This window comes from Oncorhynchus mykiss, chromosome 6, assembly GCF_013265735.2.
Source record: "Oncorhynchus mykiss isolate Arlee chromosome 6, USDA_OmykA_1.1, whole genome shotgun sequence".
NCBI classification, from domain to species: domain Eukaryota; kingdom Metazoa; phylum Chordata; class Actinopteri; order Salmoniformes; family Salmonidae; genus Oncorhynchus; species Oncorhynchus mykiss.
In genome coordinates this window covers 12,872,039-13,009,164 of record NC_048570.1, presented here as the reverse complement: position 1 = coordinate 13,009,164, position 137,126 = coordinate 12,872,039, and the positions used below count along the sequence as shown (strand labels likewise).

The following is a 137,126-nucleotide window of genomic DNA, read 5'->3' as shown; positions in this document are numbered from 1 at the left end:
GAGTGCAAAGCTGTCATCAAGGCAAAGGTTGGAAACTTTGAAGAATCTCAAATATAAAATATATTTGGATTTGTTTAATATTTTTTTGCTTACTACATGATTCCAAATGTGTTATTTCATAGTTTTGATCTCTTCACTATTAGTCTACAATGTAGAAAATAGTAAAAAATAAAGAAAATCCTTTGAATGAGTAGGTGTGTCCAAACTTTTGACTGGTACTGTATGTCCATGTGCTTCCAGCAAGTGTGAGAAAGCAGTGGATTGTACATACTGTAGTCGTAACATGTTCAAGGTGAGTCCTGAGGTATTTGTAGCATTGCTATGATATCAATTGCTAGTGTTTTGAGGTGTCAACAATGTTGTCAATCTAATATAGCCAAATGAGAATAGAAGAGAATAATCGTAGTTTTTGCATTGATAACAGTATATTTTCAGAGCTAGTATAATGACAGCTTTTGTATGGAAGATATGATGTGAAATGACATTTTAAATTGGTGAAATGTGGAAAAGTAACTAAAGATTTTTGTGTCTGAATTATGGATATTGTACTTGCTCACTAATATAGGAAGTGTTGACAGCTACTGTGCAACGTTCTGATATTTTGATGCATAGAGCCTTACTGACATGGGCATTTTGGGTCCGATACTGATTTAGATCTTTTAAGGGACACATCTAACCGATACTGATAATCTGCCGATATACTGTTTTACAGTGTGGAAATTAAAAAGTCCCAAGAAATATGTTTCAAATGTTGATTTCTTAAATTGTGACAGGAATTACATCATGAGCCAGCATCATACCACCCTGCATCCCACTGCTGGCTTGCCTCTGAAACGAAGGGTGTTTTCACACTAGGTCCCTTTAAGTGAATTTTTGAAGAACTAAGTGCAGTTCGCTTAATTATTTTGTTCAGTGTGAACACTCCAAAGGAACTCAGACCCCTCAAAAGCATAACAGTGGGAAGTAGGTGTGCTGCAACTCCCCCTAAAAAAAATAAGAAATCCTAAATATATATACGTTTCTCTCACAAAAGTGGTGCACTAGGCCTTTATTACTCCTCTGTTAGTGGACTGATATAGCTGTCTGTGGCGCAAGCCCAAAAAAAATCTGCAACCAAATCCACATCGAAATGTGAGTTATAGATCTGTCATTCTCATTGAAAGCAAGTCTAAGAGGCGGTAGATCTGTTGTGTGTGCGTTATTTCTATGCTTCCCGTTCTTAGGTTTTGGTTTTGTACACCAGCTGAAAATACAATATTTTTGGTTATGAGAAAGTATATTTCACAGCGGTTTTATGTGGTGCAATGACACTAGCTTGTTTAGTCACATAAACTGAAATGAAGAGAACTATTACAATTTTAGCAACCAGGAAATGGGGAGCAATTTCTGCGTAGTGCATCTTTAAATTTAGGGTTAGGTTCAATGGCCTATATAAACCCTGGATTTGTCCATTTGAGAGGCTTTGAAGCCGCTGGTCGGCCACATTGGCACTACCCAGTAGGAGCAGTCCTCCATAGGAATGAATGGAATTCTATAGTATTTGTTAAATGTTTCAAGGACAAAATTACATGTACTTAAGTATTTTTTTGTTGTAGTGGGGACAGTAACACTAGTACTCTCAAAATATATACTCTAAGGAAAATGCTTTTATATATATATATATGTTTAGCTCACAATATAATAATTGTCAAAAATTAGTGTAGACTTTAATAAATGCATTTCTATAGCTTCCAAAATCTTTTGTAAATTTGAGGAGTACCAAAATGACTGCGCAGTGGCTTCAATACAGCGCCCCCTGTCAGTCATCCAGGATTTATGCACATTATTGGTAAGGATATGGTTTTCCCAAGGATCCCGGATAACATTAACCACAAAATGAATGCTAGCTCTTAAAGGGGCAGTAGCCTACATTGAGTGTACTTTTTTCAAATACAGCATTATTGAATCTGCTGCAGTATTATTCTGCTATTCTGTTACCGATCTATAATATTTACATCTTAATATGATCTTTTGATTACAAATGTCTCATCTTTAGGCCTCCTGAGGTCTAAGGCACTGCATCGCTGTGCTGAGGTTACTACAGACTCGGGATCAAATCTAAGCTCTGTCACACCCGGCCGTGACCGGGAGACCCATGAGGCGGCGCACAATTGGCCCAGCATCTTCCGGGTTGGGGGAGGGTTGGCCGGCCGGGATGTCCTTCTCTCATCGTGCTCTAGCGACTCCTTTGGCGGGCCAGGCACCTGCAAGCTGACTTCGGTTGGACGGTGTTTCCGCCGACACATTGGTGTGGCTGGCTTCTGGGCTAAGCAAGCAGTGTGTCAAGCAGTGTGGCTTGGCAGGGTCGTGTTTCGGAGGACACATGGCTCTCGACCGTTGTCTCTCCCGAGTTTGTAGTAGAGTTGCAGCTACCAATTGGATGCCACAAAAAAGTGTTAAAAGTAAAAAATCATTTTTTTTAAAGGTGCTACACCTAGGATTTCTCCCCCATGTGGAAGCTAGGTGAATTGCAAGATCACTAGACTGCTTCAAAATAAATCTCCCCCGCAAACCATTTCCATCATGGCCACCTTCCAATTGGCTTATCCACCCCTCTCCTCCCCCTGTAGCTGTCCCCCAGTCAACTTACCTGGTAAAATAAGGGTTGAATGAGAATGTCCGCAATAAACATGAAATACATTTTTTCATCATATGTATCGAATGTCGATGGAATTATCAGCCGATATCAATATACCGGTAAAAATCAATATATCAATAACGGCCGACAATATCGGTGAATATATATATATATATATATATATTAGTCATGTTCTAGAGTAAATTCATTTGGGTGGTCAAACTTATTACAGTGCCAGTCAAAAGTTTGGACACACCTACTCATTTAAGGGTTTTTCGACTTCGGTTTTTTGACTATTTTATACATTGTAGAATAATAGTGACGACATCAATACTATGAACTAACACATCAGGAATGATGTAGTAACCAAGTGTTAAAACAAATCAAAATATATTTGAGATTCTGTAATGTAGCCACCCTTTGCCTTGATGACAGCTTTGCACACTCTTGGAATTCTCTCAACAATTTATTTCCTTCTTAATGCATTTGAGCCAATCAGTTGTGTTGTGACAAGGTAGGAGTGGTATACAGAAGATAGCCCTATTTGATGAAAGACCAAGTACATATTATGGCAAGAACAGCTCAAATAGCAAAGAGAAATGACAGTTCATCATTACTTTAAGACATGAAGGTCAGTCAATCTGGAAAATTTCAAGAACTTTGCTGGTGACACTGTCTGTGATTTATTTAGAGTTCAAGGCACACTTAATCAGCATGGCTACCACCAGATTCTGCAGCGATACCATCTGGTTTGAGCTTAGTGGGACCGTCATTTGTTTTTCAACAGGACAATGACCCAACACACCTCCAGGCTATTTAACCAAGAAGGAGAGTGATGGAGTGCTGCATCAGATGGCCTGGCCTCCACAATCACCTGACAACAACCCAAATGAGATGGTTTGGGTTGAGTTGGACCTCAGAGTGAAGGAAAAGCAGCCAACAAGTGCTCAGAACTCCTTCAAGACTGTTGGAAAATAATTCCAGATGAAGCTGGTTGAGATAATGCCAAGAGTGTGCAAAGCTGTCATCAAGGCAAAGGGTGGCTACTTTGAAGAATCTCAAATTTAAAATAAACTTTATTGGTTACTACATGATTCCATATGCATTATTTCCTAGTTTTGATGTCTTCTCTATTATTCTGCAATGTAGAAAATAGTAAAAATGAAGAAAAACCCTTGAATGAGTAGGTGTGTCCAAGCTTTTGACTGGTACAGTAAATATAGGTTATGGCAGGCTCTCACCACATGTGGGTGTGATGACATGCTGTAACGCCCTCAAGTATGCGAACGTCTAGTTCCAAATTCTCAAACTTTTCTATGCCGCCCAGGGAAAAACACGGCTATTGTGAGTATGATTCTGTTGGAACTTGCAATCCAACTCCTCTGACTATCATTGTTATGATGCCAATAATCATGATTACCTATATATTCATAATTTGGTGGGTGCTTACATTTGTCCTGTTTCACAGCATGTAATCCCAACTCCCTGAGACATCCTCGGAGAGTGGGGTCACGGCCTGCCATTATCAACAGTGACCCTGGTGTCTTGCTTGAGCACATTGACAGATTTTTCACCTCGTCGGCTCTGGGATTTGAACGATCAACCCGACCACTGCTCTAACCACTCGGCTACCTAACCTGGTATTGATAGCAGCCATGAATTATTTCACAATTTCATGACATAAATCTTATCTATTTTCTATCTATTATCAATCTAAACTATTTTTCCTGACAGTTTTTCCTGAGGCGGCAGCATAGGTGCTAATGGTATAGAAACCCTTGAGTACAAGCATCAATCATACCTAGGAACGCTACATGATTGAACATGCATGAAAACACCCAAACCCACATACAGATTCCTTAGGAACACAACATGAATACAAACATGCACGCACAGTCAAGTAATAACACCTGGGTTTTACGGGGATAACACTGCAGCTGAGCAGCCACTCCTTCATGCCTCTGCTACTTCACAGCTTTCTTCTCTTGCCTGAAGCACATGCAAATGTGGAACCAGACTAGGTGTGTGAGAGGTTTTGCTGAGAAAGTGATTTCCGGCTATCCTCTGGTAAACTTTGTGTTTGAGCCTCCTAACCGTAATAATAAAGTTTAAACATTTTGTTATCCTATTTATCGAATATCAGAGGAATTATCGGCAGATATCAATATATCGCTGTAAGGCCAATATCGGCCGATAATATCAGTGTAACGATATATCAGTTGGGCTCTATTAATGTACTTTATTTTTCAGAATTTTAATTACGGACTGCTACAGTATTGTAACTGTTCTTATGACATTCCCTTACACATACTGTATAAAAAAAAGTGGATTACATATGTAAATATTATAAGACACTTTTTTTAGGTGATAACCTGAGGAGTTAATATATGTTTAACAACAATACTGTCTGTGGAGTTGGTGTTTTGTGGATGATTGACACAAAAGTGGTAATTACATAGCCTGGGTGCCAGTCTGTAATACACTAGCTTTTGTGTCAGTCTGTTTTTGCTCTCTTGCAAACTCCTTATGGAATCATCATGACAAATAATGACAAGGAAGTAGAGAAAAGCTCAAACAGATCTGGGACCAGGCTATTAATAACAGTTCCTACTAGAGGTGGCACCACAGGTCCCCAGAGTGGTGTGAGAGAAAAATATTCTGGGGCCCATAGTTTTACCTAATCTGGTAACCTAACCAGGCGAAACTCCGGACCTTATATGGTATGATGTGATTAATATTTTTTAAAAGGTTGAATATGGGCTTAGATAGGACCAGAGTTTTTCTAATCAGGCTACATGTTTTTTTTTAACTGCCCTTGGGGAAGATGAAAACCCTGTTAAACCGCAGCCATCTTGTACTTGTTCATATGAATTATGTTTTAAAGAAAGGACTAGGGAGATTCTTATACACAGAGAAAGCATGATTGGACACTGAAACTCACAGGGCTTGCTTTGTGCAGGTTTGCATCGTGTAGTCCTGCCCTATGCTACTGTAGACCTAATAAAACGTGAAATCAGTCTATGTCAGCTACTGTGTTAACTTTTTCCTTCCAGTTGTTAATTTTGGATATAAAAAGTCCAGGTGGCCCAGTCAGCCCAAGTTTGAATATAAACAACATTTGATCCCATTCACATTTTCTCACAAACAAATGGGCTATAATACACAACATTACTGCTTTGTCCACGGCGCATTGTAGGCTAGATCAGGGTTTCCCAAACCTGGTCCTGGGCCCCCCGGTGCACATTTAGTTTTTTGCCCTAGCACTACACAGCAGATTCAGCTAACCAACTCATTATCAAGCTTTGGTTTTTGAATCAGCTGTGTTGTGCTAAGGGGAAAAATGGGACCTAGTTTGGGAAATCCGGTAGCAGCTAGAAGTGCTACACCAGGGCTGCCCAACCCTCTTCCTGGAGATCTACTGTCCTGTAGGTTTTCAGTCCAACCCTCTTCCTGGAGATCTACTGTCCTGTAGGTTTTCAGTCCAACCCTCTTCCTGGAGATCTACTGTCCTGTAGGTTTTCAGTCCAACCCTCTTCCTGGAGATCTACTGTCCTGTAGGTTTTCAGTCCAACCCTCTTCCTGGAGATCTACTGTCCTGTAGGTTTTCAGTCCAACCCTCTTCCTGGAGATCTACTGTTCTGTAGGTTTTCAGTCCAACCCTAATTTAGCATATATGATTCAGCTAGTCAAGGTCCTTGTTGAGCAGCTAATAAGAATAATCAGGTGTGTTAAATTAGGGTTGGACTGAAAACCTGCAGGAAGGTAGATCTCCAGGAAGAGGGTTGGGCAGACCTGTGCTAGACTATGCAGCTGCTGTTGTTAGTTTTGCCTACAGTTGATTAGTCTGAAAAAAATGTCTCGTTTCCATGAAATACAGCATGTCAGATCGCTAATGTTAAGGCATATAGGCTGTTACATTTGTAAGTTTATGTGAGTTTTTGCTTGTGTCTGTGGGGAGTGATGTGTTAACACGCTTGCTAAATAAATATCTGAGAAAGTGTTGAGCGCGCCTCCAGCTTTGTGCCCTGCCCACACGATCTGCGATTTCTGTGAATCTGATTGGTCAAGACACACAAAAATCCTGCAGCAGCACTCAGATGTAAAGGACAGAGAATGTGCGCAAGTTGACAAATCATGAGGCAAGTCTGTCTAAAAAAACAGCACTTTGACCCTCTTAATGTCACGTTCGTCGTAACGATGAGACCAAGGCGCAGTGTGATTTGAATACATTTTTATTTATGAATAACACGAAGAAACACTTAACAAAATAACAAAACGAACATGAAGCTGATAATAACGAGTGATGACATGCAACTACACATAGACAATAACCCACAAAACCAAAATGGAAAAATGGCAACCTAAATAGGATCCCCAATCAGAGACAACGATAAACAGCTGTGGAACAGGGCGTACTGGACCCTGGAGGCGCACTGGAGGCCTGGTGCGTGGTGCCGGCACTAGTGGTACCGGGCTGGGGACACGCACCTCAGGGAGAGTGCGGGGAGGAGGAACAGGGCGTACTGGACTGCCGAGGCGCACTATAGGCGTGATGCCGGCACTGGTGGTACCGGGCCAGGGACACGCACCTCAGGGCGAGTTCGGGGAGGAGGAACAGGGCGTACTGGGCTCTGAAGGCACACAGGAAGCCTGGTGCGTGGTGTTGGCACTGGTGGTACCGGGCTGGAGACACGCACCTCAGGGTGAGTGCGGGGAGGAGGCACAGGAAACACTGGACCGTGGGATACGCATTGGAGATCCAGAACATAGAGCTGGCTCAATACGTCCTGGCTGGATGCCCATTCTAGCCCGGCAAATGCGAGGAGCTGGAATAGAGCGCACCGGGCTAGAATAGCGCACTGGAGACACCGCGCATCTCTGCATAACACGGTGCCTGACCAGTTACACGCTCCCCACGGTAAGCACGAGGAGTTGGCTCAGGTCTCCTACCTGACTCAGCCAATCTCCTCGTGTGTCTCCCCCCCAAAAAAATCTTGGGGCTGCCTCTCGGACTTCCGTGCTAGCCGTGTACTTTCATATGTTCCTCTATTCTCCTGTATTTCTCCTCGTAGTATCGCCGTTCCGCTTTCGCTGCCTCTAACTCCTCCTTAGGACGGCGATACTCCCCCGGCTGTGTCCAGGGTCCTGCTCCATCTAATATCTCCTCCCAGGTCCATCTCCCCATTAAAACCTCTCTGGGATATGTGGGATGGTAGCGTCCCACTTGGCCAAAAGCCAGAGAAAATGCAGAGCGCCAAATTCAAATAAATTCCTATAAAAATCAAACTTTCATGAAATCACACATGTAAGATACCAAATTAAAGCTACACATGTTGTGAATCCAGCCAACATGTCAGATTTCAAAAAGGCTTTTCAGCGAAAGCAAACAATGCTATTATCTGAGGATAGCACCATAGTAAACAAGAGAGAAAACATATTTCAACCCTGCAGGCGCGACACAAAAAGCAGAAATAAAAATATAATTCATGCCTTACCTTTGACGAGCTTCTTCTGTTGGCACTCCAATATGTCCCATAAACATCACAACTGGTCCTTTTGTTCGATTAATTCTGTCCATATATATCCAAAATGTAAATTTATTTGGCGCGTTTGATCCAGAAAAACACCGGTTCCAACTTGCACAACTTGACTACAAAATTTCCCAAAAGTTACCTGTAAACTTTGCCAAAACATTTCAAACTACTTTTGTAATACAACTTTAGGTATTTTTTAAAGTAATAAAGAAAACAAAGATAACTAAGGTCAGGGCGTGACACTTAACATCTTGTGTCGATATAATTTATTAAACTGAATCAAAAGGATTGACATTTGCTGTGGCAAACAGTAGCGGTGCGTGGGTAAAATCAAGCAAAGCTAGGGAAAAAAAGGCATTTTACAACCTATGTGTTGTGATAATTGCATTTTTTGCTCTATAACCTGTTAGTTCATATTTCTTGACCCCATGATATTTAGGCCAAGGCCACGACAATAAGAAGACAGTGGCAGAATAATTTCAACCACACATTTGTTTCATCACAAAACCGGAGAGCAACATCTGTCCAGTGAAGTCCACAAAACATATTGAATGTAACAAACAGCTACATAAACTACAGCATGATCAAGAAAGGTAAGGTTTCCAACATTTTCAGACTACGAAACAACTATTGACTTAGAACCATGGAGAGTTACCGCAAGTCGCAAAGAAAACAGGAGCTGCCTCCACTATTCCAGCACCATTTCGACATAATCTAATCACCTATGCTTAGTGTAATACAGTGACAAATAAAAGATACCAAAAACGTTTTAGTCCAATCAACGTAAACTATATATTATGTGCCTATCCATGGTACTGATTTCTGTGTGTGTTCATGCAAGTAGAAAAACATGTTGACTCACCCTACTTGTAGAGAAATGCCGATGCCATCCTCTCATGTTGCCTAAACGGTCTATGACTCTGTAATACACACTTTTAGTTTTTGTTGTCCTAGGCTACCTGGCTAAAATGTTTTCTTGCTAGCCTAACTTCCTTTCATGGGCAACAATGCGCCAGGCCAGCTGGTTAACATTAGCCTAACGTTAGCTGCATATTGAACTTCCATCTTCTCAGGCCAGGGGAACAATGTATGAATTTATGGTTGGATCAGAATCTGCATTATAATCATTGACCTTTACGGAGAATTAAATAAAACCACAAGTCCAACTCCCTATCTCCATCCATGGATAATTTAGGAAAGGGACGATCTTAGCTAGCTAGCTAGCCACCGGAGGATGACATGCAACAATTCAAGTTGACTTTTTGCTTCTCAACCTGGTCTTAGAGCTTCTAATGTGATGTGATTGGTGTGAAGCCAAATCCAAATTGGCTTCCCTTGACCCTTTATTTTGTTGCAGAATAATAAAAATAAAAATATATTTATTTTGTACAGTGCTTTCATTATACAGATAATTTCAAAGATGCTTGGGATAGGCAATATTGATTTGTAACTCAGTTTTGGTGGCAACAACCCCAAAGCTATACTTGCGACTTGCAAGTACTTATACTTACATCAGTATCTTCCTGCAAGACTATGAAATATCATCATCAATGGTAAGAATCAGATAGTGTAGTCTCACCAGCATTTGGTTCATTGCTGAATTTGGTGTGTTTCTCAACATTCCTTGCTTAGAATGCATTTAGATGCATCTAGAACTCTTTTTTACTGTGAGTAGTACTGGAAGTCCCGGTCCTTGAACATGGCCAGCTTTCACCACAACAACTGGCACCTGCCTGAGCAGGAGAAACAATGACTGTTCCACAAGCACATAGGCTCAAGGTGGAGTGTGAGGCGCAAGGTGGAGTTTTACGAGCAGTGTGTAAGCTCAGGAAACCAGTTGCTTTTTCTGATAAAGAGAGAACCTGGAAACCATTCCGGGGGTGTTGGAGTTGGCTGCAGCTTCCTGTGAAACTGAATTATTTTGTAGAAGTAGTAGTAAAATAGAATATGATACAATTCATATGTATAGTAAGTTTGATAAGGGGAGGTTATTATTTTAATTAAGATTTCTAAAAGTATAATGTGTTGTTTTTTGTGTGTGTTTGTGTACTTCCAGACATTGAAGCCACAGAGGTAAGGAAGATACCTCGTCAGTTGTTCAACTGAAATGTGTCTTCCACATTTAACCCAACCCCTCTGAATCAGAGAGGTACAGGGGGCTGCCTTAATCGACATCCATGTCATCGGCACCTGGGGAATAGTGGGTTAACTGCCTTGCTCAGGGGAAGAACGACAGATTTTCACATTGTCAGCTCTGTGATTTGATCCAGCAACTTTTCAGTAACTGGCCCAATGCTCCTACCCACCAGGCTACCTAGTCAGATTGATTATGTTTTATTTATGGAGCCTGGTATTTCCCAGGTTATTGTTCATTTTATTTCAATAAAAGTGTGTGTGTACGTACAGACATAGAAGCCGCAGAGGTATGGAACCTGGAACCTGCTATTACCCTGTGGCACGGAAATGTCCCAGCTCCCAGCAGGAGGGTTCTGTTTACTGCTCCATGTCGTTTGTTGTTTTAGGAGAGACTGGTGTCGAGGTTTTAGGCTTTAATATAGAATAATTAGTGTTAAGAAGAGGTACAGAGGAATGAGGGACTGGCTTAAAGCCATTAGCATTTGCCATAGAATTACAACATTATGTTAATCACATTACTTTTATATCAGAATGCATTTCCTATATTGGTATTCACACTGTCAGTCTTTCTTAGAGGCAACAGAATAGGTTTCTTAGAACTCTCATGTGTCTGTGTGAAGGGAGAGAAGCCTCTGAGATTTAACGTCGACATTAGATTTACAATGGCTTGGTGATAAGACAGCATTCCATTCCATGATTAGTGTCTGTGTGCCTGTCTGTCAGTACCAGGGAGACCCAATCTCCAGTTTTTTTAAGGAAAGGACCTAGTGTCTATGTTGCATTAGTATTTCTGTATGAGCAAGCAGTAAATGAACTAGAGACAGATATTTGGCGCCATGTAAATCCTGATGTCTGTTGCAAGAGAGCAAAATGTACCTTTGTATAAATTCTCTCATCTGTGATTTGTCATGAACATCCAGGAGGATGGACTTTGATATAAAATGCTTTGGCTTAGTCCTGCTGGTTGGGCTCTCAACGAATCAACTACGGGAGGGTCGTTGACAAGCTCCATTACCTCAGTAATTAAATAATGAAGTTTGATTGTTTTTAAGAAATCTAAAAGGCTCCTTTTGATTAGAATAATTCCACGACACATTGTTTATTGGAAATTGTGATTTGCGAAAGGATTACAGAAAGGGGAGTTCTCTGACCCCCAACATGTCATTATGTACTGTAAATGTTACAGCTGAGCTCGGAATGTGTACATCCTTTCACACGGAACTAGGTATCATCTCCATCAACATCACCTCTCAAGTTTTCCTCCCCTGACCGTTGACCTGGTGGTGGAGAAAGTACAGTAATGCTTTGGGAATGCCCGCGTTCCCTTTTCTGTCCTGCTGTTTAAATATACCTTAATGAGAGGGCCAGGTGGATTCAAACTGCAGTAAAGAGCAGGCTGACGTTAACCACCAACCCCCCTGACCACATGAACATGCCAACTTCTATACTCTACTGTGTGGAGACATGTGTATTTGTTATTTAAATACTTATTTTATGTCTATTTGAGTATTTTCAAATAATGTGGCCATAATCAACTACTTCTATTGAAAGTATTTGAAAATATTTTCTAATACTTATTTCAAATATTATTTTCAGATACCTGGGTTAAATGCATGGGAGTATATTTGTGTCAGTGTATTTAAGTATTTTCAAATACATGCAAATACTTTCCAAGTGTATTTCCAAATACATTCCATATTTTAACTACTTGTCCCCCCCAAAAAAAATGTTTTGGGATATTTACTTCAAAATGTATGTGACAGTAATTGAGATATTTTAAATAGTATTTGAACCCAGTTCTAGGTTCAAATACAAGGCCCATAGGGCTCTGGTCAAAAGTATGGAAGTCCATGTCCTCTATATGACTTCAGTGGAAAATACACTGTATAGTATTTGTTGCCCCAGAGCAGATACGGTACATTTCTTGGTTTGAATGGAAAATAATAGGTGCCTTGAAGCTGTTTCTCCTTTGATGTTTTGATGTATGTCTAGTGCTGTCAGTGGTTGTCACGGGAACACTGTAGAACTGTATCTCCCTTGGTAACATTATATTTGAAATGCAATAAATCTAAGAAATAACCAGCGGGGGGCTATGAACAACTTCTAATGTGCTGCTTCATCTCTTTACAAATGTCAAATCATTCTGTGAGAATGTGTTGATAAAAGTGACTTTGAATGTAAATATAAAAATATAATTTGTTCCTTCATTCTTTATTCAACAGCATTAAACATTGACTTCAGTAATACTAGACTAGTCTCCCTAGGCAGACGGGTTGCCTCCCACAATGTAAACAAGATTATCTTTATTTTTCTTATCCGATTGGCTGTTGCCCATTTCACAACAAGATCCTACAAAAATGCTATGGTGGAGGTCGCTCTCATACAGGAACAATAATGGAAAACCTTATATTTGATACAGTGGAGAGGCTTTCATGAGGGACTGTAGTACAGACAGGCAGTTCACCCAGGGAAGCATAGTTCTTCACGTGTTCAAAATGGGAAAATAGACTGCACTTGGACACACATAACAACACACCCTAAATATCAGTGAATAGGTGCAGGCAGTGCTTGACTTCTTTTCTTGTAAATCAGTAGACGCTCTTATCCAGTTCGACTTACAATAGTGGTGCATACTTGTACATACTTGTTCCCTGCAGGAATCAAACCCATAGCCCTGGTGTTGCAAGTGCCATGCTCTACCAACTGAGCTGGGACTTAGACAAACATTAGTGCCCGGTACTCATTTTGTGTGTACTGTTTATATTTAGGTGCAGGAGCTGCAAGTATAAATTATTTCTTATTCCTTATATTAAGCAACCCAGATGGTAACAAGTTTTTTTTAGATAGCCAGGGCCACACTCCAACACTTGGACATTGTTTACAAATGAATAATTTGTGTTTAGTGAGTGTGCCAGATATCAGAGGCAGTAGGGGTGACCCGGGATGTTCTCTTGATAAGTATGTTAGTTGGAAATGTAACGAGTACTTTTGTGTGTTGGGGAAAATGTTTGGAGTAAAAAGTACATTATTTTCTTTAGGAATGTAGTGAAGTAAAAGTAAAAGTAGTAAAAAATATAAATAGTATAGAAAGGACTTAAGTAGTACTTTAAAGTATTTTTACTTAAGAACTTCACACCACTGGCAATAGGTCCCTACAGCATGTCAGATTGCTAAAGTTTAGGTTTAATAGGCTGCTACATTTATGCAAAAGTTTTTGCTTGTGTCTGTCAGGAGTGGTGTTATCACGCTTGCTAAGTCAATACCAGAGGAAAGATGGAGAGCGTGTCTTGAGCTTTGTGTGTTGTGCACGACCTGCAGTTTCCGTTAATCTGATTGGTCAAGACACACAAAGAGCCTGCAGCAGCACTCCGATGTGAAGGACAGAGCGTGAGATGACAAATCATGAGGCAAATCTGTAAAAAAAACTAAAAAACATCACTTTGCCCATGTTATTAACGCTTTGCATCATTATATTTTACTAAACTAAATCAAAAGTGGTGTGGCCATCTTGCCACACGCTTTCCAGCAGCCCTGCTGCTAATACTTGCATGACAGACCCAGGGCCCATACCCTTTTGTGTACAGCTAGGCTGGCTAGATGACCTGTCAAATGGCCAAAGATGGCTGCTTTTGTATTATCTAATTCTCTGTTCTTTCCACTGGTTCTTGGACAGAGTTTTGATGTATATTATAGACAGAGTGCTGGTACAAAAGGCTTTTGGGTCGGCACACATGGCCGGCACATGGCATCATCCATCCCCCCTGGGGTCTGATGGTCAGAGGCACTAGATCCAAAACCAACTAAGCTTCAGAGGCTGCTTGGAGCAGAGACACTGTGCAGCCAGTGGGAGACAACCCACTTAAACAACATAAACACGTTGGTTTTTACAGCCAAAACAGGAAGCAATATACTGACTGTAGGGCAGGGGTACAACTGATTTGAAATGCTCTCTGTAGAATGCAAACTGTCACAACACACCTAGTGGTCTGAGCTACCAATTGTTAGTAGTATTAGTTTCGACAGAAAACATTTACAAGTTATTAAAGGACACATCCCCGTTATTGAATCGGATATTGGATTCATTTCTTGTCTAAAGGGCACATTCTTGTCTGCCAGTAACCATGTTTTCATACACAGTTTAAAGTCATAAAGTCATACCTATAAAAAAGCATTTGCCCGTGCTATATCGGTCCTCTAATACAGGACTAGTAAAGGCCCAGTGCACTACTTTTGTGAAGAAATGAAATGTATATTTTATTTGTAATAATATATTTGTTTATTGAAACTTTTCAGGGGATGCTGCAGCACCCTCAACAAACATACGTCCTGCAGCTATGACCAGAGTAAGGCACATTTGCTATTAACACAACAGTTAAAGTTGAAAATGCAATGTAAACACACTGAACATTGGATTTTCATTCAGTACATGAAAAATTAAACAAAAAATGACATTTTTGTGCTTTATGTCATCACGCACTGATTTTGATCGGCAAAAAGTCACACTGGTGTGAGAATGAGCATATGTTATTTATGCAGATTTTTGAATATTCACATGAAAATCTGTCGCCAATTGGATGGAAACTTAGCTAGTGATGCAAATCTTCCAAATGTAGCATCACAGAAAATAATTAGTGTATACAATAAGTTTGATAGAATTGTTCTAATGTATTGAGTTTAGGGCTACAGTTGCCAGGACAATGGCTTAGACATGAAAGATTACAGTAAACCATTGAGATATTTATAAGAGAGGTTTTAGAAGAATTCAATCTCAGGTGGGACAGCTTATGTCTTCTTGAATTTCTTATGCAATGATATCATGTGATGAAAGCCAGACTCAAGAACATTTAAAAAAGATAAATTCTTGCCTTGTGTACTCAGAAAAAGTGCAACAAACTCAGCAAAAAAAGAAACGTCCCTTTTTCAGGACCCATTCTTTCAAAGATATTTCATAAAAATCTAAATAACTTCACAGATCTTCATTGTAAGGGGTTTAAACACTGTTTCCCATGATTGTTCAATGAACCATAAACAATTAATGAACATGCACCTGTGGAAAGGTCGTTAAGACTAACCGCTTACAGTAGGCAATTAAGGTCACAGTTATGAAAACTTAGGACACTAAAGAGGCCTGTTGACTGAGAAAAAAAAAGATGCTCATCTGCGTGAACGTGCCTTAGACATGCTGCAAGGAGGCATGAGGACTGCAGATGTGGCCAGGGCAATAAATTGCAATGTCCGTACTGTGAGACTTCTAAGACAACACTACAGGGAGACAGGACGGACAGCTGATTGTCTTCGCAGTGGCAGACCAGGTGTAACAACACCTGCATAGGATCAGTACATCCTAACATCACACCTGATGGACAGGTACAGGATGGCAACAACAACAGTCCGAGTTACACCAGGAACGCACAATCCCTCCATCAGTGCTCAGAATCTCCGCAATAGGCTGAGAGAGGCTGGACTGAAGGCTTGTAGGCCTGTTGTAAGGCAGGTCCTCACCAGACATCACCAGCAACAACGTCGCCTATGGGCACAAACCCACCGTCGCTGGACCAGACAGGACTGGCAAAGTGCTCTTCACTGACGAGTCTAGGTTTTTTTTCTCACCAGGGGCTGATGGTCAGATTCGCGTTTATCGTTGAAGAAATGAGCATTACACCGAGGCCTGTACTCTGGAGCGGGATCGATTTGGAGGTGGAGGGTCCGTCATGGTCTGAGGAGGAGTGTCACAGCATGATCGGACTGAGCTTGTTGTCATTGCAGGCTATCTCAACGCTGTGCGTTACAGGGAAAACATCCTCCTCCCTCATGTGGTACCCTTCCTGAAGACTCCTCCTGACATGACCCTCCAGCATGACAATGCCACCAGCCATACTGCTCGTTCTGTGCGTGATTTCCTGCAAGACAGGAATGTCAGTGTTCTGCCATGGCCAGAGAAGAGCCCTTATCTCAATCCCATTGAGCACGTCAGGGACCTGTTGGATCGGAGGGTGAGGGCTAGGGCCATTCCCCCCAGAAATGTCTGGGAACTTACAGGTGCCTTGGTGGAAGAGTTGGGTAACATCTCACAGCAAGAACTGGCAAATCTGGTGCAAGCCATGAGGAGGAGATGCACTGCAGTACTTAATGCAGCTGGTGGCCACACCAGATACTGACTGTTACAACGTTTTTACACGTTAAGTTTGCTGAAAAATAAACGCAGTTGACAGCGAAAGGACGTTTCTTTTACAATGCTTTGGCTTATGTAATCAGTATAAACCAGATCTGTTTAAGACATACGATGGTGGTGCCTGCATGAATGGAGAGCAGGGTATATCCAGTCCCTTTACTGTTGGGGATGTTGGGGATAAGAAGCCATGTTGCTTTGGTTTATGTACTCATTAAAAGTGTTATACAATTCTGACATCAGGCCAGGTGCAAATACTTTGATCCTTTGCTGGCACAATCTGGTTTAAGGGAAATACTAGGCTGTTCTGTCCCAGTATGTACTGTAGGCCTACTTTCTGTTCAATTAAACCACTGACTTTAACAACAAACCTGAAACAAGAAGGCACAAGTTGGTCTCCTCCCTATAATTCACGTTTTCTAGATTGCCAAAATAGGTTTTATGTGACTGACGTGTTGCCATTACAACCCAGTGAATCCTGCTGAATCGAAAGAAATCACAGCAGGTGGAAAACATCTTTGATTTAGAGAAGAATTTAAAGCAGCAATCAGCAATTGAAGCAGTAACAAAGTGTACTCCCTGCCCCTGTTTTGGTAAAAGCTGAGAGATAGGGCTGGAGAAATGTAACCACTCTCAAATTAATAGACAGAGCTATGGATGCAAGGACTGACCATCCACCATATAAAAAGTCTAGACTTAACCATGTTTTGAGGCTATATGGTGTTTGTTTGCTTTGTTTACAAACATTGGAGTATGTTAGGTTCTGATGGGATACGACAGTTGAACTAAGGTCATGAGGCATTTTTGAGTTGTATTCTTAAAGAATCAATGGTTACATTCAATTGATTCTTAAATCCCCATCAGATGGTTGTAGCAACTGCAGATTGCCCCTTTAACGCCAGAAATCTGCCCCAGCAACCTCTGGGTTTTATGACCTAATAAGACTGATATGACTATAAAGTCTAAGGTATGCAGCCGAGTGAATGCTGGTAATGATAGAAAACATATGCCCAGAACAGGCAGTCAGGTAGCAGTCAGTTAGTGGATAAGCCAGGTTTGTTGGGCGTTGCCAGCTCCTTGTAGCTACTCCCAAGGGACACAACAAGAATGGATAAGAGCACATTTAAAAAAGGGCTCCTGGCAGTAAATACAGATGTAAAATCTTAATTTCATTCGTCTTTTGTTGCTGAGAATACAGGAAAAGCAAACATGTAGTGTATTTGAGATTTTAAAAGGCTTCTAAAGTTTCCACTTTAAAATGTCGGACCATTAATTTTAATCCACATAATAATTCACATTTCCTGTTGCTGCAAGATTATTTTCCTGCTGTAGCAAACTGGCTCAAATTAAGATCCGAGAGATCGAGAGAGAGAGAGATCGAGAGAGAGAGAGAGAGAATAAGAGAGAAGGGGAGAGAGAGAGAGAGAGAGGGGGACAGAGACAGGGAGAGGGAGAGAGAGAGAGAACAAGAGAGAAAGGGAGAGAGAGAGAGAGAGACAGAGAGAGAGGGATAGAGACAGGGAGAGGGAGAGAGAGAGAGAGAGAGAGAGAGAGAGAGAAAGGGAGAGGGACAGAGACAGGGAGTGGGAGAGAGAGAGAGAGAGAGAGAGAGAGAGAGAGAGAGAGAGAGAGAGAGAACAAGAGAGAAAGGGAGAGAGAGAGAGACAGAGAGAGAGGGACAGAGACAGGGAGAGGGAGAGAGAGAGACTGACGGATGTTATGGACTGAAAGGTGAGAGAGGCCACATTTACCAAAAGGAGAATAAATATGAATGAGAATATGAGTGTAGCTAGAGGAACTCGGAGAACACTGTATGTCTGTCTGAGACTTCCTGAAGTGAACTACTCTACCACCCCCACAGGACTAAGAATGACCATCAAGTCATGTAGGGATTTAATATTGAAACTGTTAGTGATCTTGTTTGAGAACAGCTACGGAAACAACTCATTTCTTACATGACTCAGTCATGTAGTGTAGTGTGTGTCTGTGTGCGTGTGTGTGTGTGTGTGTTCTGCTAAAACAGCATTACCAGATAAGTAAACAATTAGAAGGTGAGAAATCAAGTTTGAACAGGAGGACTTTGATTTTGTATTCTAAGAATCAGGGAGACTTTTCCATAAGGTACTAGTAGGTGATTTATTTTGTTACATACACTACGATGTACAGCAGGCCAGATAATTTGTTATTACATATGGTTGCACGATCAAAAAGCCTGTGTGTGTGTGTGTGTGTGTGTGTGTGTGTGTGTGTGTGTGTGTGTGTGTGTGTGTGTGTGTGTGTGTGTGTGTGTGTGTGTGTGTGTGTGTGTGTGTGTGTGTGTGTGTGTGTGTGTGTGTGTGTGTGTGTGTGTGTGTGTGTGTGTGTGTGTGTGTGATTGTAGTAGGAGGAGAAGAGAACAGGACAAGACATGAAACATTATTCCTCTTATGTGAATTTGATATTTTAAGAGCAACACTTAGTCATGTTATTGTATTTTAAGTAGAAGGGAGACTTTTCCAACCACACCTACACACAAGCTCACTCACACGCACAGACTGACCTGTTCATACCTGCTTCTGCTCAGACATGTGGCATCTTATGATTCATACCACTATTCTGACCTGTTGGCAGGCCAAAACCTCAACCTCTAATGCAGGGGGATTATCCTTAAGTTTTCCCAGTACTTTTCCTTATCCAATAAATTACCCTATTAATACAACATAACAGTGTATACTACCCTACGCGATATCAGCACTTCTTCAGATGTAGGATCTTAGTTTGATCACTCTTTTGTTGCTAAGAAATTGTTGCTGATGTATGGAACAATATTTGGTTTAGATACAATTATCATGAAACCTCTAACACAATAAATTCAGTAGGTTTTTTGACCTAACAGGCTTACCACTTTTTCCATGTGGTTTCTTCATACACACTTAATGAAATGATGACCTCTTCCTAAATATTTGGTCAAGTTACTAATTTTGTGTATGGTGTCCTAGAAACAAGAGTGGCTCAACTTACCCCTTTGGCTCAGCTTACCCCACTCTCCCCTACCTTATGGAAGACTCTCCCTGATTATTACAATACACATCCAAGAATGAAATCAATGTCATGTTCAGACTTGATTTCTGCCCTCTTTATTCCTCTGGTAATGCTGTTTGCTTGTGTGCGTGTTTGCTCGGGTCACACACACACTACTGTTAGTCTGTCATCTTTGTGACTTGCATTTGAACTGAGTCGTGTAACAAATTAGTTGTTTGCGTAGCTGTTCTCTAACAAGTTCACTAACAGTTTCAATATTAAATCATGACTTGATGATTGCATGGCTGTGTGCTCAATTTTATACACCTGTCAGCAACAGTTTGTCTTTTATTGAATAGATTTAACAAAGACTCATATTTAAAGCATTACAATTCAATTCCCCATTTCAGCAATACCTACACTACCGGTCAGCCTACACTATACCTACACTATTCTAGCTTCACCTGGGATGCTTTCCGGGAGCATGCATGCTAACACAGCGCCAGGTGTATGGTGTTTCCTCCCACACATTGGTGCGCTGGCTTCCGGGTTAAGCGGGTGTTGTGTCAAGAAGCAGTGCGGCTTGGCTGGATGGTGTTTCGGAGGACACACAGCTTTCAACTTTCCCTAGTCCGTACGGAGATGCAGGGATGGGACAAGACTAATTGGATACCACGGAATTGGGGAGATAAAGCTGTATAAAAATAAAATAATAATGATACCGTTAGCTAGCTTGGTTAACATTGACAATATGGTCAGACTAGGTACATTATCCATATTGATGAGGTTGTATTTGTCCCCAAATATATTTTGTTATCGTATTTTGGTTGAAAAGGTAAAGGCCAGTTGTGAAACTGTTGGGTACCAACATTTTCTCTAAGTTTCCAACTTTTAATTCCAACTTGGAGGGTCATTCAAGTGGAATGTCCCACATATAACTGCGATAGCACTTGTATCACAGGGTGGTAAAGCTAGCTAGCATTTTTCTCTTATAGAGAGCAATAGTAATACATTATTTTTGTAGGCACTAACTCCGCCAATGCATATTTGCCAAAGCCTATGAGGAAATGAGTGGGACTGTGGTAAACACAGGCTTAGGAGATCTTATACGTTTTGTTCTGTGAGATCATCTTCATCAGCTGTTGTCAATTTTTGTGAATTTTAAAGCATTTATGTAATCAATAGAAACACATAAAGCACATAAAGGCTTCATAATTCATGAAGGTCATGTTAACTGACTGATATTATCTCATAGAACAAAATGTATAAGCTCTCCTAGCCTGTGTTAACCTGACACGGAACCCAAACCGGCTGCGTGCATGCGCCATCGTGCATACATTTATTTTGTCCCCCTACACCAAACTCGGTCACAACACGCAGGTTAAAATATCAAAACAAACTCTGAACCAATGACACTAATTTGGGGACAGGTCGAAAAGCATTAAACATTTATGGCAATTTAGCTAGTTAGCTTGCACTTGCTAGCTAATTTGTCCTATTTAGCTAGCTTACTGTTGCTAGCTAATTTGTCCAGGGATATAAACATTAGGTTGTTTTTTTACCTGAAATGCACAAGGTCCTCCACTTTGACAATTAATCCACACATAAAAACGGTCAACTGAATTGTTTCTAGTCATCTCCCCTCCTTCCAGGCTTTTTCATCATTTAACTTATATGGTGATTGGCATGAACTTTCATAGTATTACCACGACAACCGGCAACAGTTCGTCTTTCAACCAGCCACGTGGGTATAACCAATAAGGAGATGGCACGTGGGTACCTGCTTCTATAGACCAATGAGGAAATGGGAAAGGCAGGACTTGCAGCGCGATCTGCATCAGAAATAGGAATTGTCATGTATTGTCATGTTGTGTCTTGTTCCTGTTCTTTGTCTTCACCCTGTCTCCCTCTGCTGGTCGTATTAGGTTACCTTTCCTTACCCTCCTTCCCCCAGCTGTTCCTTGTCTCCTCTAACTACCTCGTTCACCCCTTTTCCCACCTGTTCCCTTTTTCCCTCTGATTAGGTCTCTATATCTCTCTCTGTTCCTGCTTCTGTCTTTGTCGGATTCTCGTTTGTGTTTCTCATGCCTGAACCAGACTATCGTCGTGTTTGCTGCAACCTTGTCCTGTCCTGTCGGAATCTGCCTGTCCATCTGAGCCTACATGTGTTTCGTCATTAAAGAAACTCTGTTTTGTTAATTCGCTTTTGGGTCCTCATTCACGCACCTGACAGAAGAATCCGACCAAGAATGGACCCAGCGACTTCGGATCCTCTCCACTCAGCCGTCGAGATCCAGGGAGCGATGCTAGGCAGACACGAGCAGGAATTGTCTGCTGCTCGACATGCCGTTGAGACCCTGGCCGCCCAAGTCTCCAACCTCACAGAACAGGTTCACCATCTCCGCCTCGATCCACCGGCCACTTCCAGGGCTTTCGAATCTCCGGAGCCCAGAATCAATAACCCGCCGTGTTACTCTGGGGAGCCCACTGAATGCCGCTCGTTCCTCACCCAGTGTGATATTGTGTTTTCTCTCCAGCCCAACACTTACTCCAGGAGCACTGCTCGTATCGCCTACGTCATATCTCTCCTTACTGGACGGGCTCGTGAGTGGGGCACGGCAATCTGGGAGGCAAGGGCTGAGTGTACTAACCAGTATCAGGACTTTAAGGAGGAGATGATACGGGTTTTTGATCGATCTGTTTTTGGGGAGGAAGCTTCCAGGGTCCTGTCTTCCCTATGTCAAGGTAATCGATCCATAACAGACTACTCTATTGAGTTTCGCACTCTTGCTGCCTCCAGTGACTGGAACGAGCCGGCTTTGCTCGCTCGTTTTCTGGAGGGTCTCCGCGCGGAGGTAAAGGATGAGATTCTCTCCCGGGAGGTTCCTTCCAGCGTGGATTCCTTGATTGAACTCGCTATTCGCATAGAGCGACGGGTTGATCTTCGTCACCGAGCTCGTGGAAAGGAGCTCGCGTTCTCCGTTGCCCCCCTCTCCGCATCACTACCATCTTCCTCTGCCGGCTCGGGTGCTGAGCCTATGCAGCTGGGAGGTATCCGCATCTCGACTAAAGAGAGGGAACGGAGAATCACCAACCGCCTCTGTCTCTATTGCGGTTCCGCTGGTCATTTTGTCACTTCATGTCCAGTAAAAGCCAGAGCTCATCAGTAAGCGGAGGGCTACTGGTGAGCGCTACTACTCCTGTCTCTCCTTCAAGATCCTGCACTACCTTGTCGGTCCATCTACGCTGGACCGGTTCGTCAGCTTCCTGCAGTGCCTTGATAGACTCTGGGGCGGAGGGCTGTTTTATGGACGAGACCTGGGCTCGGGAACATGACATTCCTCTCAGACAGTTAAGGGAGCCCACGGCCTTGTTCGGTAGTCCTCTCCCCAGGATTCAGCGTGAGACGCTACCTTTAACCCTCACTGTCTCTGGTAATCATAGCGAAACCATTTCTTTTTTGATTTTTCGTTCACCTTTTACACCTGTTGTTTTGGGCCATCCCTGGCTAGTTTGTCATAATCCTTCTATTAATTGGTCTAGTAATTCTATCCTCTCCTGGAACGTCTCTTGTCATGTGAAATGTTTAATGTCTGCTATCCCTCCTGTTTCCTCTGTCTCTTCTTCACAGGAGGAGCCTGGTGATTTGACAGGGGTGCCGGAGGAATATCACGATCTGCGCACGGTGTTCAGTCGGTCCAGGGCCACCTCTCTTCCTCCACACCGGTTGTATGATTGTAGTATTGATCTCCTTCCGGGAACCACTCCCCCCCGGGGTAGACTATACTCTCTGTCGGCTCCCGAACGTAAGGCTCTCAAAGATTATTTGTCTGTAGCTCTTGACGCCGGTACCATAGTCCCCTCCTCCTCTCCCGCCGGAGCGGGGGTTTTTTTTGTCAAGAAGAAGGACGGGTCTCTGCGTCCCTGCATAGATTATCGAGGGCTGAATGACATAACAGTGAAGAATCGTTATCCGCTTCCTCTTATGTCTTCAGCCTTCGAGATCCTGCAGGGAGCCAGGTTTTTCACTAAGTTGGACCTTCGTAACGCTTACCATCTCGTGCGCATCAGGGAGGGGGACGAGTGGAAGACGGCATTTAACACTCCGTTAGGGCACTTTGAATACCGGGTTCTTCCTTTCGGCCTCGCTAACGCTCCAGCTGTCTTTCAGGCATTAGTCAATGACGTCCTGAGAGACATGCTGAACATCTTTGTTTTCGTTTACCTTGACGATATCCTGATTTTTTCACCGTCACTCCAGATTCATGTTCAGCACGTTCGACGTGTCCTCCAGCGCCTTTTAGAGAATTGTCTTTTTGTGAAGGCTGAGAAGTGCACTTTTCATGCCTCCTCCGTCACATTTCTCGGTTCTGTTATTTCCGCTGAAGGCATTAAGATGGATCCCGCTAAGGTCCAAGCTGTCATTGATTGGCCCGTCCCTAAGTCACGCGTCGAGCTGCAGCGCTTTCTCGGCTTCGCGAACTTCTATCGTCGTTTCATCCGTAATTTCGGTCAGGTGGCAGCTCCTCTCACAGCCCTTACTTCTGTCAAGACGTGCTTTAAGTGGTCCGTTTCCGCCCAGGGAGCTTTCGATCTCCTCAAGAATCGTTTTACTTCCGCACCTATCCTTGTTACACCTGACGTCTCTAGACAGTTCGTTGTCGAGGTTGATGCGTCAGAGGTGGGCGTGGGAGCCATTCTTTCTCAGCGCTCCCTCTCTGACGACAAGGTCCACCCTTGCGCGTATTTTTCTCATCGCCTGTCGCCGTCGGAACGTAACTATGATGTGGGAAACCGCGAACTGCTCGCCATTCGCTTAGCCCTAGGCGAATGGCGACAGTGGTTGGAGGGGGCGACCGTTCCTTTTGTCGTTTGGACTGACCATAGGAACCTTGAGTACATCCGTTCTGCCAAACGACTTAATGCGCGTCAGGCTCGTTGGGCGCTGTTTTTCGCTCGTTTCGAGTTCGTGATTTCTTATCGTCCGGGCTCTAAGAACACCAAGCCTGATGCTTTATCTCGTCTCTTCAGTTCTTCAGTAGCCTCCACTGACCCCGAGGGGATTCTCCCTGAGGGGCGTGTTGTCGGGTTGACTGTCTGGGGAATTGAGAGGCAGGTAAAGCAAGCACTCACTCACACTCCGTCGCCGCGCACTTGTCCTAGGAACCTTCTTTTCGTTCCCGTTCCTACTCGTCTGGCCGTTCTTCAGTGGGCTCACTCTGCCAAGTTAGCCGGCCACCCTGGCGTTCGGGGTACGCTTGCTTCCATTCGCCAGCGTTTTTGGTGGCCCACCCGGGAGCATGACACGCGTCGTTTCGTGGCTGCTTGTTCGGTCTGCGCGCAGACTAAGTCCGGTAACTCCCCTCCTGCCGGCCGTCTCAGGCCGCTTCCCATTCCCTCTCGACCGTGGTCTCACATCGCCTTAGATTTTATCACCGGACTGCCTTCGTCAGCGGGGAAGACTGTTATTCTTACGGTTGTCGATAGGTTCTCTAAGGCGGCTCATTTTATTCCCCTTGCTAAGCTTCCTTCTGCTAAAGAGACGGCACAAATCATCATCGAGAATGTTTTCAGAATTCATGGCCTTCCGTCAGACGTCGTTTCGGACAGGGGTCCGCAATTCACGTCTCAATTTTGGAGGGAGTTTTGCCGTTTGATTGGGGCTTCCGTCAGTCTCTCTTCCGGCTTTCACCCGCCGTCTAACGGTCAAGCAGAACGGGCCAATCAGACTATTTGTCGCATCTTACGCAGTCTTTCTTTTCGTAACCCTGCGTCTTGGTCAGAACAGCTCCCCTGGGCAGAATACGCCCACAACTCGCTTCCTTCGTCTGCGACCGGGCTATCTCCTTTTCAGAGTAGCCTCGGGTACCAGCCTCCGCTGTTCTCGTCTCAGTTCGCCGAGTCCAGCGTCCCCTCCGCTCAGGCTTTTGTCCAACGTTGCGAGCGCACCTGGAAGAGGGTCAGGTCTGCACTTTGCCGTTATAGGGGGCAGACTGTGAGAGCCGCTAATAAGCGTAGAACTAAGAGTCCTAGATATTGTCGCGGTCAGAGAGTTTGGCTCTCCACTCAGAACCTTCCCCTTAAGACAGCTTCTCGCAAGCTGACCCCGCGGTTCATTGGTCCGTTCCGTATTTCTCAGATCATTAATCCTGTCGCAGTGCGACTTCTTCTTCCGCGATATCTTCGTCGCGTCCACCCGGTCTTCCATGTCTCCTGTGTTAAGCCCGTTCTTCGCGCTCCCGCTCGTCTTCCCCCCCCCCCCCCCCCCCCCCATCCTTGTCGAGGGCGCACCTATCTACAGGGTCCGTAAGATTTTGGACATGCGTCCTCGGGGCCGTGGTCATCAGTACCTAGTGGATTGGGAGGGGTACGGTCCTGAGGAAAGGAGTTGGGTTCCCTCTCGGGACGTGCTGGACCGTTCGCTGATCGATGATTTCCTCCGTTGCCGCCAGGTTTCCTCCTCGAGTGCGCCAGGAGGCGCTCGGTGAGTGGGGGGGTACTGTCATGTATTGTCATGTTGTGTCTTGTTCCTGTTCTTTCTCTTCACCCTGTCTCCCTCTGCTGGTCGTATTAGGTTACCTTTCCTTACCCTCCTTCCCCCAGCTGTTCCTTGTCTCCTCTAACTACCTCGTTCACCCCTTTTCCCACCTGTTCCCTTTTTCCCTCTGATTAGGTCTCTATATCTCTCTCTGTTCCTGCTTCTGTCTTTGTCGGATTCTCGTTTGTGTTTCTCATGCCTGAACCAGACTATCGTCGTGTTTGCTGCAACCTTGTCCTGTCCTGTCGGAATCTGCCTGTCCATCTGAGCCTACATGTGTTTCGTCATTAAAGAAACTCTGTTTTGTTAATTCGCTTTTGGGTCCTCATTCACGCACCTGACAGGAATGACTTCTATTTTAGCCCTTGGCAACGCAGACACTCATTGGTGCGCGAGCAGTGGGGGTGCAATAATTGAATAACATGGATTTCTACATTTATTTTGCAATGCTCGTGCATGCGACGTGTCCGGTCTGATCAGCATGTTAGACCTTCATAAACCCTACTAGTTTAGTTTATCCCAAAACCACATTAATTTCCAGCATAGCAATGGCTGAACGAACCAGAGGTAATTTATTTACGGCTTTTAGGACTACAAGCTGGCTAGCTCTATTCACTAATGAGGTCAGTGTGACATCACTACCGGGGTAATAGCCCATCGTTTTTCTTGCTCCTTATTAGCTGTATTGGTTATTTTAAATGTGCAAACATACTATGTCAGTCGTTAAATAGCGAAGTTAACAAAATGTTTAATTTGTTGTTTTTTTTACAGTTTTCGTCATAGCGGTGAGACATCTCACCTTAAAAATTCTCAGCAACAGAGTGATCAAATTACGATCCTTCAAATTACGATTCTACATCTGACAGATTATACAAATGCCTTAAAAGACACACATGTTTACTAGGCTGTTCTGTCTCAGCATGTACAGTGAACCTACTTCCTGTTCAATTAAACTTCTAATTTTAACAACAAACCTTAAACAAGGCACAAGTTGGTATCCTCCCTCTAATTTATATTTTCTAGATGACCAAAACAGGTTTCATGTGATGGACGAGTTTGCATTATAACCAAGTGAATCCTTCTGAATCCAAAGGAACAACAGTAGGCGGAAAACAACTTTGAATGATCATGTAGACTTGATTATGTTTTTTGGATCATTATCTTGCTGCATAACCCAGCTGTGCTTCAGACGGATGGCCTGACATTCTCCTATAGAATTATCTGATACAGAGCAGAATTTATGGTTCCTTCTATTACAGAACAGAACTCATGGTTCCTTCTATTAAGGCAAGTCGTGCAAGTCCTGAGGCAGCAAAGCATCCCCAAACCATCACACTATCACCACCATGCTTGACCATTGGTATAAGGTTATTACTGTGGAATAGAGTGTTTGGTTTTCGCCAGGCATAATGGGACACATGTCATCCAAAAAGTTAGACTTTTGACTCCTCTGTCCACATAACATTCTTCAAAGATTCTTGATGATTATCCAGGTGCTTCCAGGTGCTTTTTGGAAAACGTGAGTGAACTTTTTGTTTTAGTGATTAAACCAATGTTCTCATTATATTTCACAATAAATGTACATTTTGAAAGAATGGTTGTGTGCTTAGGGATGTTTACAATCCAAATGAATGCACAATGACAGGTTTCGAATTAAAGACTGGCTCTGTTACAAGTTTGACCAGTTTGGAGTTTTGTACTAAGAGTTGTGAAAATTTACCACATACTTGGGAAAATATTACCAAAGCGATAAAAGACCTGTAATTGAAGTTTAAATGAATGCATGTTGATAGGATAGTGTTTTACTCTTTAGATACGGAAACACGACAGGATCTTAGGTGAGTTTAAACAAAAAACAATTTTATCTTGATCTGACAGAAAGCAGACAGTCATATGAGAATAGCATACATGGGAACGAGTGTGTGTGTGTGTGTGTATGCGTGTGTGTGTGTGTGTGTGTGTGTGTGCGTGTGCGTGTGCCTGTGCGTGTGTGGAATGAAAACAAGATACAGGACAAGACAAGACATGAAACGTTATTCCTCTAATGTGAATTTGATATTTTAAGAGCAACACTTAGTCATGTTATTATATTTTAAGTAGAAGGGAGACTTTTCCAACCACACCTACACACTTGCTCACTCACACGCACAGACTGACCTTTTCATACCTGCTTCTGCTCAGACATGTGGCATCTTATGATTCATACCACTATTCTGACCTGTTGGCAGGCCAAAACCTCAACCTCTAATGCAGGGGGATTATCCTTAAGTTTTCCCAGTACTTTTCCTTATCCAACAAATTCCTCTATCAACACAATAGAAAAGTGGATACTAACTACGCAATATCAGTTCTTCCACAGATGTAGGATCTTAATAATAATTTCCACTTTAAAATGTCAGACTTCATTTGCTGAATCAAACCCCTACAAAAATCTCAGAACACGCCCCCGTTCACATCGACAGGGCTGTAGTGGAGCAGGTCGAGCGTTTCACATTCCTTGGTGTCCACATCACCAACAAACTATCATGGTCCAAACACACCAAGGCAGTCGTGAAGAGGGCACGACAACAACATATTTTCCCCCTCAGGAGAGTGAAAAAATTTGGCAATCAGAGCGGGTGCAGCATTAAGAGCACCATCGAGAGCTTCCTGACTGGTTGCATCACCACCTAGTATGGCAACTGCTCGGCATCCGACCATAAGGCACTACAGAGGGTAGTGCGTACGACTCAAATACAATCCTGGGCCAAGCTTCCTGCCATTTTTATTTATTTTTTTATTTTATTTTACCTTTATTTAACTAGGCAAGTCAGTTAAGAACAAATTCTTATTTTCAATGGCGGCCTAGGAACAGTGGGTTAACTGCCTGTTCAGGGGCAGAACGACAGTTGTACCTTGTCAGCTCGGGGGTTTGAACTTGCAACCTTCCGGTTACTAGTCCAACGCTCTAACCACTAGGCTACCTGCCGCCCCATTTCAGGACCTGTAAACTAGGCGGTGTCAGAGGAAGTCCCAGAAAATTGTCAAAGACTCCAGTCACATAGCTCTCTCTGCTACCGCACGGCAAGTGGTACCGGAGTACCAAGTATAGGTCCAAAAGGCTCCTTAACAGTTTCTACCCCCAAGCCATAAGACTTCTGAACAATTCATCAAATTGCCACCCGGACTATTTATATAGACTGCTGCTAGTCACTTAACCCCTATGTAGAAATTACGTCGACTAACCAGTACCAACGCACATTGACTCGGTACCAGTACTCTGTGTATACAGCCTCGTTATTGTTATTTTATTGCGTTACTTTTTATTTTATTTTTACTTTGTTTATACAGTAAATATTTTCTCAACTCTATTTTTTGAACCGCATTGTTGCTTAAGAGCTTGTAAGTAAGCATTTCACAGTAATGACACTGAAACATGATCAGATGTCAGGTGTAGTTCAGACAAAAAACAACCATCTTTAGTATGGTCGGGGCGTGAGTTGGGTGGGTAGTCTATGTTAGTTTTTCTATGATTTGCAATTTCTATGTTTGGCCTGGTATGGTTCTCAATCAGAGGCAGCTGTCTATCGTTGTCCCTGATTGAGAACCATATTTAGGAAGCCTGTTTTCTATTGTGTTTCGTGGGTGATTATTTTCTGTTTTCTGTTGTGTGTCTGCACCAGCCAGAACTGTTTTCGGTCGTTCTCTTTGTTATTTTAGTTATTTCCGTGTTCATTCTAATAAATATGGACACATACCACGCTGCACCTTGGTCCTCACCTTCTTCCACCAACAACGGCCGTTACAGAATCACCCACCACCAAAGGACCAAGCAGCGTGGTAACAGGCAGCAGCAGCAGGAGCAGCGCTATAAGGAGGAATGAACATGGGAGGACATTCTGGACCGTCCAGGCCCGTATTAATTATATTATATTAAACATTGAGTGGCTGCTGCCATACATGTTAAAAATATATCACTAGCCACTTTAAACAATGCCACTTAATATAATGTTTACATACCCTACATTACTCATCTCATATGTATATGTATATACTGTACTCTATATCATCTACTGCATCTTGCCTATGCTGTTCTGTACCATCACTCATTCATATATCTTTATGTACATATTTTTCATCCCTTTACACTTGTGTGTATTAGGTAGCTGTTGTGAAAATGCTAGGTTAGATTACTCGTTGGCTATCACTGCATTGTCTCCTGCCTTTACCGGCCAATGGGGGAAATGGAGCCAGAACAGGCTTTATATCAGCCTTTTATAGTTTGGACGTGTTATAACACGTTTACGAAATGCTTATAAAGGTGTAATTCATGCGTTATGGCTATGTAGTCAAAATAACTCATCCTACCAAATGTCTCAATTATTTACTGTAACATTTCATATCAAAGCTACTGTCCTGGCAACTGTGCACTCAGTCTCACACACCCATCACACACTCCTTTCCCACATCGGACTGTCACACATGACTGTCTGTTGCCTTTCCGATCAAGATAAGATTGTTGTTTTTTGTCTGAACTACACCTGACATCTGATCATGTTTCAGTGTCATTACTGTGAAATGCTTACTTACAAGCCCTTAAGCAACAAGGCGGTTCAAAAAATAGAGTTGAGAAAATATTTACTGTATAAACGAAAGTAAAAATAAAATAAAAAGTAACGCAATAAAATAACAATAACCAGGCTATATACAGTGGGGAGAACAAGTATTCGATACACTGCCGATTTTGCAGGTTTTCCTACTTACAAAGCATGTAGAGGTCTGTAATTTTTATCATAGGTACACTTCAACTGTGAGAGACGGAATCTAAAACAAAAATCCATAAAATCACATTGTATGATTTTTAAGTAATTCATTTGCATTTTATTGCATGACATAAGTATTTGATCACCTACCAACCAGTAAGAATTCCGGCTCTCACAGACCTGTTAGTTTTTCTTTAAGAAGTCATCCTGTTCGCCACTCATTACCTGTATTAACTGCACCTGTTTGAACTCGTTACCTGTATAAAAGACACCTGTCCACACACTCAATCAAATAGACTCCAACCTCTCCACAATGGCCAAGACCAGAGAGCTGTGTAAGGACATCAGGGATACAATTGTAGACCTGCACAAGGCTGGAATGGGCTACGGGACAATAGGTAAGCAGCTTGGTGAGAGGGCAACAACTGTTGGCGCAATTATTAGAAAATGGAAGAAATTCAAGATGACGGTCAATCACCCTCGGTCTGGGGCTCCATGCAAGATCTCACCTCGTGGGGCATCAATGATCATGAGGAAGGTGAGGGATCAGCCCAGAACTACACAGCAGGACCTGGTCAATGACCTGAAGAGAGCTGGGACACAGTCTCAAAGAAAACCATTAATAACACACTACCCCGTCATGGATTAAAATCCTGCAGCGCACGCAAGGTCCCCCTGCTCAAGCCAACGCATGTCCGTATTGAGGGGAGGATGGATGGGGCTATGTATCGCGAGATCTTGGCCAACAACCTCCTTCCCTCAGTAAGAGCATTGAAGATGGGTCGTGGCTGGGTCTTCCAGCATGACAAAGCCCCGAAACACACAGCCAGGGCAACTAAGGAGTGGCTCCATAAGAAGCATCTCAAGTTCCTGGAGTGGCCTAGCCAGTCTCCAGACCTGAACCGAATAGAAAATCTTTAGAGGGAGCTGAAAGTCTGTATTGCCCAGCGACAGCCCCGAAACCTGAAGGATCTGGAGAAGCTCTGTATGGAGGAGTGGGCCAAAATCCCTGCTGCAGTGTGTGCAAACCTGGTCAAGAACAACAGGAAATGTATGATCTCTGTAATTGCAAACAAAGGTTTCTGTACCAAATATTAAGTTCTGCTTTTCTGATGTATCAAATACTTGTCATGCAATAAAATGCAAGTTAATTGCTTAAAAATCATACAATGTGATTTTCTGGAGTTTTGTTTTAGATTCTGTCTCTCACAGTTGAAGTGTACCTATGATAAAAAAAATTACAGACCTCTACATGCTTTGTAAGTAGGAAAACCTGCAAAATCGGCAGTGTGTCAAATACTTGTTCTCCCCACTGTACATAGAGTACTGGTACCGAGTCAATGTGCTTTGGTACTGGTTAGTCAACGTAATTTCTACATAGGGGTAAAATGACTAGCAGCAGTCTATTTAAATAGTGAGGGTGGCAATTTGATGAATTGTTCAGCAGTCTTATGGTTTGGGGGTAGAAACTGTTAAGGAGCCTTTTGGACATATACTTGGTACTCCGGTACCGCTTGCCGTGCGGTAGCAGAGAGAGCTATGTGACTGGAGTCTTTTAATTTTTTTTTAGACTTCCCCTGACACCGCCTAGTATACAGGTCCTGAAATGGCAGGCAGCTTGGCCCCAGGACTATACTGGGTCTTATACACTACCCTCTGTAGTGACTTAGCAGTGCCGAGCAGTTGCCATACCAGGTGGTGATGCAACCGGTCAGGATGCTCTCGATGGTGCACCCGCTCTGATTGCCAAATTCTTTCAGACTCCTGAGGGGGAAAAGATGTTGTCGTGCCCTCTTCACGACTGTCTTGGTGTGTTTGGACCATGATAGTTTGTTGGTGATGTGGACACCAAGGAATGTGAAACGCTCGACCTGCTCCACTACAGCCCTGTCGATGTGAACGGGGGCGTGTTCTGAGATTTTTGTAGGGGTTTGATTCAGCAAATGAAGTCTGACATTTTAAAGTGGAAATTATTATTAAGATCCTACATCTGTGGAAGAACTGATATTGCGTAGTTAGTATCCACTTTTCTATGCGGCTTGTGTACTCAGTAAAAGTGTTATACAATTCTGACATCTTGCTAGGTGGAAATACATTGATCTGACTTCCTCCTTTGCTGGCACAATCTGGCTTAAGGGAAATACTAGGCTGTTCTGTCCCAGCATGTACAGTGAACCTACTTCCTGTTCAATTAAACTTCTAATTTTAACAACAAACCTTAAACAAGGCACAAGTTGGTATCCTCCCTCTAATTTATATTTTCTAGATGACCGGTTGAAACAGGTTTCATGTGATGGACGAGTTTGCATTATAACCAAGTGAATCCTTCTGAATCCAAAGGAACAACAGTAGGCGGAAAACAACTTTGAATGATCATGTAGACTTGATTATGTTTTTTGGATCATTATCTTGCTGCATAACCCAGCTGTGCTTTAGCTTCAGCTCACAGACGGATGGCCTGACATTCTCCTATAGAATTATCTGATACGGAGCAGAATTTATGGTTCCTTCTATTACAGAACAGAACTCATGGTTCCTTCTATTAAGGCAAGTCGTGCAGGTCCTGAGGCAGCAAAGCATCCCCAAACCATCACACTATCACCACCATGCTTGACCATTGGTATAAGGTTATTACTGTGGAATAGAGTGTTTGGTTTTCGCCAGGCATAATGGGACACATGTCATCCAAAAAGTTCGACTTTTGACTCCTCTGTCCACATAACATTCTTCAAAGATTCTTGATGATTATCCAGGTGCTTCCAGGTGCTTTTTGGAAAACGTGAGTGAACTTTTTGTTTTAGTGATTAAACCAATGTTCTCATTATATTTCACAATAAATGTACATTTTGAAAGAATGGTTGTGTGCTTAGGGATGTTTACAATCCAAATGAATGCACAATGACAGGTTTCGAATTAAAGACTGGCTCTGTTACAAGTTTGACCAGTTTGGAGTTTTGTACTAAGACTTGTGAAAATGTACTACATACAGTACTTGGGAAAATATTACCAAAGCGATAAAAAACCTGTAATTGAAGTTTAAATGAATGCATGTTGATAGGATAGTGTTTTACTCTTTAGACATGGAAAAACTACAGGATCTTAGGTGAGTTTAAACAAAAAACTATTTTATCTTGATCTGACAGAAAGCAGACAGTCATATGAGAATAGCATACATGGGAACGAGTGTGTGTGTGCGTGTGCTTGTGCGTGAGCGTGTGTGTGTGTGTGTGTGTGTGTGTGTGTGTGTGTGTGTGTGTGTGTGTGTGTGTGTGTGTGTGTGTGTGTGTGTGTGTGTGTGTGTGTGTGTGTGTGTGTGTGTGTGCGTGCGTGAGCGTGTGTGTGTGTGCGTGAGCGTATGTGTGTGTGTGTGTGTGTCTGTGTGTGTGCTTGTGCGTGTGGAATGAAAGCAAGATACAGGACAAGACACGAAACTTCATCCCTCACATAATGTGAATTTGATTTTCCTAGAGCAACAATTAGTAATGTTATTGTTATTGTATTTTACATAGAAGAAAGACTTTTCCAACCACACCTACACACTTGCTCACTCACACTGACCTTTTCATACCTGCTTCTGCTCAGACATGTGGCATCTTATGATTCATACCACTATTCTGACCTGTTGGCAGGCCAAAACCTCAACCTCTAATGCAGGGGGATTATCCTTAAGTTTTCCCAGTACTTTTCCTTATCCAACAAATTCCTCTATCAATACAATAGAAAAGTGGATACTAACTACGCAATACCAGTTCTTCCACAGATGTAGGATCTTAATAATAATTTCCACTTTAAAATGTCAGACTTCATTTGCTGAATCAAACCCCTACAAAAATCTCAGAACACGCCCCCGTTCACATCGACAGGGCTGTAGTGGAGCAGGTCGAGCATTTCACATTCCTTGGTGTCCACATCACCAACAAACTATCATGGTCCAAACACACCAAGACAGTTGTGAAGAGGGCATGACAACCTCTTTTCCCCCTTAGGAGACTGAAAAGATTTGGCAATCAGAGCGAGTGCACCATTGAGAGCACCATCGAGAGCATCCTGACCGGTTGCATCACCGCCTGGTATGGCAACTGCTCGGCATCCGACCGTAAGGCACTACAGAGGGTAGTGCGTACGGCCCAGTACAGTCCTGAGGCCAAGCTTCCTGCCATTTCAGGACCTCTATACTAGGCGGTGTCAGAGGAAGTCCCAGAAAGTTGTCAAAGACTCCAGTCACATAGCTCTCTCTGCTACCGCACGGCAAGCGGTACCGGAGTACCAAATATATGTCCAAAAGGGTCCTTAACAGTTTCTACCCCCAAGCCATAAGACTGCTGAACAATTCATCAAATTGCCACCCGGACTATTTATATAGACTGCTGCTAGTCACTTAACCCCTATGTAGAAATTACGTTGACTAACCAGTACCAACGCACATTGACTCGGTACCAGTACTCCATGTACAGTATATAGCCTGGTTATTGTTATTTTATTGCTTTACTTTTTATTTTATTTTTACTTTCGTTTATACAGTAAATATTTTCTCAACTCTATTTTTTGAACCGCCTTGTTGCTTAAGAGCTTGTAAGTAAGCATTTCACAGTAATGACACTGAAACATGATCAGATGTCAGGTGTAGTTCAGACAAAAAACAACAATCTTGATCGGAAAGGCAACAGACAGTCGTCATGTGTGACAGTCCGATGTGGGAAAGGAGTGTGTGATGGGTGTGTGAGACTGAGTGCACAGTTGCCAGGACAGTAGCTTTGATATGAAATGTTACAGTAAATAATTGAGACATTAGGTAGGATGAGTTATTTTGACTACATAGCCATAACGCATGAATTACACCTTTATAAGCATTTCGTAAACGTGTTATAACACGTCCAAACTATAAAAGGCTGATATAAAGCCTGTTCTGGCTCCATTTCCCCCATTGGCCGGTAAAGGCAGGAGACATACCTTTTTCTTCTTCTTCTTCTTCTCGCTGAGGTCAATGGAACATGAAGATCACCACAGGGTTGAATCCCAAGGGTAAATTTGAAGGATCAAATCGTGTAGTTGAGGACTCTTTTTAAACTCATTAACAGCCCTCTTCCACATCACAATTAGGGTTAAGTTGGTCATACCGGTCGATAATGATTCGACCTAGTAACCTTTTGGTTACTGGCCCAACACTCTAACCGCTAGGCTAGCCACCTTTGCTATAACTGCCTTCATAAAGCTCTTCAAATCACATTTTATTCATCACATGGGGCGGCAGGTAGCCTATTGGTTAGAGCGTTGGGCCAGTAACCGAAAGGTTGCTAGATCGAATCCCTGAGCTGACAAGGTTAAAAAATCTTTCATTCTGCCCCTGAACAAGGCACTTAACCTAGTCTGTCATTGTAAATACCAAATTGTTCTTATCTGACTTGCCTAGTTAAATTAAAGGTACCGCTTGCCATGCGGTAGCAGAGAGAACCATCTATGACTAAGGTGGCTGTAGTCTTTGACAATTTTTGGGCCTTCCACTGACACCGCCTGATATAGACGTCCTGGATGGCAGGAAGCTTGGCCCCAGTGATGTACTGGGCCGTACACACTACCCTCTGTAGTGCCTTGCAGTCGGAGGCCGAGCAGTTGCCATGCAGTGATGCTAGCACTCAGGATGCTCTCAATGGTGCAGCTGTAGAACCTTTTGAGGATCTGAGAACCGATGCCAAATCTTTTCAGTCTCATGAGGGGGAACAGGCTATGTCGATGCATTCTTCATGACTGTCTTACTGTGTTTGGACCATGATAGTTTGTTGGTGATGTGAACTTGAAGCTCTCAACCTGTTCCACTACGGCCCAGTCGATGACAATGGGGGCGTGCTCAGTCCTCCTTTTCCTGTGGTCCACAATCATCTCTTTCGTCGTGATCACGTTGAGGGAGATGTTGTTGCACCGCCCTGCCAGGTCGCTGACCTCCTCCCTATTGGCTGTCTCATCGTTGCCGGTGATCAGGCCTACCACTTTTGTGTCATCTGCAAACTTGATGATGGTGTTGGAGTCGTGTCTGGCAACGCAGTCATGAGTGAACAGGGAGTACAGGAGGGGACTGAGCACGCACCCCTGAGGGGCCCATGTGTTGAGGATCAGCGTGGTGGATGTGTTATTCCCTACCCTTACCACCTGGGGGCGGCCCATCAGGATGTCCAGGACTCAGGGAGGTGTTTAGGCCCAGGGTCCTTAGCTTAGTGATGAGCTTTGAGGGCACTATGGTGTTAAACGCTGAGCTGTAGTCAATGAATAGCATTTTCACGTAGGTGTTCCTTTTGTCCAGGTGGGAAAGGGCAGTGTGGAATGCAATAGAGATTGCATCATCTGTGGATCTGCTTGCTCTTGAGGTAGGTTTCAGTGAATAGCTTATTGATCGTGCAGCCCTACGTACAGCCGCACGTACAGCACGCCATGTCATCGCACGTCATCAGAGTGTGCAGCTGAACATTGTATGCTGAAAAACACTTGGTTTGTTATTTTTGATTGAAACAAAACTGATATTCATTAAATGTGAATGCAGAACTTATTGTTCTGTGGATTACGCAATGTAGTTAGCTTTTAACAGCAAGGACTTGTCCCGGAATCCTGCTTAACAAAAAGGTTTAAGCCTGCTTGACAGAGATGCTAAGCTGCTAGCCATCCAGCTAACGAAGTTGGTACCAGATGAGTTTTGCAATGGAGCCCTCTTTGTCTGGAGAAATAAATGAACGGTTCCAGCGCTGTTGGACCGCTATCTATTACGCTCTGTTTCGGGACAACTTGGAGTTCCAATGTGGCTATTGTTTACTTGCCGGGGATAATAGGCTTGAAGTGGCTTCATTGGTCATGCAGGAGTAGAATGCTTACATTTTCTACGCCAGTGGCTGGACTGCGTTCGCGCTTGTTGAATGCATCTCCACCTTGTTGTTTGTCGTTATCCGACTGCCAGGAGCTCCCCCATCTGATAGCCGAGTCGAAGGAGCACAGCAAGAGGAGAAAGACAGTCAACAATGATCGCATGTTCCGAGCCGTGGAAGCCGAAGGCAACAACTTCCTGCAAAGCAGTCTATACTCCCAACGAGAGGCCTGGAGAGGATACAAACAATGAATAGTTTGGCCGTCCTGGAGCCTGATCTTCCTGCACCTTCCTCGCTGGGGGTGCCTATGTCTGCGGCCACAGTGCCTACAACTACGAATTCGAAGTCGACGCCAACAACCTTCCGTCTCTGTTCTGGATCGAGCGGGGCTTCTCCATCTGTCGGAGGCCTGCCACAGGTGCCGGGAGCAAAGGCTCAAGTTATCCTGCCTCTCACCCGTCCATAAAGGGTTCTCCTAATCCTGAGAAGCGTGGGAGTGGGCGAATTTCCTCGTCCTTCTCGCCAGTGTTGATTCTGGGCTGCTCATGGTAAGCTGCTCCTGAGTGTACTACACCTGAAGATGGAAATTAGTTCTATCGTGGTCCATGCAGGTTTTAATGTGGCAGTTTTGAAAAGTTGAAACTGGATTTTAAAGAGTTGATTGACTCTCTGCTAAACACTAACAAAATGCCCATCATATCTGGCCCTCTGCCGTCTCTGAATCACGACATTGAACACTTTAGCAGGATTATTTCTCTTCACCACTGGTTACGTGATTATTGCAGCTCAATGGGTGTAACTTTTGTTGACAATTTCGATACCTTTTGGAAACAAAATACGTTTTATAAGGAGGATGGGATCCACCCAAATCATTTAAGATCCTGGATCCTTTCACAGCATTATAAGGCTTCGTTGAGACAATGACTTATCAATGACTCAAGCCCAGTTCAGCTAATCCCTACCATTGTGACACAGACTTGTCATGATGCTTCAGCAATTGTACATTACACCAGGGGCGTCAGTAGACACAATATAAGTAACCTAATTTTAAGTCCCTTTAACTGCCCTGAATGCCTCTACTGATCCTACAGCTATTGTATGCAGTAATCATGTGCCTATGAACCAGATTTATACTGTTAGCACTAAGCCGGTGTGCCCTAGGAGGAAGTCCACTGTGAGCAGCTCACCCTGCACTAACATAAAGAACATGAGCACATCTACTGCTGCTAAGCTTCCCAGTAAAGTAATGAAAGCAAGTAAGCATCCCAGAAGAAAAGTGCTCAAAATAGCCCACGTTAATATATGTAGCTTAAGAAACAAGGTTCATGAAATCAATAATTTGCTAGTAACAGATGACATTCATATTCTGACTATCTCTGAAACTCACTTAGATAATACCTTTGATGATACAGTGGTAGCAATACATAACATTTCTAGAAAATATAGAAATGCCAATGGTGGAGGTGTTGATGTTTAAATTCAGAAGCACATTCCTGTAAAGATTAGAGAGGATCTCATGTCAAATACTGATGAAGTAATATGGCTACAGATTAATCTGCCTCACCTAAAGCCCATTCTGGTGGGAAGCTGCTATAGATCACAAAGTGCTAACAGTCAGTATCTGGATAACATGTGTGAAATACTTGATAATGTATGTGATATCAACAGAGAGGTATATTTTATGGCTGATTTAAATATTGACTGGCTTTCATCAAGCTGCCCACTCAAGAAAAAGCTTCAAACTGTAATCAGTGCATGCAACCTGGTTGAGGTTATCAGTCAAACTACCAGGGTAGTTATAACCAGCACAGGAATGAAATCATCAACTCTGCCAGGACCTAGGATCAAGAGAGACACTCAAGTGTTTTAGTACTATATCTCTTGACACAATGATGAAACTAATCATGGCCTCTAAACCTTCAAGTTGCAAACTGGACCCTATTCCAACTAAACTACTGAAAGAGCTGCTTCCTGTGCTTGGCCCTCCTATGTTGAACATAATAAACGGCTCTCTATCCAAACTCACTAAAAGAAGCAGTAATAAGGCCTCTCTTGAAAAAGCCAAACCTTGACCCAGAAAATATAAAAAACTATCGGCCTATATCGAATCTTCCATTCCTCTCAAAATTTTTAGAAAAAGCGGTTGCGCAGCATCTCACTGCCTTCCTGAAGACAAACAATGTATATGAAATGCTTTAGTCTGGTTTTAGACCCCATCATAGCACTGAGACTGCACTTGTGAATGTGTTAAATTACCTTTTAACGGCGTCAGACCGAGGCTCTGCATCTGTCCTCGTGCTCCTAGACCTTAGTGCTGCTTTTGATACCATCGATCACCACATTCTTTTGGAGAGATTGGAAACCCAAATTGGTCTACACGGACAAGTTCTGGCCTGGTTTAAATCTTATCTGTCGGAAAGATATCAGTTTGTCTCTGTGAATGGTTTGTCCTCTGACAAATCAACTGTACATTTCGGTGTTCCTCGAGGTTCCGTTTTAGGACCACTATTGTTTTCACTATATATTTTACCTCTTGGGGATGTCATTCGAAAACATAATGTTAACTTTCACTGCTATGCGGATGACACACAACTGTACATTTCAATGAAACATGGTGAAGTCCCAAAATTGCCCTCGCTAGAAGCCTGTGTTTCAGACATAAGGAAGTGGATGGCTGCAAACTTTCTACTTTTAAACTTGGACAAAACAGAGATGCTTGTTCTAGGTCCCAAGAAACAAAGAGATCTTCTGTTGAATCTGACAATTAATCTTGATGGTTGTACAGTCGTCTCTGTGAAGGACCTCAGAGTTCATCTGGACCCTGATCTCTCTTTTGACGAACATATCAAGACTGTTTCAAGGACAGCTTTTTTACATCTACGTAACATTGCAAAAATCTGAAACGTCTGTCCAAAAATGAAGCAGAAAAATTAATCCATGCTTTTGTTACTTCTAGGCTAGACTCCTGCAATGCTCTACTTTCCAGCTACCCGGACAAAGCACCAAATAAACTATTGCTAAATTAGTGCTAAATACGGCTGCTAGAATCCTGACTAGAACCAAAAAAATGTATCATATTACTCCAGTGCTAGCCTCCCTACACTGGCTTCCTGTTAAGGCAAGGGCTAATTTCAAGGTGTTACTGCTAACCTACAAAGCATTACATGGGCTTGCGCCAACCTATCTTTCTGATTTGGTCCTGCCGTACATATCTACATGTACGCTACGTTCACAAGACGCGGGCCTCCTAATTGTCCCTAGAATTTCTAAGCAAACAGCTGGTGGCAGAAATTTCTCCTATAGAGCTCCATTTTTATCGAATGGTTTGCCTACCCATGTGAGAGACGCAGACTCGGTCTCAACCTTTAAGTCTTTACTGAAGACTCATCTCTTCAATGGGTCCTATGATTGAGTGTAGTCTGGCCCAGGAGTGTGAAGGTGAACGGAAAGGCTCTGGAGCAACAAACCACCCTTGCTGTCTCTACCTGTCCGGTTCTCCTCTCTCCACTGGGATTCTCTGCCTCTAACCCTATTCCAGGGGCTGAGTCACTGGCTTACTGGTGCTCTTTCATGCCGTCCCTAGGAGGGGTGCGTCACTTGAGTGGGTTGAGTCACTGACGTGATCTTCCTGTCTGGGTTGGCGCCCCCCCTTGGGTTGTGCCGTGGCGGAGATCTTTGTGGGCTATACTCGGCCTTGTCTCAGGATGGTAAGTTGGTGGTTGAGGCTTACCCTCTAGTGGTGTGGGGGCTGTGCTTTGGCAAAGTGGGTGGGGTTATATCCTTCCTGTTTGGCCCTGTCTCGGGGTATCATCGGATGGGGCCACAGTGTCTCCTGAGCCCTCCTGTCTCAGCCTCCAGTATTTATGCTGCAGTAGTTTATGTGTCGGGGGGCTATGGTCAGTTTGTTATATCTGGAGTACTTCTCCTGTCTTATCCGGTGTCCTGTGTGAATTTAAGTATGCTCTCTCTAATTCTCTCTTTCTCTCTTTCTCTCTTTCTCTAGGAGGACCTGAGCCCTAGGACCATGCCTCAGGACTACCTGGCATGATGACTCCTTGCTGTCCCCAGTCCACCTGGCCGTGCTGCTGCTCCATTTTCAACTGTTCTGCCTGCGGCTATGGAATCCTGACCTGTTCACCGGACGTGCTACCTGTCCCAGACCTGCTGTTTTCAACTCTCTAGAGACAGCAGGAGTGGTAGAGATACTCTTAATGAACGGCTATGAAAAGCCAACTGACATTTACTCCTGAGGTGCTGACTTGCTGCACCCTCGACAACTACTGTGATTATTATTATTTGACCATGCTGGTCATTTATGAACATTTGAACATCTTGGCCATGTTCTGTTATAATCTCCACCCACCACAGCCAGAAGAAGACTGGCCACCCCTCATAGCCTGGTTCCTCTCTAGGTTTCTTCCTAGGTTTTGGCCTTTCTAGGGAGATTTTCCTAGCCACCGTGCTTCTACACCTGCTTTGCTTGCTGTTTGGAGTTTTAGGCTGGGTTTCTGTACAGCACTTTGAGATATCAGCTGATGTACGAAGGGATATATAAATACATTTGATTTGATTTGATTTGATGTATTGATCACATCTTCACTAATGCTACAGAAATGTGCTTGAAAATAGTATCCAGATCCATCAGATGTGGTGATCACATTGCAATAGCCATATCTAGGAAAACCAAAGTTCCAAAGGCTGGGCCTAATATAGTGTGTAAGAGGTCATACAATAAGTTTTGTAGTGATTCCTATGTTGTTGATGTAAAGAATATCTCTTGGTTGTGGTGTGTAATGAGGAGCAAACAGACACGGCACTTGACACATTTATAAAATTGCTTATTCCATTTGCTAATAAGCATGCACCCATTAAGAAAATGACTGTAATAACTGTTAAATCTCCGTGGATTGATGAGAAAACTTTTGGAACAAATTGTGTTCAACCAGATACAATGCTATTTTACAGTAAACAAATTGACAACAAACTTTCAGCATGCTTATAGAAAAGGACATTCAATAAGCACAGCACTTACACAAATGATTGATAATAAAATATTGAGGGAGCTGTTTTGTTAGATTTCAGTGCGGCCTTTGACATTATCGATCATAGTCTGCTGCTGGCAAAACTTGTTATGTTATGTTATGGCTTTACACGGCCTGCTACAGTATATTGTGGATAAAGAGTTACCTGTCTAACAGAATACTGAGGGTGTTCTTTAATGGAAGCCTCTCCAACATAATCCAGGTAGAATTAGGAATTCCTCAAGGCAGCTGTCTAGGCCCATGACTTTTTTCAATCTTTATTATTATTATTTTTATACATTTTTTACCCCTTTTTCTCCCCAATTTCGTGATATCCAATTGGTAGTTACAGTCTTGTCTCATCGCTGCAACTCCCGTAAGGACTCGGGAGAGGCGAAAGTCGAGAGCCGTGCGTCCTCCAAAACACAACCCAACCAGAGGAATGAGGAAACACCGTACACCTGGCGACGGGGTCAGCGTGCATTGCACCTCACTAAACCATTCACTAAACCCTAAACCTCAACTAAATATTGTAATAAGTAATGTGGAAATTGAGCAAGTTGAGGTGACTAAACTGCTTGGAGTTACCCTGGATCGTAATCTGTCATGGTCAAAACATTTTGATACAACAGTAGCGAAGATGGGGAGAAGTATGTCCATGATAAGGTGCTGCTCTACCTTCTTGACAGCACTGTTTTGTCACACCTGGACTACTGTTCAGTCGTGTGGTCAGGTGCCACAAAAAAGGATTTAGGAAATTGCAATTGGTTCAGCACAGAATGTAGCAAAATGTGGGAAAAGTTAAGGGGTCTGAATATTTTCCGAAGGCACTGTATAACTACGATAGCACGTGTACGCGGCATAGGTGGTAAAGCTAGCTAGCATTTTCCTCTCATAGAGACCAATAGTAATGGCGAATGTTATAGGCATTAACTACACCATGGGTCATTGGCCAAAGCATATGGGTAAATTAATGGGACTGTGTTAAACATTAATGGGGAAATAATGTGGTTTTGAGATAAACTGTGAAAGTAAGGTCTGAGGTTCTCACAGGTTTAGGAGATTTTATACATTATCTTCTATGAGATAATCTCATAGATAATCTGTTTCAAAAGAAGCACATAAAGCACAAAAAAATGTAATAATGAATTAAGGTCATGTTAACTGACTGATATTATATCATAGAACAAAATGTATAGCATCTTCTCAGCCTATGTTAACCCCAGACCTTATTTTTGCAGTTTATCTCAAAACCTCATTCTTCCCCATTAATTTCCCCAATAGGAATGGCTAAACGAACCATAGGTAACTCATTTCTGTTTCTTTAGGACTTCAAGCTGGTGACACCACTTCTGGGTGACAGCCTAGCGTTTTTCTTGCTTCTTATTAGCTATTTTTATTTTATTTTGGTTTTCTTGCACAAAACACCAATATACTTACAGGAAGTACGCAAACAAACAAACAAATAAGAATAACATATGGTACAGATGTAGGATCTTAATTTGAGCCAGTTTGCTTAAGCAGTGTCAAAATAAACAAATGCCTTAAAAGACATAGAAGTGTTGACTGTTTTTCAGCTTTCTCACTTGAATATTGGACAATGATCTTAATATACTGCTTGAACTTCTTATAGAAAACATGGAAGAGTGTTTCTTTTTGTGAATTTACAGTTCTGAATATGCAATGTGCCTCTCACATTCTCCTCATGTGTAGCCAAATTGAAAAAAATGTCATGATGTTTATGTCTCTTAATTTGTCCTAGTCCTACTTCCGGCAGATGGGGCTAATATTCCTTACGTGATTTACCATTGGTGTCCTGCATTTATCTGCACAGCCGGAAACACACTTGTGTCCCCTGGCGACCGGTTCGTACATAAAGCATCCTCAATTCAGGCTGCAAAGGCATCCATTTCCTCCTTAACTAGCTTTAATGGTGTCCCTCTGGGGAAAACAACAGGAAAAATATGCATGCTGTCTTAATAAAACACAATTTTCCACTATAGGAGTATATAGCCAGTTGGGCTGACTGTGTCAACACCTAGAGGTTATACAACATCAGGAAGAACAATGCCCAACTATCCTGTTGGTAAAGGTTTCTAGTGTGCAAATGTTCAATGTAAATCTTAAAATAGTGGCATAGCTACCATTGTTAATATACGTTTTAGGAATTGAATGACGATTTTGAAACATTTATTGACCATTGCCAGGGACTTAGTTAGCTGCTAGCCCATGTCAGCTACCGTTTTTTAGCTCTTTTTTTTAGCCCATGTATTTTGTTGTAATGTTTGAGTCACTCAAATATCACATTAATACACATTAGAAGTGGGAAAATGTATAGAATTGCAAGAACATTTGCTTTAAAACAGCACAATTTTCTCTGCACAACACGACAAACCATGTAAAATTACAAGAAATAAGCTTTAAACCTGCAAAATAGTATTTCCTCCAACAAGAGGGGTGTGAACAGTTTGTGTCATGAACACTGCTTGTACCCATAGAAATAGATGTGACGCGAGCGCAGGGAGGGGTCGTTCTAGACAAGTATGCTCATACCATCTATTGGCTTATTTGGCCATCTGGAGTGCAGGTAATTGTTTTAGAAGCTTTATGAAATGGGATAGTTTGTTATCCCCTATCTCCAGTGACGAGAACCTTATAATGATGACATAGCACGTCATGTTTCATTTCTAGGAAGGAGTATCCCTTTAAACAAATATGATCTATTATATTTACATTTTTGACAAGATTGCAGAGTAACCGCTCTAACAATGGAAATACATGTCCTCAATGATTGAAGGCAGGCGAGATCATGTGGGACCATTCTAGCCAATGAGAGGGCAGATAAGCATGTGAACAACATGCACAACTAATGTTAACCGACATTTCTTTAGTATTAACCGGCCTTAAGTCGTTTTTCTCAAAGTTACCGAAATGCCACGTGCATCCATTTACATCAGTACATTTGTAACAGCCTAAACATTACGAAACTTCTATTAAATCAAATAAGCCATATTTGAATTGACACTCTCTCATAGAACTCCATTCAAAAAAGTGCTTATCTAATGCAGACACATTTTTGGGCGGAGTAAATCCTCTCGTTTCACCGCGTCCTCTCTGCTTTAAATAGTTATTGTTATGTGTCGGGGAATTGAATTTGAATGCTTTGAATATGAATCTGTTAAATCTGTTGAAGACAGTCAACTAAAAAATGTCAATAGAATTATTCTATTTCTGTGTCACATCTAGAAGATGTAAATAAAATGTTAATATTTCCTTCAACATTCCATGTTGTGTCCATATTTTTTTCTGATAAGGGAGGCATGTCCATAGATGGGTAAATAGAAATAACAGAACATTGACTGCACACATTTTAATCATTTAGCAGACGCTCTTATCCAGAGCAGTTAGAGATAAGTGCCTTGCTCAAGGGCACATCAACAGAGTTTTCAAGTAGTCGGTTCAGGGATTCAAACCAACAACCTTTCCGTTACTGGCCCAACTCTGTTAACCACGACATCCTGCTAGTGTTATAGCTCAGAGTGGCAAACTGCAGTTAATTACCATGAAGTGCTTAGCTATTAATGCTTTATGAAAGGGAAAATAGATTAGACTTTACTTTGACTGCATATAACTCATGAATAGACCTTTCATGTGTGTGTTATAGACCAGTATGACAAACGTAATTGAGATGTGCAGTAGAACTGTTACAAAGAGTTAAGACATGACCCTCAACTGCACAATTTCATCCATAAAATGTACCCTGACGATTCAACCCTGTGGGTATCTTGATGCACAATTGACCTCAGTGAGACGAAGAAGGTAAGTCAAGGGCTTATAACATAATTTAAAAAATGTGGTTTGGCCTTTAGGTACACTACAGTTCAAAAGTTTGGGGTCACTTAGAAATGTCCTTGTTTTTGAAAGAAAAGCACATTCTTTTGTCCATTAAAATAACATAAAATTGATCAGAAATACAGTGTAGACATTGTTAATGTTGTAAATAACTTTTGTAGCTGGAAATTTACCTTTTTTTATAGAATATCGATATAGGCGAACAGAGGCCCGTTACCAGCAACCATCACTCCTGTGTTCCAATGGCACATTGTGTTAGCTAATCCAAGTTTATGATTTTAAAAAGCTAATCTTTAGAAAACCCTTTTGCAATTATGTTAGCACAGCTGAAAACTGTTGTTCTGATTAAAGAAGCAATTAAACTGGCCTTCTTCAGAAAGGTTGAGTGTCTGGAGCATCAGCATTTGTGGGTTCGATTACAGTGCCTTGCAAAGGTATTCACCCCCTTGGCGTTTTTCCTATTTGGTTGCATTACAACCTGTCATTTAAATAGATTTTTATTTGGATTTCATGTAATGGATATACACAAAAGAGTCCAAGTTGGTGACGTGAAATTTAAAAAAAAACTACTTGGCTAAAATAATTCACAAAAAAACAAAAACAGAAAAGTGGTGTGTGCATATGTACGTATTCACCCCCTTTGCCATGAAGCCCCTAAATAAGATCTGGTGCAACCAATTACCTGCAGAAGTCACATAGTTAACTAATGTCCACCTGTATGCAATTTAAGCGTCACATGTTCTGTCACATGATCTCAGTATATATACACCTGTTCTGAAAGGCCCCAGAGTCTGCAACACCACAAAGCAAGGGGCATCACCAAGCAAGCGGCACCATGAAGACAAAGGAGCTCTCCAAACAGGTCAGGGACAAAGTTGTGAAGAAGTACAGATCAGGGTTGGGTTCTAAAAAAACATCAGAAACTTAGAACATCCCACGGAGCACCATAAATCCATTATTAAAAAATAAATCCATTATTAAAAACCTTCCAGAAGAGGGCCGCCCACCTAAACTCACGGACCAGGCAAGGAGGGAATTAATCAGAGTTGCAAAGCTTCGCAGCGGAGATTGGAGTATCTGTCCAAAGGACTACTTTAAGCCGTACACACAACACAGAGCTTGGCTTTATGGAAGAGTTGACTGAAAAAAATAAGCAAACATGTTTGATGTTTACCAAAAGGCATGTGGGAGACTCCCCAAACATATGGAAGGAGGTACTCTGGTCAGATGAGACTAAAATTTAGCTTTTTGGCCATCTAGGAAAATGTTATGTCTGGCGCAAACCTAACACCTCTCATCACCCCGAGAACACCATCCCTACAGTGAAGCATTGTGGTGGCAGCATCATGCTGTGAGGATGTTTTTCATCGGCAGGGACTGAAAAACTGGTAAGAATTGAAGGAATGATGGATGGCGCTAAATACAAGGAAATTCTTGAGGGAAACCTGTTTCAGTCTTCTAGAGATTTGAGACTGAGACAGAGGTTCACCTTTCAGCAGGACAATGACACAAGGCATACTGCTAAAGCAACACTTGGGTGGTTCAAGGGGAAACATTTAAATGTCTTGGAATGGCCTAGTCAAAGCCCAGATCTCAATCCAATTGAGAATCTGTGGTATGACTTAAAGATTGCTGTACACCAGTGGAACCCATCCAACTTGAAGGAGCTGGAGCAGTTTTGCCTTGATGAAAAGGCAAAAATCCCAGTGGATAGATGTGCCAAGCTTATAGACACATACTCCAAGAGACTTGCAGCTGTAATTGCTGCAAAAGGTGGCTCTACAAAGTATTGACTTTGGGGGGATGAAAAGTTATGCACGCTCAAGTTTTCAGTTTTTGTGTCTAATTTCTTGTTTGTCCACAATAAAATATATTTTGCATATTCAAAGTGGTTGGCATGTTGTGTAAATCAAATGAAACAAACCTCCCAAAACTCTATTTTAATTCCAGGTTGTAAGACAACAAAATAGGAAAAATGCCAAGGGGGTGAATACTTCACAAGCCACTGTACAGGTTCAAAATGGTCAGAAACAAATACCTTTCTTCTGAAACTTTTCAGTCTATTCTTGTACTGAGAAATGAAGGGTATTCCATGCGAGAAATTGCCAAGAAACTGAAGATCTCGTACAACGCTGGGTACTACTCCCGTCACAGAACAGCGCACACTGGCCCTAACCAGTGTAGAAAGAGGAGTGGGAGACCCCGGTGCACAACTGAGCAAGAGGACAAGTACATTAGTGTCTAGTTTGAGAAACAGATGCCTCACAAGTCCTCAACTGGCAGCGTCATTAAATAAACTCTGCAAAAAAATAAATGTTCTCTCACTGTCAACTGCGTACATTTTCAGCAAACTTAACATAACTAAATATTTGAATGACCATAACAAGATTCAACAACTCAGACATAAACTGAGCAAGTTCAACAGACATGTGGCTAACAGAAATGGAATAATGTGTCCCTGAACAAAGGGAGGGTCCGAATCTAAAGTAACAGTCAGTATCTGGTGTGGCACCAGCTGCATTAAGTACTGCAGTGCATCTCCTCATCATGGACTGCACCAGATTTGCCAGTTCTTGCTATGAGATGTTACCCCACTCTTCCACTGTGGCATCTGCAAGTTCCCGGACATTTCTGGGGGGAATGGCCCTAGCCCTCACCCTCCGATCCAACAGGTCCCAGACGTGCTCAATAGGAATGAGATCCGGGCTCTTCGCTGGCCATGGAAGAACACTGACATTCCTGTCTTGCAGGAAATCACACACAGAACGAGCAGTATGGGCATTGTCATGCTGGAGGGTCATGTCAGGATGAGCCTGCAGGAAGGGTACCACATGAGGGAGGAGGATGTCTTCCCTGTAATGCACAGCGTTGAGATTGCCTGCAATGACAACAAGCTCAGTCCGATGATGCTGTGACACATCGCCCCAGACCATGACGGACCCTCCACCTCCAAATCGATCCTGCTCCAGAGTACAGGCCTCGGTGTAACGCTCATTCCTATGACGATAAACGTGAATCCGACCATCACCCCTGGTGAGACAAAACCGAGACTCGTCAGTGAAGAGCACTTTTTGCCAGTCCTGTCTGGTCCAGCGACGATGGGTTTGTGCCCATAGGCGACCTTGTTGCCGGTGATGTCTGGTGAGGACCTGCCTTACAACATGCCTACAAGCCCTCAGTCCAGCCTCTCTCAGCCTATTGAGTACAGTCTGAGCACTGATGGAGGGATTGTGCATTCCTGGTGTAACACGGGCAGTTGTTGTTGCTATCCTGTACCTGTCCCGCAGGTGTGATGTTCGGATGTATCGATCCTGTGCAGGTGTTGTTACACGTGGTCTGCCACTGCGAGAATGATCGGCTGTCCATTCTGTCTCCCTGTAGCGCTGTTGTAGGCGTCTCACAGTACGGACATTGCAATTTATTTCCCTGGCCACATCTGCAGTCCTCATGCCTCCTTGCAGCATGCCTAAGGCATGTTCAGGCAGATGAGCATGGACCCTGGGCATCTTTCTTTTGGTGTTTTTCAGAGTCAGTAGAAAGGCCTAAGTGTCCTAAGTTTTCATAACTGTGACCTTAATTGCTTACTGTGTGTAAACTGTTAGTGTCTTAACAACTGTTCCACAGGTGCATGTTTATTAATTGTTTACAATGAAGATCTGTGATTTTTATGAATTTTCTTTGAAAGACAGGGTCCTGAAAAAGGGACGTTTATTTTATTGCTGAGTTTAGTATCCGCTAAACATTAGTCTCAACGTCAACCGTGAAGAGGCGATGCTGGCCTTCTAGATGCTGGCCTTCACTATATGACCAAATGTATGTGGACAGCTCGTTGAACATCTCATTCCAAAGTTATGGGCATTAATATGGAGTTGGTCCCCCTTTTGCTTCTATAACAGCCTCCACTCTTCTGTGAAGGCTTTTCGCTTTCTACTAGATGTTGGAACATTGCTTGCTTCCGTTCAGCCGCAAGAGCATTAGTGAGGTCGGCCAGTGATGTTGGGCGATTAGGCCTGGCTCGCAGTCGGCGTTCCAATTCATCCCAATGGTGTTCGATGGGGTTGAGGTCAGGGCTCTGTGAAGGCCAGTCAAGTTTCTCCACACCGATCTCGACAAACCAATTCTGTATGGACCTCGCTTTGTCCACAGGGTTATTGTCATGCTTAAACAGGAATGGGCTTTTCCCAAACTGTTGCCCAAAAGTTAAAAGCACAAAGTCATCTAGAATAACATTGTATGCTCTAGCGTTAAGATTTCCCTACACCGGAACTAAGGGGCATACCGTGAAAAACAGCCCCAGACCATTATTCCTCCTCCACCAAACTTTACAGTTTGGCATCTTCCAGACCTAGATTTGTCTGTCAGACCTCTCCAGAGTCTTTACACCACTCCAGCCGACACTTCGCATTGCTGAAGCTCCCGTTGAACAATTATTGTGCTGACGTTGCGTCCAGAAGCAGTTTGGAACACAGTATTTAGTGTTGCAAACAAGGACATATGATTTCTATGCGCTACGCGCTTCAGCACTCGGGGGTCCCGTTCTGTGAGATTGTGTGGCCTACGAATTCACGGCTGACCTGTGTGCTCTATTTTATACAACTTTCAGCAACAGATGTGGCTGAAGTAGCTGAATCCACTCATTTGAATGGGTGTCCACATACTTTTGCATATAGAGTGTAATGCCTTCCATCCTAGACACATTTCCTCATCTGCTTGCATGCGCCTCCTCTATCAAGGTGTTTTAGTACTTCCCTTATGAACTATGCTTTTCCGCACGCAAAGTATGTCACAGATCAATATAGTCTACCAATCGAGGAGGCTATTCTCATTGATTAACATTATTTAAGGAAATGCAGCGCAGCAAGATTTCAATTTACATAATGTGTACATAAACTTTTCAATTGACATTATATCCTTGTCTTCCTTTCCGTTGTGGCTGGCAAAGTGACATTCTTGATCTGCAGCTCCAAATTTACCGTAAATATCACTATCACAGTAGCCAGTAAGCTTGCAAACTAATCAACAATGCAAGCAACTTTTCCTCTAAAATTAAATTAGCTAGCTACACTCTTGAATAATGCAAAGCCATATTACACTCTTGAATAATGCAACAATTCACAAGCCTGTGCAAACAAGTAAGAGGTTTATTTTCTTGTTCCTACACACATTGAGCTTGCAAGACAATAATACAGCTAGATAGCTATGCTGGCTAGTAACATTAGCATATCAAACATGAACGTTTAGCTACCCCTCTCACACGAATATACAAGTACAGTTTCAGTGTATTAAAGTTACTTTAGAACAAACTAGGCTTCATTTGATCAATACCATGAAGTCATTATAATGTGGTAAACGTTAATTGCAAATGAAAACATTGATACCCTGGTGAGTGGTTTCCACTAACTTCTAGACCCACAAAGTCAGATTCTACAGCCACAAAGTGAAAATTGGAAGACTTTTAAATATATTTTTTTTAGCTTTTTTGTCTTCATTTAAGGTTAGGGTTAGGCATAAGTAATTAGTATAGTAATTAATGTAGTGTTTTTTCGTGTGTGTTTTTGTGGATTGTAGTATTTTGGCAGACATTAGTAAACTGTGGTATTTACTGTAGTGTTTTGGCAGACATTACTGTAGTATTTACTATAGTGTTTGAGATCGGTAGCCCTAAGCTACTGCTTATGTAGCTTATGCCTGAAGCTGGCCCTACCTTTAAATAGGTAAGGAGACTTGGGCTTGTAGGGATAGCTCAGGGCTTCCAGACCTTTTCTACCCCTCTTGTCAGTGGCTGTCTAGTCTAGGGTGAGGTTTGTGGCAAGGGATAAGGTGGGGTTTCGGGGGGGGAGTTGGAGTTCTCTTTTTGTCATCTGCAACTTGATTTTAATCAAACTTAAATTGGATAATTGAATGTAAAGAAGAAAAATAAAGAAGAAAACGTGAAAAAGGAGGGAGGGGTTCGGTAGGGGATACAAACCCGGTTTAGGGTAAGGTTTAGGGGGTAGGGTTAGGAATAGGATACAGACCTGGTTTAGGGTAACGGTTTGGGTTGGGGGAGGGATTTAATATCTTTATTAGAAATAGAAAATATGGCCTCCCGAGTGGCGCAGCGGTCTAAGGCACTGCTGTGGTCTAAAGCACTGCTGTGGTTTAAGGCACTGCTGTGGTCTAAGGCAATGCTGTGGTCTAAGGCACTGCTGTGGTCTAAGGCACCGCTGCGGTCTAAGGCACCGCTGCGGTCTAAGGCACCGCTGCGGTCTAAGGCACCGCTGCGGTCTAAGGCACCGCTGCGGTCTAAGGCACCGCTGTGGTCTAAGGCAATGCTGTTGTCTAAGGCAATGCTGTGGTCTAATGCACTCCTGTGGTCTAAGGCACTGCTGTGGTCTAAGGCACTGCTGCGGTCTAAGGCACTGCTGCGGTCTAAGGCACTGCTGTGGTCTAAGGCAATGCTGTGGTCTAAGGCACTGCTGTGGTCTAAGGCAATGCTGTGGTCTAAGGCACTGCTGTGGTCTAAGGCAATGCTGTGGTCTAAGGCACTGCAGCGGTCTAAGGCAATGCTGTGGTCTAAGGCACTGCTGTGGTCTAAGGCAATGCTGTGGTCTAAGGCAATGCTGTGGTCTAAGGCACTGCTAGAGGCATCACTACAGATCCGGGTTCAATCGTGGGCTGTATCACATCTGGCTGTGAGTCCCATACCGAGGTGCACAATTGGCCCAGCGTCGTCCAGGTTAGTGGAGGGTTTGACCGGGGGTGCTTTATTTGGCTCAACGCGCTCTAGAGATTCCTTGTGGCGGGCCGGGCGCCTGCAGGCTGACCTCAGTCGTCAGGTGAACGGTGTTTCCTCCAACACATTGGTCCGGCTGGCGTCCGGATTAAGCAGGAGGACACATGACTCAACCATTGCCTCCCGAGCCCGTTGGGGAGTTGCAGTAATGAGACAAGACTGAAAATGGGGAGAAAAAGAGGGTAAAATACCAAAAAATAAATAGGGGATGCTCTTCAGGATGCTGAGAGGGTGCGGTGCTCTGTGATTGTGAGTAGTTGGTTGAGTGGTTGTGGATGTTGTTGATCTTGATTGTGTTTGTGTTTCCACTGTTCAACAGGATTACACACAGGTCTTCTCCCGAGCAGCAACACAGCTGGTACACTGCGGTTCGGAACTCAGGTCAGTATTCGGGTAAGTATTGGTGTAGGTTTTCCTGTTTAAGGCTTTTCTGACTAGGTATGCATGTTTTAATAGATATATATATATATATATATATATATACGTATATATTTTTCTAATAAGTCACTGCAGGTAGGTATGCATGTATTAAATGAATATGATTGAGAATCCACTCTGGGTCGGTATGCATGTATTAAAAGTTCACTCCAGGTACGTACACTCTTAGAAGTGTTCCGAAAGGGTTCTTCGGCTGTCCTCATAGGAGAACCCTTTTTGGTTATTGGTAGAAGCCTGTATGGTTCCAGGTAGAACCCTCTCTATGGAAAGGGTTCTACATGGAAACCAAAAGGGTTCTACCTGGAATTAAAAGGGTTCTACTTGGAACCAAAGAGGTTACTTCAAAGGGTTCTCCTATGAGGACAGCCAAAGAACCCTTTTAGGTTTAAGCACCTATTTTTTGTGTATGCATTTTCAGTGTAGAGTTCTTTAAAGCTGGCAGACCCTGTGCTTCTCCATAAGGGGATACAAATCAAATACCAGTGGGAGTAAAAGCAGCTGTTTAAAAGTGGATAAAAGTTATGACATGAAATAACACAATAATAACATGATAATATGTCAAAAGGCATGAAACTTGTTAGATCCACTTAAAATGTTATGGATAAAAAAACAGTAAAAAAAAACATTTTAAAAATTGATAAAAGTGATGACACAATAATAGCGTGAATTGTTAAATATTACTGCACTGTTGGAGCTAGGGGGACAAGCATTTCACTACACCCGCAAAAACATCTGCTAAATGTCTGTATGTGACCAATGCAATTTGATTAAAAAAATGTGATTGGATTTGATGTTTTGATGATTATTGATTTGATGATTAAAAATCAGGAAAAAATACCTTAATATTTTAAAAGGGCCGCGAGGGTGGTGCTTGCTAAAACTCTGGGACCGTTTGGTTGTTCCTCTTGAATCATCAATTTCAAAGTTTCAGCTAACCCAATGACAAACTTCCACCCTAGAACAGTCATCCTCTCTGCGGTGGTCATTAGCCATGACAACCCATGTGAGTATTAATTATTTGTGTGTTTTGGGAGCCTAGGTTTCTCACTCATGGGTGGCACAAATTGGGATATGGGGGAGGGAAATGGATAAGGTATATGCAAATTACTACGTAGTGTACTGAAACAGGCAGGGAGAGTGAGCTCGTCCATGGTGGTCTGTGAACTCGCAACCTTCTGGCCCTTAGCCCTGCTTGGCATGGACTCTACTACAAAACCATGCTGGGGCAATGTTGATATCCACATTTATAAACACAGTATCGCTACAGTTATAGTTATTTGTGGTTAATTTTTGTTGTTGAGTTAATTGAATGAGTGGGGAGGGTGTGGCCATTTTTTTTTAAGTACAAAGGTGGGTGTGCATGAGTGTGTGCGTGAGTGTGTGCATGCGTGTGTGGAGAAGGAGAAGAGAACAGGACAAGACATGAAACCTCATATCATGAACCATATTTAAACCATAACATAACTTTATTATAATGATAGTACAAAAAAATACTCCTGACCCAACTAACAATATACCAAAGGCCTTAGGGCACAGTCATTAGAACCCTAGCAACGTGTTACTGACACAAGGCACATATGGCAGTGGTTTTATTGACAGGTTTAAATACTGCAAATATTTACAAGCAAAAAGTGTTGGCAATCAAACCCAATGAAAATGAATCAAATCAATGAATCTCAAATGTTTTTATATGGTGAGAAACCCAAGAGCTGATGAAGGAAAGAAGAACGGTGGTTTTCATCACTCCAATGAGAGGTCAGAAGGCTGTGTTGCCATGAAACAATCAAAGTATACTGCTTGAACACTTCACAGCTAGCTAGTTGTTAACTCTCTGAACAATAAGATATACAGAACGGACTGTTTTCTGGTTGTAGTCTTGTTACCTTGCCAACAGATAGACAGTATACAGTCTGTATTACATGTAATGACATAACAAGCATTAATCAAAAGTCATTATCACACTACCTATCCCATAGAGAGGTGTTCTCTTTCCTCTAACCAGGAAAACATCTGCTTAAATTCAACCTATGTTCACTGTTTGAAGGTATTCCTTCAATTTCCGTAACAAGAAAAAGCAGGCATTTCCTTGTGAGAGGAATGTTGACATTGACATTTTAGAAATTCCAGTACTCTGGTCGTGGCACATCAGAGGAGGCTGGTGGGAGGAGCAATAGACGAACGGGCTCATTGTAATGGCTGGAATGGAATTGATGGAAGGGAGTCAACTACATGTAGTTTTCATATGTTTGATGTGTTGGATATCGTTCCATTAATTCCATTCCAGCCATTACAATAGGCCATCCTCCTATAGCTCCTCCCACCAGCCTCCTCTGAGACACATACAATCAGTATAAAACAGAGCAAACATTTCAAACAGTAGCCCTAAAGATATTAGGATATAAACTTCCATTGTTTCTAAACGTTTAGAATTAATATAATTCTGTTTGAGTCATGACATTCACCCTTTTACTTAAGGACACGATTAAGCTGCAATGTAAGACAAAGGAAGCCTAGAGCTAAATATACTGGAGCGATGCTGATGCTATGGAAAAGACTGTGGTCCATTGTGCATGTGTGTGCTGTATTTGTCTCCTTACAGACACACAGCTGTCAGAGTCAAGGATGGTGAGGGACCCACCGGCCCTCCAGGAGACGGTACCCCCCACTGGGACTCGCTTTAGGGGTACAGGATGCTTGTAGTGGTGGGGTTGGTAGTGGTGGTGGTGGTGATGGTGGTAGTAGTGGTGGTGATGGTGGTAGTAGTAGTGGTGGTGATGGTAGTAGTGGTGGTGGTGGTGGTGGTGGTGGTGGTGGTGGTGATGGTGGTAGGTAGTAGTGGTGGTGGTGATGGTAGTAGTGTTGGTGTCGGTGGTGGTGGTGATGGTAGTAGTGGTGGTGGTTGTGGTGATGGTGGTGGTTGTGGTGATAGTAGTGGTGGTGGTAGTAGTGGTGGTGGTGGTGGTAGTAGTAGTGGTAGTAGTAGTGGTGGTAGTGGTGGGGAGTGAAGGCTGCTGGAGAGTGGTAGGTTAAGAGACTCATACCATCTCTTCCTTTAGGGCATCCTTTTTGGTGATATTAGTGAGTCTGACTCTGACTTCCTCTTTCTCCTCATCCTCCCTCCTCTTCTTGTCGCGAGCCTCTCCCTCTTGATGGTAGCCCACCATCAGCTGATAGACTATCACCCCAAAGGTGGAGCCTATAAACGGGGCAAAGATGGGCACCAGGAACCAGCACTTACCGGCACTGTGAGGACCAGAGAGAGAGAGAGAGAGAGAGAGAGAGAGAGAGAGAGAGAGAGAGAGAGAGAGAGAGAGAGAGAGAGAGAGAGAGCGAGAGAGAGAAGCAAAGACACGGATTACACAAGAGACAGGAGAAAGATATATTCTTAATCTTGGCATCCTCTGCTTTTATCTGTTTGTTCCATCATTACCATCTCCCATTTTGTCTCATCTGCATATCAATAACGCACAAAGCCCGAACCAGGATTTTCAACAGAGGGGTAGATGTATAGTGCTAGGATACATAAGAAGAGGTGTGAAGACCAGCAGAGAGATGAGGAGGCAACTAGAATAATGCAGAAAGGTGTACAGGATTGTGGGAGGACTCACGTGAAGACCTCGGTGCCCCAGCCTGCCAGGGAGGTGAAGAGACGAGGCCCCAGGTCCCTGGCAGGATTGACGGCGTAGCCGGAGTTGAAGCCCATGGACAGGCCAATGACCAGCACCACGAAGCCCACCGTGAAGGCCTCCAGGCCCTGGGGGATGGGGTTGTTGTAGGGGTCTACGATAGCCAGGATACACACGACCAACGCCGCCGTGCCAATCACCTGCGATAGAGACACTTCCATTAACATGGAGAATTCCCAATACACTAGTAGTTCTGTTCCCTGACCTAATCAGTTTGGGGGTTGTATGCAGAAGGAAGATGCTAACCTGGTCAAAGAAGCCATTGAGCAGGTTGAGATGTTCGCCAGGGTAGGTGGCGAAGATGCCAGCAGTGGCGTTGGGCCCGGTAACGATGAGCTTTCCAGCAAAGCCCCACAGAGCGTCTGTGAGGAGATTACACACAGACAAACATCATGAGATAACATCAACTTTAACAAGGTGTTACACTATACACTGATTCCTCCAATGGATGCATCAGTTCCATCCCTGGACATGTCAGAGGACTCACCAAAGTACAGGCCAAAGATGATCCCGGAGCCCAGGAAAGCGCCCAGTGTCTGGAAGGCAAAGTACATTGGGAACTTTCTCCAGCGTTCTCTCCCAAGCAGGCAGAGGGCGAAGGTCACCGCCGGGTTTAGATGGCCTCCTGGGAATAACACATGTTGAGAGATTGTTAACATTAAAGCAGGACGGCTTCTCTCCAAAAGGAAGTACCTTTCCAACACTGCAACACAGTCATTTATCAGGCAGAAGAACACATGACTATTATAGGTTGAGCCTTAGAACAACTCATGGGAACAAATCTGTTCAAGGAGAACCTATACACCTAATCATATGATGTGCGTACCTGATACTTGGCCACAGACCAGGATCCCTAGGGTGGCAGCGAAGCCGAAAGCAAAGTTCACGGTGAGGAACATGCCATGAGATCCTCCACTAAGCACCAGCTGAGCCACCGCACCACAACCAAACATCTGTCAAGAGAGGGGAGAGACGAAAAGTATAACATGAGTACCAACAAAAATTGAGCGTCAACATCGCTAGGTGTGTAATTCCAGAGCACAGCCAAATATACACCTTGCATTGTTAACACACTGCAATAGTCACTCAAGCTTTGTGCATCAAATGGCTTTGTAATTATAAATTATATATACTGAACAAAAATATCAACTCAACATGTAAAGTGTTGGTCCCATTTTCTTCTGAAATAAAGGATCCCATGCACAAAAAGATAATTTCTCTCAAATTTGGAGAACAAATTTGTTTACATCCCTGTTAGTGAGCATTTCTCCTTTGACAAGATAATACATCCACCTGACAGGTGTGGCATATCAAGAAGCTGATTAAACAGCATGATCATTACACAGGTGCACCTTGTGCTGGAGACAATAAAAGGCCACTCTAAAATGTGCAGTTTTGTGACAACACAATGCCACAGATCTCAAGTTTTGAGGGAGCGTGGAATTGGCGTGCTGACAGCAGGAATGTCCAACAGAGCTGTTGCAAGATAATTGAATGTTAATAAGCCACCACCAAAGTTATTTTAGAGAATTTGGCAGTATATCCAACCGGCCTCACAACCGCAGACCATGTGTAACCACACCAGCCAAGGACCTCCACATCCGTCTGAGAGGGAGAAAAACTTATTCTGATTGGCTGGGCATGGCTCCCCACTGGTTGGACCTCGCTCCCAAATGGGTGGGTCTATCCCTTCCAGCCCAATCCATGGCTGTGTCCCTGCCCAGTCATGTGAAATCCATAGATTAGGGACTAATGAATTTATTTAAATTGACTGATTTAACTGTAACTCAGCAAAAATGTAGCATGTATATTTTTGTTCAGTGTTCAAACGGATATCCTAGATTTGTCATCCCTGAAGGTCAGCACAGGTCAGAAGCGGTGTGCAATCACTGTAAGTGAAACTGGACACCTTAAAGATTGAAATGGGATCCAGTCGCAAGGCCCCCTGGAGTGAATGCATTCCACTGAGACCAGCAGGGCACATACGTTGAGGTTAGTTGTGAGGCTCTCGATAAAGGTCTTGGCGTCTAGCAGAGGTTCAACATCACTGAGCCCAGTCTAAACTCCCGATGAGACCAGAGGGCCTCATGCTTCCAACTCGGTGGAAAAATACTTCAGGGACACTACATCTTTAGACATGTAGTTAAATGTCAACGGCATCTGATAACTTGTCAGTATGGTGCCAAAGAGTCGACTGAATTAGCCAGATCAAATTACACCGAAAGGTTATTCTCGGAATCGTTTGAAGTTTCATGACACAGTGAGAAATGACTCAAAAAGACAGCATCTAACAGAATGAATCACCTAAATCCCAGCTGTCTAAATGGCTTGTTGGTGATAGCGACAGCAAGTCATGACAGCATTACGCCATGACATTGCATGACTGCATTATGCAATCACTCACCAGAATGTCAGGCAGTTTATGCTGTGTCCTCATACAGCAACATTATGTTTAGCGATAGGCCTGTTCACCCAGGTATCCCTTTTAGCCAACAGCACTGGAGGTAGGGAGGTACGGAGGTAGGGAGGGTTTGAGGGTGGTAGAGTCACATAGACAGGAAACCTCAGATAGCTTTAGACGGCGTCAGTCTTTTCAAACATCACTTTGCATGAAAAATGTTTATTGGACAAAAGGACAGGTGAAGTTTGAAGAAGTCACCATACTCTTTCCATCACAGAGCCACTCCTACATAGCCGCAGGAAGTAGGGGTGCTGAGGGTGCTGCAGCACAACCTGAAAAATCCCCCCACAAAAATATATAGTAATAAAAAATGTAAAAAGTATTATTTTTTTTTACAACATTATTTTACAAAAGTAGTGCACTGGGCCTTTACTGGTATTCGGGGACTAATATAGACCTCTGTAGAGCAGGCAACAACAAAAACAGCATCACTGCCTTGCCAAAAAAAGGTAGTTGTAAAATTAGGAACAGTATATCTAGCAGGATTCAATAGTTGGAATTGTGAGAGTTGTTTCTCTGTCCCCTTCTCTGCTATTGTCATTCTACTGGAATCCAGAAAGAACAAAACCCTGTCCCAAACAACTACATCCAAAAGTGCAGTCATGGACAAAGACACAAAACATCTGCATCAAATCAAATGTTTTTCTTGATGAAATAACATGGAAAACAACCACTTTTTGTGCAGTATTAATTGACCATCCTTACAAACCACTTACTGTACATGTACATTACTGTGTTGTACATAGGCTGGTCATCTAGGTTTGTACCTGTAGACTTTCCATCACCATGAAGAAAAACAATGGACAATACAGTAATTGAGTACATTGAGACATCAAGTGGTATGTGATGATGTGGCTCAGTTAGTAGATCATGGTGCTTGCAATGCTCGAGTTGTGGGTTTGATTCCCAAATGCATGCGGTCACTACTGTAAGTTGCTGTGGATCAGAGCGTCAGTTTTCACATAGAAATAAGTTGCATTTGCAAAGTATTTCTAGAAACTGGAAAACATATACCAAGCAAGTATTTTTATATTCCACTTGTATTATCAGCTTAACTGTTTTGTACAGATAATGATCAGATTCAAGTTACAAATGTTTTTGTTTTTTTTAAATCACAAATGTAGTGCACTGAGCCTTTACTAGTCCTGTACTAGAGGACCTACATAGAGGACCATAACACTGAGCCTTTACTAGTCCTGTACTAGAGGACCTACATAGAGGACCATAACACTGGGCCTTTGCTAGTCCTGTACTAGAGGACCTACATAGAGGACCATAACACGGAGCCTTTACTAGTCCTGTATTAGAGGACCTACATAGAGGACCATAACACTGAGCCTTTACTAGTCCTGTATTAGAGGACCTACATAGAGGACCATAACACTGGGCCTTTACTAGTCCTGTATTAGAGGACTGATATAGAGGACCATAACACTGGGCCTTTACTAGTCCTGTATTAGAGGACCTACATAGAGGACCATAACACTGAGCCTTTACTAGTCCTGTATTAGAGGACCTACATAGAGGACCATAACACTGGGCCTTTACTAGTCCTGTATTAGAGGACTGATATAGAGGACCATAACACTGGGCCTTTACTAGTCCTGTATTAGAGGACTTATATAGAGGACCATAACACTGGGCCTTTACTAGTCCTGTATTAGAGGACTGATATAGAGGACCATAACACTGGGCCTTTACTAGTCCTGTATTAGAGGACCTACATAGAGGACCATAACACTGGGCCTTTACTAGTCCTGTATTAGAGGACTGACATAGAGGACCATAACACTGGGCCTTTACTAGTCCTGTATTAGAGGACTGATATAGAGGACCATAACACTGAGCCTTTACTAGTCCTGTATTAGAGGACTGATATAGAGGACCATAACACTGGGCCTTTACTAGTCCTGTATTAGAGGACTGACATAGAGGACGGTAACACTGAGCCTTTACTAGTCCTGTATTAGAAGACCATAACACTGAGCCTTTACTAGTCCTGTATTAGAAGACTGACATAGAGGACCATAACACTGGGTCTTTACTAGTCCTGTATTAGAGGACCATAACACTGAGCTAGTCCTGTATTAGAGGACTGACATAGAGGACCATAACACTGAGCCTTTACTAGTCCTGTATTAGAGGACTGACATAGAGGACCATAACACTGAGCCTTTACTAGTCCTGTATTAGAGGACTGACATAGAGGACCATAACACTGAGCCTTTACTAGTCCTGTATTAGAGGACTGACATAGAGGACCATAACACTGAGCCTTTACTAGTCCTGTATTAGAGGACTGACATAGAGGACCATAACACTGAGCCTTTACTAGTCCTGTATTAGAGGACCATAACACTGAGCCTTTACTAGTCCTGTATTAGAGGACTGACATAGAGGACCATAACACTGAGCCTTTACTAGTCCTGTATTAGAGGACCTACATAGAGGACCATAACACTGGGCCTTTACTAGTCCTGTATTAGAGGACTGACATAGAGGACCATAACACTGGGCCTTTACTAGTCCTGTATTAGAGGACTGACATAGAGGACGGTAACACTGAGCCTTTACTAGTCCTGTATTAGATGACTGACATAGAGGACCATAACACTGAGCCTTTACTAGTCCTGTATTAGAGGACCATAACACTGAGCCTTTACTAGTCCTGTATTAGAAGACTGACATAGAGGACCATAACACTGGGCCTTTACTAGTCCTGTATTAGAGGACTGACATAGAGGACCATAACACTGAGCCTTTACTAGTCCTGTACTAGAGGACCTACATAGAGGACCATAACACTGAGCCTTTACTAGTCCTGTACTAGAGGACCTACATAGAGGACCATAACACTGGGCCTTTGCTAGTCCTGTACTAGAGGACCTACATAGAGGACCATAACACGGAGCCTTTACTAGTCCTGTATTAGAGGACCTACATAGAGGACCATAACACTGAGCCTTTACTAGTCCTGTACTAGAGGACCTACATAGAGGACCATAACACTGGGCCTTTGCTAGTCCTGTACTAGAGGACCTACATAGAGGACCATAACACGGAGCCTTTACTAGTCCTGTATTAGAGGACCTACATAGAGGACCATAACACTGAGCCTTTACTAGTCCTGTATTAGAGGACCTACATAGAGGACCATAACACTGGGCCTTTACTAGTCCTGTATTAGAGGACTGATATAGAGGACCATAACACTGGGCCTTTACTAGTCCTGTATTAGAGGACCTACATAGAGGACCATAACACTGAGCCTTTACTAGTCCTGTATTAGAGGACCTACATAGAGGACCATAACACTGGGCCTTTACTAGTCCTGTATTAGAGGACTGATATAGAGGACCATAACACTGGGCCTTTACTAGTCCTGTATTAGAGGACTTATATAGAGGACCATAACACTGGGCCTTTACTAGTCCTGTATTAGAGGACTGATATAGAGGACCATAACACTGGGCCTTTACTAGTCCTGTATTAGAGGACCTACATAGAGGACCATAACACTGGGCCTTTACTAGTCCTGTATTAGAGGACTGACATAGAGGACCATAACACTGGGCCTTTACTAGTCCTGTATTAGAGGACTGATATAGAGGACCATAACACTGAGCCTTTACTAGTCCTGTATTAGAGGACTGATATAGAGGACCATAACACTGGGCCTTTACTAGTCCTGTATTAGAGGACTGACATAGAGGACGGTAACACTGAGCCTTTACTAGTCCTGTATTAGAAGACCATAACACTGAGCCTTTACTAGTCCTGTATTAGAAGACTGACATAGAGGACCATAACACTGGGCCTTTACTAGTCCTGTATTAGAGGACCATAACACTGAGCTAGTCCTGTATTAGAGGACTGACATAGAGGACCATAACACTGAGCCTTTACTAGTCCTGTATTAGAGGACTGACATAGAGGACCATAACACTGAGCCTTTACTAGTCCTGTATTAGAGGACTGACATAGAGGACCATAACACTGAGCCTTTACTAGTCCTGTATTAGAGGACTGACATAGAGGACCATAACACTGAGCCTTTACTAGTCCTGTATTAGAGGACTGACATAGAGGACCATAACACTGAGCCTTTACTAGTCCTGTATTAGAGGACCATAACACTGAGCCTTTACTAGTCCTGTATTAGAGGACTGACATAGAGGACCATAACACTGAGCCTTTACTAGTCCTGTATTAGAGGACCTACATAGAGGACCATAACACTGGGCCTTTACTAGTCCTGTATTAGAGGACTGACATAGAGGACCATAACACTGGGCCTTTACTAGTCCTGTATTAGAGGACTGACATAGAGGACGGTAACACTGAGCCTTTACTAGTCCTGTATTAGATGACTGACATAGAGAACCATAACACTGAGCCTTTACTAGTCCTGTATTAGAGGACCATAACACTGAGCCTTTACTAGTCCTGTATTAGAAGACTGACATAGAGGACCATAACACTGGGCCTTTACTAGTCCTGTATTAGAGGACCATAACACTGAGCCTTTACTAGTCCTGTATTAGAGGACTGACATAGAGGACCATAACACTGAGCCTTTACTAGTCCTGTATTAGAGGACTGACATAGAGGACCATAACACTGAGCCTTTACTAGTCCTGTATTAGAGGACCATAACACTGAGCCTTTACTAGTCCTGTATTAGAGGACTGACATAGAGGACCATAACACTGAGCCTTTACTAGTCCTGTATTAGAGGACTTACATAGAGGACCATAACACTGGGCCTTTACTAGTCCTGTATTAGAGGACTGACATAGAGGACCATAACACTGGGCCTTTACTAGTCCTGTATTAGAGGACTGACATAGAGGACGGTAACACTGAGCCTTTACTAGTCCTGTATTAGATGACTGACATAGAGGACCATAACACTGAGCCTTTACTAGTCCTGTATTAGAGGACCATAACACTGAGCCTTTACTAGTCCTGTATTAGAAGACTGACATAGAGGACCATAACACTGGGCCTTTACTAGTCCTGTATTAGAGGACCATAACACTGAGCCTTTACTAGTCCTGTATTAGAGGACTGACATAGAGGACCATAACACTGAGCCTTTACTAGTCCTGTATTAGAGGACTGACATAGAGGACCATAACACTGAGCCTTTACTAGTCCTGTATTAGAGGACCATAACACTGAGCCTTTACTAGTCCTGTATTAGAGGACTGACATAGAGGACGGTAACACTGAGCCTTTACTAGTCCTGTATTAGAGGACTGACATAGAGGACCATAACACTGGGCCTTTACTAGTCCTGTATTAGAGGACCATAACACTGGGCCTTTACTAGTCCTGTATTAGAGGACTGATATAGAGGACCATAACACTGAGCCTTTACTAGTCCTGTATTAGAGGACTGATATAGAGGACCATAACACTGGGCCTTTACTAGTCCTGTATTAGAGGACCATAACACTGGGCCTTTACTAGTCCTGTATTAGAGGACCATAACACTGAGCCTTTACTAGTCCTGTATTAGAGGACCATAACACTGGGCCTTTACTAGTCCTGTATTAGAGGACCATAACACTGGGCCTTTACTAGTCCTGTATTAGAGGACCATAACACTGGGCCTTTACTAGTCCTGTATTAGAGGACCGATATAGTCGTCCTCAGCACATTTATTCTGCACATTTCTTCCCCAAACTACGTCCCGCGGTTATGCACTCCTATGAACATTGTTTGAAGATAGTGATTTGGGGGGTGGTCAGCCGTAGTTTTGTGTGGCAGTATGTGGTCTCCCGCCACTTGGATTTCAGCAAAGCAGAGCACACAGACAATATCAGAAATGAAGCTGAAATATAAGGAGAACAATTATTGCTGTTTTTCCCCCTAATTCCTGGGTTTATGTAAGGACTGTCTTGTTTCCTGGGCGGTGCACATGCACACCACCGCTGGGGCCTGAAGGACGTGTTCTGTATGTCCAACCGCCTGTCACACACAGGTGATCCTGTAAGAGCTCAGGAAAGACCTGTCTGCTGATAGAGAGTCAGTGTCACCCGCTGACCTTCAGAGACAAAGAGTGCCTGTCGGCTCCCCACTGACCACCTGGAAATGGAGAGACCACATTCATTCAGAGGCTTCTAATTAACCACTTCAGTTTAGTTTCACTCTTTTCCTATTTCTTCAGTGTAAACTGGAGTCAGGTATACAACTGTAAAGAATGCAGAGATCTGTTCTCCATATATAGGGGTGAAGCTGTGCGCATGCCAAATCTAATGCGCACACACACACACACACACACTGAAAACCACACACACTGAAAACCACACACACATACACACACACTGAAAAACACACACACACATTGAAAAACACACACACTGAAAAACACACATATACACGTAGAGATAAACAACCCTGCCCTGCCCTTCGTTCCTCCTCCCTACCTGAGAACCAGTCATTAGAACGCCTACCTGTTCACTCATTATATTACTTAGTCATTAGTACAACTTGATGACGTTAGCACAATAGATGACGTCTACCTGTGTCCTGGAGAGCATTTGGCATGTTCACGTTTCACCCATTGTGTTGTCGCTGTCACTCCCAATACCTCCTCCCATAACATACATTAACATTAAGCAGTGAAGAAAAAAGTTGTTTAAAACGTGTGTGAAAGAGCCTGCAACCGTGAGTAAGACTGAATGATCCCTCCATCAACGCTCTGAGCCAAATAGTGAAAGTTAACTGCCTAGAGACCCGCAGGTTGTATTCTCGCCAAACTGTCCGCTAGGTGCTCAGTGGCTATTGACTGCTAGAGCCAGATAACAATACAAATAGCAGGGGTTGTTTAATTTGTCTTGTTTCTTTATTTAACGTGACCAATGGCCTAGGGTCTGGGTTCCTTTATGTGAATGACTGAGGGAAGATTTAATCTGTCAGTTTTATTAAAGCTGAGTGATGTGGAGGGATGAGTCCTTCTAGGAAGAGGCCACTCTAAGAGGGAAACAATCAACAGCGGTCAAAAGTGCAAACAAGAAGCAATCATCCCTAATATTATTTTTAAAAACAAATTGTTACAATATCATAGTTTTGTGCTAAATTGAAGCTCTCAAATGTTCTACTGCTTGAGATCCTGCACCTCCTATAAAATATTAGCTCCAGAGTATTGTGGAGTTCCTGCATCGGAATATAAACAGTAACGGCACCAAAACATTAGTACCGACACATATTTCAATCCAAGTCAAGCACTGCTTAGTCTCCTCAGGGACATACATCTTACACACAATGTACAGTATGTTGAATTCTAGACTAGCAATTTCTCAGTGTTCAATATCAACAAGTCTTGTGCCATGTCACCATGATGAAGAATGGAACAAAGGAACAAATATGGCAGACACAATATGTGTCAAGTACACAGAGATTTACAAACACACATATACAAACATGCCCGTGCGCACACACACACACACACACACCAAACTCAAATATGGCAGCAGAAGGGCATGAGGTTGTCGGGGGAGCTTAGGATCCTGGATCGTTATGCTGGTATCATGTGTCCATGTTCTTGCCAACAAGAGCAAGCATATTTTTGTACAGACTCAGGGAGTGTGATTTACAGCTGAATATATGAGTCTCACATTCCCGACTCCCGTCACTTTGAAGTCAAGTGCAAAGTCTAGCACAACCTGTAAACCCATGCTGAACTTATCCACCAGTATCCATCGCTCTCACATCTTGGCATTACAACAATGGTCTATACTCGAGTTATTGTTAATTCAGAATTAATACAGACAAGAGGAGTCAAGAAAATGTAACCTGCAATGTCATATTTCAAGGAGATACAGGTATGAATATGCTCAAACTAATATTTATTGTGGCAAAGAATCATGAAAGTAAAACATGCAGTCTACTCTTCCAAGGAAAGCTTGAGTGAGGATAACCTGACTATAGATGTGGAAAATTAGGATAACCTGACTATAGATGTGGAAAATTAGGATAACCTGACTATAGATGTGGAAAATGAGTGAGGATAACCTGACTATAGATGTGGAAAATGAGTGAGGATAACCTGACTATAGATGTGGAAAATGAGTGAGGATAACCTGACTATAGATGTGGAAAATGAGTGAGGATAACCTGACTATAGATGTGGAAAATGAGTGAGGATAACCTGACTATAGATGTGGAAAATGAGTGAGGCTAACCTGACTATACATATTATGAATGAGAATGTGAGTAAGGTGGTGAGAGATAGAGGGTCTCTTACCACCAGGATGAGGGTACCCAGACACTCTGCCAGAGCCTGGCGCAGCAGCAGGTTACGGATCTGGAAGTTCCGTGCCAGCTTGTCCAACCATATCTTCTGTTTTCCCATGGTTCAGTGCTGCTCGGCAAGGTAGGTCCTCCTGAGTGTGTGTGATGGCTGATGACCTGGCCTCCTGTACTGTGTCTGGTGACAGTAGGTAGGTAGGTCTTCCTGAATGTGTGTGATGGCTGATGCTCTGGCCTCCTGTACTGTGTCTGGTGACAGTAGGTAGGTAGGTAGGTAGGTCCTCCTGAGTGTGTGTGATGGATGAGGCCCTGGCCTCCGTCTCTTATAGGACCTGGATTTCCTGTGACTCCTGCCAAAGACAGCCTCCTCGAACACTCCCTTCTCTCTCCCTCCCACAATCTCTCTCTATAGATGTCAGTGTCTCTCCCTTGTAAATCCCAAACACTCTCTCTTTCTCTCTCTCTGCCTCTTCTGATTCACACTCTCTCTCTTCTCCTTTCCGCCTGTCCATTTTCTCTGTTGTTCCTGCTTTGTCTGGTCTGAATAGAGGTCAGATTTACTCAAAGATTTACTCAGTTATAGGGATAGACCTTACACATGCTTTATGAGCTTACCATACTTTCATCTGGTAATACATCAACAGATCTCAGAACTGTCTGACAGCCCTTTGCTTGACACGAGTCCGGCTGCCTCAGGGCCCTGCATGGTGTCTGTAATGAAGCTGGCAGTTTGTTGAGTGCACTCAGATCTACCTGACAAAACGTGAAATCCACTATACTTAAAACGTTGAAAGTATTTTAGTTATTTGTGGGAAGAAAGGGACGGCCATAGTTTAGTGTATGTGAGTGTTAGGTTGAGTATCTCTACTCATGCTAGTGTGATGTATGTTTGAATTGAAGTAGACTACTTGTACTCTGTATTTTGTGTTTTGCTACTTCACAATGTACTGTGTAGGGCTTCCTATTGTGTTGATATATCAAATGCAATGTTGGATATATCAGATAACAGAAAAACATCAAGGTACATCATATTTGTTCAAGAACTGATTGATCTATGATATACTGTATAATCTATACTTTCACAGTTAAGTTGAACGCAATGTACTCTAGTTCCTGAACAAGGGGGGTCACACTGCTTCTTGGTGTGAGAAGCATACATTTTGAGCGGTTACAGAGATATAATGACAGACACCTCTATTCAGACCAGACAAAGCAGGAACAGTACATGGTGATGAAGTTTCAGGCAGAACAAAGAAACAGGATGGACTAAAAGGAGAAGAGAGAGTGTGAGAATCAGAAGACTTGACTTCAGAAGAGGAAGAGCTAATTTCCTGCAATTCTAAACATGTTGCCAGGTGGCAGAAAGAAAATTGTGGCTTTATAGCTAATCTTATGCTATTCTACACATTTTGCAATGAGGCTGAGACAGTTTTTTCCATTTTTTTCCATCGGGGATTGTAGAAACACTTAAAGGGCTGTGTTTCGTGTGGGCTTTCCCTGGCGTGGTGTTTTGATAACCATGTCAATCTCTCAAGGACAAGGTGACTTTTATCAATATATTCGGCTCTATTTACTAACAGATTGGAAAATGCTTATTAGCAACAAAGTAGACATCATGGAAAACTACAAATCCCTGCAAGCTCCTGCATGTCATCTCTAGCTGACACCTTTACTAACAGGTACTGTGTCAATTTAAAACTTGCACAATACCGTTCACAGAATTGTAAATTTAAAGAAATGTAGCCAAATGATTCATTACTACATTTAGCTAACATTAGATAGTTAATCCAGAGATTATTATTCTTAACTGACTTGCATAGCTAAATAAAGGTTAAAACATATTTTTTAAATTGTTCAACTTTATTTGCCACTAGTCTGTGAATCTGTCCGTGACATATCGAAAATGAGGGTTTAAGGTCATGAAAAGTCATGGAAATTTGTTTCATAATTTGTATCAATTTAATTAACGGAGGCACACATATATCAATCATTTAAAAATCTACATATTCATGTCGAGTTATATACCTTGATTTGAAGTAGCTCACTTTATCCATTTGATCTCTGAGTCATTGAATAAAGTAATAATACATTTTTTTAAAGTATTTGGTTGTAATGGTGCAATATTTTATATCAAGGGTGGCAATCATCCTCCAGGAGAGCTACTGGGTGTGCAGGCTTTTGTTCAAGCCCTAGTCTAACCACACTGTAGCCTAAACATCAGCTGCTCAACAGTTCCTTGATAAGCAGACTTGGATGTTTCAGGGTTGGATCAAAAGCCAAGCCTGAATACCCAGGAGGTCTCCAGATGGAGGGTTGACCACATGTTGACAACATGTGACTAACAGTGCAGTTCTACTTTGTGGGGTTAGGTTTCGATACACCCACTTGTGTTGATCCTCCCACTTGTTTCGCAACGTCCACTATCAGACACACTCCATGTATGCAGTTACCTCTAACTCATGAGAAAAGCATTGCGGTGGTGATGCACATAATGGTCTCCATTGTGTTTATGTAGTTTGTGTTTATCTTGTTGTGACACGTCAGGTGTCATTCAGACTTTTTGAAAGACAAATATTACTTAACACTAAAACCAGAGAGGAAGAGGCCAAGCGAAATAATTTACTCCTCCCAAAATCTGTCATCGTGAGACAAGCCCATTTCAGTATTAATGTCTATGACATTGTTGAATTACTTGAGGCTTATTTGATCAAATAGACGTTTTATAATGTTTAGGCTGTTACAAATGTTCTGATATAAGTGGATACCCTTGGCATTCTGGAAACTTTGAGAAAAACAACTTTGTGCTGTTGCGCACACGCGCATCTGCCCTCTCATTGGCTAGAATGGTCCCGCCTGATCTCACCTGCCAGAAAATCCAGTCCTGGATGGCCAGATTGCTAACAAGACTGACAAGAAACTGCCATGTGGGGAATCTTAAGTGGCCTGTTGGTCTACATACCATGTTTTGTTTTAAATTATTTAATGTTAATACTAATATAGATCACATGTGCTAGCTAGCTAACAAACAATTGTATCGATGTACAGTATTTGAGAGAAAAGCGCTCATTGTGCAAATGTATTTATGCTTTCAATAAACATCTATAGTCAGATTATCCTTACTCATTTTCCACATCTATAGTCAGGTTGTCCTCAATCATTTTCCACATCTATAGTCAGGTTATCCTCACTCATTTTCCACATCTATAGTCAGGTTATCCTCACTCATTTTCCACATCTATAGTCAGGTTATCCTCACTCATTTTCCACATCTATAGTCAGGTTATCCTCACTCATTTTCCACATCTATAGTCAGGTTATCCTCACTCATTTTCCACATCTATAGTCAGGTTATCCTCACTCATTTTCCACATCTATAGTCAGGTTATCCTAATTTAAATATTGCTTACATGTTGTCACCAATCTAAGTCAACTCTGTCTGTTTTTCCCCATTGTTGAGCACGCGTCCAGTTTGTTGCTAAAAAAACATTATTATATGGAAGATGATTACATTTCCACAATGGGGCTTGATTAGGGATAACATATTGCCTCTCCTTAGAATTTCCTCAGTATGTAAACATCTTTTGTGAACATTCATGTTCTCTATATTTGTTTTTAGACCTTTTTTTCTCCCCAATTTCATGGTATCCAATTGGTAGTGGTTACAGTCCTGTCTCATCGCTGCAACTCCCGTACGGACTCGGGAGAGGCGAAGGTCAAGAGCCATGCGTCCATGCGTCCTTGAAACATTACCCAACCAAGCCACATTGCTTCTTGAAACAATACACATCCAACCCGGAAGCCAGCCACACCAATGTGTCGGCGGAAAACACCGTACACCTGGCGACCTGGTCAGCGTGCACTGTGCCCTGCCCGCCACAGGAGTCGCTAGTGCGCGATGAGACAAGGATACCCCTGCCGACCAAACCCTTCCTAACCAGGACGACTCTGGGCCAATTGTGCGCCGCCCCATGGGCCTCCCAGTCGCGACCGGCTGCGACAGAGCCTGGGCTCAAACCCAGAATCTCTGGTGACACAGCTAGCACTGCGATGCAGCTAGCACTGCGATGCTAACACCAATTGCACAAAATTGTGTGGTATTCTTGAGCATGACAGACTACCCAGCAAACCTAAAATTGGTTCTGTGAAGTTCCCAGAACATTCGTAAGGTCGCGGCAAATGTTCTCAAAACACAATGTAGAGTTTGGGTTTCGCCAGGCATAATGGGACCCATGTCATCCAAAAAGATGACTGAAGTTTGCCAAAAAGCACCTGGATGATCATCAAGTCTTGGAAGAATGTTCTATGGACAGATTATTCAAAATTATAACTATTTGGACAACATGGTCCCATTATGCCTGGTGAAAACCAAACACTGCATTCCACAGTATGAACCTCATACCAACAGACCTGGACGACTTGCCTTAATAGAAGGAACCATGAATTCTGCTCTGTATCAGATAAATCTATAGGATACTGTCAGGCCATCCATCTGTGAGCTAAAGCTGAAGCACAGCTGGGTCATGCAGCAGGACAATGATCCAAAACGCACAATCAAGTCTACATGAAAATGGCTGATAAGCAACACATTTGAAGTTTTGGAATGGCCTAATCAAAGTCCAGACCTAATCCCAATTTAGATGTTGTGTCAGGACTTGAAACGAGCAGTTCAAGCTTGAAAACCCACAAATGTCACGGAGTTACATGGAAGAGTGGGCCAGAATCCCTCCAGACTGATCAACAACTACAGGAAGCTTTTGGATGGAGTGATTACAGCTAAAAAGGTGGCACAACCAGTTATTGAGAGTGGGGGCAATTACGTTTTCACACAAGGGCATTGGGTACTGCATAACTTTGTTTATGAAATAAGTACAGTATGTAATTGTTGTGCTATGTGTTCACTCAGGCTCCCTTTATCTAATATCAGGTTTTGGTTGAAAATTCAGTATCAAAAATATGCAAAAGTAGAGAACATTTTAAAAGGGGCAAATACTTTTTCACAGCACTGTAGGTTACAATGATCATTTCCACATTTTCCAAATATGTCAGTTTTTCTGACGTTCATATATATATATGCACCAAGGGAAAAAAAAAACAAAAACACATTCTTCATCTTTCATTTTAATTGTATTTTTTTTCAAATGTATTATTATTGTATTTTTTTTACTTTTTTATTTTATTTTTTTAAGCCTGTCACACCTGTGAATGTGGAATGTGTTTTGCTGGTTGATTGAAAAACAAGAAAACTTAATAAAACTTTAAATTGAAAAAAAAAAGATGAGAGAGGCCTATAATTTTCATCATAGGTACACTTCAACTATGACAGACAAAATGAGAAACAAAATCTGGAAAATCACATTGTAGGATTTTTAATGAATTTATTTGCAAATTCTGGTGGAAAATAAGCATTTGGGCACCTACAAACAAGCAAGATTTCTGGCTCTCACAGACCTGTAACTTCTTCTTTAAGAGGCTCCTCTGTCCTCCACTCGTTACCTGTATTAATGGCACCTTTTTGAACTTGTTATCAGTATAAAAGACACCTGTCCACAACCTCAAACAGTCACACTCCAAACTCCACTATGGCCAAGACCAAAGAGCTGTCAGAAACAAAATTGTAGACCTGCACCAGGCTGGGAAAACTGAATCTGCAATAGGTAAGCAGCTTGGTTTGAAGAAATCAACTGTGGGAGTAATTATTAGGAAATGGAAGACATACAAGCCCACTGATAATCTCCCTCGATCTGGGGCTCCACGCAAGATCTCACCCCGTGGGGTCAAAATGATCACAAGAACAGTGAGCAAAAATCCCAGAACAACACGGGGGGACCTAGTGAATGACCTGCAGAGAGCTGGGACCAAAGTAACAAAGCCTACCATCAGTAACACACTACGCTGCCAGGGACTCAAATCCTGCTTAAGCCAGTACATGTCCAGGCCCGTCTGAAGTTTGTTAGAGAGCATTTGGATGATCCAGAAGAAGATTGGGAGAATGTCATATGGTCAGATGAAACCAAAATATAACTTTTGGGTAAAAACTCAACTCGTCGTGTTTGGAGGACAAAGAATGCTGAGTTGCATCCAAAGAACACCATACCTACTGTGAAGCATGGGGGTGGAAACATCATGCTTTGGGGCTGTTTTTCTGCAAAGGGACCAGGACGACTGATCCGTGTAAAGGAAAGAATGAATGGGGCCATGTATCGTGAGATTTTGAGTGAAAACCTCCTTCCATCAGCAAGGGCATTGAAGATGAAACGTGGCTGGGTCTTTCAGCATGACAATGATCCCAAACACACCGCCCGGACAATGAAGGAGTGGATTCGTAAGAAGCATTTCAAGGTCCTGGAGTGGCCTAGCCAGTCTCCAGATCTCAACCCCATAGAAAATCTTTGGAGGGAGTTGAAAGTCTGTGTTGCCCAGCAACAGCCACAAAACATCACTGTTCTAGAGGAGATCTGCATGGAGGAATGGGCCAAAATACCAGCAACAGTGTGTGAAAACCTTGTGAAAACATTTGACCTCTGTCATTGCCAACAAAGGGTATGTAACAAAGTATTGAGAAAAACTTTTGTTATTGACCAAATACTTATTTTCCACCATAATTTGCAAATAAATTCATTAAAATCCTACAGTGTGATTTTCCAGATTTTTTTCTCTCATTTTGTCTGTCATAGTTGAAGTGTACCTATGATGAAAATTACAGGCCTCTCTCATATTTTTAAGTGGGAGAACTTGCACAATTGGTGGCTGACTAAATACTTTTTTGCCCCACTGTACTTGCGTACTATTGTTTGTACAGATGAACGTGGTACATTCAGACATTTGGAAATTACTCCCAAGGATGAACCAGACTTGTGGAGGTCTACAATTATTTTTCTGAGGTCTTGGCTGATGTCTTCTGATTTTCCCATGATGTCAAGCAAAGAGGCACTGAGTTTGAACGTAGGCCTTGAAATACATCCACAGGTACACCTCCAATTGACTCAAATGATGTCAATTAGCCTATCAGAAGCTTCTAAAGCCGTGACATCTTTTTCTGGAATTTTCCAAGTTGTTTAAAAGGCACAGTCAACTTAGTGTATGTAAACTTCTGACCCACTGGAATTGTGATACAGTGAATTATAAGTGAAATAATTTGTCTGTAAACAATTGTTGGAAAAATTACTTGTCATGCACAAAGTAGATGTCCTAACCGACTTGCCAAAACTGTAGTTTGTTAACAAGAAATTTGTGGAGTGGTTGAAAAACTAGTTTTAATGACTTCAACCTAAGTGTATGTAAACCTCCGACTTCAACTGTAGGTCCAGAAAGATACATCAGTTGTTTTGTCATTATTTTACTCTGCCTGCAAACACGCTAGATGATTCAGAATCCATGGAAGAGCTTGAATGATTCACTGACGAAAGGTACTGACGATCTCAAAGAAATATGTCACTGGTTTCAAGCACTGTTAAGGACAACAAACCCATTCAACAAAACAAACCAAATCCAAGTTGGCAAAGCCGTATCAACAATGGCATCAAACCATCCCCAAACAAGCGGGTGTGCGTGGAGAGTGGTTTACGGATATGGATGTTGACTTGTTGAAATCTATCAATGAAAGGCTTGCCAACCTTGATATCTTGGATATATTACAAGACGACATTTAGAATTCAGCCAATGTCCGATTGTCGATCTAAGGAAAGAGAAGACAGTGTTGAAAGGTCATGTAGACTCTATTGCTGGCAAGGTGGAGTTGATGCAAAGGGAGAACAAACTACTTAAAGAAACCATGGGGACAATCAATGCGGGACAATCTAATATTTTCAGGGATACCAGAGAATGACAACAGCAGAAGCTGTGACTATGTCACCTCAAATGAAACTGCCCACAGATGGGCGTAAATGTCACTTTCTCCAGTCCATAGAATGGGCAAGGCCTCTGGGAATAGTCCACAGGCTGTTATTGCATGTTTTGCACATTTTAAGCAAAAGAAAATGGCGAAAAGCAGGGGCAGAGAACTCAAACACTGATTTTGGAATGAATGATCACTTCCCCACAGAGATCAATGAAAGGAGAAAAAAACTATCCCATTATGAAAAAAAAGCATTGCCTGAACCAACAAATCTCCTTGGTGATGAATAAACTTTACATCAACGGGCAACTGTATCAGGACTCTAGAGTAACTCCCTGGCTATTTTAATCCAACTGTATCGGGACTCTAGAGTAACTCCCTGGCTATTTTAATCCAACTGTATCGGGACTCTAGAGTAACTCCCTGGCTATTTTAATCCAACTGTATAGGGACTCTAGAGGAACTCCCTGGCTATTTTAATCCAACTGTATCGGGACTCTAGAGGAACTCCCTGGCTATTTTAATCCAACTGTATCGGGACTCTAGAGGAACTCCCTGGCTATTTTAATCCAACTGTATAGGGACTCTAGAGGAACTCCCTGGCTATTTTAATCCAACTGTATCGGGACTTGTGGTGGCATATTTCTGCTTTACCAAATGAGGAGAGTTAAACTTCACACACCAGTCAGAGTTATACTTAAACAACATCTTTAATAATAAGAGCTTTGCAATAGCCTTTGACTTTCAATGATGCGCTCTCTCTAATGAACCATTGAAAGTGACTACAGAATATTACAAATATCTTTTATAGCCAAGATACACCCCTCTCAACCTACATGACGAACCACAGATCTCAGGAACAGTTCACAAAGAAAGACTTTTACTTGAGAGAGAGGAGTATCCCATAGCCAGATAGCATTCGCTATAAATTATCGTTCAGTTTGGTCCCTAAAATTAGGTTCTAATCTCATTCCTAGTACTTCACAGCACAGAACCATTACCTCATCCAATGACATAACTCAATTGTCAACTCTATATACTCCCATCTAAAGTAAAACCCCTTCTTGACCACTCTCCTGGACAAACTCACTGAGGGGAGTGACTTGCGCACAGACATTGTGGAGAAAGTAATTGATTCCCCCTTAATCACGCCATCCCTTCACATGGTTAAACAGATACATTCACATATGAAGACAATGTTCCATCCTGTCCTCTTCCCTTTCTGATATTCTGCATAGCACCAGAGACATGTAAAAGACAAGCCTGACCTCAAGTGACTGAGCCCCAGCTGAGGGAAGAAATTACTCTAGTGTTGGCAGTTGCAATTATAAATACATTCTAATAAAAAGTATATCACATAAGAATATTATGCAGATATTACATCTTAATTACTTAAATTACCCAACTAATTCTGATTCATCCACCACACTCTAGAGTAACTCCCTGGCTATTTTAATCCAATGTTCAAATCTGAGTTTGTGTTGTAGTGTATCATGACAACTTCAACTATACATGAATACATGCTCTATTGATCTCCAATATAATGAATACATGCTCTATTGATCTCCACTTGACAAGGAAAGGGTTGCACATAGCTAAGGTTAATGTATATAGCCTTCCTAACAAAATACACGAGGTTAACGTGGTCAACATCAGTAATATTCATATTTTAGCTTTGACCGAAACACATTTGGATGCATCTGTAAATGATGGGCAAATTAACATTGATGGATATAGTCTACATCGAAGGGACAGGAATAGGAATGGTGGGGGTGTAGCTCTGTACATTCAGAATCATACACCCTTTAAGAGAAGGGATGACCTTAATGTATGTCAAGTAGAGGTACTATGGGCTCAGGTACATCTGCCTCACCAGGCACCCATATTGGTAGGATGTGTGTATAGACCTCCTAGCTCTAAGGTGTCCTATCTGGATGATTTATGCACTGGGTTTGACAAGGTCACAGATGTATTGAACTTGAGTGATTTTAATATAAATTGTAATTCAGATATAACTAAATGAATGAGATATGCCGAGAGCTGTGGTTAGAAAAAAGATGGTTAATGATAGAACTAGATCATCAACTAAGTTAGGTCACCGTTCAGTCACGTGCATTGATCTGATCTTCTGTAATGTACCATTGCAATGCTTACTAACCAGATCAATGCCAGTGGGCTGGATAGACCATAATCATGAACACCAAGGTTCCAAAGAAACCCCCAAGGATCGTGGTCAAGAGAAATGTTTACACATTTAATCATGAGCTATTTCAAAATGATTTGGCTGCTGTACCCTGGGAGCTGATTTATCTAGAGGATGATTTAAATCACGCTACAGAATGTTTTATTGATTTGCTCACTGGGGTAATGGACTATCATGCCCCAGTAAGAAAGAGGACAGTTGGGGCTCGTCCATCTCCAAATATGGCAAAAGTCTTAGAAACCAAATCTGAACTAGAAAATTATGAACAGAATTATAGAACATTATGTAATTATGCAGTTAAATTAAATCATTAAAAAATTTTTTTTTTTACAAAAATGCTTTTATTGATTGTAAAATTGATTTAAAAAAGCTATGGAATACAGTTCAGGGCGTACTTGGTACATCTATGTCATCATACCCATCTAGTGTCAAGGTTGACGGAAGAACAACAAAACCAGCTGATATTGCCAATCATTCTGCAGATTGTTTTACAAAGAAAATTGATTTACTGAGCGATAATGTAATCACCCATTCTTCCAAACAAGCTATAGTCCGATGAATTGATGATCATATTATGAGCAACAACAAAACAAATGCTCTTTTAATCTACAAATAGTGTCAGTTGAGGTGTTAAACCTGTTGAAGTCATTACCTGATGGTAAATCTACAGTGGAGGAGGTGTTAAACCTGTTGAAGTCATTACCTGATGGTAAATCTACAGTGGAGGAGGTGTTAAACCTATTGAAGTCATTACCTGATGGTAAATCTACAGTGGAGGAGGTGTTAAACCTATTGAAGTCATTACCTGATGGTAAATCTACAGTGGAGGAGGTGTTAAACCTATTGAAGTCATTACCTGATGGTAAATCTACAGTGGAGGAGGTGTTAAACCTGTTGAAGTCATTACCTGATGGTAAATCTACAGGTTATGATCTTATGGATAATGTTTTGCTTCACTGTGCTGCTCCCCAGATTATAACTCCACTGAAATACATATTTATTTGGTCACTGGAAAAGGGGATATAGTCAAATGTATGGAAGCTAAACTGTGTCCAATCCCAAAAGACAGCAAATAACCCATTATTCCTGCCAATAGTCGACCAATTAGTCTACCCCATTCACTCAGTAAGATATTGGAGGGTATTGTGAGTAGACAAATATGGGAGTATATGGAAAAGAATGATCTGATCACAGCCAATCAGCCTTTATAAGGCAAAAATCATTCCACTACCAGTGCATTGGTTGACATGACTGACCACAGGCTCAATGCTATGGATAATGGCAGGTTGTGGTGGTACTATTTTTAGATTTTAGTGCAGTACTTGATTTAGTGGATCATTAAATAATTGACAAAATTATTGCATTATGGGCTTGAGGCGGCAGCATTGTATTGCGTACAGTCATATCAGATACATATACATATATATAGTTTTCTTCCCCTCATGCTTTAAACAGTGGAATACCGCATGGCAGCTGCCTTGGGCCACATCTTTATTTAATATATACTGTAATAGGAATTTTAATGTTTGTGCTTATAACTAATTTCGGTCTTCAATTAATGTGCTGTTCTAATAAACAATCTGTGTTCATGCAAGTGGCTGACTGTACAAATCTTCACTCACTTTCAGTAGCTGCAATTCGGCAGTACGCCCAGACCGCGTTTTGAGAACTAATTATCAATCTCAGTTTCAAGGTCTCCCCTTAGAAAGAAAGAAGCCTAATGAGATATTGGTCTGGAACCTCTCCAGAGCGCTAACAATAAACAAGGATTCATGTAAGATTGACTGAGTGTCCCTGTGTAAGAATTTCCACGACAAAACCAACGGCCTTCTTTTAGCCTTATCTGCAACTCAAGCTACTACATCTGCAGATGAAACTACAATTTATACAGCAAGACAATCGGTTCAACGGGTACAGCAAGCTCTACAAATAGATGTAGTGGGTTTGCCGGAACAACCTGGTTTTGGACACTTAGAAAACCAAAGTTATGTTGGTCTGTTCCACCAGGAAAAGGCCAACACAACATGGGATACAATTAAGTATGGGGGGGGGGGGGAGTACCAATTGAGGAAGTAGCAGAAACTAAACTACTAGGAGTGCAGCTAGACAACTGCTTTTCATGGTCTCAAAAAACAAATCTATGTAAAAACATTTTTTTATTAAAACAGCATGCATGATCAGGATAGCTAAATATTTACAAGGACTGATTAAGCAAACAACTCAAGCATTACATTGGGAGTCAGGTGAAATACTGTTCTGTGGTCTGGGGAAATGCGTCAGCAGGCTGCAGATTGAACAGAACAAAGCAGCAAGGATTGGTTTAAGGTGCTGTTGTAGTCATGCACAATGCTCTTGGTTGGTCATCAATCAACAAGAAAATTGAGAAAAAAAACATGCTTATTTAATTTCGCAATGTACACCATTTAAAGAGGACTAACTCCATTCATAATAGCATTCAGTTGGTTAGAGACAAACATTCAGTAAGTACTAGGAATAGATTGGATAACACAGATGGTGGACAGACAGAAAAGAGAAATAGGCTAAATAAAATTTCAATTTAGAGCAATAAAGAAATGGAAAATTGTATCTGAGCAAACCAGAAACCTTTCAATATATAAATTCAAACAATACTTTAGGACCATTTAAATATAATAAATTGGAAGGTTGTACAGGAATATGGTAGATGAAGGAATCAATCTATAATTTCACTGTTAAGAGTATTTATCTGGTCAATCTGTCAGTGTATTATGTCTGTAATAGTGTGTTAAATGTGAAAATGTGATCGTATTATAAATGGTATTTTAATGTTGAAGGACTCTTGGAAGATTACTCCAAATGGAGGACTAAAAGAGATCCTAATAAACTCATCTGCAGCAGAAGTAACTCTGGGTCATCCTTTCCTGTGGCCGTCCTCATGAGAGCCAGTTTCATCATAGCACTCGATAGACACAATAGATTACCTCAAACGCATTATTTCCACAAATTAACTTTAAACATGGCACACCTGTTGAAATTGAAATGCATTCCACATGACTACCTCATGAAGCTGGTTGAGAGTATGCCAAGTGTGCAAAGCTGTCTTCAAGGTGGCTACTTTGAATAAACTCAAAATAAAATAAATTGATTTCTTTAACACTTTTTTGGTAACTACATGATTCCATGTGTGTATTTCACGTTTTGATGTCTTCACTATTATTCTACAATGTAGAAAATAGTAAAAATACATTTAAATCCTGAATGAGTAGGTGTGTCCAAACTTTGGACTGGCACTGTACACAGACTGTTTAGGGACAAAAACAAGTTAAATACATGAAAGAAAAACAATTGTGTTTCCTGATATTTCTTATATATCACTCAGATATAAGAGACACTTCAGAACAAACTTCCTTTCGATTTTTTTTTTTTTTTTGGGGGGGGGGCTTCTGTTGTTCCATAGTGAGACTGTTACTCAATGCATTTGTATGGGATAATTTAAGTAGTAAGGCCAAATTACATTTTTCATAAAATTATTTTGTAATTAAAAAAAAAAAAGATATACTTCAAGGGGTCTTAAAATCCAAACAGCAAAATTATCCTTGGTATGACTTTCTTAAAACAATTTAATATAGATCAATAGACCCCCACCCCACTGCATACACATTTCACAGTTGTGAAAGAACATGTAAGCGCGCTCAAATTTGATTCTATGTTTATGAAACCAGTGAGAACTTACTTCTACGGTTTTCGGTACACCCAAGCAGCCACAGTCATGACACTTCATGATACTGCTGCGTCCCCAGGTTTCTTCTAGGAGCAGGGGAGGATGTAGCCTAGTCTGTCATGCTCAGGCATGCCTGCCTGTCCTCTTAAGAGCAAACTTCTGCTTGATCTGAAAATGTGGCCGGAGTTGCCTGGATGTTGTGATGCATTTGCCGCCATAGGGGTCATTGAAGAACAGAGCCAGGTCTCCAAATGCATCCTGGGAAAGATGGGCAGACACAGGTTCAAAACAGATGGCCATTAACCCAATAACCAAAATGACAAGAACTACGGTGGCTTGCGAAATTATTCACCCCCTTGGCATTTTTCCTATTTTGTTGCCTTACAACCTGGAATTAAAATGGATTTTGGGGGATTTGTATCATTTGATTTACACAACACGCCTACCACTTTGAAGATGCAAAATATTTTTTATCGTGAAACAAACAAGACAACAAAAAAAATAGAACTTGAGTGTGCAAAGCTATTCACCCCCCCAAATCAATACTTTGTAGAGACACCTTTTACAGCAATTACAGTTGCAAGTCTCTTGGGGTATGTCTCTATAAGATCGGCACATCTAGCCACTGGGATTTTTTCCCATTCTTCAAGGCAAAACTGCTCCAGCTCCTTCAAGTTGGATGGGTTCCACTGGTGTACAGCAGTGGGTTTTGCACCAGACATAGCATTTTCTTTGAAGGCCAAAAAGCTCAATTTTAGTCTAATCTGACCGGAGTACCTTCTTCCATATGTTTGGAGAGACTCCCACATGCCTTTTGGTGAACACCAAACATGTTTGCTTATTTTTTTCTTTAAGCAATGGCTTTTTTCTGGCCACTCTTCCATAAAGCCCAGCTCTGTAGTGTACGGCTTAAAGTGGTCCTATGGACAGGTACACCAATCTCCGCTGTGGATCTTTGCAGCTCCTTCAGGGTTATCTTTGGTCTCTTTTTTGCCTCTCTGATTAATGCCCTCCCTGCCTGGTCCGTGAGTTTAGGTGGGCGGCCCTCTCTTGGCAGGTTTGTTGTGGTGCCATATTCTTTCCATTTTTTAATCATGGATTTAATGGTGCTCCGTGGGATGTCCTAAGTTCCTGATATTTTTTTATAACCCAACCCCGATCTGTATTTCTCCACAACTTTGTCCCCGACCTGTTTGGAGAGCTTCGTTTGTTTTCATGGTGCCGCTTGCTTGGTGGTGCCCCTTGCTTAGTGGTGTTGCAGAACTGGTGTAGATATACTGAGATCATGTGACACTTAAAATCTACCTGTGTGCAATCAGATCTGATTTAGGGGGTTCAAAGCATTTGGGGATGAATACATACGCACGTACCACTTTCCTGTTTTTATTCTTTGAAACAAGTAAATTTTTTTCATTTCACTTCACAAATGTGGATTATTTTGTGTAAATCCATTACATGAAATCCAAATAAAAATCAATTTAAATTACAGGCTGTAATGAAACAAAATAGGAAAAACAGAAAGGGGGATAAAAACTTTTGCACGGCACTGGCAATAGCCCTGGCTGCACGAGGCCACAAGAAATAAATGGCAAACCGCAGGTCAGGAAAAACCCAGACGTCGTCTTTTTGCTTCTATAGAATATTGCGTATTCTTTTGCAACTGTAAAAATAGGCAAGAGGTTCATAAAAATAAGCAAACACTTGTTATTTATGCTTTATTTACACTCACTATGATGTGTAAGTAAGGTAAAGCAAGCAAGGCGTTCAATTTTTGGAATTATTTTTATTTTTAACTCGTACCCATTTTGCAGTTGTGAAAGAATATGCAAGCCCTTTGGAATTTACCGCCGAGGCGATATTTGGCAGCTCTGTGATTATGAAACCAGTGAGAACGTACTTCTACGCTATTTCAAATGGTAATCGTTACACCCAAACGGCCAGAGTAATGACACTTCATGTTACTTATGCGTCCCCGGGTTTCTTCCCAGGAGAAGGGGAGGGTGTAGCCTAGTCAGTCATGCTCAGGCATGCCTGCCTGTACTCTAAGAGAAAACTTATGCTCGATACGAAAATGTGGCCCGAGGTGCTTGAACAGTGTGAGTCTTTGCTCACAGGCCAAATTGAGCTCCATACCGCACTCCCACGGAGCCTCTTTTCCTCTTTTTGTAACAACTCTAGGGCTCCATAAAGCTCTGCATTGACATGACTAGTTGACAGTAGGTGAGGGCAGGAGGTCCTATATGAGCACAAACTCACTTCCTTCACAACAGCTCTGCAAAGCACAAGTATGAATGCCCTGACCTCTGCAAACGCCGTAAATGCTGCATGGCTAATGCAGATGCAGATTGACCATGCTTTAAATTCATGTTCTACTTTCATAGATAGGGTGAAGCACCCCCTGTTGGTCAGGATACATCATCTCAACTAGACTGCTTTTACACTATGGGGATTACCATAGGGACAGTTCACTGCTACCGCATCATGCTGTCAGTATTTACCCTCCCAGATGAAACAGTAACACAGACAAGCTTGAGAATACTCGTTTTTTATAAGACTGGGTAAAGAACCAGCAAAAACAAAGACATGGTTAGTTTCTTACAACATTTCTCCTACCCAATAAATCTCCTTGACTTGTTTTGATAACAGACTTTGATATACAATTAAATGTGTTCAAGCTGTACTCAGGGGTAAACATAACATAGTAAAAGTAAATTCACTCAATTTAGTATGATGCTGCATTTCATATGGTATTATCAATTTGTTGATGTCCATCCACTTCATGTTACGAATTACGATTCCTACAATATGTTACAAATTTGCAATACGTATGATATGTGACCAATTCCAATTTGTTACGGCTAACGTTAGCTAGATTGCTAGGTGGCTAATGTTAGCTAGGTTAGGAGTTAGCGAACCTTAAGCTTTTAACCTAACATACTAAGTAGTTGCAAAGTTAGCTAAAATGCTAAAGTTGTCCGTGATGAGATCTGAACATGCAACCTTTGCACTAAGAAAGTTGCTGGCTATGGGGAATGAATTTAAAGTCGAACTTGATTGTGCAAGTTAAAATATGATCATGGTACATGTGTGTGTGGGGGTGTGTGTGACCTCAGTCCACACTACACCACCCATTTCTCCGTCCTTGGCTCCACAGACTTCACCAGGCCCTGGCCCATGACCCTGAAATCCTCCAGGATGGCCTCCACGTTGGGGACAGTGTGAGCCTCCTCCCCACTCACCTCCACACGACGAGCCACCATCTGGGAGGTCTGTTCCAGAGGGACACACATAAAGAAATTAATAAGCAAATAGAGAGGGAAAGAAAGATATGTTCTGTGACTTCCGGTCTTTACCTTAAACGGCAGTGGGGTGAAGGCTTTGGGTTTCCATAACACCGCGATCACAGTGCCGCCATAGGGGTCATAGAAGAACAGAGCCAGGTCTCCAAATGCATCCTGGGAAAGATATGCAGACAGGTTTAAAATGGAAGGCCTTTAGCCCACTTGAGTCAATATGACAAGAACTACATGGTCTGAAACCTTTCATACACAAGGCAATAGACCTGGCTGCACGAGGCCACTAGAAATAAATGGCAAACTGCATGTCAGGAAAAACCTACACGTTGTCTTTCTGTTTCTAAAGAAAGCCAGCAAGCCAGAGCCCATTGAGCACCACACAGGTACTTACCCTGAGCTCTGCCAGGTAGTGGGTGACGGGGTTGAAGTCGATGACGGGTAGTGCCCCTCCAGTGTTGGCCACTCTGCCAGCCAGGATGCCCCTGCTGAAGGTGGCATGAGGCGGGTCCACTGCCTGGCTTAGTAAGGGCACCTGCTTGGGGCTCAGGTGGATCAGGACATCATAGGGATCCAATGGAGGCCGCATGACCACCTGCGTGTGTGTGTGTGTGCGTGTGTGTGTGTATGTGTGTGTGTGTGTGTGTGTGTGTGTACACAAACACAGAGAAGGAATGATAATGATGGAATGTATATTACAGTAGGTTTGACAATGCAATCATTTTGGGGAAATGAAGAAAAACATTATACAATTATGCATGCGAGTGGTAGTTTTAAGAACGAGTGAGAGAGTGAGAGAGTGAGTGAGTGAGTGACTGACCCTGATGTCCTGTATCTGGTTGGTGTCCATCAGCAAAGGTTCTAGGATCTTCAGGCTCTCTGCAGCCACCATCACCACACGCTGCAACATCTGAGCACACACCGAGACAAACCCCTCAATAACCCACACCTGATACTGGCCAGCATAGTGAGAGTGATCCTACCAAACCCTTGTCGGTTGTCCGTAAAGAGATATGTTTGAAACTCCTCATTCAGAACTATCCTCACCTGTGGTTTAAACAGCTGTAGGGTCAATACTGTGAATGAGTCAGCTAAGGACAGTTTGAGTTCTATCGAATAGCTAGGTTTACTCTGTCTAAACACCAGACTCCATCACAAAGATCTGGTACATTGTCAAGGATGGGCATCTTGGTGAGAACATCAGGCTGTAATAACATGTGCACAGAGCTCCATTATAAGATCTGGTACATTGTCAAGGATGGGCATCTTGGTGAGAACATCAGGCTGTAATAACATGTGCACAGAGCTCCATTATAAGCTGTTCTATCAAAAAGTGCTCAGCCTCTCGATCAATCATTTGATTACGCAAGTGAAAAGTGCAGTGTCCTTGGGCGTATTCAAATCATTCCACCAGCTACCCCGCAGCCTTCGTACATCAATCAATGTGAAAGTGACCTGACAGATGCCGCAAACACACAGGTTTTTCTCAGGCACATGAAATGTTAGTTGGTCTGCACATCATGCATTAGGCCTATTGAATTCAATGTTATCGGACAGACACAAAAACATGGCAGGTCTAGAGAGCAGCTACTTGGAGCATTGGAATCCAGTGGGTTAGGTGGAACAGGAAAGCAACATATAAAGGATGGGAAGCTGCCAGCTCCATCTCCTCCCCATGTTGCTGTGTGCTGCTGTATTTCTCAGTGCACTCGGTCAAACAGCGGACATGAAAACAAGATCAACTGATTTCCTTCTGGAAGTGGACAGTGAAAAACACAACTGGTGAGCATTACATGCACTTCTTGATCATGTTGTCCCTGATAATATTGAAGCCATCGTATTCGTCTAGATAGAACACCATGAATGATCATGTTGTCCCTGGTAATATTGAAGCCATAGCCATCGTATTCGTCTAGATAGAACACCATGAATGATCATGTTGTCCCTGATAATATTGAAGCCATCGTATTCGTCTAGATAGAACACCATGAATGATCATGTTGTCCCTGATAATATTGAAGCCATCGTATTCGTCTAGATAGAACACCATGAATGATCATGTTGTCCCTGATAATATTGAAGCCATAGCCATCGTATTCGTCTAGATAGAACACCATGAATGATCATGTTGTCCCTGGTAATATTGAAGCCATAGCCATCGTATTCGTCTAGATAGAACACCATGAATGATCATGTTGTCCCTGATAATATTGAAGCCATCGTATTCGTCTAGATAGAACACCATGAATGATCATGTTGTCCCTGATAATATTGAAGCCATCGTATTCGTCTAGATAGAACACCATGAATGATCATGTTGTCCCTGATAATATTGAAGCCATAGCCATCGTATTCGTCTAGATAGAACACCATGAATGATCATGTTGTCCCTGATAATATTGAAGCCATCGTATTCGTCTAGATAGAACACCATGAATGATCATGTTGTCCCTGATAACATTGAAGCCATAGCCATCGTATTCGTCTAGATAGAACACCATGAATGATCATGTTGTCCCTGGTAATATTGAAGCCATAGCCATCGTATTCGTCTAGATAGAACACCATGAATGATCATGTTGTCCCTGATAATATTGAAGCCATCGTATTCGTCTAGATAGAACACCATGAATGATCATGTTGTCCCTGATAACATTGAAGCCATAGCCATCGTATTCGTCTAGATAGAACACCATGAATGATCATGTTGTCCCTGATAATATTGAAGCCATAGCCATCGTATTCGTCTAGATAGAACACCTTGAATGATCATGTTGTCCCTGGTAATATTGAAGCCATAGCCATCGTATTCGTCTAGATAGAACACCATGAATGATCATGTTGTCCCTGGTAATATTGAAGCCATAGCCATCGTATTCGTCTAGATAGAACACCATGAATGATCATGTTGTCCCTGATAATATTGAAGCCATCGTATTCGTCTAGATAGAACACCATGAATGATCATGTTGTCCCTGATAATATTGAAGCCATCGTATTCGTCTAGATAGAACACCATGAATGATCATGTTGTCCCTGATAATATTGAAGCCATAGCCATCGTATTCGTCTAGATAGAACACCATGAATGATCATGTTGTCCCTGATAATATTGAAGCCATCTTATTCGTCTAGATAGAACACCATGAATGATCATGTTGTCCCTGATAACATTGAAGCCATAGCCATCGTATTCGTCTAGATAGAACACCATGAATGATCATGTTGTCCCTGATAATATTGAAGCCATCTTATTCGTCTAGATAGAACACCATGAATGATCATGTTGTCCCTGATAACATTGAAGCCATAGCCATCGTATTCGTCTAGATAGAACACCATGAATGATCATGTTGTCCCTGATAATATTGAAGCCATCGTATTCGTCTAGATAGAACACCATGAATGATCATGTTGTCCCTGATAACATTGAAGCCATAGCCATCGTATTCGTCTAGATAGAACACCATGAATGATCATGTTGTCCCTGATAATATTGAAGCCATCGTATTCGTCTAGATAGAACACCATGAATGATCATGTTGTCCCTGATAATATTGAAGCCATCTTATTCGTCTAGATAGAACACCATGAATGATCATGTTGTCCCTGATAATATTGAAGCCATAGCCATCGTATTCGTCTAGATAGAACACCATGAATGATCATGTTGTCCCTGATAATATTGAAGCCATAGCCATCGTATTTGTCTAGATAGAACACCATGAATGATCATGTTGTCCCTGATAATATTGAAGCCATAGCCATCTTATTCGTCTAGATAGAACACCATGAATGATCATGTTGTCCCTGATAATATTGAAGCCATCGTATTCGTCTAGATAGAACACCATGAATGATCATGTTGTCCCTGATAATATTGAAGCCATAGCCATCGTATTCGTCTAGATAGAACACCATGAATGATCATGTTGTCCCTGGTAATATTGAAGCCATAGCCATCGTATTCGTCTAGATAGAACACCATGAATGATCATGTTGTCCCTGATAATATTGAAGCCATAGCCATCGTATTCGTCTAGATAGAACACCATGAATGATCATGTTGTCCCTGATAATATTGAAGCCATAGCCATCGTATTCGTCTAGATAGAACACCATGAATGATCATGTTGTCCCTGATAATATTGAAGCCATCGTATTCGTCTAGATAGAACACCATGAATGATCATGTTGTCCCTGATAATATTGAAGCCATAGCCATCGTATTCGTCTAGATAGAACACCATGAATGATCATGTTGTCCCTGATAATATTGAAGCCATAGCCATCGTATTCGTCTAGATAGAACACCATGAATGATCATGTTGTCCCTGATAATATTGAAGCCATCGTATTCGTCTAGATAGAACACCATGAATGATCATGTTGTCCCTGATAATATTGAAGCCATAGCCATCGTATTCGTCTAGATAGAACACCATGAATGATCATGTTGTCCCTGATAATATTGAAGCCATAGCCATCGTATTCGTCTAGATAGAACACCATGAATGATCATGTTGTCCCTGATAATATTGAAGCCATAGCCATCGTATTCGTCTAGATAGAACACCATGAATGATCATGTTGTCCCTGATAATATTGAAGCCATAGCCATCGTATTCGTCTAGATAGAACACCATGAATGATCATGTTGTCCCTGATAATATTGAAGCCATAGCCATCGTATTCGTCTAGATAGAACACCTTGAATGATCATGTTGTCCCTGATAATATTGAAGCCATAGCCATCTTATTCGTCTAGATAGAACACCATGAATGATCATGTTGTCCCTGATAATATTGAAGCCATCGTATTCGTCTAGATAGAACACCATGAATGATCATGTTGTCCCTGATAATATTGAAGCCATAGCCATCGTATTCGTCTAGATAGAACACCATGAATGATCATGTTGTCCCTGATAATATTGAAGCCATCTTATTCGTCTAGATAGAACACCATGAATGATCATGTTGTCCCTGATAACATTGAAGCCATAGCCATCGTATTCGTCTAGATAGAACACCATGAATGATCATGTTGTCCCTGATAATATTGAAGCCATCTTATTCGTCTAGATAGAACACCATGAATGATCATGTTGTCCCTGATAACATTGAAGCCATAGCCATCGTATTCGTCTAGATAGAACACCATGAATGATCATGTTGTCCCTGATAATATTGAAGCCATCGTATTCGTCTAGATAGAACACCATGAATGATCATGTTGTCCCTGATAACATTGAAGCCATAGCCATCGTATTCGTCTAGATAGAACACCATGAATGATCATGTTGTCCCTGATAATATTGAAGCCATCGTATTCGTCTAGATAGAACACCATGAATGATCATGTTGTCCCTGATAATATTGAAGCCATCTTATTCGTCTAGATAGAACACCATGAATGATCATGTTGTCCCTGATAATATTGAAGCCATAGCCATCGTATTCGTCTAGATAGAACACCATGAATGATCATGTTGTCCCTGATAATATTGAAGCCATAGCCATCGTATTCGTCTAGATAGAACACCATGAATGATCATGTTGTCCCTGATAATATTGAAGCCATAGCCATCTTATTCGTCTAGATAGAACACCATGAATGATCATGTTGTCCCTGATAATATTGAAGCCATCGTATTCGTCTAGATAGAACACCATGAATGATCATGTTGTCCCTGATAATATTGAAGCCATAGCCATCGTATTCGTCTAGATAGAACACCATGAATGATCATGTTGTCCCTGGTAATATTGAAGCCATAGCCATCGTATTCGTCTAGATAGAACACCATGAATGATCATGTTGTCCCTGATAATATTGAAGCCATAGCCATCGTATTCGTCTAGATAGAACACCATGAATGATCATGTTGTCCCTGATAATATTGAAGCCATCTTATTCGTCTAGATAGAACACCATGAATGATCATGTTGTCCCTGATAACATTGAAGCCATAGCCATCGTATTCGTCTAGATAGAACACCATGAATGATCATGTTGTCCCTGATAATATTGAAGCCATAGCCATCGTATTCGTCTAGATAGAACACCATGAATGATCATGTTGTCCCTGATAACATTGAAGCCATAGCCATCGTATTCGTCTAGATAGAACACCATGAATGATCATGTTGTCCCTGATAATATTGAAGCCATAGCCATCGTATTCGTCTAGATAGAACACCATGAATGATCATGTTGTCCCTGATAATATTGAAGCCATCGTATTCGTCTAGATAGAACACCTTGAATGATCATGTTGTCCCTGATAATATTGAAGCCATAGCCATCGTATTCGTCTAGATAGAACACCATGAATGATCATGTTGTCCCTGATAATATTGAAGCCATAGCCATCGTATTCGTCTAGATAGAACACCATGAATGATCATGTTGTCCCTGATAATATTGAAGCCATAGCCATCGTATTCGTCTAGATAGAACACCATGAATGAAAAAGGAAGCATTCAGGTAAAATTGTATTTTTGCCATTTTGAATTCATGTAATATAATTATTGTATTAGTGTCACAACATGACAAACTGAATGTGTATGGCATTAAATGAGTGATTTACAAGGTGCTTGAAAGGTTAAAAAGCAAGAGGTCAGTATCAAGGAAAGAAACAGTGAGCTGCCTATGGTGAGAGATACGACACTAGTCACTTCAACCGGCATTTAGACTTTTTTTTTTACCAAGCCGTAGTAATAATATTGATAACGGTATGAGTGTATCTGTCACCAGTGTGACATAGGAGAGCAGTATGCTCTGAGGAAGGGTCCAAGGATCGGGAAACTGTGACTGCCGACTAACAAGAACGTGCAATTCATTTCTACTCCGATGTTTATGATGTCACCTCTACCATTATATTCTGTTAGGTTCTAATTCTCAGAGTAAAAACTTGATGGACACTATGAAAGCTTAAACCAAGTTTATTCTTCCCAGAGGGTCAACATGGCTGCAATCGACATCACACACCAGCACTGATATGTAACCCTTTCTCCTAGGCTGAGTCTCCTCCTACACTGAACAGCCAATGCATCTCTGTTGCTAGACAGAAATTTTGTGATATCTGTTCTTCCTCACTTCATCTGACCTCTACCCCAAAGTGCTCACTCCTACCCAACTCAAGGCTGTCATGGTGATTGGTACTAGACTGCGTCTCTTCTCCTCCCAGAGGATCCCTCCCATAGGATCCCTGATGGCTAACAATAACATATTCTGCCATATTGTAAATGTTATACATTACCCTCTCTCCCTCAGTGACGTAAGTATATTTCCTATTCTCAGAAGCCAACAATTGACTATGCTGTTTAATATACAGAGACTGGCATGAACATGGCCTGTCCTAGACAGTGTGAGAGTCAATTGAAAAGTTTGAAATCCTTTTTTATTTTTACTCTGTTTCTGTGTATGCCTCTTCTGTTACTATGCTGTGTACAATGTGCTGCACAAATAAGATATTGGATGTGACATACTGGTGAATGTGCTGCATGTGTGTGTTCTGACCTGCACAGTGGGAGCCTGCTTGGTCCAAATGGAGACTTTCTTGTCGTTGGGTGTGGCCATGAACATAACAGGCAGAGACTCTCTGGAGGCTATGAAGTCATTCTTGATCTCAGTGTAGTCAGCAGCTACAGCAGGAGGACAGGACAGACGGGAGGAGAGAGGGAAAGTCAGGGGGAGGAGAGAGGTAGGAGAGAGAGTGGACAAGACAGAGGGAAGGATAAAGAGAGTTGTAGGAGAGGCAAGGACAGAGGGAAGGGGAGAGAGAGTGGACAAGACAGAGGGAAGGAGAAAGAGAGTTGTAGGAGAGGCAAGGACAGAGGGAAGGGGAGAGAGAGTGGACAAGACAGAGGGAAGGAGAAAGAGAGTTGTAGGAGAGGCAAGGACAGAGGGAAGGGGAGAGAGAGTGGACAAGACAGAGGGAAGGAGAAAGAGAGTTGTAGGAGAGGCAAGGACAGAGGGAAGGGGGAGAGAGTGGACAAGAGAAGGAGAAAGAGGGGTAGGACAAGGGAGAACAGGACAGAGTGGACAGGACAGAAGGAAGGAGAGAGAGGGGTAGGATAAGGGAGAACAGGACAGAGTGGACAGGACAGAAGGAAGGAGAGAGAGGGGTAGGATAAGGGAGAACAGGACAGAGTGGACAGGACAGAAGGAAGGAGAGAGGGGTAGGATAAGGGAGAACAGGACAGAGTGGACAGGACAGAAGGAAGGAGAGAGAGGGGTAGGATAAGGGAGAACAGGACAGAGTGGACAGGACAGAAGGAAGGAGAAAGAGGGGTAGGATAAGGGAGAACAGGGCAGAGTGGACAGGACAGAAGGAAGGAGAGAGAGGGGGGTAGGATAAGGGAGAACAGGACAGAGTGGACAGGACAGAAGGAAGGAGAAAGAGGGGTAGGATAAGGGAGAACAGGACAGAGTGGACAGGACAGAAGGAAGGAGAAAGAGGGGTAGGATAAGGGAGAACAGGACAGAGTGGACAGGACAGAAGGAAGGAGAGAGATATTATGGGGTCTTTATATACTGCTGCATGAGTATGATTAGATGCACATTGTTGTGTAAGATATATTATAATCCACATTGTGTGTGTGCTCACCGGTGAGCTGGCTGTTGAGGTTGACAACCAGGGGGTTATTTCTCCAATCGAAGGAGGAGAGTAGGTGGAGAAACCGAAGGAAACCGACCTGAGGAGACCTGAGAGAGGGGAGAGAAAGTGAGAGAGGAGAGACGGGAAGAGAGAGACAGAGGAGAGAGAGAGCATAAGAAACAGATGGATAAACCACTTCTCCAAAAAAAAATTATCAAAGAACAAAAAGCAAAAACATATGACCAATTACAAATGTTAGAATATGCTATTAAAAGTCCTATTGGCATGGGACTAGTATTACGTTGGTTATGTATTTACTACCCCAGAGGACGATTCAGACAGGATACGTTTTTTCCAAAATATCCCCTGTAAGTGTCTTTTTTAAAATAAAAAATCCTGGATGTTTTTTTTTTCAAGGCGTGAAGATATTTCAACAAATCCAGGCGACAATATGCTACACTGATATATTGAGCTTGGTTCCAACTTTCTGAACCATACCAAACCATCTTTTAGGTCTTGTGTCGATATATTTGAATTAAAGGAACAGTAATCATTAGGATACTTTAGCGATCTACAGTAGAAGGCAAACTAAATGCCCCAGCCTTCAGATGGGAGCTGAACAGTAAACTTGACCTTGATATGAATTTTTAGGCTATGAATGAGACCGTGAACTTGTCATTTCAAAATGTTTAGCTCAGTATGCTGCTTGTGATATCTTTATTTTTTTTTGACGTTGCAACAACAACAATCTACAAATCTGTCATTATGGGGTATTGTGTGTAGAACAATTGTTTTTAATTTAATCCATTTTAGAATAAGGCTGTAACTGAACGAAAGATGGAAAAAGTCAAGGGGTCACTGGCCTACACACAATACCCTATAATGTCAAAGTGAAATTGTTTAGACATTTTTACAAATTAATAAAAAATGAAAAGCTGAAATGTTGCGTCAATAAGTGTTCAACATGGTTTCTAAAATGCCTACCTCATCTTGGTAACCCACACATTCAGATAAATGTAAAATCCCTCAGTCGAGCAATGAATTTCAAACACAAAGACCAGAGAGGTTTCCCAATGCAAAACTGCAAAAAAAAGTGACAACGAAATGAACTTCATGTCCTGAATACAAAGCGTTATGTTTGGGGCAAATCCAACAATCAAGCATGGTGGTGGCTGCATCATATTATGGGTATGCTTGTCATCAGCAAGGACCAGGGAGCTTTTTTTTATAGGATAAACAGAAACAGAATAGAGCTAAGCACAGGCAAAATTCTAGAGAAAAACCTGGTTCAGTCTGCTTTCCAACAGAGACAAATTCACCTTTCAGCAGGACAAATACCTAAAACAAAGAGCCAAATATACACAAGTTGCTTACAAAGAAAACATTGAACACTCCAGAGTGGCCTAGTTACAGTTTCTTCTTGAAAATCTATGGTAAGACTTGAAAATGGCTGTCTAGCAATGATCAACTACCAACTTCAGAGCTTGAAGAATTTAAAAAAATAATAATATGCAAATATTGTACAATCCAGGTGTGCAAAGCTCTTAGAGATTTACCCAGAAAGACTCACAGCTGTAATCCCTGCCAAAGGTGATTCTAACATGTATTGACTCAGTGCTGTGAATTAGGTGTGTGCGAAATTGTTAGACAAAACGAGTATCATCACACATGGGCAATTTTCTTGACACGATTATGATCAGAGTACTTTTTGTAATTATCCGTGATTTAAAAATATATATATTTTCAGGTGCCAGCAAAAATCTCTCATGTAAGTCAGTCAGACTTTATAAACCTTCTCCCCAGTCTGAGGTCCTGAGCGCTCGGAAGCAGGTTTTCATCAAGGATCTCTCTATACTTTGCAAAACGTCGCAACAGGATGCTGCTGCAGCCACCACGCTTCACCGTAGGGACGGTGCTAAGTTTCCTCCAGACAAACTCCAAGCGGGCTGTCATGTGAGGAGAGATCCTTGATGAACAGAGGCTTCCATCTGGCCACTACCATAAAGGCCTGATTGGTGGAGTGCTGCAGAGATGGTTGTACTTCTGGAAGGTTCTCCCATCTCCACAGAGGAACTCTAGAGCTCTGTCAGAATGACCATCGGGTTTCTTGGTCACCTCTCCTCTGATTGCTCAGTTTGGCCGGGCGGCCAGCTCTAGGAAGAGTCTTGGTGATTCCAAACTTCTTCCATTGAAGAATGATGGAGGCCACTGTGTTCTTGGGGACCTTAAATGCTGCAGACAATTTTTGGCACCCATCCCCACATGTGCCTCAACACAATCCTGTCTCGGAGGTCTACAATTCCATGGCTTGGTTTTCGCTCTGACATGCACTGTCAACTGTAGGACCTGATATAGATGACAGGTGTGTGCTTTTCCAAATCATGTCCATACAATTTAAATATCCACAGGTGGACTCCAATCAAGTTGTAGTAATAAAGGATGATCTACGGAAACAGGATGCACCTGAGCTCAATTAAGACCTCGTGGCATGTCTTGTGGGGTATGCATGGGTGTCTGAGCTGTGTGCCAGTATTTCAGACAGACAAGTCGGTGCATTCAACATCTCAAATACAAGTAGTGATGAAGTCAATCTCTGTTCCACTTTGAGCCAGGAGAGATTGACATATATATATTATTAATATTAGCCCTCTGTGTACATCCAAGGGCCAGCTGTGCTGCCCTGTTCTGAGCCAATTACAATTTTCCTAAGTCCTTTTTTGTGGCACCTGACCACACGACTGAACAGTAGTCTAGGTGTGACAAAACTAGGGCCTGTAGGACCTGCCTTGTTTATAGTGTTAAGAAGACAGAGCAGAGGTTTATTATAGACAGACTTCTCCCCATCTTAGCTACTGTTGTATCAATATGTTTTGAACATGACAGTTTATAATCCAGGGTTACTCCAAGCAGTTTAGTCATCTTAACTTGCTCAATTTCCACATTATTATTTACAAGATTTAGTTGAGGTTTAGTGAGTGTTTTGTTCCAAATACAATATTTAGGACTAACTTATTCCTTGACACCCACTGAAACTAACTGCAGCTCTTTGTTGAGTGTTGTAGTCATTTCCGTCGCTGTAGTAGCTGACGTGTATAGTGTTCAGTCATCTGCATACAGACACACTGGCTTTACTCAGTCAGTGGTATGTCGTTAGTTAAACATTTTAAAAGCTACCCTGGGGAACTCCTGTATTGTAATGTCCTTAATGCATTTGTTTTGAAGAAATATTTATTTTATGTACAAGTGAATAGGTTGGTTTACTTTTAAGTTTAAGTTTTGACCAATAAGGTAGCTTGTTAAGCTGTGGCCAATGGGAGAATTGACCTGGTTAACAGGAGGAGGCCTGAGGGAGAAAGACATTGAAAAAAGGAAGGAGAGCCATTATCGGTGTTGGTGAAGAAAACCGATAAAAGTAGAATAAAACCCAAACCTACTGAGTTTTGAAAGGAAATACAGATTTCATCTTATAAGAGAGCTATTATTTTGTTAACAGAGTCGTAGAGACTGAAGCTACCGTCTCATCGTGGAGGTATTTGACAGCCTAGAAGTTAGCCTGGCATCGTGCAAATTAGGGAGCCAAATGAACAGCGCTCTCACCGACACAATTTGGTAGGCTACACTGACTGATGAGACCAGAGTCACTGACTTTAGCGGCAAGCCCAGGATAGGAAACCTAGGAACTTTGTCCCGATACCATGGACATACAGTAGAACCACGCTGCATTATTTATGAATGGCAAAGGGATACAGAAGATCCAATGTATTCAGTAGGTTCAACACCTTCAATAAACTAGTCAACACTTGCTGTTCAGTTGTCAATCAAAGCACTGTAAGTGGCCTATGCACCACAACTCTGTGTGGCTGGCTATAGGAAAGATGTGAAAAACAATAAATGACTGTGGCAGAGAACAATAATTTGGCTAAGTGGATTTTGACTCATCGTTACCACTTACATTACATGTGACGTGCAAATTCACGAGCATCGTGCTCTCCCTTCTTCTTGAAAAACAAGTTTGACAGCAACCAATCACAGAGCCCACAAACTGTACCAGGAGGCAGGACAGACAGACCACGTTTCCCCGTCATCGCTCGATTTTTGACTGTCAGGCGCCTGTCCTATCAATAGATCATTAGAAGATGCATATCAAATTAAAACTTCTAAATGAAAAGCAGCCTAGATAATATGAAGTATTAATCTGTGACCAGATGATTCGCCGATGACTGCAAAACACTAATGGAAAACACTGGCAAAAAAATACTGGAATCAGTTATAAAAACCCATAGCCCTTTATGGTTGTGAGGTCTGGGGTCCGTTCACCAAACAAGAATTCACAAATTCTGCTAAAATATCCTTGTGTACAAAAACACAAATAATGCATGTAGAGTAGAATTAGGCCGATATCCCCTAATTATCAAAATCCAGAAACGAGCCATTCAATTCTTCAACCACCTAAATGGAAGTGATTCCCAAACCTTAACCATAACCTACAGAGAGATGAACCTGGAGAAGAGTCCCCTCAGCAAGCTGGTTCTGGGGCTCTGTTCTCAAACACAAACCACAGAGCCCCGGGACACCAACACAATTAGACCCAACCAACTCATGAGAAAACAAAAGATAATTACTTGACACACTGAAAAGAATTAAACGAACACCTGACCACTGTGACTGTGACTGACCCAAAATTAAAGGAAAGCATTGACTATGTAAAGACTCAGTGAGCATAGCCTTTGTATTGAGAAATGCCGCCATAGCCGGTCTTCTCTTGAGAGCCAGATCTGTCTATGTGCCCACCACATACAAAATTGAACTGCACTTCCTAACCTCCTGACAAAATGTATGACTATATTAGAGACACACACATCCCTCAGATTACACAGACCAACAAAGAATTTGAGAGAAAGAGTTTGTGGTAAAGGAAGGTGACGATAGAACGAATGAGAGAAAAATTAGCAGAGAGGGATTGATACTTCAAGCAGGTAACTAGTTACCCTGGAGGAGTGAAGGGGGCCGGCTGCAGGAAGAGGGACGCCACCAGCAGGTCAGCAGTGTCCTCTGTGATGTCATCGCTAAAGAGCTGCGCTCCCAGCCAGCGCTTGGCCAGGCGACACACCGCCCCGAAGCATGGGTGGAGCTGCTGGAGCCTAGAACACACAACCACAGAGACGAGACATTAGGATATGTGTGTCTGTTTGAGAGAGAAGGTGTAAAGCTATAGTGCTAGCTGACAGAGAGAGCGCTCCAGTACAAAGCTGGTGCCTGACCCGTGCAGGGTGCTGGTGAGTAGGGGCCGCTGCATGGTGGCCATCTCCAGGGCCTGAGCCTCCGCGTTGTCCCTGACGATGAGCAGGCCCTCTGGACTAACACTCTCCCTCAGGACCTGAGGCTCCCGGTGGTACGCTACCTGGATCCTGAACACAAAGCCATCCTGCACACACACGGTTAGTCAAGAGGTCTGAGAACAGTGCTTCCCTATACCAGTCAAATTCAAATCAAATCTATGTTATAAAGCCCAATTGTGACAACTGCAGATGTCAGTGTGTGTGTCATTAATTAACATAAGCACTACCATCCTAACCCCACACAGAGAGAGAGAGAGAGAGAGGGGGGCCCATACCTTCCACACATCCAGGTGTGTGGGACTGGGCTGGCAGGTGTAGTGGTGGTGTTGGGTTAACAGTTCTCCCAGGCTGATGTGGAAGGCTGCTTTAATGTGGCGGATGGCCACTCTGTCATGAGGCCACTTCCCACTGCCCTCCATGTGGCAGATCACTACAACAGGAGAAGGCAAGCGAGAAGGGTTCATAGTAGAACACACACAAATAGCATACCTTCTCTGGATCCACAACAAAACACTTCAGGTCTGTACAGTACCCACTAGGCTTGGGCAGTATGCCGTATAGATCATAAACCGGGATATTTGACGGCACCATTGGTCAGATTTTTCAGTTAGTTTGTACTCTTAACGTTCTAAAAGTTGTTGTTTTTTGCGCTGTTTGCTAAATCACGGCAATGTGAGTGAGGTGAGGGGATCAAATTACACCTCTCGACAGAGTGGAAGGGGTCATAGAGCCTACTAACATTTGGGGTCACGTGACCTCTTCTACCTTTAGTAAGATAAGAGAGAGGAAGAGTGAAAATGGCAGATCTGGTGTCAGAAAAAAACGCCACCGTCCCTTTTTGGATACATTTCGGCTTTAGAACCAACGAGAAAGGGGAACCCAAGGATTTAACAGAGGTCATTTGTTAGATTTGACCGAAGGCAATAACAGCAAAAGGCAATACATAAAATGTGCCCTCCTACCTCAGGGTACACCAGGCTCTGAACTACGCAGGCCTCAGGACCACAGCGCTGGGGCCAACCCAGTCTCCATCACAGCTGACAATTATTAGGTCTTTTTCAAAACTATCCAAATACAAAAAGTAAAGTACCCAGTGGTAGAGGTGCACAGACGGTGGTAGAGGTGCACAGACGGTGGTAGAGGTGCACAGACGGTGGTGCACAGACGGTGGTAGAGGTGCACAGACGGTGGTAGAGGTGCACAGACGACAAGAGGTATATATATACAATTAGATGCTAAACAATTCATTTTTGTCATTTAAGTATTTTCATTATTTTGATGGTGTTTAAACCAGTTGGATGTGCTATTTGTTATTGTTACTGTCAGCTACTGGCCATTTCGAAAGGCTGCTTATATCTTGTGTTGCTCAATTATGTGCAATATTCTATGCTGAACAAATCTTGTTGGAATTTACAGTGCGCTACAAAAGTATTGGGCCAGTGACAATTATACACTACCGTTCAAAAGTTTGGGGTCACTTAGAAAGGTCCTGGTTTTTAAAAGAAAAGCACATTTAACATCAAAATTGGTTAGAAATACAGTGTAGACATTGAGAAACAGACGCCTCCAAGTCCTCGACTGGCAGCTTCATTATATAGCACCCACAAATCACCATTCTCAACGTCAACAGTGAAGAGGCAACTCTGGGATGCTGGCCTTCTAGGCAGAGTTGCAAAGAAAAAGCAATATCTCAGACTGGCCAATAAAAAGAAAAGACTAAGATAGGCAAAAAAAAAAACAAAAAAAAACACAGACACTGGACAGAGGAACTCTGCCTAGAAGGCCAGCATCCCGGAGTAGCTTCTTCACGGTTGATGTTGAGACTGGTGTTCTGCGGATACTATTTAATGAAGCTGCCAGTTGTGAGGCGTCTGTTTCTCAAACAAGACACTAATGTACTGGTCTTCTTGTGCAGTTGTGCACTGGGGCCTCCCACTCCTCTTTCTATTCTGGTTAGAGACAGTTTGCGCTGTTCTGTGAAGGGAGTAGAACACAGTGCTGTACAAGATCTTCAGTTTCTTGGCAATTTCTCACATGGAATAGCCTTAGTTTCTCAAAATAAGAATAGACTGATGAGTTTCAGAAGAAAGCTCTTTGTTTCTGGCCATTTGAGCCTGTAATCAAACCCACAAATGCTGACACTCCAGACAGAACTAGTCTAAAGAAGGCCAGTTTAATTGCTTCTTTAATCAGGACAACAGTTTTCAGCTGTGCTAACATATTTGCAAAATGGTTTTCTAGTGATCAATTAGCCTTTTAAAATGATAAACTTGGATTAGCTAACACAATGTGCCATTGGAACACAGGAGTGATGGTTGCTGATAATGGACCTCTGAACGCCTAGGTAGATATTCCATAAAATAAATCTGCCGTCTCCAGCTACAATAGACATTTACAACATTAACGATGTCTACAATGTATTTCTGATCAATTTGATGTTATTTTAATGGACAGAAAATGTGCTCGACTTTCAAAAACAAGGACATTTCTAGGTGACCCCATACTTTAGAACGGTAGTGTATATTTGTCTCTGTACTCCAGCACTTCAGATTTTAAATGATACAATGACTATGAGGTTAAAGTGCAGACCGAGAGTATTTTCATCCATACCATTTAGACATTACAGCACTTTTTGTACATAGTCCCCCCCATTTTAGGGGACCAAAAGTGTTGGGCCAAATTCACTTGTGTATTGTAGCAGTCAAAAGTTAAGTATTTGGTCCCATATTAACAGCACAATGTCTTCTTCAAGCTTGTGACTACAAATTTGTTTGGATGCATTTGCTGTTTGTTTTGGTTGTGTTCCAGATAAATTTGTGCCAATAGAAACACTAAACACTTCTCCATTAATGTAGATGCTACCATGATTACAGATAGTCCTGAATGAATTGTGAATAATGCACTGGAGTACTGAGCCAAAACAACAAAAATCTTTTGGAGCTCACTGTGTGTTCTTATTATAACTGGATGGTTCGAGCCCTGAATGCTGATGGGCTGAAAGCCAATACTACGGTCATGACAAAACAATTATTTTTACTGCTCTAATTACGTTGGTAACCAGTTTATAATAGCAATAAGGCACCTCAGGAGTTTGTGGTATATTGCCAATATACCAAGGTGAAGGGTTGTTTGTATTTTAAGAAACGCAATGCTATGCTCTTCGTTCATTGGTTGGCATGAGTTAACGCCTCGAGTCCCATGCCATCATATAGTTATATTGCTTCCAAAATTAACGTTTTATAAGAAGGCTGAGATTGTTTAACTGACTGCTTACTGTGTTCATTATTGAAGAATGTTGAGCATTAACCTGCATATTGAGTTGGATTATAAGCCTAAATGGTAGGCTACAAGCAACAGGCATGGATGTGGTTGATGGGAAAGTCAACCATAATGGAAGAATTAGTATTCTATCCAAATTACAAATACAATGCTGCCTCACTGTGGTGAGATTGTTGTTGCACATTGTATTGAAGAGAATGTATGAACCCTAATTACACTAACAACTAGGCCTAGAAAAGTTCAGTCCCGCCAAGTACATGAAGGCAGGCAGCATTGTAAGCTCAACACATGAACGCAAGGCACTGATGAACACATGCACCCCCCATACACACACACGTAAGAAATGGTGTGCCGTACCTTGGACAGGGGTGATGTACACAGGGCAAGGTTTGACCTCATGGGGTACCAGTGACCGGGACAACTTCTCTCTGTCAAAGAATGAGTAGTCCAGCTTCAGGGGCACTGGGGGGAACACCTGTGTGATGGAGGAAGCACAAATCAAACATTGAAATTATGAACCATCTCCAACTCGCTAGTTAACGTCTGCTGCATGGAGGAGCTGGAGTGGATTAGGAGCCAAATGGAAATAAACAGGCCTTAACGGGAAGTGACCTAACTGAAACTCATGTTGCCAAACCCTTTTGTTAGGTTTTGCACCAATGAATACACTCCTGTTGAGATGTGTCAATGGGGAGGGGGGGGGTCTAGGTAGGGTACAGTAGCTAGGGGGGTTACCTGGGTGTAGCGGAGGGCTGGGTGGGCCCCCTGCACTGAAGTTATGGACAAGGGAAGCCCCTCCAGCGTCCACAGCTTCCTGCTTAGATCATCATATGACTGAACCACCTTCAGACTCTCCTCCTCACCAGTACTGCACACCTGGCGAACACACACACACACAGAGCTTTAACAGGTTTCAGATGTCAAAGTTTGTATGGAGGGGGTCATCAACCCAGAGTAAGATGCACTACTACAGAAAACTCAGAACTACCTCACGTCCCACTTTGATGACATCATCCAGCATCCCTCCAATGTATCTCACACAGGATTCTGGTATATCTGCATGACTGAGGAGAAGAGAAAGGAGCCTCTCTTAAACCTGCTTCTAACAGAACTTCCCATACAGCCAACACAACATCATACAATGAAAAGATGGTGGAGAGTTGTCAAAGAGGCTTTGTGTGGATGCAAGCATTTTGATGAACAGCTCAGCCTACTCCTTCCTTCTAGTATAGGAGAGGGTTTATTTATTTCACCTTTATTTAACCAGGTAGGCCAGCTGAGAACAAGTTCTCTTTTTGCAACTGCGACCTGGCTAAGATAAAGCAAACCAGTGCGACAAAAACAACAGAGTTATACATGGGATAAACAAACGTACAGTCAATGACACAATAGAAAAATCTATATATAGTGTGTGCAAATGTAGTAAGATTAAGGAGGTAAGGCAATAAATAGGCCACAGTGGTGAAATAATTGCTAAATTGTAATTAAACACTGGAGTGATAGATGTACACACCCCAATATCTCTACGTGCACAGGTGCAATGATCGGTAAGCTGCTCTGACAGCTGATGCTTAAAGTTAGTGAGGGAAAAGTAAATCTCCAGCTTCAGTGATTCTTGCAATTCGTTCCAGTCATTGGCAGCAGAGAACTGTAAGGAAAGGCGGCCAAAGGGGGGGTTGGCTTTCGGGTTGACCAGTGAAATATACCTGCTGGAGCGCGTACTATGGGTGGGTGCTGCTATGGTGACCAGTGAGCTGAGACAAGGCGTCGCTTTACCATGCAAAGACTTATATATGACCTGGAGACGAATATGAAGCAAGGGTCAGGCAACGAGCGCATACAGGTCGCAGTGGTGGGTAGTATATGGGGCTTTGGTGGCAAAACGGATGGCACTGTGATAGACTGCGTCCAATTTGCTGAGTGTTGCAGGCTATTTTGTAAATGACATTGCCGAAGTCGAGGATCGGTAGGATAGTCAGTTTTACGAGGGTGTTAGGCAGCATGAGTGAAGGATGCTTTGTTGCAAAATAGGAAGCTGATTCTAGATTTAACTTTGGATTGGAGATGCTTAATGTGAGTCTGGAAGGAGAGTTTACAGTCTAACCAGACACCTAGGTATTTGTAGTTGTCCACATATTCTAAGTCAGAACCGTCCAGGGTAGTGATTCTAGATGGGCGGGCGGGGGCAGCGATAGGTTGAAGAGCATGCATTTAGTATTACTCGTCTGGAGGTTTAACACAGTCTCCAAAGAAGGGCCAGAAGAATACAGAATGGTGTCGTCTGCGTAGAGGTGGATCAGAAAATCACCAGCAGCAAGAGCGACATCATTGAAGTATACAGAGAAAAGAGCCGGCCTGAGAACTAAACCCTGTGGCACCCCCATGGAGACTGCCAAAGGTCCAGACAACAGTCCCTCCGATTTGACACACTGAACTATCTGAGAAGTAGTTGGTGAACCATGCGAGGCAGTCATTTGAGAAACCAAGGATGTTGAGTCTGCCGATCAGAATGCGGTGATTGACAGAGTCGAAAGCCTTGGCCAGGTCAATGAAGACGGCTGCACAGTACTGTCTTTTATCGATGGCGGTTATGATATCGTTTAGGACCTTGAGCGTGGCTGAGGTGCAGCCATGACCAGCTCGGAAACCAGATTGCATAGCGGAGAAGGTACGGTGGGATTCGAAATGGTCGGTGATCTGTTTGTTTACTTGGCTTTCAAAGAAAGACAGATATAGATAGATATAGGTCTGTAACAGTTTGGGTCTAGAGGAGGTGGTGCTCTTATTCTCCATGGACTTTACAGTATCCCAGAACTTTTGTAGTTTGTGCTACAGGATGCCAATTTCTTTTTGAAAAAGCTAGCCTTTGCTTTCCTAACTGTCTGTGTATATTGGTTCCTAACTTCCCTGAAAATTTGCATTTCGCAGGTGCTATTTGATGCTAATGCAGTACGCCACAGGATGTTTTGAAGCTGGTCAAGGGCAGTCAAGCCTGGAGAGAACCAAGGGTTATATCTGTTCTTAGATCTACTTTTTTAAAAGGGGCATGCTTATTTACGATGGTGAGGAAAGCACTTTTAAAGAATAACCAGGCATCCTCTACTGACGGAATGAGGTCATTATCCTTCCAGGATACCCGGGCCAGGCCGATTAGAATGGCCTACTCACTGAAGTGTTTTAGGGAGCATTTGACAGTGATAAGCGTGGTCGTTTGACCACGGATCCATTACGCACGCAGGCAATGAGTCAGTGATCGCTGAGATCCTGGTTGAAGACAGCGGAGGTGTATTTAGAGGGCAGGTTGGTCAGGATGATATCTATGAGGGTGCACATGTTTACGGATTTAGGGCTGTACCTGGTACGTTCCTTGATAATTTGTGTGAGATTGAGGGCACCTAGCTTAGATTGTAGGACGGCTGGGGTGTTAAGCATATCCCAGTTTAGGTCACCTAACAGTACAAACTCTGAAGATAGATGGGGGGCCATTATTCACATATGGTGTCCAGGGCACAGCTGGGGGCGGTCTATAACAAGCGGCAACAGTGAGAGACTTGTTTCTGGAAAGGTGGATTTTTAAAAGTAGATGCTCTAACTGTTTGGGCACAGACCTGGATAGCATGACAGAACTCTGCACCCTCTTTGGCAGTTCCACCTTGACAGAAATGTTGTAGTTGGGGATGGAAATTTCAGAATTGTTTGTCTTCCTAAGCCAGGATTCAGGCACGGCTAGAACATCAGGGTTGGCAGAGTGTGCTAAAGCAGTGAATAAAACTTAGGGAGGAGGCTTCTAATGTTAACATGCATGAAACCAAGGCTTTTACGGTTACAGAAATCAACAAATGCTAGCACCTGGGGAATAGGAGTGGAACTGGGGGCTCCAGGGCCTGGTTTAACCTCTACATCACCAGAGGAGGAGTAGGATAAGGGCTAAAGGCTAGAAGAACTGGTTGTCTAGTGTGTTTGGAACAGAGAATAAAAGGAGTAGATTTCTGGGCGTGGTAGAACAGATTCAGGGCATTATGTACAGACATTGGTATGGTAGGATGTAAGTACAGTGGAGGTAAACCTAGGCATTGAGTGACGATGAGGTTTCGTCTCTGGAGGCAGCAATTAAGCCAGGTGAGGTCTCCGCATGTGTGTAGGGTGGGACAAAAGAGCCATCTAAGACATTTTGAGTGGGACTGAGGACTCCACAGTGAAATAAAACAATAAGAACTAGATGAGACAGCAGCAGGCAAGGCATATTGACATTGGAGAGGCATAAAGCAATCGCAGGTGTTGATCAGGAAAGCTAAGACAGCAACGGGTAAATGGCGATTAAATGGGCAGAGCGGGTCAGTTAGGTACATACAGGACCTGTGTTCGAGGCTGGGGCTGACAGGTAAACAAAAGGGTAGTGATCCCAAACTGGATGCAGTCTATCACAGTGCCGTCCGTTTTGTCACCAAAGACCCATATACTACCCACACTGCAACCTGTATTCTCTCGTCGGCTGGCCCTCGCTACATATTCGTCGCCAGACCCACTGGCTCCAGGTCATCTATGAGTCTTTTCTAGGTAAAGCGACGCCTTGTCTCAACTCACTGGTCACCATAATACCCACCCGTAGCATGCGCTCCAGCAGGTATATCTCACTGGTCATCCTCAAAGCCACCACCTACTTTGGCCGCCTTTCCTGCCAATGACTGGAACGAATTGCAAGTTGGAGACTTATATCTCGCTCACTAAATTTAAGCATCATCTGTCTGAGCAGCTAACTGATCGCTGCAGCTGTACACAGCACACCTGTAAAAAGCCCATCCAATCTACCTACCTAATCTCCATATTGTTTTTATTTACTTTTTTGCACACCAGTATTTCATAATCATAATCATCTGCACATCTATCACTCCAGTGTTAATTTGCTAAATTGTAATTACTTCACTACCGTGGCCTATTTATTGCCTAACCTCCTCACGCCATTTGCACACACTGTATATATACTTTCTATTGTGTTATTGACTGTATGTTTGTTTATTCCATGTGTAACTCTGTGTTTGTGTCGCACTGCTATGCTTTATCTTGGCTAGGTTGCAGTTGTAAATGAGAACTTGTTCTCAACTGGCCAACCTGGTTAAATAAAATACAATTCTTAATTAAACCGACTGACACAGGGTCAGATCTTTATCCATCCCCAAAATGGTTATGGTTAGGATTGGAGGTAGGATGATCTGATTCTAGATCTGTGCTTAGGAGTGGTGAGGTACGTACAGCTGCAGCAGGTGGGTGATGAGCTGGCGTGGGACCAGTCTCTTCTGACAGGTGGTCTCTCCTTCCCACACCACAGCCTCCGTGATGTCACCGTCCTGGAACCGACGCAGCTCAGAGCGAGACCCCCACAGCTGCCTGAACTCCTCAGCCTGCACAAACACACACAGCAGTGCAAATGACACACACACACAACTGGATGACACATTTGAAAACATGGTATTAATTGTCAACACAGAAACACGAAGAGAGAAATAGACACAGACCTTGGGACTATCGGCTGGGGGTCCTCTCTCCAGTACAGAGGCCGCCTGTTCTGGGTTGAGCAGCAGGCCAAAGGACAGGGGTGGCTGGGCGTTGTGCTTCGGAGCATCACTCTCCACCGGCCACTGCCATAGCAAACATACACTGTTACACACACCAACCAGACTACCCATTAGGAACGTTATCAAGTAAACAGTTCTCTCTAAACGTACTGGACCAGTCTGTCCCAGTCAACAGACCTGAATTACACACACAACCTGTCTCAACCAGACACACACACATTTTACAAAGTGAAACACAAACCATTCAGTACTATTTAACATACGGAAATCAAAGAAAGCAGGAGAATGCTCACCTCGGGGTCAGGGGTCAGTGAGTGGGTGAGGAGGCGGACTCTTTGGCCCAGTCCTCGTTGCAGGAGGGAGAGGATGAAGGGGAGTGCGGTGAGGACGTAGTTTCCACTGTGGTCCATGAGTTCACTGAGGAGGTTGAGTTTCTTACAGCAGCCCTGCAGCTTGACCAGCTCACACAGCCTGATGACAGAGACACACAGGAGAGGAGAACAAACAGAATATGGGGGAGGGAGGGGTCAAAGTTAATACAAGAGGAGAGAACAATAAATGTGTGTGTGCTAGCGTGTGTTCCGAACAAGGCCTTACTGGAAGACATGGTCACTGGTCCTGATCATGGGCTTGGGGGTCATGAGTAGGGCATGGAATCCATCCACGGTGGGGTCGTCCCAAAACTGCAGCGACAGAGAAGCCTCGTGCTGCACCTGAGAGCCAAACAAGCTACAGTCAACCAATCAGAGGGCATGTTACTGCCATCCAGCCAATCTCAAGGCACCTTGCCACAGGGCACTCACCTGTTTGTAGGTGCAGGCTGTCATGTCAGCACACATGTTGAGGTGTCCAGAGGGGTCGACAAAAACAACCTGGAAAGCAGTGTGGAACTCGGCGAGAGAGGGCTGAGGGAGGGAACGAAAGAAAACAAGGGGGAGAAGAACATGTGATTATGACCCATAATGGAGAAAATAGAAAAGCACTCCTTCTATTACTAAAGAAAAATTCCCCAAAAAAACTAGCTTCTTGTATTTGTTTCATTAGTCCATTGTTGATATTGTCCCAAAATGTTTTGCATGTCAGAAGTTGAGTTTAAGAGATACAATTCAAAATACAGAAATACAGCCGGTATGATGCATTTTGCATCACATGATGATCATACCAGCTGTACTTCGAAAGTTATACAACTTGAAAACTTGATTGCTGACATGAAAAACATTTTGGGACTATATCAACAAAGGACTAATGGAAAACAAATGCCAAAAGATAGTTTTTGGGTGGCATTTTCCTTTAAAGTCATTTGGACTAGTCCTGCCTCACCACTGTTGAATCTGGGCCTTTGGCTAGGGTAATTCCATTCTCGGTCAGGTCGTTGAAAGCTGAGATTGAGAAGAAAGCGATGACAATGAGACCGGCTCTAAACAGAGTAGTGATGAGATCAACACCAAACACTTTGCAATAACACCAGGTATGGTATTTATGGTACATGCAATGTTACTCCAACAGTAGGAGTAGACAGACAGGTAGGAGATGAGACCTCATGCATCTTACCCAGGAAATGCAGGCTGTTGCGGAGCAGCTGGTAGGCTGTCATGGTGTTGCTGACTCTGTGGCAGGAGAGGAGGTATGCCAGCAGCATGGAGCCAAGGAATCCACTGAAACACCCAACGCCCTGGCGGAAGAAAAAGAGTAGTTTAAGCACTGGGTTCATTCAGCCCAGTAAAACTCTTGATAGAGAGGGAGCGGGTGGTGGTGCAGGGGCCCATACCTGGTCCAGCTCCCTCTGTCTGAGCCACACTTTGAGCAGTGCCACTCCCTCTGCAAAGGCGGCACACTGGGAGCTCACAGCGGTCAGGAACTGCAGGTGGGCCCTGGGTAGCATGTCCCCAAGAACAGAGCTGTTGTAGTGGGGAGTGGGCGGCTCACTTGTCGCTGCCCAAAAATACACAGAAAAGGAATGGATGAGAACGTGGACTCAAGTCTGATTTAAAGGTGAAGAATCTATCCAATGCACAGCTGTAATTCAGGTTAGTGTACCATCTCCCTCAACAAGGAACACTCATCTCGTTTAACAATCAGTTTCCATTAACATCCTAAATCAGAAGAGACCTTTATTTTTGGAAACAATATATCGAAGCTGCTTGGTTTGAGTTGAGGCCCTCACCTGGCTGAGAGCTCCCCAGGCCAGTATACCAGTCGGTGCGGATGTTGTTCCTCTGGGGGTGGAAGCGGCTGGGCTTGAAGAAGCCCGGTGGAGGGCATGCGTGGAGTCGCAAGGTGAAACTGGAGGAGTCTTTGCCTGGAAAAGGGGCCCTTTCATTTAATCATTACTGTCACACACAAAACAATATTGTGAATAGGTACATGAACAGGTAGTGAATAGGGGCTTGCCGACAACCATATGAATTGCATGCTAAATCCAACCAAGCTAGGCTTTGAGTTAAGGAACACCGTGAAAAAGGGTTTAAGCTCTACAAGACTTGGCCTTAGAATGAACCAACTGTTCAATCAAACAAATCTATTCATTAAGCCCTTTGAACATCAGCCGATGTCACAAAGTGCTATACAGAAACCCAGCCTAAAACCCCAAAAAGCAAGCTATGCAGATGTAGAAGCACTGTTGCTAGGTACCTGGAGGGGAAAGCAACAGGATAGGACGGAGGCGGTTGCCATGGAGACATGAGTACCGCATGGCCCCGATGGCGGGAGAGGCGGCAAGATGTTGTGCCAGTCCTGCCAGGTAAATCGCCCTCTTCCGTGGGTACCTCTGGTTTAAGGCATCTTTAGGGTGCAGGATATCCTGAAGATAAAACATGAATAGACAGACGTATGTTGTTATTTCTGTTGTATGACCAAATGTTGACTCTTATTGTTCAGAGTGAACAGTGTGGCGTTACGTACAGCAGGAATAGTGACTGCCAGATCAACTGAAATGCCTGGTTTGGTGCAGGTGCCCAGTGGGTAGCTGCCTATGATGGTAACAGATATGGGCGGTGCCATGTGAAACTTGCCCTTGGCTGCCTTTGGCACCAAGACAAAGGGGACCTTCACCCCTCCTGACAACCATGACAAGTCACTTAGCTGGGGGAAAAGCAAGAGAGAGATCAATGGCATCAATGGCAAACATTTTGGAGATCATTGAGGTCAGACCAAATACAACAAGTTCCCACTATTTCTAATCCCCTGGAACCACCGTATCACTGACATACCTCCATGTCAGAAGTCTGTGGTACAGTCTGGAGCTGCTCAGTGACACTCTGGACAAAAGAGTCAATCAGCTGCTTCCTGCGCTCACTCAGGGAAACCTCCTTCAGCAGCTCCTCCATCTGTTGGAATTGGCAGGGAGACAGATGGAGATTAACAAATATATATGTATATGCATGCATGGGACCATTGAGACTGCTGTCATGTTGCTAAGTGGCCGTGTGGTCCCCCCTTCATCAGAAATACTGGAATGTAGGGGTGTGTGTACAAACACACAATGTCAATGTTCTTGAAAACTATTAATTTGTGAATGAACCACCGACCTCCACCCATACCTAACCCCCGTCTCACCTGCATCTTGAGCAGGCTGCAGTGGAACAGGCTCTCGGCCTCCTTGAGCTGGTTTAGTTCATCTGCGGTGGGAGGTTTGTAGAGGTCACCGCGCGACAGCTTCACGGGACGGAGGAGCCCGTTCTGGACCACCTCGGGCTTACCCCTTTTGGCCCTGGTCGGTCCCTCATCTTCCTCATCGTGCGAAGACTCTGATTGCTCCATCTTTGAAACGTGAGAATCATGTGTAACGTTAACACACATATCAGAATATGTTGTAGTGCGAGATCTAGCTCGTAAACTAACTAGCATCAAATTGGCTGCATGGTGGATATAAAGGCATGGGCTAGCTATAGTTGGCTAGATAAATTGGACTAGCTACAGAAACTCGTCATAACTCAAATTCCGACAACCTTTCAAATACTAACGTTATCTGTAATACTAAGCGAATAGATATTGTCTCCGCTAGCTAATGTTACCGTTACGTTAGCCACACATGAAGAGTTACAGTACACATGTAATGTGCAATGCTAACGTTAGCTGGCAGCTAAGTACTAGTCGTCATTGCCTAATGCTAAAATGAAAAACTTCACACTATATAATGTAAGTTACCTGCTCCTTGGCTGTTGCTTTCATCTTTTATTTATTCACTGGTTGTTCAATAGGCAATCGTTTTATTTCCATGCATATGACAACTTTTAGTTGTCGGCACAATTCTCACGTGTGGACAGGATCAGTCAGACCCTAGCGCATTACGACACACAACTGTGTGTTACGATTGGGTAATTTCCGTTCAACTCCGCCCATCTAACTCAAGATGCGTTGCATGAGCATACACGGAAGGATGCAGAGGAAGAGAGGCCCAACAACTTGGGTGGAAAACCTTTCTCCCTCCAGCAGGTGGCATTTTTTCCCCCGTTGTTTCGCCAACCAAGCAGGGAGTTTTTGTATGGAGGTCGATGAGGGTCAAATTTGGTCAACAAAACATTTATGGGCGTATCTGCTACGTGAGGTTTATTTAATCGAAAATAAGTTTCGTAATGCTTAAGTTATGAGTGTACTGATATAAGTAAAACATGTGACATCCCTGCAACTTTGAGAAAAAACACTATATTGGAGTTGTCTCTAGATCAAATAGTATTTGTCACATGCGCCGAATACAACAGGTGAAATGCTTACTTACAAGCCCTCAACCAACAATGCAGTTAAGAAAAATATCTACAAAAATAAGAAATAATTAAAGAGCAACAGTAAAATAACAATAGCGAGGCTATATACAGGGGGTACCGGTACAGAGTCTTGTGGCTTGGGGGTAGAAGCTGTTTAGAAGCCTCTTGGACCCAGACTTGGCGCTCCGGTACCGCTTGCGTGCGTTAGCAGAGAGAACAGTCTATGACTAGGGTGGCTGGAGTCTTACATTTTTTAGGGCTTTCCTCAGACACCGCCTGGTATAGAGGTCCTGGTTGGCAGGAAACTTGGCCCCGGTGATGTACTGGGCTGTACGCACTACCCTCTGTAATGCCTTGCGGTCAGAGGCCGAGCAGTTGCCATACCAGGCAGTGATCCATTGGAGATGCTCTCCATGGTGCAGCTGTAGAACCTTTTGAAGATCAGATGGCGATGTATATTTATGTCATGAGGCTAGTGGCATAGCATCTCTCTCCATTGAACATAGGAATTTGATGTCAATAACCCTCATCGAATATTCAAAAAGGGATTACAATAGCAAGATGTATCCAATCCAAAGAAAGGATAGGCGGGAGCTAGACAGCCCGCCTTGCCTGTGTGGACAACGACTCCCATTGTTAGGGCGGAGAAACGTATTTTGTCAGTATATCCATAATCTTTGGTTGATGCGACCCAATATTTACAAGAGCTTTACTGCTGGGCTGGAACAAAAGCCAACAACTCTCCAGGACCAGAAGTTAATATAATACAGAACAATAAACTATACCAGACATACAATATATTTATTTTATGTTTCATTGTCACATACTCCCCGGATAGGTGCAGTGAAATGGATTGTTTTACAGGGTCATCCGTAGTAGTATCGTGCCACTGGAGCACTGACATAAGTTTAGTATCTTGCTTAAGGGCATATCTTAAGATTTGTAACCACGTCACCTCGGGTATTCAAACCAGCGACCTTTCGGTTCCTAGCCTAACACTACTATACCTGCCGCCCACAATCTTACTAGAGTAAATAAACAAAGAAACAAGTGAATTATAATTACCCTTTAACTACAGGGGTGTGTGTTCTCACATTTTGACCAGAATTATCATTTCAGTTTGCAGCACCAGTTGTGGATTGTGCAGTTATTGGTAGTCGTGTTTGGCATGACATCTTTATTTTTGTGCTTTTCTAATACAGCAGGCCAGTTAAAACATAGATACTTTGAGCTTTTCAGAAGAGAACCCAGATGTCATGAGCCACTCATCGATGGCTTTCTCATTGTTCTCCACATCCTCTTGCCAGTCCAGATGCCAACGCAGGTTTGCAATGACTTGGGTATAATTGTCACCAAGACTCTTTCGCCATGCAGCAAACTGTTGCTTATTGTAGAGACAGATTGCCTGAGAGACTTGGGGGTAGTCTACTACGCTGCGCAGCAGCTTGTCCAGGTGACGACACACATCAGGGAATTTGGACGCCACATTGTGAAGCTCCTCTTTGTCCACCGTTAGGTCTGTCAGGGGAGAGAGACATTAAGTGTTACAAGAGGAAAGGTTGCAGAGATTTGATCTACGTAGACCCTGCGGCTGAGGGAGGGCTGCACCTGAGGGAACATTCTGGCAAAAGTTTTAGTGGGGAATGACATGACATATTTATTTAACCTTTATTTAACTAGGGAAGTCAGTTGACAGATAAATAATGCCAAAAGATATGTGGCTATGCTTAAAAATCACATACCAAGTACACACAGTAGTGGTACTGTTCCAAATCATCTTTATCCACTAAATAAAAGGATTAGATATTGGACCATGTGTAATTTACATTCTGATAAGTGATGGTGAGGGATAAAAACAAACCCTAAACCCTCTTTCCTCCAGTAATCTTTCAGTGCGGGACACACACACTCACCGAATAGCTGCGGGGGGACACTCACACCATCTGCGTAGGTAATGTACTTCCACTGGCCCTCCCTCAACATATAGGTGGAGGCATTGGCATTGCAACCGTGGTATTCACTCAATACCCAGTCTGGGCGAGGCCGTGCGGGCCGGGCAGCAGACTGAGACAGCAAAGGCAGGAGTGAATGACCACTAAGGCCACCTGGCACTGCTACGCCTGCCATCTCTGCAAACATGTATGTGGAATGGAACCAGTTTACTGACCAGGATGTGTAACAACCCTTTGAATCCCTCCATCATCGAGCTCTGTGCTTCTGACCCGGATATACTCCTGTACTTACCCAGCACAGTGGGATAGATGTCCACCAAGGACACTGGCTGACTCAGCCGCAGGCCAGACTTCACCCCAGGCCCCATGATGAGCAGGGGGACATGGGAGCTGCCCTCAAACATGGACATCTTGTAGAACTGTCGGTGCTCCATGGCCAGGTCGCCGTGGTCAGACGTGAAGAGCAGCACTGTGGTGTCCAGCAAGTCTGTGTCTCGCAAAGCTGAGATCACCTGGCCTAGAAGGACCACAGAGAGTAGCGCAGCCACAGAATGGTTAGTACTCTCCGGGATCCTTCGAACATCCCTAACCTCAACCCTTACCTAACTTTATCTATTTTAAAATATCAACATCAAATGGAGTAGGGACATTGCAAGGATCCCAGATAGCACGGACCGCCACAGAATGAGTGTCTGTTGGGATTACATTCAAGGGGTAGTAGAAGTGTGTAATGTAAGGGACTACTTATTCAACTTCCAAACTACATTTGAAAACAGTTTTTTTTGCCAAGAATGTTTTAGACCTAATCAATGTATGACCGAATACATGACCGAATACAAACAGTGTAGCTATTCCCTCCGCAAGGCAATCAAACAAGCTAAGCGTCAGTATAGAGACAAAGTAGTCGCAATTCAACGGCTAAGACACAAGAGGTATGTGGCAGGGTCTACAGTCAATCACGGATTACAAAAAGAAAACCAGCCCCGTCGCGGACCAGGATGTCTTGCTCCCAGACAGACTAAATAACTTTTTTGCCCGCTTTGAGGACAATACAGTGCCACTGACACGGCCCGCTACCAAAACCTGCAGACTCTCCTTCACTGCAGCCGACGTGAATAAAACATTTAAACGTGTAAACCCTCACAAGGCTGCAGGCCCAGACGGCATCCCCAGCCGTGTCCTCAGAGCATGTGCAGACCGCATGGCTGGTGTGTTTACGGACATATTCAATCAATCCTTATCCCAGTCTGCTGTTCCCACATGCTTCAAGAGGGCCACCATTGTTCCTGTTCCCAAGAAAGCGAAGGTAACTGAGCTAAACGACTACCGCCCCGTAGCACTCACTTCCGTCATCATGAAGTGCTTTGAGAGATGAGTCAAGGACCATATCACCTCCACCCTACCTGACACCCTAGACCCACTCCAATTTGCTAACCGCCCCAATAGGTCCACAGATGACGCAATCGCAACCACACTGCACACTACCCTAACCCATCTGGACAAGAGGAATACCTATGTGAGAATGCTGTTCATCGACTACAGCTCAGCATTTAGCACCATAGTGCCCTCCAAACTCGTCATCAAGCTTGAGACCCTGGGTCTCGACCTCGCCCTGTGCAACTGGGTACTGGACTACCTGACGGGCCGCCCCCAGGTGGTGAGGGTAGGTAACAACATTTCCACCCCGCTGATCCTCAACACTGGGGCCCCACAAGGGTGCGTTCTGAGCCCTCTCCTGTACTCCCTGTTCACCCACGACTGCGTGGCCATGCACGCCTCCAACTCAATCATCAAGTTTGCGGACAACACTACAGTGGAAGGCTTGATTACCAACGATGAGACGGCCTACAGGGAGAAGGTGAGGGCCCTCGGAGTGTGGTGTCAGGAAAATAACCTCACACTCAACGTCAACAAAACAAAGGAGATGATTGTGGACTTCAGGAAACAGCAGAGGGAGCACCCCCCTATCCACATTGAAGGGACAGTAGTGGAGAGGTTAGTAAGTTTTAAGTTCCTCGGCGTACACATCACGGACAAACTGAATTGGTCCACCCACACATACAGCGTTGTGAAGAAGGCGCAGCAGCGCCTCTTCAAACTCAGGAGGCTGACGAAATTCGGCTTGTCACCAAAAGCACTCACAAACTTCTACAGATGCACAATCGAGAGCATCCTGTCGGGCTGTATCACCGCCTGGTACGGCAACTGCTCCGCCCACAACCGTAAGGCGCTCCAGAGGGTAGTGAGGTCTGCACAACGCATCACCGGGGACAAACTACCTGCCCTCCAGGACACCTACACCACCCGATGTCACAGGAAGGCCATAAAGATCATCAAGGACAACAACCACCCGAGCCACTGCCTGTTCACCCCGCTATCATCCAGAAGGCGAGGTCAGTACAGGTGTATCAAAGCAGGGACCGAGACACTGAAAAACAGCTTCCATCTCAAGGCCATCAGACTGTTAAACAGCCACCACTAACATTGAGTGGCTGCTGCCATACATGTAAAAAATGTATCACTAGCCACTTTAAACAATGCCACTTAATATAATGTTTACATACCCTACATTACTCATCTCATATGTATATGTATATACTGTACTCTATATCATCTACTGCATCTTTATGTAGTACATGTATCACTAGCCACTTTAAACTATGCCACTTTGTTTACATACCCTACATTACTCATCTCATATGTATATACTGTACTCGATACCATCTACTGCATCTTGCCTATGCCGTTCTGTACCATCACTCATTCATATATCTTTATGTACATATTCTTTATCCCTTTACACTTGTGTGTATAAGGTAGTAGTTGTGGAATTGTTAGGTTAGATTACTCGTTGGTTATTACTGCATTGTCAGAACTAGAAGCACAAGCATTTCGCTACACTCGCATTAACATCTGCTAACCATGTGTATGTGACAAATAACATTTGATTTGATTTGCATGAAAACTGATTGAGTTGCACAAGGTTGCAGAACATCCTATGGTTGGTGGCTGCCTGGCTGGCATGTGGCTAGATGTTTTACCACCAACAGCAATACATCTGCAATAGACCAGTATAACACCAGTAGCTGCTAAACTGTCCATTGCTGAACACCACATTCTGCAACACTGTAAAACATTGTACGGATGTACACATTTGGCCAAATGAAATTCCAGACACAAACAATTAAGTCACCACTAACCCAGCATGGCATCTGTTTCGGCACACATAGCGTAGTAGAAGGCCCGTATCTTTCTGACCTCCTGCTCTGTGAAGTTCCCACTGCAGTTCTTGGTGAAGGTGGAGTAGTAGTCCACAGGGTGCATGTCGGACAACGGCAGCCATTTTGGAATAGAGATGAATTCAGGCATCACCTGTGTGTGGACAGCAGCTCCTTATTACACATGCTGCGAAATGGAACACAAGCGCAGACTGCAGATGGGAATCAATCAACATGGTTTGACAATCTAGAGTAAAGTCAAATGCTTCTGAAGATGTATCAACATTTGGTTAGCACAGTTAAAACAAAGCTAGACTGCTAACATGACACATGACTGCTATAAAATTGTAAATAGGAACTAGTAGTAATTATTGAAGAGAACGTGCCTTTTCGAGCCAGTAAGGAGAGGTGCGGAAGGTGGACCCCCCAGCATTGGGCCCCAAGGAGTCTGTGACATAGGGGTGTGGCAGGTTCAGGCCCAGGTAGAGGGCGAAAGGCTGGGAGAGAGCTGCAGCTTTGTGGCGGATCCACTGGGTGGCAATGTCCGTGGTTCTCCAGTCCTTGGTCATGACTCTCGTTGTGGACGCGTCCCCAACCAGGTCTGTCACCGGCCGGCCCTCTTGCCGCAGAAGGAAAGGCACATCTCGCGTCCATGCCTCCACACGATTACTGGAGTGGAAATACACACATCATAAAAATGTGACATCACCAAACTTGACACGAGGGAAAAAACATAGGCCTAAATAAAGACATGAGTCAGAAATCAAGGGACTGTTCACATTTGGGGAAAATGAGACTGAAAAGAACATTTCCATGCACAAGCCTATCTATCTACACATAAAGTCTCTGCATCTCTTAGCATTACAAGATTGGCTACTTTAAGTGAGCTCACGGTTTCCTGTAAAATGATGCTGTCAGTTCTGTTATAAATTATTATTATTTATTTAAATTTATTTCACCTTTATTTAACCAGGTAGGCCAGTTGAGAACAAGTTCTAATTTACAACTGCGACCTGGCCAAGATAAAGCAAAGCATTGCGACAAAAACAACAACACAGAGTTACACATGCGATAAACAAATGTACAGTCAATAACACAATAGAAAAAGCTAAGTATAGTGTGTGCAAATGTAGTAAGGTTAAGGAGGTAAGGCAATAAATAGGCCATAGTGGTAAAATAACTACAATTTAGCGTTAACACTGGAGTGATAGATGTGCAAGTAGAGATACTGGGGATGAGGTAGTTGGGTGGGCTATTTACAGATGGGCTGTGTACAGGTACAGTAAACTGCTTTGACAGAAATGCTTAAAGTTAGTGAGGGAGTTGTCTCCAATCTCCAGCTTCAGTGATTTTTGCAATTCGTTCCAGTCATTGGCAGCAGAGAACTGGAAGGAAAGGCTGCCAAAGGAGGTGTTGGCTTTGGGGATGACCAGTGAAATATACCTGCTGAAGCGCTATTTTGGAGGTTATTTTGTAAAAGACATCGCCGAAGTCAAGGATCGGTAGGATAGTCAGTTTTACGAGGGTATGTTTGACATTCATGACTCACTGCAGTGCCCACCCACCTGACAGAGTGACTTCCTGAAGTATAGTCCAGCTTCCCAACACTCAAGGTGTTATAGCCATTCTGTTGGAGCATGTCCATCCACGTTGTGGCATTGGGGTCCAGGCACTTATAATTATTCCAGGACTCAGTTAAATGGACAAAGCGACCACTCCACATAGCTGAGAAAAATAATCAACATAAATCAGACCGTGAAATGTTTCCTTCCATGGACCTATGGTGGCCACTGGATTGAAATGCAGTTGTAGTATTGTTTGAGTTTGAATACAATTTGAGCTGGTTACATTCCATTCCTTTGTACTGAACATGTCTGTTACTCACAAACTATTGGAATCAGAGTCATCCACCAGCATTATGCAATTCAACTTCTTGTTCTGTATGTTGTGAATGGATCGTAACATAGCCCACATTATTGACCAATGATCTGCTGTTGCCTTGAGGTCTTCCATACAAATGCACACCAACATCTTACCTGCTCTTGAGGGGCAACAGATTGGAGAATTGGTGTAGGCATTGATGAAGACAGTGCCTAGCTCCCGGAGATAGTTTAAGTATGGTAACTGGACCACCCTACTCCCAGGGTCAAAGGTCAGCCGCCCATCCTTCAGCAAGAGGGAAATAAAGAGTTTGAATACCTTTAAAAAAACATCCTTCCTAATTCTTTCTCCCTTCTTTGAGGTAGTAACAGAGCATCTACTATGTCTCTATTGATAATAACTGATCCATGACCACCCTCCAACCTTATCAGAGCAGTGATAAATTAACTAGGGATATTACAACTCCACGGGATGGTTGAGCTAACGTAGGCTAATGCGATTAGCATGAGGTTGTAAGTAACAAAAACATTTCTCAGGATATAGACATATCTGATATTGTCAGAAAGCTTAAATCTTGTTAAAACTCACTGGTGGAAACAACTTATCAATCATCAGGAAAGTTACATTTCAATATAATCCACACAAAATCTGATGAGAATGTTGTGTAAAACGAATCAAAAATATTTACAAAATGTCAAAGTGGCAGTACTTACAAATGCATCGGACATCACCATCACAATGTTGGGTCTGAAGTTTGTGGTATGATTTTGGCACATACAATGTCCATGCGTTTGGGAAAGTATAAGGAGAACTAACCATGTTCCATACATCGCGTACATCAATATAAAAAATTATAATTATTACGACATTAACTGCTGCTGCTTGACTTGGTGCTGACGAGAGGCATTTATTCAGGGAAGTGACTGTCGTCCAACAAGGGCTTCTTGACTGCAACAAATTCAATTTTTACGTTTGTTGTTGTTCCGCATTAGTCACGTGGTGTCGCCATTGCCGTACTAGGATTCTAGCAGCAAAGAGCGCACACGAATATAAACTTGATTTGCAAAAAATACTGTCAATTTATGACAATTCGAGCAATAAATATGACACCGTGCCATCTTGTTAAATTTACTCATAGCATTGAAATAAAATGCCTTTCTGCCTCAGTCTGAAAGTCCACATATGGCCTACTGCTCCACTATGGAGCATCAAATATCTGATTAGTTGGGAATAGTGAAGTTAACTCAAATGTCTACTTTCATTGTATGTAGAAATCACTGGAAAATTACACATTTTAAAATAAATATATATTTTTTAACGTTATTTAATCTCAACAATTTGTACATTTCTTTCATTCTTGAAGTTATTGTCATGAAATGGATCCCATTATTTTGTCTTCAGTAATTGACCTTCCCAAAGTTCTTGAGTAATGGCCCAGTTGGTGTCAAATCAGTGTGTTGACCTGAGGGTCTGGTCCGGACATCAGCTGCTCCAGGGAAAACAGTGGCACAGGCAGATTGTTCCGTATGGGCCTCAGCTCTGCGCTGTGCTCTAGCTGGGCTGGGCATCCTTTGAGGGGGCTGAAACGGGTCCCCTGGGGGCCTTTGAGAGTGACCCCAGGGGCCAGCTCCATGCTATCAAGCATCAGGGTGCCAGAGAAGGGTACAATCCCCTCACTGTTGCCCCCATGCGGAATACTCCTCTTTTTAATGGTCAGACAGACTGCCCCAGTCAGGGGACTTCTCCTCTGGGCCATGGATGGGCCTTTGTCGTTGGTCAAGGGTTTCATTGCCTTTGTCTGTGTGGTGTGTTGTTTCTCAAGATTCTGCCCTGCTGCCAGTGGACCTCGGGTTCTCAATGGATGGTGCTTTGAGGGACTGGCATCCAGCACTTCATATTGGGGCCAGACACGATGGCGTGGAAGACGGGCAAGATCCAGTCTCCGCAAGGATGGGAAGCCTCCACGCTGAGGGTGGAGCTTAGCACTTTGGACAGAAATGTTTGGGCATGTCTCTACATACTCTTCTTCCTCAGTCACTGAGCTGTTCAGAGAATGCCTTGGAGACTGCAGGTAGTCCTCTGTAGGAGTGGTGGGTGATGTGTGATGCTGCCTCCAGGTCCCTCCCTCAGTTATGGGTGGGGGAGCAGGGGATAGTTTGAAACCCCTAAAACCTGGTGGCTCTCTGGCTTTTCTGTCTTTTCTGGAATGCTTGGGAGAGGAACTAAGCTGGCTCACTGTGTGAGTCTTGTGATTGGCCCTATGACCTGTCCGTCCAGCCGCCTCACCAACCGGAGTGGACCTCTGGAGGAAAACACCAGAGATGTGTTAGATTACATTATTATGATTAAATGATTCACTTTCAGGTATTAGCATTACACCGGCCACTCACCAGTAAGCAAGCAACTAGCTTCAAACAATATACTTCATGGAGTTATCTACTTCCTTTACTACTACATATTTACTGCTAGATATATCCTTGACATTTTGGCTTATTTCCAGGTAGACTTGTTAGAGTGAAAACACAATGCAGCTCGATGGAGTATTGTTCAGAGCTACCTGTAGGGGAGAAGGGTATTTTGTTGGCTTGACTTGCAGAACCTGCACACAGCCTTGTGCCCAGGAGTCTGTAGTTGACGGCAGGGGCTCTGAATCTTCTTCCCAGGAGGGGGCACTGTCTGGTCCTTCCCCCTCATCCTGGACCAGGAACTGCCACTCCAGAATCTGCACCAAAGAATCTCGGGCCCAAGACGTTGTGAATAACTCTGGCTAGAGAGGAGACATTTCATTGTCAGTCCAGTAAAGAATTAGCAGCATTATTGGTGAGAGGATAGCAAAGGGAAATTGGTCACCAGCCAGATTGAAACAGTGCATTTGATCCTCTGAGCAAAGGAAGGCACTTATTGTAAAGTGAATTGATTAAATCAATCGTATACACAGTGCATTCGGAAAGTATTCAGGCCCCTTGATATTTTCCACACTTTGTTACATTACAGCCTATTTTAAAGTGGATTAAATTGTGTTGTGCCCTCATCAAACTACACACAATACCCCATAATGACAAAGCAAAAACAGGTTTTTAGAAAATAAAAATATCACATTTACATAAGTATTCGGACCCTTTACTCAGTACTTTGTTGAAGCACCTTGAGCAGCGATTACAGCCTTTTTGGCTATGACGCTACAAGCTTGGCACACTTTTATTTGGGGAGTTTCTCCCATTCTTCTCTGCAGATCCTCTCAAGATCTGTCAGGTTGGATGGGGAGCGTCGCTGCACAGCTATTTTCAGGTCTCTCCAGAGATGTTCGATCAGGTTCAAGTCCGGACTCTGGCTGGGCCACTCAAGGCCATTCAGAGACTTGTCCTGAAGCCACTCCTGCATTATCTTGGCTGTGTGCTTATGGTTGTTGTCCTGTTGGAAGGTGAACCTTTGCACCAGTCTGAGTTCCTGAGTGCTCTGGAGCAGGTTTTCATCAAGGATCTCTCTGTACTTTGCGCCTTTCATATTTTCCTTGATCCTGACTAGTCTCCCAGTCCCTGCCACTGAAAAACATCCCCACAGCATGATGCTGCCACCACCATGCTTCACCATAGGGATGATGCCAGGTTTCTTCCAGACGTGACGCTTGGTATTCAGGCCAAAGAGTTAAATCTTGGTTTCAGCAGACCAGAGAATCTTGTTTCGCATGGTCTGAGAGTCTTCCCAAGTGGGATGTCATGTGCCTTTTACTGAGGAGTGGCTTCCGTCTGGCCACTCTACCATAAAAGCCTGATTGGTGGAGTGCTGCAGTATTGGTTTTCCTTCTGGAAGGTTCTCCCATCTTCACAGAGGAACTCTGGGGCTCTGTCAGAGTGAAATCGGGTTCTTGGTCTCCTCCCTGACCAAGGCCCTTCTCCTCTGATTGCTCAGTTTGGCCGGGCAGCCCTTTACTCAGTACTTTGTTGAAGCACCTTGAGCAGCGATTACTATTACTCTTCTAGGAAGAATCTTGGTGGTTCCAAACTTCTTCCATTTAAGAATCATGGAGGCTACTGTGTTCTTGGGGACCTTAAATGCTGCAGACATTTTTTGGTACCCTTCCCCACATCTGTGCCTCGACACAATCCTGTCTCTGAGCTCTATGGACTATTCCTTCGACCTCATGGCTTGGTTTTTGCTCTGACATGCACTGTCAACTGTGGGACCTTATATAGACAGGTGTGTGCCTTTCCAAATCATGTCCAAACAATTTCATTTACCACAGGTGGACTCCCGTCAAGTTATAGAAACATCTCAATGGAAACAGGATGCACCTGAGCTCAATTTCGAGTCGCATAGCAAAGGGTCTGAATACTTATATAAATAAGGTATCTGTTTTAATACATTTGTAAACATTTCTAAAAACCTGTTTTCGCTTTATCATTATGGGGTATGGTGTGTAGATTGATGAACATTTTTTTTTTTTTAATCCATTTTAGAATAAGGCTGTAACATAACATAATGTGGACAAATGGAAGGTGTCTGAGTATTTTCCGAATGCACTGTATACTGCCCACATTAAACTGATAAGCCACGTAAACTGAAGGATTCTTCATTGGCTACAGTACATTTATTAATATTTGTTTGAAACAAAATCAGAATGTCATCTCTGCACAGTGAATGTATCCGACTACTGTCTGACACAGGTAGTGTCCACCTGTGAACGTAAGGCCTCACCTGTCTCTGGAGATACACAGTGTAACATTTCTCCATGATATGGTTCATGAATTCATACAGGACCTCCACCACCACCTCCTCTCCTTCCTCCTGCACTAGCATGGACACCCAGTTAGACTCTGTCAGGCGGCCCGGGACAATGTCCACCACATCTGGACTCTGGGAAGGAGGAGGGGGGGGTGCAGGAGCAGAGTTGGTGCGCCCCTTCTCAGCACGGGATTTTGATGCAGCGCGGGACATCTTTGCCGGGAGCCTGAGTAAGCACATAAGCCACAAAAAGAAAAGTCCTCTTACTGTCAACTGCGTTTATTTTCAGCAAACTTAACATGTGTAAATATTTGTATGAAAATAACAAGATTCAACAACTGAGACATGAACTGAACAAGTTCCACAGACATGTGACTAACCAGAAATGGTCCCTGAACAAAGGGAGGGTCCAAATCTAAAGTAACAGTCAGTATCTGGTGTGGCCACCAGCTGCATTAAGTACTGCAGTGCATCTCCTCCTCATGGACTGCACCAGATTTGCCAGTTCTTGCTGTGAGATGTTATCCCACTCTTCCACCAAGGCACCTGCAAGTTCTCTGACATTTCTGGGGGGAATGGCCCTAGCCCTCACCCTCCGATCCAACAGGTCCCAGAGGGTGCTCAATGGGTTTGAGATCCGGGCTCTTCGCTGGCCATGGTAGAACACTGACATTCCTGTCTTGCAGGAAATCACGCACAGAACGAGCAGTATGGCTGGTGGCATTGTCATGCTGGAGGGTCATGTCAGGATGAACTTGTAGGAAGGGTACCACATGAGGGAGGAGGATGTCTTCCCTGTAACGCACAGCGTTGAGATTGCCTGCAATGACAACACGCTCAGTCCGATGATGTTGTGACACATCGCCCCAGACCATGACGGACCCTCCACCTCCAAATCGATCCCGCTCCTGAGTACAGGCCTCGGTATAATGCTCATTCCTTCGTCGATAAACGCGAATCCGACCATCACCCCTGGTGAGACAAAACCGAGACTTGTCAGTGAAGAGCACCTTTTGCCAGGACCTGCCTTACAACAGGCCTACAAGCCCTCAGTCCAGCCTCTCTCAGCCTATTGCGGACAATCTGAGCACTGATGGAGGGATTGTGCATTCCTGGTGTAACTCGGGCAGTTGTTGTTGCCATCCTGTACCTGTCCCGCAGGTGTGATGTTCAGATGTACCGATCCTGTGCAGGTGTTGTTACACATGGTCTGCCACTGCGAGAATGATCAGCTGTTCGTCCTGTCTCCCTGTAGTGCTGTCTTAGGCGTCTCACAGTACGGACATTGCAATTTATTGCCCGGGCCACATCTGCAGTCCTCATGCCTCCTTGCAGCATGCCTAAGGCACGTTCACACAGATGAGCAGGGACCCTGGGCATCTTTCTTTTGGTGTTTTTCAGAGTCAGTAGTCAGTCTTTAGTGTCCTAAGTTTTCATAAACTGTGACGTTAATTACCTACCGTCTGTAAGCTGTTAGTGTCTTAAAGACCGTTCCACAGGTGCATGTTCATGAATTGTTTATTGTTCATTGAACAAGCATGGGAAACCACGTTTAAACCCTTTACAATGAAGATCTGTGAAGTTATTTAGATTTTTACTAATTATCTTCGAAAGACACGGTCCTGAAAAAGGGACGTTTCTTATTTTGCTGAGGTTAGATAAGAATTGCGTGAGTGAAAAAAAGATGTAGGATACTATTAAATGTGCAGCCATTCAAAGCAATAACGTTCTGGTTCAGAATCTTGTCCTTTTCTACTCTCACTCCCTTCAAAAGTACTAGATTAATTTGTACATTTATGTTTTATGGATGAGGTTACAATAGGCCTTCTTGGTGGGTTTTCTATTTGGAGAGAGTTATCACTTTCTTGAAACACACCAGACTGTCTGCTGAGTGCAACAATAACAATAATTCTGAACCACCACTTTGTATTGGACAAGAAGTGAAAAATCTTTGAAGCTGCCTGCAGTGATTGAACAACCTAGCCAAGTGAAGCAATGCATCAACAAACATAACAAGGTTGCTTTCTAATCTAGATAACAATATTTAGGTACCTTAAACAAAGAGCAGGCTGAAAATCTTTGTCTTCAATCTGATGGGAGAAGAATAAGAACACTTCTCTCGTTGCCCTACTTTTTTCCAACCCAAAAAGACAGGATTGCTTGGCAACTGAAAACGCCACTACCTTTTTTTGTGTACACAAAACGTATGACGTTTCACGCAAAGGTGGAGCTGTCACTATGGCTGCAAAGGACGCGCAATGGTAATCTCCTCCTCGCTAAATGAAATGCAATCTATTTAGCACTTGTTGATGAATGAATAACGTAACATATAATATTGCTAACTGTATTTATCTAGCGAATAGCAGAATATATGATAGAATCTAACGTTAGTTCACAATACGGTATTCTGTTCGACAATACTTGCCTCCAAGCTTAGGCTTGCTAGCAGTAGCTAGCCAACGTTAGCTAGCTAGCGTAAGAAAGATGAATAGACTTTTAAAGGCGACTTTAGCTAACTATTTATGTTTGCTGAATTGCAATACATTATCTAACTAACTACATTTTGCTGAATTGCATTACATTAGCTAACTAACTACATTTTGCTGAATTGCATTACATTAGCTAACTAACTTAGTTCCTAATTGATGTAACGTATCCGTTAGATAACTTTGCCGGCAATGGCTAGACTGATAACTAGATGGCTTCTAACGTCTTCCAATTCATAGGAGTGCATGTCAAGCTGATTAGCTATACAGCTAGCTTGATTCAAGGGCCCAGTGTGGCATGGTCAAAAATAATTTGGATGACTAACGTTAGCTGGCTAGTAGGTCAGCATGTTCGCTGAACTTGCTCAATGAGAATGATAATATTCACGTTGGGCAACATTATGTAGCTGCCATTGTGTGTTTTGGTATGACATATTTTACGCTACCTCTTTTCCCACATCTCACCCAACTCGGAGACACAGCGACATACTGGCACACACTGCAATACTAACCAGCTTTATTTCTCATTGTTCCCCAGAATTGTCGTCATTAAGTACACTATTTGCACTCTCCCTTTTTACCCAATTGAATTGATAAGATTGAAAGATGTACCACAAAGAGAAGAGCATTCAGATGAAAAGCAGTGCGTCTGCGCTATACAACAACCTGAGCGTGCTGCGCATAGCCCCGCGGAGCCTGACCTATTTCACAGTGGTACACGCCAACATGGTCAATATGGTCAGTGCTTCTTGGGACGGACTCAACTACTCCCACCGCCAGCTGCAGTCCAAAGAGGCCAACGTAGCTACCAGCTCCTCCCTCATCATGCAGGTAGACTGTTATTAGCGCTGACCAAGAGGGTGTCAGTGGATCATGAATTATATGCTACTTCCTTCTTTAATGTCCATGTTAGATGGACATGAGTTGGTGCAGTATTTGATATTTTGTTGAAGGGGAAACTTGCTGTCTCTCCTTTCAGGCAGCCTGGTGTGTCCTTCCATCTCGTGACATCCTGGTGCTCACCTCTCAGAAAGGCATCCAGGTGAGTGGATTGTGCTTGTGTGTCACAGGAGGTTGGTGTTAACTAAATTTGGAAGGATGGCTAGTGTTAATGGCTGGAGTGGAATGGTATCAAACACATGGTTTCTATGTGTTTGATATCATTCCATTCGCTCCGTTCCAGACATTATTATGAGCCGTCCTCCCCTCAGCAGCCTCCTGTAACATGTGTGTGGCCTTGTACAATGGTGTCCGCCTGTTGGTCAGGTCTTGACAGGTGTGTCTGTGTTCCAGATGTATGAGTCAGATGGATCCATAATGGTATACTGGCATGCACTGGACACGCCTGAAACCCAAACAGGTAACTTCTGCCCCATATACAAATACTGAGTCTCCTCTAACCCTTACCAGTGCACACAATGGGTGTCTTTACCATGGATGGGTGTCTTTACCATGGATGGGTGTCTTTGCCATGGAGGGGTGTCTACCATGGAGAGGAGTTTGGTGTACTGTAGGTTGAGTGTGTGAGCTCAGAGGACCCTGCTGATGATATATCCTGATCTGTACCCACAGCCCAGGCAGTGTTTGCTCGAGGGATTGCAGCAGTGCGGGAAAAATACATCTGTGTGGGTAAGTACAGAATGAGCACGGCAAGCTAGGCCTCTCCCTCGCTCTCCTGCAATCACTTCAGACCTGACAGGATGTTGACCAAAACCCAGCCAATTTCATCTCTCTCTCTCTCTGCAGGCATCTCGTCTGGCTCTATGCTGGTGTTTGACGTCCCCATTAAAGGCAGTAACATCACCCTCTCAGAGGTGCTGGAGGAGCACAAGGAGTCCATCACGGATTTGGCCTCAGAATGTTCCGGTAGCCTGGTACTATGCACAAACACCATGTGTATGTGTCTGTTGTTAATTTCGGAAAAGCATTATCCATCTGGGGCCAAGTGTTATGTTCGATAATAACCGTAACCATGTAGAACCGACAGACAGATGAAGGTGTAGTTGTCTGTCAATATGCATCAATCACAGCTTTAGATATTGACCCTGTCGTTGATGCTCTCCCTCCCCCAGGAGTGCATTGCAGACATGGTGAGTGCTGACGACTCTGGCAATCTCTGTGTGTGGAAGTCAGGAGAGGACTTCCAGCTGCTCAACAAGATCCCTGGTTTCGAGTAAGTGAGTTACTGACAGTAGGATCTTTTAACCACATTTGAACTCCCTTCTTCAGATAAGGCCATAGAGGCCTTGTAGTTATGAGTTCCTCTTGCCATTGGCCTGGCATCTGTGGAAATGCCACCACTAACCTCAACACCTCTGCCCTCTTCTTGTACCAGTATGAGCTGCTCCTCAGTGAAGCTGTGGAAGGGAACCGTGGTGGCAGGCTATGGCACAGGGCAGATCCGTCTCTACGAGGCCGTGACAGGGATCGTCCACGCAGAGGTCAACGCCCACGCACGCTGGATCTACTCCTTGGACATCGCCCCCTTCTCTGGCCTGGTGAGGTCAACACCAGATGCTGTCAGGATGGGGCAGTGGGAGGGATTGGCAATTTCCATATGACTATCTATCTCCAGACAATGGACTATGTTTATCACCAGTTGTATGCAAACTGATTTTAAAGCAAGCTACTAGAGATCCATGTAGAAAGGCAAAACCTCTTAATGCAAGGGAGTGAATTCTGATGCTAATGGATAATTTTCCATGTCTGTCTGTCTCTGTCTGTCTGTGTGTTTGTGCCCCAAGCTTCTTTCTGCTGCTGAGGACTCTCTGGTTAGAGTGTGGCATCTGACCATGACCCCAGAGACTAACAGTGTGGAGGTAACCTCTCAAACCATACCAGGGAGGGACCTCACGACACCACGCACACACAGACAGACAGACATTGACTGCCTCCCTCCCTCTCTCTCCCTCCAGATCGTGCACATGTATAACGAGTGTGTGACAGACACCCAGATCTGCGGGGCTAAGTTCTGCGACGGGGACGGCTACGCCTTCGCTGTGACGGGCTACGACCTGAGTGAGATCATCCGCTACACACAGGTCTAACAGCAGTAGCACGCACCACGGGAGATGTGTGTGAGTGTGTGTGAGGTTGACATGTGAATGGAGTGTGTCAGCTCAGCAGTATCTCTGTTGGGGAGTGTGTGACAAAAGAGAAGCCTACAGCAGGAAACATCTGCCTGATAGACCATGCAGCATCTAATTCCACCAGATCAATGGTCTACAGAGAGACGGAAAGCCTATGAAGGTTAACTCAGAAGCAAATGAGGGCTGTGACCCCATCTCCATGTACTATGACCTAACTAGAGGACATGATACAGTATATATGTCTACAGCGTATCTCCCATGGATATTAACTTTGGTCCAGAGGTCAGATAGAAGAATGTTGTCTCTATCAAGTAGTTTCCTACATATCAATGCGCGACAGGAAAAGTGAGGCATCTTACAATATATGAGGAGAAAGATGATTTGTAGTGCGATGTGACCTTGTATATTTTGACTGATCACATACTATGCTGACACGTTTCCTCTGTGTTGAGTATGTGTGTGTGTGTGTGTGTGTGCGCGTGTGCGAGTAACGGACCATGAAACTACACATGAGTGTGTATAAATCTGTTTTACAGATTTAAAATGAAGGGAGCAGGCTATCCTGTAACGACGTAGGGTTGCTGACAGCAGCACAAGTCCTCAGGTGTCTCAGTATATCATTGTTGCAAGTATTTACAGTGTGTATGGTAATGTAGGTCGTTCAGCATTCAGCTTGGAAATGTAACATTCCTTTGACTTAGTAAGTCATGAATATCATTATTGTACAGCATCACTGTATAAATGTACTGTAACTATGAATCAACTTGACAATAAATATTTATTGTAGATAACTGTCTTTAATTTGTTTGTGCTTTGTGTTTCTTAATTGTTGTGTGCTTGCAGCGAACTGCGCTTGTAGCAAATTGTCGCGAACGGCGGGGCAGGGAAGAGAACCTGGGTCGCTGGCGCAATGGCAAACACTACTCATCGAGCCAATAGGGTTAACCCACTTGGTGGGAATTCTTTTATTTATACTATTTTTTTTATTATGCCCTTTTCTACCTAATTTTGTGGTATCCAATCGGTAGTTACAGTCTTGTCCCATTGCTGCAACTCACGTACGGACTCGGGAGAGGCAAAGGTCGAGAGCTGTGCGTCCAGCCAAGCTGCACTGCTTCTTGACAATGCCCGCTTAACCCGGAAGCCAGCCGCACCAATGCGCCGACCCGCCACAGGAGTCGCTAGAGTGCGATGGGACAAGGGCATACCTGCCAACGTGATGGGACAAGGACTTCCCGGCTCTCCCCTAACCCGGACGACGCTGGGCCAATTGTGCGCCACCCCATGGGTCTCCCGGTCACGGCGACAGAGCCTGGACTAATGTCAGTCAGCAGTCACCACAAATGGAAACCAATAGTTATTTCACTGCTCACTATACATTGTTATCACATATAACTAGACCCACTGTTATTTAAACGTTTGTGATCATTAATTTCAATGATTTTGGATAAAAAATGATTTTTAGATGATGTTGCTATCATTAGATAATTTACAGTTTCCCATAGACTATAAGGCTATATATAAAATGCTAGAATATTAGGGCCACAGAGGGGAAAAAAACACAAGTCATAATATTGTAACCAGTTGTTTTAAAGGAGGACAGTTGTTAAAATGACAGATGTGGGGCATTTCGTGAAATTGTACTTCAGTATGGTTTCATAAACAAAGACATGCTGATGTGCCAGAATATTAAGTATCACATTGTCATAAGTATCAAAACTGTAAAAACAATATGTAGCTTTTCTGCAGAAAGAACCAGCCTCATAAATTTATGACTTTATCCTTTTTCTTCAGTGTGGCCCTAGTACTCTGTCATATAAACAAATACACATTCCATATGAATATAAAAACACAATGTGTAACATTATGTTCCTTTATTGAATAAGGACAAAACAAAGCAGGTAAACCATCAGCTCCTTTCAAAACTGAAGTCACAGTGACTCTACAAGATGGAAAGCACAGAATCTAAGCATATTATACAAAATGATACATATACAGACCTTTGAATGTGTATAACACACCCTGCATGTCTGCACACTAAAATAAATGCAGGACAAATCCATACACATCAACTGAACAGACAAATGAATGGATGCAGTAGCCTCCCTGCAGCCTTGTATTACACACAGTATACCGCACAAACATCATAAGAGGCCAAATTCGTCAAAAAACGAACCCAAAAAAACCCAAATTCCTCTGCCACCGCAGGACATATTTAACCAAAATTGAAAGCACACATACTAACTAAAATAATTCAACACATATTGGTCCCTCAGCAGCCGACCACTGTCGTCATCAGGGAAGATTGCCGGATTGTCCCAGTCCATGGCTGGTGGCACTCTGGGGGCCCTCTCCTTCCTCAGGCAGGCCACATTGTGGAGGACAGCACAAGCCACAGTAATATCACATGCCCTAACAGGGCTGACCCTTAATTTGTGAAGGCAGTGAAAGCGTGCCTTCAGGAGGCCAAAGGTCATTTCAACTCTGGCCCTGGTCCTGGCATGGGCATGGTTGTAGGCCTGCTGTGCTTCCTGGGGGTCTGTGAAAGGTGTCAGGAGAAAAGGCTGGCAGCCATACCCCCTGTCTCCCAGCAACACACCAGAGAATTCACCTGTCAACACAAAATCTCATCATTACTACCTCATAAACACAGTGATATTCTTGACACAGCCATGATGGTTATAAATAGGGGTTGTGTGGCTTACCTTGTGATAGGCACTGATAGATTTCAGAGGCCCGAAAGATTCTGGAGTCATGGACTGAGCCAGGCCATTTTGCCACAACATTGCTGATCACACAGTCAGCATTGCAGACCATCTGAAATCATAAGATGAGGAATATTACACCAATCAATGCACATCACTGGCAATGCAGAGTGTTCGTCAATGGACAATATCAAAAAGTTATGTTCACCTGAACATTAATGCTGTGAAAGGATTTCCTATTCACAAAATCGGCCTCATGGGCACCTGAGGGGGCTTTTATCCTTATGTGTGTGCAGTCCACTGCACCAATGACATTGGGGAAACCTGTCACACAAAGTAATGAGTATCCTACTATGTGTTAACAGTTGTCCTGTAATTTGTAGATCCTCTTACCTGCAATCCTATAGAACTCCTCTTTGATGTCACAGAGTCTTCTGTGGCCAGGGAAGGAGATGAAGACATCTGCTAATGCTTTGATAGCCAGACACACACTCCTTATTGTGCGGCAAATTGTGGCCTTGTTCAGCTGTTCTGCATCCCCCACTGAGTACAGGAAGGCTCCACTAGCAAAAAAGCGCAAGGCCACACAAACCATTTGCTCCACACTCAGTGCATGGCTCCGTGCAGTGCGGTGCTTAATCCTGGGACCCAGTAGTCTGCATAGATACCTGATGCCATCTGCAGAAAACCTGTATCTTTCATATAGATGGTCATCAGGGAAGGCCAGTGGGTCCAACCGGTCCCTGAAGACCCTTTCTCACCTGAAGGCTCTCCTCAGCACAAGTGCTTCTTCATCCACCACATCTCGCACGAATGGGCATGCCATTGTCAGAGCAGAAAGGAACACACAATTTTGGGCCTTCATATAGGCTAGTGGCCACACCTGGTGCTGGGGGGGGTGGGCAAAAGAGGGCGATGCCTTATAACGATGACTTGGTTGTACTGATTGCTGGGAAAATAAAAAAAACCTTAGAAAGATGCCACCGTCCTGTGTGCTCACAATAAGAGCTCATATGTCATGGCTCACTTGACTTTACGAGAATATACCTAATTTTTATTTTGAGCTGTGTCATCTTCTTGGAGCTGGGGGAGGAAAGAAAAATAATGATTAATACATTTGTGTTACAGTTAGCATACAGTGTACATTGAAGGCATATCTCACCTCCCTCTCAAGTTTTTTTATTTCAAGGTCCAGTTTCCTAATTGTCCTCTTTTTTATTTCGAACTCCAGTGCAAGATTTTCCATCTTTTTCTTCTTGTACTGAATGTCTATGTCTGCCAGTTCTATTTGGCACCGGAGGTGGTTGCCATACAACTTTCTGATAGCTTGTGAGCTCTGTGAACACAATACAATTAGCGCAGCTGGAATTTGGCAGGATGTGGTGTCCTTTTATTAATACGCACTATGTTGCCAGGCTGGTTTTCCCACTGTATAGCATCTGGGTCCTGTAAAAGAAATTAGATTTTTTGATTTTGATGAGGACTCCTCACCATTGTAGAGTAAATAGTACTTTCACAGTCTTAACATGATACCTCATGCCTTCTGGAATCCAGAGAGATGGTCTCCTCCTCATCATCGTCTCCATCATGTGCTGTTGCTGCTGCACTGGGGCCTTCACCCTATCACATTTAATCGGATTCATATTGAAGCTAGTAGACAAGACATGCCAGGCCTACAGTATGCCTTTGATGGAGTACTCACTGGATCAGCATCGTCTGGTGCTTGTGCTGGTGGCTCTAACAGGAACACAGTGCTGCCAGACACTGCAAGGCAATAGGTAAACCAAAGTCAGACAGTCCAAATTGATTCAATATGAATGTGGTTGTATCCCATGTAGAGATGGAAGGACATACCTTGAATGAAGCGGGTGGCATCTTGGGAGGAACCTATGCTCGTCTCTTTCCCCCCAGGGATCCCCTCTAAGACGGGCCTGCCTTTATTTAGCTCCAAGGCCATGTCCTCTGCTGGGGTAAGGTCAGCCTTTGGTGACCCACCACCCGTGCCTTGTCTGTGGGTATTCTTTTTCACTGCTAAAACAGTACAGACAATGTGTGAGCAGGCACCTTCTGGGTACAATATATGCTTGTGCTTTGTTAAATATTAGTCAGGGACCATACCATTCTGCAGAATGTTCTTGTATTTGATTTTGACCTGCTGCCATGTCCGTTTTGGCCCGTTCATGTTTAATCTACACACACACACACACACACACACTTAATGGAGTCACACTGCAAAAAATTACTTGGTATTTTTGTCTTGTTTTCAGTAAAAATATCAAAAATTTTATCATAGCTTTATACAGTGTGATGGAGTTACTTTACACAATTTCACTCATATCTGCAGTGCATTTCAATAAAAAAAATTAACCGTTTCATAATTACAGTACAACTGCATTTTTGGAGATGTGAATTAAATATTTGAATTGTAATTGTGATGTTTCAGCGGAGCGGTGAGTGTGTAATTGTGCACTACTTACGCATTCAGGCGGTCTGCAATACTTTGCCACGCTTTTTCTCTTTGCTTTATCACTGTGGCGGTGTTGCCTTTCTTCTTAATTATATCTTTTACCTCCTCGTATGCCTCCATGAGGATTTGTGCTTCCGACGGGGAAAAGTACGCGGCTCTAGTTGCCATGGTAAATCAGTTAATCTGTGATCTGTGGCGGGGTCTATTTGAGTGAGCCGTGAGCGCGCACCTATCCAGGATTGGTTTCACCTGGCTTAATGAATCCGTGTCTGCTCATCCTGGCTTGGTCTTTGTGCAACCAATTAAGCCTGGACGCACATGTTTTGGCTTCATTGAGCTCAGCTGAGTCATTTATCCCGGATGTCTTAATTCTACTTTTGTGCAACAGGCCCCTGGTCTGATGAAACAAAAATATAACTATTTGGCCATAATGACCATCGTTATGTTTGGAGGAAAAAGGGCGAGGCTTGCAAGCTGAAGAACACCATCCCAACCGTGAAGCATGGGGGTGGCAGCATCATGTTATGGGGGTGCTTTGTTGCAGGAGGAACTCCTACACGTCACAAAATAGATGGCATCATGAGGGAGGAAAATTATGTGGATATATTGAAGCAACACCTCAAGACATCAGTCAGGAAGTTAAAGCTTGGCTTCCAAATGGACAATGACCCCAAGCATACTTCCAAAGTTGTGGCAAAATGTCTTAAGGAAAACAAAGTCAAGGTATTGGAATGGCCATCACAAGCCCTGACCTCAATCCCATAGAAAATGCGTGGGCAGAACTGAAAAAGTGTGCGAGCAAGGAGGTCTACAAATGTGACTCAGTTGCACCAGCTCTGTCAGGAGGAATGGGCCAAAATTCACACAGCTTGTGGAAGGCTACCTGAAACGTTTGACCCAATTACATTTTTTTAAAGGCAATGCTACCAAATACTAATTGAGTGTACGTAAACTTCTGACCCACTGGGAATGTGATGAAAGCAATAAAAGCTGAAATAAATCATTCTCTCTACTATTATTCTGCCATTTCACATTCTTAAAATAAAGTGGTGATCCTAACTGACCTAAGACAGGGAATTTTTACTAGGATTTAAAGACAGGAATTGTGAAAAAAAACTAAGTTTAAATGTATTTGGCTAAGGTGTATGTAAACTTCCGACTTCAACTGTATGTGTGTGTCTTCAAACTAACATGATAAAGGTACTATCTGTGATATTTCCTCGTCCCTCACCTTTATAACAAAAACTCATTTTCTTTCAGCAGCTGAACACACACACACACACACTTTTATTTCACTACACATTCCTTCAGAAATATCTTCTGGAAATTCAGTTTCTAGTTTTGTGACATTTGCCTTCAATAGAACAGCTGAAAGTAGAAACTGTGAAGTTGTGATCTATTTCAGAGCACCACAGACTCCTCTGGCCAGTCTAACCACAGACTCTTCTGGCCAGTCTAACCACAGACTCCTCTGGCCAGTCTAACCACAGACTCCTCTGGCCAGTCTAACCACAGACTCTTCTGGCCAGTCTAACCACAGACTCCTCTGGCCAGTCTAACCACAGACTCTTCTGGCCAGTCTAACCACAGACTCCTCTGGCCAGTCTAACCACAGACTAACCACAGACTCCTCTGGCCAGTATTTGATTAAACGTTGTTCAGGTTTTATATGGTGGGTTGTAGTTCACCAATATGCCAGTAGATGGTGCTCTGCATCAGTGTTCTCGGCCAACATCGTGGGAATGAGTTCGTTCCTTTTTTGTGTAATAAGAGAAAAAACCTTAAGCACTTTCAGGGGCTTAGAGTTCACTCGTTGCTCATTCTCTCACCAAGTGTGCTCGGGGTGCTGTAGAGAGGTTTGGGAGGACATTATTCTTTCAAACTAACATCAAATATATCTAGAGGAAAAAAAAAAAAAATCAAGTAACCTTTGAAAATATGTTTTTGCAATCTGAGAAGTGGTGTTGTGGAGACAACTTAGATCTATTGATTGTTCCTAA

General features: G+C 43.1%; 5 protein-coding genes across 8 annotated transcripts; 1 reads left to right on the top strand and 4 right to left on the bottom strand.

Moving 5' to 3' along the window:
- Positions 1-55,105: 55,105 nt before the first annotated feature.
- Positions 55,106-68,395, bottom strand: aqp3a (aquaporin 3a). Its single transcript, XM_021605302.2, has 6 exons — positions 68,072-68,395; positions 58,183-58,309; positions 57,844-57,981; positions 57,603-57,718; positions 57,279-57,496; positions 55,106-56,913 (listed from the first exon to the last, which is right to left on the bottom strand). Exons 1-6 carry the CDS (start codon positions 68,177-68,179, stop codon positions 56,706-56,708), a joined length of 915 nt encoding a protein of 304 aa, XP_021460977.1. The 5' UTR covers positions 68,180-68,395; the 3' UTR covers positions 55,106-56,705.
- Positions 68,396-83,216: 14,821 nt separating this feature from the next.
- On the bottom strand, positions 83,217-112,214 carry nol6 (nucleolar protein 6 (RNA-associated)). The gene is made up of 26 exons (XM_036979430.1): positions 112,050-112,214; positions 111,459-111,662; positions 111,113-111,229; positions 110,805-110,984; positions 110,535-110,703; positions 110,068-110,202; positions 109,672-109,835; positions 109,455-109,575; positions 109,224-109,282; positions 108,707-108,808; positions 108,501-108,616; positions 108,197-108,374; positions 107,844-107,966; positions 107,581-107,729; positions 103,319-103,394; positions 103,066-103,206; positions 102,688-102,805; positions 99,327-99,481; positions 98,974-99,137; positions 98,701-98,853; positions 93,722-93,819; positions 92,632-92,756; positions 85,927-86,016; positions 85,501-85,701; positions 85,167-85,268; positions 83,217-85,082 (listed from the first exon to the last, which is right to left on the bottom strand). The coding sequence occupies exons 1-26, from the start codon at positions 112,071-112,073 to the stop codon at positions 84,933-84,935; spliced, it is 3,414 nt and encodes a 1,137-aa protein (XP_036835325.1). The 5' UTR covers positions 112,074-112,214; the 3' UTR covers positions 83,217-84,932.
- Positions 112,215-113,388: 1,174 nt separating this feature from the next.
- Positions 113,389-120,680, bottom strand: arsk (arylsulfatase family, member K). 3 transcript variants are annotated; one of them, XM_021605296.2, is made up of 8 exons: positions 120,371-120,678; positions 119,813-119,942; positions 119,342-119,501; positions 118,163-118,445; positions 117,759-117,930; positions 114,851-115,075; positions 114,520-114,735; positions 113,389-114,124 (listed from the first exon to the last, which is right to left on the bottom strand). In XM_021605296.2, exons 1-8 carry the CDS (start codon positions 120,494-120,496, stop codon positions 113,817-113,819), a joined length of 1,620 nt encoding a protein of 539 aa, XP_021460971.2. In that variant the 5' UTR covers positions 120,497-120,678; the 3' UTR covers positions 113,389-113,816. The 3 variants fall into 3 exon arrangements, with proteins under 3 accessions (XP_021460971.2, XP_021460972.2, XP_036835323.1); XM_021605297.2 differs by lacking the exon at positions 114,520-114,735 and having other exon boundaries at positions 113,769-114,124; positions 120,371-120,680; XM_036979428.1 differs by lacking the exons at positions 119,813-119,942; positions 120,371-120,678 and adding an exon at positions 119,662-119,804 and having other exon boundaries at positions 113,769-114,124.
- A 148-nt stretch (positions 120,681-120,828) lies between these two features.
- Positions 120,829-126,561, bottom strand: LOC110525291. The gene is made up of 4 exons (XM_021605299.2): positions 126,432-126,561; positions 124,353-124,605; positions 122,215-122,424; positions 120,829-121,959 (listed from the first exon to the last, which is right to left on the bottom strand). The coding sequence occupies exons 2-4, from the start codon at positions 124,590-124,592 to the stop codon at positions 121,102-121,104; spliced, it is 1,308 nt and encodes a 435-aa protein (XP_021460974.1). The 5' UTR covers positions 124,593-124,605; positions 126,432-126,561; the 3' UTR covers positions 120,829-121,101.
- A 9-nt stretch (positions 126,562-126,570) lies between these two features.
- On the top strand, positions 126,571-130,750 carry wdr54 (WD repeat domain 54). Of its 2 annotated transcripts, none has more exons than XM_021605300.2 (10): positions 126,571-126,640; positions 127,404-127,696; positions 127,845-127,907; positions 128,159-128,225; positions 128,438-128,494; positions 128,612-128,739; positions 128,938-129,038; positions 129,201-129,363; positions 129,610-129,684; positions 129,781-130,750. In XM_021605300.2, exons 2-10 carry the CDS (start codon positions 127,472-127,474, stop codon positions 129,910-129,912), a joined length of 1,011 nt encoding a protein of 336 aa, XP_021460975.1. In that variant the 5' UTR covers positions 126,571-126,640; positions 127,404-127,471; the 3' UTR covers positions 129,913-130,750. The 2 variants fall into 2 exon arrangements, with proteins under 2 accessions (XP_021460975.1, XP_021460976.1); XM_021605301.2 differs by having other exon boundaries at positions 126,591-126,640; positions 127,464-127,696.
- Positions 130,751-137,126: the final 6,376 nt, after the last annotated feature.

Coding starts and splice junctions, on each gene's coding strand:
- aqp3a (XM_021605302.2), bottom strand. CDS start 68,179: ATGGGAAAACAGAAGATATGGTTGGACAAGCTGGCACGGAACTTCCAG. Junction 58,310..68,071: donor TGGGTACCCTCATCCTGGTG/GTAAGAGACCCT, acceptor CTCTCTTGACAG/ATGTTTGGTTGTGGTGCGGT. Junction 56,914..57,278: donor TGGGGCACCGAGGTCTTCAC/GTGAGTCCTCCC, acceptor TGGTCCTCACAG/TGCCGGTAAGTGCTGGTTCC.
- nol6 (XM_036979430.1), bottom strand. CDS start 112,073: ATGAAAGCAACAGCCAAGGAGCAG. Junction 111,230..111,458: donor GCAGCCTGCTCAAGATGCAG/GTGAGACGGGGG, acceptor CAATTCCAACAG/ATGGAGGAGCTGCTGAAGGA. Junction 102,806..103,065: donor CAGCCCTCCGCTACACCCAG/GTAACCCCCCTA, acceptor TCCATCACACAG/GTGTTCCCCCCAGTGCCCCT.
- arsk (XM_021605296.2), bottom strand. CDS start 120,496: ATGTACGCGATGTATGGAACATGGTTAGTTCTCCTTATACTTTCCCAA. Junction 117,931..118,162: donor CTCCTTACTGGCTCGAAAAG/GCACGTTCTCTT, acceptor GTCCACACACAG/GTGATGCCTGAATTCATCTC. Junction 115,076..117,758: donor CGAAACAGATGCCATGCTGG/GTTAGTGGTGAC, acceptor TGGTCCTTCTAG/GCCAGGTGATCTCAGCTTTG.
- LOC110525291 (XM_021605299.2), bottom strand. CDS start 124,592: ATGTCCCGCGCTGCATCAAAATCCCGTGCTGAGAAGGGGCGCACCAAC. Junction 122,425..124,352: donor CTGTGTATCTCCAGAGACAG/GTGAGGCCTTAC, acceptor TCTCCTCTCTAG/CCAGAGTTATTCACAACGTC. Junction 121,960..122,214: donor AATACCCTTCTCCCCTACAG/GTAGCTCTGAAC, acceptor GTTTTCCTCCAG/AGGTCCACTCCGGTTGGTGA.
- wdr54 (XM_021605300.2), top strand. CDS start 127,472: ATGTACCACAAAGAGAAGAGCATTCAGATGAAAAGCAGTGCGTCTGCG. Junction 129,039..129,200: donor AACAAGATCCCTGGTTTCGA/GTAAGTGAGTTA, acceptor TTCTTGTACCAG/TATGAGCTGCTCCTCAGTGA. Junction 129,685..129,780: donor CAGAGACTAACAGTGTGGAG/GTAACCTCTCAA, acceptor CTCTCCCTCCAG/ATCGTGCACATGTATAACGA.